The sequence below is a fragment of the Salvelinus namaycush genome, chromosome 19 (assembly GCF_016432855.1).
Source record: "Salvelinus namaycush isolate Seneca chromosome 19, SaNama_1.0, whole genome shotgun sequence".
Classification (NCBI taxonomy): Eukaryota; Metazoa; Chordata; class Actinopteri; order Salmoniformes; family Salmonidae; genus Salvelinus; species Salvelinus namaycush.
The window spans coordinates 24,595,053-24,733,429 of NC_052325.1; the positions used below are offsets into that span (position 1 = coordinate 24,595,053).

At 45.8% G+C, this 138,377-nt stretch overlaps 1 protein-coding gene across 1 annotated transcript; it reads right to left on the reverse strand.

The window, feature by feature from the left end:
• Window positions 1-40,608: 40,608 nt before the first annotated feature.
• On the reverse strand, window positions 40,609-116,329 carry pdia5 (protein disulfide isomerase family A, member 5). The gene is made up of 17 exons (XM_039014693.1): window positions 116,250-116,329; window positions 107,168-107,297; window positions 103,273-103,360; window positions 93,811-93,894; window positions 93,584-93,629; window positions 92,608-92,700; window positions 91,061-91,121; window positions 90,163-90,230; window positions 88,065-88,156; window positions 84,260-84,331; window positions 78,315-78,451; window positions 57,714-57,784; window positions 55,587-55,750; window positions 55,279-55,409; window positions 50,378-50,448; window positions 44,547-44,681; window positions 40,609-43,376 (listed from the first exon to the last, which is right to left on the reverse strand). Exons 1-17 carry the CDS (start codon window positions 116,313-116,315, stop codon window positions 43,305-43,307), a joined length of 1,581 nt encoding a protein of 526 aa, XP_038870621.1. The 5' UTR covers window positions 116,316-116,329; the 3' UTR covers window positions 40,609-43,304.
• Window positions 116,330-138,377: the final 22,048 nt, after the last annotated feature.

Below are 138,377 nucleotides of genomic sequence, written 5' to 3' on the forward strand. Positions count from 1 at the left end.
CAAAGTAGCCACCCTTTGCCTTGATGACGGCTTTGCACACTCTTGGCATTCTCTCAACCAGCTTCATGAGGTAGTCCTGTAATGCATTTCAATTTACAGGCGTGCCTTGTTAAACGTTAATTTATGGAATTTCTTTCCATCTTAATACATTTGAGCCAATCAGTTGTGTTGTGACAAGGTAGGAGTGATATACAGAAGATAACCCTATTTGGTAAAAGACCATGTCCATAGTATGGCAAGAACAGTTCAAATAAGCAAAGAGAAAATGACAGTCCATCATTACTTTAAGACATGGCCAGTCAATCCGGAACATTTCAAGAACTTTGAAAGTTTCTTGAAGTGCAGTTGCAAAAAACATCAAGCGCTATGATGAAACTGTCTCTCACGAGGACCGCCACAGGAAAGGACGACCCAGAGTTACCTCTGCTGCAGAGGATAAGTTCATTAGAGTTACCAGCCTCAGAAATTGCAGCCCAAATAAATGCTTCACAGAGTTCAAGTAACAGACACATCTCAAAATCAACTGTTTAGAAGAGACTGTGGGAATCAGGCCTTCATGGTCGAATTGCTGCAAAGAAACCACTACTAAAGGACACCAATAAGAAGAGACTTGCTTGGGCCAAGAACACGAGCAATGGACATTAGACTAGTGGAAATCTGTCCTTGGTCTGATGAGTCCAAATTTGAGATTTTTGGTTCCAACTGTCTTGTCTTTGTGAGATGCAGAGTAGGTGAGTGGATTATCTCTGCGTGTGTGGTTCGCACCGTGAAGCATGGAGGAGGTGTGATGGTGTGGGGGTGCTTTGCTGGTGATGCTGTGTTGGGTCATTAGGTTGGATCACCTAAGGGCTATTTGACCAAGGAGAGTGATGGAGTGCTGCATCAGATGACCTGGCTTCCACAATCACCCGACCTCAACCCAATTGAGATGGTTTGCGATGAGTTGGACCGCAGAGTGAAAGAAAAGCAGCCAACAAGTGTGGGAACTCCTTCAAGACTGTTGGAAAAGAATTCCAGGTGAAGCTGGTTGAGAGAATGCCAAGAGTGTGCAAAGCTGTCATCAAGTCAAAGATACTTTTAATTATCTGAAATATAAAATATATATGTTTAACAATTTTTTGGTTACTACATGATTATATGTGTTGTTTCGTAGTGTTGATGGCTTCACTATTATTCTACAATGTAGACAATAGTAAAAATAAAGAAAAACCCTTGAATGAGTAGGTGTGTCCAAACTTTTGACTGGTACTGTATATGCGAACTGTCTTGTGCAAGTTTTAAATTTACAAAATACCTGTTAGCAAAGGTGTCAGATAGAGATGATGTGCAGGAACGTGCAGGGATTTGTAGTCTTGTATGATGTCTACTTTGAAGCCTATTAGCATTTTCGGATCTGAGAGTAAATAGAGCCGAATATATTGATAAAAGTCACCTTGCCCGAGAGAAATTTACATGGTTATCAAAACGTTGCACCAGGGTAAGCCTACACGAAACAAGTGTTTCTAAAATTCCCTATGGGAAAAAGTACTGGTGGAAAAACAATTGGAACCATTTCCCTGTTTGACTGCTAGGTTTTATGGGTATTATGACACCTACACTGTGTGTATTAACCGATTTTTACTACAACTTCCGAGTCCATTGGAGAGGATCAGCTTGAGAAAAATGAGGTGTAGAATCACTGATCTACAAATGGTATTCCCTACCCAATAATAGGCTTTGTGCAATGAAGAATCGTACAGCTACGTCTCCCCTGGCTTTAGCGACCCCCCCCCAAACACTCACACACAAACAGACATTGATTTATTGGAGACAGCTTGTGTCAATTAAAGATTTCCTACCTGCAACAACCCTAGCAGATAATGCTGTAAATGCCAGTAAAAAAAACTTTTTAAAAAACTTTTTTTAAATACACTGACCCTACGATATGTGGTTAGTTGATAAGTAAAATACCTACGTCAGCAACGCCTGGGCAGAGGAACGCACCCAATGCCTGCACCAGGGATGATCATGTTGTAGCAGAAAAAGTGATCTAACCTGAAATAAGTATGAATAATCACATTTGAAGCCAGTTTCTCAACCCTCCCTAACTTTAAACAAACCCACTGTAATAACCCATGGAACTCTTCAATCAAATCAATAAAAAAACATAACACCCTTTTTTACATCATCCGATGTCACAAAGTGCTATACAGAAACCCAGACTAAAACCACAAACAGCAAGCAATGCTCTTTATAAACAGATTACTTAATTTCTAAGCCAGAGCATGGTGTAACAGGCCGGCAGTTGGAGCAGCACTCAACGTGTGTATAGTGTGCATGCCAATACTCTAACAATAATACAAATGGGTACTCAAGTGCTACACCACCTGGTGTTGTGTATGTGTAATGATGTTAATACTACATCACCATATACTTCCCTTGCTGAGATTCCAATATAACATCGTCACAAATCATCCCTTCTTTAGGATATACAACATAAGACATTCCCTATGCTGTTCTATTGCATTAATGAACTAATTCTGAAATCACCTTCCTTTAACTGAAACATTCTTTTACACTTGTGTACTCTACTGATCAAAACAAGTCAGTGTAAACAATAAACATGACATATTTTATTTTCACATGCTTGGGTAACTAAGTATTTAACAGTTTTTTTAGTGTCTTTATTTTTTTCTTCAGAGAGCAGTAGGGGTAGTGTTCATTCTCAGCGGTGGAAAAGCCACCAGCTGTTTCTGAGCTGGGCTCAGACTGACTCTGAAAGAGTTCTCCTCTCGGTGGACTGTTTCCTTCGTTACATTCTGTCTGTGGAACGTGCATGTTACGCACGCCTCTTGGAGGGGGGAACGCAACACCCTGCTACACTCAACTCCCCGTGGAGTGAAAGCGGTATGTGATTGCAGGTGCGGGCAAGGATGACAGAGGCAGAATATAGTACCGTTTACAGGGAATTTATTTCCTTCACACAGTAATTTGGGGAAAAGGGGCTGGACGGAACCAAAGCAAAGAAAGTAAAAGTTAGAGCCCCCTCTCCTACCTTACCCACAACTTACCTAACTAGCACCACCTGGCGCACTAACCAAAATACAGGGGGATGGTCCGCCCAGGTCTTACCTAGTGTGCATAGACATAGTACATACTACGGGTATATGTATGCCCGCAGGCCTCGTGCCTAAGCACTACCAAGGTGCCTTCCCCCCTGGGAACAAATGAAACAGAATACAAACTTGAAGTGAACAATTTCACTAATCCAAAACACAGTCCTATGGCATACACAAACATCAGCAGGACCAGCTACAAAATACTTTAATAATTATACAGACCAACAACAAAACACAGGACATACCAAGACGCTCTCGCTGAGCAGCAACCAATACAGGACATACCCAGAAGCTCTCTCCTCCTAACAAAAGGAACACTGGCTTTTAAAGCTGCAGGAGTCGGTAATTGAAAACAGATGTATCTCCTGACGAGAGTGCGGGGTCAGAGCTCCAATCATCAATGGGGCCGACCAGTCAGCTGCTTAGGACTTTGGGAAGCCATTTCCTGAAATACACACATACAAACCCACAACACAGAAACTGGGGAACGTAACAGTGCACCACAGAAACACTTGGATAGCTAGAGAACAGCCTATCCTCTGCCATCACAACTGGTAACTCACTTGTTGTTCCATCCCATCTAGCAAACATCTAATCAACATGTCTGCAAACCACTTTACTATCTCCCAACATTACCTTTTAGGAGACAGGTCCAGTCACTGTCTATGAATCCAGGAATCAATGTTGGCCCATGACTGACATTTCTGGTCAGGACAGGGTCCCCCCTCTCCAAAACTTCAGCCCTTGGTACGTTTGTCATGGTTCTCTTTCTTTCTGCATTCAACTTTACTTTTCAGGTATGGATAGACTAGGTCCAGTGTGGAGCGTAGTGTACGACCTAATAACATCTCAGCAGGAGAAAGTCCTGTTGTGGATTGAGGTGTTATTCTGTAGCTGAACAGAACACATGACACTTTTGCTGCTATGCTCCCTTCTGCACTTTTCTTCATAATTTCTTTGAATGTCTGTACTGCGCGTTCCACCAGTCTATTTGAAGATGGATGATATGGAGCATATGTCAGATGCACAATATCGTTGTTTCTGAAGAATTCTTGTGCTTCTGTACTCACGAAACAGGTCACATTATCGCTCACCACTATCTCAGGTATCCCTTGGTTACTAAATCTCTGTCGCAGGTCATCTATAGTGGTGGTGGATGAAGCAAAACAAACTGGATACACATCCATCCATTTTGAATGTGCATCAATGATTATCAGGAACATTTTCCCCATGAATGGCCCTGCGTAATCTATGCACAATCTTCTCCAAGGTTCCTCTGGAAACTCCCAAGGGTGGAGCAGAGCAATAGCTGGTGCCTTTCTGTGTTCCTGACATGTGTTACATGTCTTGACTCGAATCATGAAAAACATCCCCAGACCATTATTCCTCCTCCACCAAACTTTACAGTTGGCACTATACATTCGGGCAGGTAGCTTTCTCCTGGCATCCACCAAACCCAGATTTGTATGTCGGCCTGCCAGATGGTGAAGCGGGATTCATCACTCCAGAGAACGCGATTCCAATGCTCCAGAGTCCAATGGCGGTGAGCTTTACACCACTCCAGCCGCTTGGCATTGCGCATGGTGATCTTAGGCTTGTACTGTAAGTGGCTGCTTGGCTATGAAACCTGACTAGTAGTTATTGTGCTGACGATGCTTCCAGAGGCAGTTTGGAACTCGGTAGTGAGTGTTGCAACCGAGGACAGACGATTTTTACACGCTAAGCGCTTCAGCAATCGGTGGTCCCGTTCTGTGAGCTTGTGTGGTCTACCACTTCGTGGCTGAGCCATTACAGCTCCTAGACATTTCCACTTCACAATAACGGCACTTACAGTTGACCAGGGAAGAAAAAATACAAACTGACTTGTTAGAAAGACGGTGCCAGGTTAAGAGTTCTCGACATAAACCCTATTGGTCTCTCAGCTCCGTCTTGCATTCGATGTGACAGAACTGCCCCTACCCTGTAGGGTGACGCATCATACAAGAGAATGAGGTCCTTCTCTCCATCATAGTGAACCAACACATCTGATGACTTCATCAGTTTCTTTTATTTTGCAAACAAAGCCTCCTGCTCTTTCCCCCACTGCCACTTTGTCTCTTTACACAATAGTGTGTGAAGAGGTGCTAACACTGTTTACAAGTTTGGCAAAATTATATTTTAATAGTTTAGCAGTCGCAGGTAATATTTAACTCAGTCACATTTGTAGGACCAGGTGTGTTCTGGATTGCTTGTTCCTTGTCATTGAGTGGATGGATACTCGTGGCATCCACTCTGTGTCCTAGGAACACTGCCTCGTTCCCCTTGAAGGTACACTTTCTCCGCTTGAAATGGAAGCCTGCACTTTCCAATCTCTGTAGTACCTCAGTCAGCGTTCTCAGATGCCCCTGGTCACTCTTCCCCGTCACCAGGATGTCATCCAAGTAAATGGCAACATGTGGAATCCCTTGTAGTACGCCCTCGATGGTCCTCTGACTGCTGGAGACATCAAAAGGTAACAGTTTAAACATAAACAACCCCTTGTGTGTGTTTATTGTACAATACTTCTTAGATTCCTCATCCAGAGTGATCTGTTGACATGCATGGCTCATATCTAACTGTGAACTTCTGTCCACCAGCCAGATTTGTAAATAGATCGTCTATTTTTGGAATAGGGTACAGCTCTAACTTGGATACTCTTGACAGTCAGTTTGTAATCCCCACAGATGCTCAAAATATTTTCGGGTTTCAAAACAGGCACTATGGGAGCTGCCCATTCTGAGAATTTGACTGGTTCCATACTGTCCTCTTTCAAGAGACGGTCAATCTCGGCTTCATGGCATAAGGCACAGGTCTTGGTTTTTAAAACCATGGTGCGTTCTCCTTGTCTACATATATTTTAGCTGGGCGGCCTTTCAATGTTCCAAGTTCCTCTTTGAACACATTCTCATGCTTTGTCAACACTTCTTCCAATTTCCACTGTTGACCCTCATCGATCTGATTTACTGAACCCCAGTCTAACTTTAGCTCTTTTATCCAGCCCCGACCTAGCAGGTTTGGACCATTGCCTGATATGACTACTACAGGTAGGGGAATCACTGTGTCTCTGTGCTGCACAGTTACATTAGCTGCACCTAATGTGTCTAGTCTCTCACCTGTGTACATTTTGAGATGCAGAGAACTAGTCTTTAAGGCCGGAACTTTTGCACTGTCCCACTACTCTGTTCGTTATGGTTACACTGCACCCTGTATCCACTTCAAACTTCACATCTGATTCATTGACTTTCAATTTTAATGGGATAGGATCTGCTTTTGGAATGTTCTCTGATATGCTGTACATTGTAAACATAAATCCTCTTCTTCCTCTTTGTTTTGTTCAGCTTCCCCGCTGATGTGACGTGTCCCATTGTTCAGCTTCTCTGCTGATGTGACGTGTCCCATTGTTCAGCTTCTCTGCTGATGTGATGTGCCCCATTGTTCAGCTTCTCTGCTGATGTGATGTGTCCCATTGTTCAGCTTCCCCGCTGATGTGACGTGTCCCATTGTTCAGCTTCCCCCCTGATGTGACGTGTCCCATTGTCCAGCTTCTCTGCTGATGTGACGTGTCCCATTGTTCAGCTTGCCCCCTGATGTGACGTGTCCCATTGTTCAGCTTCTCTGCTGATGTGATGTGTCCCATTGTTCAGCTTCTCTGCTGATGTGATGTGTCCCATTGTTCAGCTTCTCTGCTGATGTGATGTGTCCCATTGTTCAGCTTCCCCGCTGATGTGACGCGTTCCATTGTTCAGCTTCCCCGCTGATGTGACGTGTCCCATTGTTCAGCTTCCCCACTGATGTGACGCGTCCCATTGTTCAGCTCCCCGCTGATGTGACGTGTCCCATTGTTCAGCTTCCCCGCTGATGCGAGGCGTCCCATTGTTCAGCTTTCCCGCTGATGCGTCGTGTCCCATTGTTCAGCTTCCCCGCTGATGCGACGTGTCCCATTGTTCAGCTTCCCCGCTGATGCGACGTGTCCCATTGTTCAGCTTCCCCGCTGATGCGACGTGTCCCATTGTTCAGCTTCCCCGCTGATGCGACGTGTCCCATTGTTCAGCTTCCCCGCTGATGTGATGTGTCCCATTGTTCAGCTTCCCCGCTGATGTGACGTGTCCCATTGTTCAGCTTCCCCTCTGATGCGACGTGTCCCATTGTTCAGCTTCCACGCTGATGCGACGTGTCCCATTGTTCAGCTTCCCCGCTGATGTGATGTGTCCCATACTTTTTTACTCCTTTTTCTTGCTTATGCTTTCATCCCCCTTTTGGATTGGAACTCTCTGGAGTGGATTTAGCCCTACATGCTCGTTTCATGTGTCCTTGCTTACCACACTTATGGCGCTTTTCATCCTGAAAAAGTGCACTCACTTTCCTTGTGATCACCTTTACATCTGTAAAATGGTTTCACGTGCTCACCTCACGTGCACACTTCCCTGCCCTGTCACATTAGCACTGTAGCACATCCTTGTTGGCAGTCTCCATTGCTTGAGCAAAGACCAATGCTCTATCAAAATTGTTAAGTTCAGCCTCCGATAATAACTTAATTTGGATCTGGTCATTATTTATGCCGCAAACTAGCCTCTCTCTCTCAGCATTTCCTTAAGATTGTTCCAATAATTGCAATGTTGTGCCAGTTTACGCAACACAGCTACATAGTCCACAACACTCTCCTCTGCATTTCTGTTCCTTGATTTAAACTTAAAACGTAGCACAATCTCACTCGGCTTCTGGTTGAAATGTGCTTTTAGCAGCTCCACCAGTTCCTCAAAGTGTTGATCTCCAGGGTTACCAGGACTAAGCAGATTTATCATAAGACCGTAGGTTTGGCTTCTCACTGAACTCAACAGAATGGCTTTTACCTTGTCATCATCTTATATTTAGTTTGTCTCGAAAAAATGACCAAGTACTTCACAGTATTCCACCCACGATTGCGTATGATGATCAAAGGGAAATACCAATCCTACCGTGGCAGCCATTTCTCTGATAGCAGCTAGCTTCAGCTTATTATTGGCAGACTACTCTCATTGTGGCCATTTACTAAATACCTCAAAAACGAAATATGTTTTGGATGAACACATTCATACTAATTAACCCCCCCCCCAAATTCCCGCTACTATCCTGAATTTCAAACAAAAACGGTACTATTCAGATCCCTACACAGGCTGTCATATATACATATATTCATATACCTAGCTCATATATCAAGCACATATATTAAGCATTATTTAGGAGGCCTTAGGGTTTTAGAGCCTGCTTGTGACCATAGGATTAAAAGCTTGCACAACACACCCCATGACTAAAACACAAGACTGCTGTTGCACAGAACAAGGTTCCCCATTGACACAATGGTTCTTCAGTGTCTCAAGGATGCTAACCGCACAAAACAGTTATAGAGCGCCAAACTAATCCGCCTGACTTAAGTAATTGCTCACATCCCTCTAATCAGGAAACCCCCTAGCCCCAGACAGTAACTGCCAGTTACAGTTTCCCCTATCTCATGACTCCTGGACACACAAACATTTCATCGCATGAACACACACACTTCACTCCCCTCTCTACTGGTCGGGTGCCAAGAGCAGAGGACTCTGCTGTGCACCAATGGGGCTCCTGCTCTGGCTAGAGCAGGCCCGCCTCCAACTCTTCAGGACCAGTCAGAAGACCAACACGACGAGACTCTACCTACATTGTTCCATGTATTTAATCTGCTGCAAATCTCTGTTTAAGCAGCCTTTTTCAGCTGACTCGATACTGAGCCATATGATTAGGTCCGTGCACGCTAAACTGCAGGACAAAATATCTTTGACTTAATAAACCTGCCATTTTGCTACAACTGAAATCCACTCTGTCCAGTGTCCATGATTTGGTCTCACTCTCCAGTAAATGAAACACCAACAAAACTTGGTAGCAGAGGATGGTTTTCTTCCTGAATTAGATCCACGATAGGTTGGTGTGAGAGGCGAGACCAGTCATACGGTCCAAATCAGACGGAAGAGTGACCTGCAGTCCAGGAGATCTTCAACCATTCGACTTGCCTCAGGAAACTGATCAGAGCGCTCAACTAAAAGGTAAGCAGAGCCTGTTAAATCAAAATCTGCATATTGTATTTTAGTATGACCAAATTTTTGATCAGTAGTACTGAGTGTGAGTATGAATCGTTGCTAAATTGTTACTAAACTGTTGTGGGTATACTTCAAAAGATATCTTGTGTTGAGTAGAACATTCTATGATTTATTGTTGTATTGACCATATAAATGATAAATGAACTGAAATCTGCATAGAAAACCGTCCTGTTGATCAGGTTATGTATGAAGTGAAGTTAAATGATAAATGAAACTGAAATCTGCATAGAAAACCGTCCTATTGATTTAGGTTGTGTATGAAGTGAAGTTAAATGGACTGAAATCTGCATAGAAAACCGTCCTATTTTAAATAGGTTATGTATGAAGTGAAGTCGGAAAAATGTATTTGTAACCATAGTCAGTTTTGACGTTCTACTGTCCAGAGATTGGGAGTATATTGACGATTAAATAAAGAGAAAACATTTGTTGGGGAATAATTGCCATACTAAGAATACATAAACGGGGTAACATTTACGGCTGTTGAGCCCGAATACTGCTCATACCAGCCGCCGAGCTGAATACTGACTGGTTGTTTTTTCCCTTTTGTGCTGTTGGTATTCCCCAGGGTGCTAATATTATTCTGATAATTGTTACACACCCGCCCGAAATTACTAATATATCGTTCCTGAAGGATATTACCGAATTATCTTTATAAATAGTTATTCTATAATTGCAAACTCTTTGTGTGCGAGGGTGAGACACAAGAGATAAGTCTGTGCCTGCACCACGAATACATCCCTGGTTTCGACCAAGGACGGGCTAAGTATACAAAGATAGAAATAAACACCACGTAGTAGAAGACTAACTAAACCTAGATAACGCATTACACATATTATCGGACGAATTAGATAAAATGTCGGCAGCCACCACGCCCAAACTTAAATTCAATGAGTATTTAGATCAGAGTATGATTGATAGAGCGGGAGGGAAAGAACAGTTCAAGAAAGTGAAGAAAGTGTGGGAAGGGATAAAACTACAATGGACACAAGCAGGCTACTTTAGCGGGGGAACCCCTACAGGGGGGAAACTCCAATCCATGCAGAGAGGGCTAGAGGAAGCAGTGGAGAAAGCAAGAGCAAGTGAGACAGAGAGGAACAAGACACACATGTTTAAAAAATGACTGACTTATTTTGTGACGAATGCAACATTTGTGGCAGCCACAACTCAAAGAAACCATATCAAACACCGATGGGTTCATACCCAGTGCCGAATGCATGTTTTCAGGACATTGGCATAGATTACACCGATATGAGCGCCGATAATGTATCTAAAGGGAAACGCTATCTCTTAGTCATGGTAGATAGGTTCTCCAAATGGGTAGAGGCAATACCAACAGCAAAAGAGGATGCCAAGTCAGTCATTAAGTGGCTACAAACAGAACTTATACCCAGGTATGGCATCCCACGACAAATCAGATCCGAAAATGGGTCGCACTTCAGTAACAAACACCTGAGACAGGTGGAAGAAAGATTTGGCATAACACACAGATTTGGATCTGTGTACCGCCCCAGTCTCAAGGCCTGGCGGAACGCTCAAATCAGACTTTGAAAGCTAAGATAGCAAAGGTATGTGCAGGTTCGAAGTTGACATGGGTTGAAGCCCTGCCTCTGGCGTTGATGGCCATGAGAGCCTCACCAGGGGCAGGCACCCATCTCTCTCCTCATGAGATAATGACTGGAAGAGTCATGCCTGGTCCACCAAGAGAGGGAGGTCATATGCCCGCTCTTGATGTACAACAAATTGAAATGTCTGATTATGTGAAACTACTGACGGAACTCTCTGCAGCACTCTCTACCCAGGTTCGCAAGGTCCAAGAGGGGGAGCTGCCGGGAGACACGCCACCACTGAAGGTAAAAGTTGGTGACTGGGTGAGGGTTAAAGTCCACAAGAGAAAGTGGCTGGAACCCAGGTGGACTGGACCGTACGAAGTGAAGGAGGTTACTTCACACTCAGTTCAGGTCAAAGGTAAATCAGGCGCACCTTGGCACCACCTCACACATTGCACTCCAGCTCCAATTCCTTCCAGAACACTGACAGAAGTCAGAGCTGATTTGAGCGGCCTAAATTCGATTTTAAATGAAGACACTCCTGACTCAGGTGATGCGGCATTAAACTCCGCCTCCCCTGAAAAAGGAACCTCGCCCAGTTAGAGGGACATTTCTCCCTCCCTGGGCAAGGCTAGGGATATCTGGCCCCTTATTTGTGATATTCCTACTGATATTTGGGGTGTCCCTGGGCACTTTCACATGGTTAATAGAACAACTATAACCGGATCCCCATGGCGCTTTATGATTGTATCCCTATGTATGTATTGTATCAGGCTTTTATGCAAGAAAAAGTAAGGACATGTATATAAATTACATAACCATATATACTTAAGTTACATATTAACCATATACTATAATCTCACATTATTTGTTACGGACACTCTAGTCTAACTAGGTAATAACAGATAAAAACAAAAATTATAAAACAAAAGTTATAATAAGAAACTAATATGGCTCAAATTGAGAAGGTTGAATAGACTGGGTGGAGAGCTGTGCAGAGAATGGACAGAAGATGGCAGTATTGCAGCACTCAACGGTCTCCCAGCCGACGGGGAGCCTGTTTGAATGCTGGTGACATAGAGAAAAACTTAAAACCAATTCGGAGTAGAGAGAATACATTTAATAACTTATTTAGGTTAAATTTACAGACTAATGTTATTATTGTTATGGATTGGCTGACATGCGATATAAATTTAGCGAAGTATATGGTAAGTTTACACTTTGGAGTGGAGAAAGTTGAGAAGTTGATTTTACTTATACGATAGTTTTGCTGCTAAACTCAGTTGGAGTAACTAGATGTTTTGTCTAGAGGCATGAATAAGACAGTTATTTTTGGTATTGTATTTGGCTACTAATTTTCTGAGTACGTTGCTAGACACAGGATGATTTGTTTTGTAACGACGTAAAACAACGTCATTAGGTGGAATACACGATTACGTTACTCGAATGGATTCGGCCATTGTTCAGGTAAATTATTTTCTATACTTCTGGCAGTATGGTTTTGATTAAGAGATGTTGATTGCCGTTGTAAATTCTATCCAAGATCAAACCTTTGTGATAATTTGTGTTTGGTTTATCGAACCCGTACTATTGCCTGTTGCAGTTAGTCAACAATGATTTAGAGTTCGTTGAAAGTTGCTGTGTTCTGAACACAGGTTGAGCGCTAGTAAACGCATATCTTTATTTGAACTATACTAATCTATTTGATAAAATTACTAAACCTGTATATTTAACATTTGATAATGATTGGCAAATCCATATATTTAACCACAACTTTGAATTTAGCATTGGGTATTATAGGAGGAACGGGATACAATTTGTACTTTCCCCACCGGGTGTGGCCGTATTAAATTATGCTAGAGAAAATTGGTTGTGTCATTTAGAGGGAAAATGTGTGCATTATAGCTTTGAGTTACTTTTCAAAAGTTGCTAAAAGTTATTGGTTTTTGTTTAGGTAACACCAGAGAATTCGAACAATAAGTAAACGTATTCTAAACGTGATCTGTTTTCATTATGGTGAACAATGACCGGCCCGCAAACTGGTATGGCTGGCTGGGAATTTTTAAAGGGACAGTACACGTTTATCACAGTTGTGTGAATGAGTTACATGAAACATCGGGGAAATTTCAAACGAATGATTGGAGGGTATTATCATAATTATTAGATTTTGTTTTTGTAGTAAACGTTTGGGTTAAGGGGTTTCCGTGTTCCCAGAGACAAGATATCTTAAAGGAGTACACTCCTATATATATTATGAGGATTATTTTCTGAGTTTTATTTAGACAAGGGATTTTTTTTTTAAGATAAAGGGTTCTTTTGGTATGTCTAGACATGGTATGGAACACGAGTGTAAGGGGGTGGTGTAACCTTTTGACCTGTTTTCATTGCATTTTCCTGTGGTTTGATCACCCACGGGGGGATGTAGTGAGGATAATGAATTTGTGGTCATTTGGGATACTAGTTTTGAGGTAAATTGATTATAATAGAGTTTATAACTCTTGACCATAATTGTAGTTTTAACCACAGAGGAGTCAGGATTCTGTTTTTAAACATTGGCTATGACGGTTTTGAATGGGCTGTTATTGATTTGGTATTACAACAGAAAAAATCCCATTTGTCATCGATAATAAATGGGGGAAGATATGATACATTGAGGTTTGAACAGGAGATATTTTAAGCCTATAGGGCAGGAAAATACATAAGCATTTAAATTCTTAATGTAAAGAAATAGGTTTCAGTTCTTAGAGGAGTGATCCTGGGGGGAGAGAGCTTATTAGTAAAGAAAGGATTTTATATGGTTAGCATTTGTTTTGGCCATTAGAAGATTTTTATTTAAATAGTATTAAAATTGACAGGGGTATATGACATATGTGATGATTTAGGATTATTGATAGGATAGAGATAGGTTTATTAAGGTTATGTATGGACTTTAGAGATTGACACTATAAGACATGTTGTTATTTTTAAATCCATGATTTTAGATAAAGTCAAAACAGTGAGACACTTAGTTAATATTGCAAAGGAACACATAGTTGTTATTGACTATTATTAGAAAAAGGCAGACAGAGGGGTCTACCCCGCACTGTTGAGACCTTGAAGGTTTGAGAGCAGAGTGGGGAGGGGGGACCAGGAAATGAGCAAGGTAGGCTGTGGAATAAGATAGGAGAGAAGGGGGTTAACATATATAAGCAGCACAGATACATTTTAAAGTAGATAAGTCACTTGACAGATAATTGAAAAAGGATAGATATGAATGGACGCCCAAGGGACAATTGTGGAAAATGAAAGGTCGTTCCTTCATGTTAATGTAGAACATAAAAATATTTTACTAATCTTACCGAAGTCATTATTTAGAGTAGGTAAGGTTGTTACCTGGCCAGAGCCAGGTATCAACAGGGGGATGGGTACATTGTGGTCTAGGATAGGATGGGGCCTATTGGATAATAAACTAATTTAAAATTTAAAATTTCTAGCTAACAAATAGGCATAGAAGTTAAATATATAATCAGATAGAACAAATGAGAAACTGTTTGTTAACCAAACCTGTATGTCCAAGATTTTATGCATTACAGGTGAATTAAAGGAGAAGGTGATTCACTCGACCTGGGGGCATATCGCACTTGGAGGGTGAGACACACTGACACTGCCGAATGATCACAGAGTTAAGGAGAAGAACCGTTGCTAATAGAGCTCGGGGATCAACTCCTTAATGAAGAATCCCTGACCCCGACCTCTCATCACTGTGTACGTTCATAGAAGTGAAAGTGTTGCTTGATCTCTGGCTGATGATGTGTTCTCTGGGAGAGGGTGGGGCTTTACAGGACTGCTTGTAGTCCTGAGCTGTCTGATTAGGATACGATGGGGATGTTACCATCACAGTGCTGCCAAAACCACCACCAGTTCCAACAGGCCAGGGCCAGGTTCAGCCGAACTCCTCCACCACTTCAAGACCAAGTCCCACACCATCACCTAAGCTCTCCAATCCGGTACAGGTAATAAATGTAAAAGACATCTCAGATAGTGACCAATTGGGTACTGAAACTGGTTATGATGGAAGTGAGAATATGAGGTTGGCCTATATGAGATACACAGCCAAAACACTTCATAGAAAGGACTGTGTCGTATGTGGACATGCCAGACTTGTTCTGGCTGCTCACCCATTTGCCCTAAGCAATGGGGAAGGTTGGATGTGCATATTGGAAAGTTTAAGCCAAATTCAACCCTGTGAAAAACTCTGAGTCTTGTGTTCCGGTACAGTCCCTCCCCAGAAGACACCATGGGGAGTTAAGGCATATGGGGGAAATTACAGCTGTAACACTGGTACAGGTAGGGGTATAGACTATGGGAGGCTCCCTACTACTGCCTGCATCACTAATGTCACTATTAACTAGAGGTGTTGCTGATGTATGGTGGATGTGTGGACCTGCCAGGCGGTTGACCCCCATTTTGAAAGGAGATTGTCAGGGCACATGTGCTTTGGCCAGTCTGATAACACCATTGCCTATTATTGAGGTTACAGCTAACCAACTTCTGGGAGCTGCACATGACACAGAGGCTCGGGACCAACCCAGGAGACGGCAGAAACGTGACGCTCCTTGGTCCGAGGGTACAGATAACATCCACACCAACCTGTTGGGGGTCCCAATAGGGGTCCCCCACGAATTCCAGGCATTAAACAGAAATGATGGTCTGTGGCATCTGATGCCCATCATTGGCCCAGCTATTGTTGATGCTAAACAAAATGCCTGGATCAATTATATTTATTATAATTAACAGCGATTTGTTAACTACACCCACACAGCACTTACGGGGATGGCTGAACAATTGGATGCCACCTCTCGAACTAGTAGACAAAATAGACTAGCACTAGACATGATTCTGGCCAACCAGGGGGGTGTTTGTACAATGTATGGAGAACAATGTTGCACGTTTATCCCTAACAATACCAGTCCGGATGGGAGCATTTCAAAAGCTCTGAGCGGGTTGGAAAAGTTATCTGTGGGGATGAAGGGTCTTGCAGGTGTGGAGGAGAGTGGACTGTTCTCCTGGCTGGGTGGTTGGTTTGGTGAGTACACTGAAATGATGGTTACTGGATTTCTGACCCTAGTTGTTGTTTTTCTTATACTCATGTGCTGTGCTGCCTGTATCATACCTTGTTTGAAGAAGTCTGTGACAGATGTGGCAAGGGCCTCTGGTATGATGCCGTTGCTTGATGCTCCAGTTGGAGAGGCTGATACGGAATCAAGCTTTCGCAGGAGAGTGGGCCTGACAGAGGAGGACCCTTGGTTTGCTGTAGTTGATGTTGTCGAATGAATAAAAAGTGATGTTTGTCCTCCCTGTTGTGAAGGTTTGAAGTTCCCGGGTGGCGACGAGCCCACCTGGTACAGGTTGTATAGAGGGATGGACCTGAGGGTTTAACATTTTCTCGTTTTTTGGTTACTAATGTGTGATTGGCCACTCCAGGTGTAGCACTTGGAGTGGTCTCCTTTTTGTCCTTGCTCATTTACCTCGCTTCGCTGCATACTTGAGGGGGCTTCTTGTTTTCGTTATATCCTTATTTTTGTCTCTGCTATAGTTTTCACGTCTTAAAAGACGTGAAGAGGGGGACTAATTTTTTTTTTGGTTTCTACCAAATTGTTTGGTTGCTTCTATTGTTCACGTCTAATAGACGTGAAGAGGGGGATTTGTCATATATACATATATTCATATACCTAGCTCATATATCAAGCACATATATTAAGCATTATTTAGGAGGCCTTAGGGTTTTAGAGCCTGCTTGTGACCATAGGATTAAAAGCTTGCACAACACACCCCATGACTAAAACACAAGACTGCTGTTGCACAGAACAAGGTTCCCCATTGACACAATGGTTCTTCAGTGTCTCAAGGATGCTAACCGCACAAAACAGTTATAGAGCGCCAAACTAATCCGCCTGACTTAAGTAATTGCTCACATCCCTCTAATCAGGAAACCCCCTAGCCCCAGACAGTAACTGCCAGTTACAGTTTCCCCTATCTCATGACTCCTGGACACACAAACATTTCATCGCATGAACACACACACTTCACTCCCCTCTCTACTGGTCGGGTGCCAAGAGCAGAGGACTCTGCTGTGCACCAATGGGGCTCCTGCTCTGGCTAGAGCAGGCCCGCCTCCAACTCTTCAGGACCAGTCAGAAGACCAACACGACGAGACTCTACCTACATTGTTCCATGTATTTAATCTGCTGCAAATCTCTGTTTAAGCAGCCTTTTTCAGCTGACTCGATACTGAGCCATATGATTAGGTCCGTGCACGCTAAACTGCAGGACAAAATATCTTTGACTTAATAAACCTGCCATTTTGCTACAACTGAAATCCACTCTGTCCAGTGTCCATGATTTGGTCTCACTCTCCAGTAAATGAAACACCAACAAGGCTCAGGAACCTGGGAGGGGTAACTTCTTCATTCAGTACTCACTGTAACATTTCGGCTGTAAAGTTCTGGAGATTCATAAAGCTATTTGCCGCCTTCACAATGATGTCGAGCTTCTTAGATGTTTTATTAGTTTGACTAGCGCAATTTATCTCTTATAAAATGCAACAAAGTCCACCTTCTTCACTATTAGTGTGTTGGGATTCTTCTCCTGCATGGCTTCACTGCAGACTGTGGGACATCCACTATAATCTCATCTAAACTCACTCCTTCAGCTATTTTCACTGCCTCCACATTGAGACCTGCTGGATGGCCCTGATCCTAGTTACTGCGAACTCCATCTGTACAGGGCACACCGGGAACGTGATTCCCATCACAATTACAACAACATGCTTCATCTGACTCTTCAACTACTACATATTTATTTATTCGACAAACACTTGCCACGTGTCCAAACGTTTTACAATTGTAACACTGCAGCGGCTTCTGTACATATCTCTGCATATTTCACATACCCAAGTTTTGCATTAGTTGGGAGAACCACTTCACCAAACAACAGTAAAACCGATAGAATAAAAAAAGGAGCAAAGTCTATCATTCGATTCAAGCAACGTGTGTCTACCACTCCTGGAATGTTATCCCTTAACCACACAGCCTCTATGTCCAACGAGACACCAGAGATGACACCTTTAACCCGGTGCCCTACTCTGAAAATCATAGCTTTCCACATCATACGTCAACATCTTGTTGAACCACAGAGCTGTCTTCTTTTGCATTTTTGACACACAGGAATTCAACATCATACCGCTTCTGGTCACTCTGACCGATTCCACTTTACCCAATTTGTCCTTCTCCATTTTCGAGACCGCAAACGGGTCACCCAAAAATCCATATTTGTTTGTGAATCGCACTCCAACCATAAACTACTGTTCATTTCCAACGTTATCCCTTTTAGCTGCACTCTTCTTCACCATCTTCCACTCATTCTCACCAACTGTACTCACGCCAAGAGAATCGCACAATACTTCCACTTCCACCATTGCCCCTCCAGTCATCTCCCGGACTCCCTCACTTTTTGTTGTGAAAGATGCGAGAGTTTGTGTTCTCAAAGTAGCAACCATATTGTTCGCTTTCCAGCACAGCTGTTGCTTCACCAACTTTGTTCTCAATTTCCTCAATTTCGTCCGCACTACTCGCTGCCATTTTCAACTCCCAGGCCTACCACTTACCTAGCTTCAGCTTGTAAATCCTTATGTCCCTGGAACGCAAACTTTTCATGGATCCAGTTGTCCTTTTACCTTTACCTCGTCGCCACTTGTAATAACCTATGGAACTCTTTATGGCTTAGAAGGAGTGACGGAGTAGCTCTTTATAAATGGATGACTTTATTACTAAGCCAGAGCATGGTGAAACAGTTAGGCAGTCGCACTCAATGTGTGTGTTAGTGTGCATTCCAATACTCTAACAACAATACCAATAGGTACTGAAGTGTTACACCACCTGGTGGCGTGTATGTGTAATTACGTTACTACCACATTACCACACCCACCCAATCTCCCCAGAGTGCACTGATCCTTAGAGGTCCATTTAAGCATGGAAGGACCTCCCTGAATTCCTCTCTCAACCCCTGTGGGTGCTGGAGCTACATGGTGACGATGATGGATGTCTGCCGCACTGACTACTTGATGAATGGCCAGTGGTCCCGGGGAATGTTTAGCGCTGAAAGACTGTCAAGTGAGAGAGAGGCAATGATTTCATTCACACTGACTAAATAAAATGGGGCGGGACAAGCAGAGAGATTGTGGTCTCTCTCTCTCTCTCTCTTTCCATCTTGCTCGCTCTTTCTCCCTCTCTTCATCTCCTGTAATGTGTTAAGCTGATTCGTAGGTGGTAAAAGCATTGAGCTTACACTTACTTTGTTTTTGAGAAAATAGTGTCATATTGTTTCTCCCAGGGTTGGTTTCCAAGAGCTAAGACTTTAACCAAATGAGGTTACAGACATAAGCCCACTTAGTCTTGTATAGACACATTCATGTAACATGATGAGGGCAGTCTGGCTGTAAATCAATCAGTGTACTGTATCAAGGCAGGCTTTGAGCCGCTGGGTGCGATATCCTGAGGGTCAATAAACTAGAAACACTGATCAATTTGGGATCAATTCTGACCCATTCAACATGGTGAATGGATTTGAAAGCCACTTCAATCTACTTCAAGACGCCACAAAACTACATAAATAGAGACCTAAGACACTCATTTGACACAATATTCATTTATAATATTAATTTATTCTAAAGAAAACAATCATTTTACTTCAGCTTCTCCCAATCAGCTTCTCCCATTGACAGTATTACACTTTTTCAGTCAGCTTTTCCCATTGACAGTGTAGACCAGGGGTGTCAAACATAGTGACCGCGTGGATGATTTCATTTTAATTATAATTATTACTATTATTATATTGCTTTGGGGGTTGGGGGGGTAAATTAACTTAATATACTTTAAAATAATAAACTGTGTAGAAATGATAATGGACCTACGTGCATAGGCTGCAGTTTCTTGAATGTCCTGGTCGCTACTACTCACCGAAACGAGAGCTAGACAGTCAGGGAGCGTAGAATATTCCAATCACAATGGATAGAGGATTCTTTTTTAGCTAATTTTGACAACGAGGAAATATAACCAATTTTCAGGGCGGCCCTCAAGACCTCGTTGAAGACCGAATACATCCACCGGGGCAAAATAAGTTTGACACCCATGGTATAGAATGAAGCAAATAAAGATGAACACTCACTTCTGACATGACGAAGCTCTGAGATGGGCACGCAAAACTACAAATTTCCCATTTCTAATCAGCAACAAAGGCAGAAGCAGTTCTACACTCTTAGAAAAAAAAGTGGTGGTTGACTGGCAGCTCTATACCACTGAACAAAATGAGAGTATGGATCTTTCAGCTGAGGGTGTAAATCATTTTGATTACTGCGTTGAAAGAAGAAGAAGAAAATCTTTATTTCGCCAGATAACGCTGATCCTTTAGGGTCTATTTATTTCTTTGACTTCTGTTATTCAGACCAATTTGTCCCCATGTCTATGTGTATTGAATAGTCTTCCAGGCAATTCATTTTCTAAACTGCAGGCACAGACAGTATTTTTGTTTAGGATCAATGTCATTGGTAATATTTCCAGTGATCCAAATGGAAAATGTTTTGAGGAGAAGGCAGCCCAAGCAACAGGGTCCGTGTACATTTCGTTATTTAAGAGTCAAAATGGAGAATGTAAAAACGGAAAATGGCTTGTTTTTTGCTTTTTGTTATTAACTTTGACAAATAAAAATCCGAAGTCTACTTGTTTTCTCATTTATTGTCTCAAAACTGGGCATGGAATAAAGGAAAACAAAATAAAATGAATTCCATTTTATTTATTAGATTTGTATTTTTGTTCATACCTGGAAGTACACGTCCCCTCAGAATATTCATAGGGCTTAAGAGGTGTGTTTACGGCTTAGGTTGGCAGCACAAAGAAAGTGTGTGAGTGTGAAAAAAGGAGATAAAAATACTCACGTTAGCGAAAATGCAGAACTTATTAGGAAGGTCGCATGCCAAAAAAAACCTACTCATCAACAACTGAACAAAGTTGGATTGCACTAGATGGCTAGCTAGCACTAGCTGGCTATTGACTAGCTAGCAGGCTCAACCTGCTACAAGATGAAGCTGCCCGGCCAGAGCCACCTGCTGAAGAAAGGTCAGATTTCTCCATTACTTTTTGTAGCTAACTTAGCTAGATCTTCTTCTTATCTTCTTCTTGCATTATTTTCTTTAGGAATGCAGTGAAGTAAAAGTAGTCAAAAATACAAAACAGTAAATTACAAATACCCCCAAAAATTACTTAAGTAGTACTTAAGTATTTTTTACTTAAGTACTTTACACTACTGAAAATAAGCCTTTTTATCGGTATGGGTATACAGGGTATACTTTACAGTTGTGAACACAACAACACGACAATTGGCCTACTTCTCTGAATGCATATATACACACTGAACAAAAATATAAACGCAACATGCAACAATTTCAAAGATTTTACTGAGTTACAGTTCATATAAGGAAATCAGTCAATTTGCATAAATTCATTAGACCCTAATCTATGGATTTCACATGACTGGGCAAGGGCGCAGCCATGGGTGGACCTGGGAGGGCATAGGCCCATCCACTCGGGAGCCACGCCCAGCCAATCAGAATTAGTTTGTCCTCATAAAAGGGCTTTATTACAGACCGAAATACGCCTCAGCACCCCCCCAGACGAACTCGCAGGTGAAAAAAGCCAGATGTAGAGGTCCTGGGCTGACGTGGTTACATGTGGTTTGCGGTTGTGAGGCCGGTTGGATGTACTGCCAAATTCTCTAAAATGGCTTATGGTAGAGAAATTAACATTCAATTCTCTGGCAACCGCTCTGGTTGACATTCCTGCAGTCAGCATGCCATTTGCACGCTCCCTCAAAACTTGAGACATCTGTGGCATTGTGTTGTGTGACAAAACTGCACATTTTAGAGTGGCCTTTTATTGTCCACAGCACAAGGTGCACCTGTGTAAGGATCATGCCGTTTAATCAGCTTCTTGATATGCCACACCTGTTAGGTGGATGGATTATTTTGGCAAAGGAAAAATGCTCACTAACAGGGATTTAAACATATTTGTGCACAAAATTAGAGAAATACGTTTTTTTGTGAGTATGGAACATTTCTGGGATCTTTTATTTCAGCTCATGAAACATGGGAACAACACTTTACGTGTGGCATTTATATTTTTGTTCAGTACAGGTGTAGGATCTTCATTTGGTCACCCTGTTGTTGCAGGAAATTTATTGTAATGTATTCGAGGGCTTCTTAAGTTTGTAATTTCCACTTTAAAATGTCAGACTTAATTTGCCTTAACCAAAAATGTATTATCTCTTACAAAATTGTAAATTAATCATAATTTCCACAATATCAAAATAAAATGTGTAAAATAAGTTACAAGCTAAGACAAAATGAAATTTCGTGATATTACTGTGTCTTGACATATCTATTCACTACTGTCCAAATTTTTTATTAAAATTTTATTTATTTCACCTTTATTTAACCAGGTAGGGCAGTTGAGAACAAGTTCTCATTTACAACTGCGACCTGGCCAAGATAAGCAAATCAGTGCGACAAAAACAACACTGAGTTACACATAAACAAACAAATGCAGTCATCATCCACTTCAGCTAGCAGTTCCTGTTTTTAGGCCTGTTTAAACATTTTAAGGTAAAGCACTTAGGATGAAGTGTAAAAAATGTGACAAGCTTTATGATTATGCTTATATATTATGCTTATATATACATATATAAACTCAGAAAAAAAGAAACTCCCCTTTTCAAGACTCTGTCTTTCAAAGATAATTCAAAGATAATGCACCTGTGGAACGGTCGTTAAGACACTAACAGCTTACAGATGTTAGGCAATTAAGGTCACAGTTATGAAAACTTAGGACACTAAAGAGGCCTTTCTACTGACTCTGAAAAACACCAAAAGAAAGATGCCCAGGGTCCCTGCTCATCTGCGTGAACGTGCCTTAGGCATGAGGACTGCAGATGTGCAGATGTGGCCAGGGCAATAAATTGCAATGTCCGTACTGTGAGACGCCTAAGACAGAACTACAGGGAGACAGTACGGACAACTTATCATCCTCACAGTGGCAGACCACGTGTAACAACACCTGCACAGGATCGGTACATCCGAACATCACACCTGCGGGACAGGTAAAGGATGGCAACAACAACTGCCCAAGTTACACCAGGAACGCACAATCCCTCCATCAGTGCTCAGACTGTCCGCAATAGGCTGAGAGAGGCTGTACTGAGGGCTTGTAGGCCTGTTGTAAGGCAGGTCCTCACCAGACATCACCGGCAACAACATCGCCTATGGGCAGAAACCCACCGTCGCTGGACCAGACAAGACTGGCAAAAAAAGTGCTCTTCACTGACGAGTCGCGGTTAGGTCTCACCAGGGGTGATGATCGGATACGCGTTTATTGTCGAAGGAATGAGCATTACACCGAGGCCTGTACTCTGGAGCGGGATCAACTTGGAATTGGAGGGTCCGACATGGTCTGGGGTGGTGTGTCACAGCATCATCGGACGGAGCTTGTTGTCATTGCAGTCAATCTCTACCCTGTGCGTTACAGGAAAGACATCCTCCTCCCTCATGTGGTACCCTTCCTGCAAGCTTTTCCTGACATGACCCTCCAGCATCACAATGCCACCAGCCATACTGCTTGTTCTGTGCGTGATTTCTTGCAAGACAGAAATGTCAGTGTTCTGCCATGGCCAGCGAAGAGCCCGGATCTCAATCCCATTGAGCACGTCTGGGACCTGTTGGATCGGAGAGTCAGGGCTAGGCCAATCCCCCCAGAAATGCCCGGGAACTTGCAGGTGCCTTGGTGAAAGAGTGGGGTAACATCTCACAGCAAGAACTAGCAAATCTGGTGAAGTCCATGAGGAGGAGATGCACTGCTGTACTTAATGCAGCTGGTGACCACACCAGATACTGACCCCCCCTTTGTTCAGGGACACATTATTCCATTTCTGTTAGTCACATGTCTGTGGAACTTGTTCAGTTTATGTCTCAGTTGTTGAATCTTGTTATGTTCATACAAATATTTACACATATTTTCAGTTTGCTGAAAATAAACGCAGTTGACAGTGAGGGGACGTTTGTTTTTTTGCTGAGTTTATATGTGTTGGTACTGTACGTACAATAAAGTATCCAATATTCTTATATCTGACATGGTTTAAGTTACCGTTATTAATCCTGCGTCAAGTCTCAATATGGCTGAATTGGAGTGTATTTGCAGAATAACCTGCTTTAAAATGTTTCTTCCACTAGATAGCAGTAATGTGCTACCACTTTCAAAGACATCTAAATATGAGATTTTCTAATCACCCTTCAAGTACTGAGCAAATCTCCAAATGAATGAAGTTCCCTGAATTTACATTACGAATGTTGCTTTTATGGATACTAAATATGACTGGTTGTGATCCAGTCACATCTGACAGGTGACATGCAAAGTTCAAAGGCCCCATGAAAAAAACAACTACCGGGCACCTAACATAGGAATCGAAATGTTTTAGATTAAAATAACGTACTGAACAAGGTGTTATTAAATGGACTAACTATAAGCTTCTGCTGCTCTATACTACAATTGTGCAGATTCTACTTTCCACCTTCATCCTGTGCCTATATTAACAGTATTGCAAACATTTGTGGTTCCTAATGTTAACAAAAGCTGTCTGTGTCATGAGATTGTTATGCTTTATTATAAATATCTACACAATTGGTGACTTCTTTTTTAATATATGGTATTGTAGTCAGTTTTAATGAAGAAATTACCAATGAACCATGTTTCAGATTAAATCATTTATTACCAATTCTTATAAACAAGGCTAACCCTCTTCTGTCCTACGCATAATTCCTAAATATATGCCTAAATAACATACCCCAAATAAAAAATGTTCCTGAACTATGTGGACTGCAGGCATAAATGTGGTACCTACAGAGAACAAGCATCTGTGAAACTGCAACTGTAGTGTCAAGACATTATGTGGGCATTCCTGGGTAAGTTCAACAGGAGATAAACCATAGATAAAATTCTCTGAAACAGTATTTTGCCCATCCCCGGGCAGGCTTGGGTAGAACAGGTTAAGGCATTTGTCCTTGTGTTTGTTCCCTGTAAAGAAAACTCAGAGGTTACACTGCCACAAGAGCCCAGCGTCGACCCTTCTAGTGAGCAAACTCATTTATAATGTCTTTAAAGTAAAATTTCCTAGCTAACTGGTTTTCAATTGAAAGGATGGCAAGGCTGTTCAACCTGTCTTGGCACATTGTAGATCTTAGATAGTTCTTTATAAGTTTCAGCTTACTGAAGGCACGTTCACCTCCAGCAACTGTTACAGGCATTGTACAGAAGATTCGCAGTGCAATGCACACCTCTCCAAAAATGCTCTGTAGCTGCATCTTGTGGATGGCATTTAGGAGCTCTACAGGAGAAAGACCATCTGAAAAAGTGGCACCATATATCGTCTTTAGATGTCGCACTTCATTTTCAAATTCATCTGTGAGATCTTTGGAGTACTTGTTTCTCAATTTGTGGCAAGATACACAAATTTGGTTTTCAGTCATTTTCCTATATGTATGTATTGGTGAAAACTCGCATATTGCTGCAATCGCGTGGAACCGCATGTCCAAATGACTGATTATACTATCCAGAGCCACATAAAACACTGTGTTGTGAAATCCAGTGTCTGACTTCTGTTCATTTGCTATGTCCTCTTCAGTCTCATCAGGGAAACGTTTTCTTTTTTTCTGGTGGTTCCTCTGTTCACTGTGAAACTGAGTAGTACCACCCATTACATTTGCCACCATGGAGGCTTCTGCCAGAAGAGCATCCCATTGATTACGCAGAGCTTATATTTCTTCCCATAGTGCCTTGATGTGAGCTGTTTCAGTGTCCAGAGAAATATTTCCTGACTGAAGAATTAGGCTTCTATTCTCAATACACTGCAAAACGTTTACCCAGAAAGTGAGCAGGAAGATTGCCTTGAAAGCCATGAAGTAGCTTTTCAGACCTTTGCCTCAAATTTGGCTTCGTTTGTCAGGCTGCAGGTAGCAAGAAGCATTTCTAGGGCCTTGATGACAGACGATAAATGAGTTGCCACTGGTCGGACCGCAGCAACATGCTCACTCCATCGCATGTCTGAAAGGCGGTTAAGACAGCAGCCAGTCTTTTCCTTGAGAATGGCCCATCGCTTTGGGCTGGCACTTGACAGATTGTAAAGACGATTCACACAGCCAAAAAAGGTTGATACTTCTGGGCACGACTGAGCTGCACGTACACCCAGAAGATTAAGAGTATGGGAGGCACAAGGTGAGTATGTGGCCAGTGGATTATTTTGCAGTATGTGTGCTTGAACTCCCTTCCCTTTCCCTGACATATTTGCACCATTATCATAGCCTTGGCCACGACAATCTGCTGTCAATATCATGCCCTTCCAATGCACTCAAAATCATTTCAGAAATTTCACTGTCTGTCTTTCTAGCAAAGTCTTTAAATTCCAGAAAACATTCAATTATTTCTCATTCACCTGTTCCCTGAACTTTATCTTTGTGTACATATCTCACCAATAAAACATTTTGCTCAGTATGGGAAATGTCTGGAGTTGCATCACATATAACCAAGTAATAGATTGCGTCTTCTCTTTCATAAAGTATTGTTTTCAAAACCCTTTGACCACATTCCTATGAACTTGTTTTGTCTCTCAGGGCTGAGATAATGAGTCAGCCGTGCTCCTTTCTGTTTGTCCCTGCCTTTCTGTAAGTGCTCACGTAATAGCGGGTCATAATCTGACAACAGTTCCAGTAAGCCTAGGTAATGTCCATTATGGACATCATCAAGATTGAATGATTTCCCCCAGAATGGCAGATTCCTGGATGCTAAGTACAGTGTCACATCCAACATCCTTTATAGAAGTGCTCTGTTTTTATACATTTCTGACTGGACTTGTTTCTGCAGCTGACTGTCTATCCCTGTAGCTGTTGTTACGGTATGCTGCAGATTTTTCCATTTCCAGTAACAGTTCTTGTGAGACACACCATCCTCATGCTCTGGTAGTTTGTCATACATTGTAACGGCAGTCTAAGTCGTCCTCCTCCTCAGACGAGGAGAGGCGAGAAGGATCTGAGGACCAATGTGCAGCGTGGTAATTTTCCATGATTTAATTAACACAAAACAAGACACTATACAAAATGACAAAACAAACTAACCGTCACAGTCCTAGCTGGTGCAGACAAAACACAAAGACAGGAAACAACCACCCACAATCCCCAACACAAAACAAGCCACCTATATATGATTCTCAATCAGGGACAACGATTGACAGCTGTCTCTGATTGAGAACCATATTAGGCTGGACACAGAAACAGACTAACTAGACACACAACATAGAATTCCCACCCAGCTCACGTCCTGACCAACACTAAACAAGCAAAACACATAAGAACTCTGGTCAGGACGTTACATACATTCTCCACCATTTCACTGATGATATCTTATAGCCATCCTTACTATTCAGAGAACTGGGTGATGGTTCACTTTGCTCATGAGAAAAAAACACATGGAATGCAATATAATGCCCTTACACTCTTATTATAAATAAGCCAGTCTCTCTGCACCTTTTCTCTTTCGTTTGCTGACTTACTGTACTGTACTGTAAATAGCTGGGGAATGGCTTGCCTTCTGAGTCTAGGGGAATGATTTTATACAGTTCTGTCTCCTCACCAGACCTGTTGGCTAGTCTGTGAACAATAGCTTCTCTTTCATGGTCTTGTACTTTCTCTGGCCACAGTGCTGGATCATCTAAAACCTCATCTTCCTCACTTCAAATCTGTCCATACTCTTCTTTTTCCTTATTACTTGCTTGTTCAATCTCTTCTGTCACTCCTTCACTGGCACTGCTGCTACTCTAACTTCTCTTCCTCCTCCCTCTGTCTGACAGCTTTCTGCTGAGATTCTGCCTATCTGGGGCTCTCTAGGCACTAGGAGGTGAGTAAACAAAGGGAATTTTAGATTTGATGTTCGCTCCTACAAAGGTTACCATACTAAAAATCTACAACTGAAAAAAAAAGTCTTAATAGTATACATATCAAATATAATACGTATTTAAGTGTGTCTAAGTCATCATGTGCCTAACTTTACAATTTAAAAATGGTCTAGTTATGCTACTGCTGCAACAAAACATCTGCCTCGCCTCCAAGGTCTGCTGTTTCATCTTCATGTAGTAGACACGTTGGGATGTTTGTCTACAGCAGTAGTAGTAGTAGTAGCAGCAGCATCTACAGTATGGATAGGTAGGCTTCATGTTAGGTTTTAATTTTGGTCTAACGTTAGCTAGCTAATAAATATCACGCAAATATTGGGGAATACAGTTATAATGATCTAAATAATAGCTAATTAGCTAGCCATAGTTTGTAGTGGTAGCTCATCATCATCATGTTAATAATTACTGCTCTGACCAAGCCGACTGACCCCACGGTAGGCAGCTACCTGGAGCTAGCAAGCTATCAAGCTAGCTATCAAGCTAGCTATCAAGCTAGCTATCAAGCTAGCTATCAAGCTAGCTATCAAGCAAGCTATCAAGCAAGCTATCAAACTATCAAGCAAGCTATCAAGCTAGCTATATTGGCTAGCTAGGCTTCTCAGTTCGGCAGGCCGTCTGCACTGACTTACGACTCAAATCCTTCTCCTCGTTTTTTTTCCTGGGAAAAAACATAGTGAGTAATTTATTCCCTGAATTTTGCTGTATCTGTCTCTGTTTTGTTTCTTTCCTTTTCTGGAAACCCGATTTCGTTTTTGAGGGGGGCATAATGGTTCTCTCTCGTGAATGCTTAGGCTATATGCGGAGCAACTGTCAGATCAGCAGTGTTTCTTTTCTCCTCGCGGAGAATGGACCAAACCGTGTGCATTATGGGGGAGGGGGGAGGTGTACAAACGGGATGGTTGGGTAGAGATGCCTGATCTGATTATGGTTATACGTTTGAATTTTCATTACCAATTTTTTTCCTAACGTTTTTTAAATGATAAACAAATTATTATTTAAACATTTAGGGGCCCCTACCAGGCTAGGGCCCCATGAATCATTCATATTTCCCCCTTAACGTATTTCCCCCCTTTGGTTGGAACCAAAAATCTCAAATTTGGACTCATCAGACCAAAGGACAGATTTCCATCAGTCTAATGTCCATTGCTCGTGTTTCTTGGCCCAAGCAAGTCTCTTTTTCATATTGGTGTCCTTTAGTAGTGGTTTCTTTGCAGCAATTCGACCATGAAGGCCTGATTCCCACAGTCTCCTCTTAACAGTTTATGTTGAGATGTGTCTGTTACTTGAACTCCGTGAAACATTTATTTGGGCTGCGATTTCTGAGGCTGGTAATGAACATATCCTCTGCAGCAGGGGTAACTCTGGGTCTTTCTTTCCTGTGGCGGTCCTCATGAGAGCCAGTTTCATCATAGCACTTGATGGTTTTTTGCAACTGTACTTGAAGAAACTTTAAAAGTTCTTGAAATTTTCCAGATTGACTGACCTTCATGTCTTAAAGTAATGATGGACTGTCGTTTCTCTTTGCTTATTTGAGCTGTTCTTGCCATAATATCGACTTGGTATTTTACCAAATAGGGCTATATTCTGTATACCACCCCTACCTTGTCACAACACAACTGATTGGCTCAGATGCATTAAGAAGGAAAACATTTCCACAAATTAACAAGGTACACCTGTTAATTGAAATGCATTCCAGGTGACTACCTCATGAAGCTGGTTGAGAGAATGCCAAGAGTGTGCAACGCTGTCACCAAGGCAAAGGGTGGCTACTTTAAAGAATCTCAAATATAAAATATATTTTGGTTACTACATGATTCCATATGTGTTATTTCATCGTTTTGATGTCTTCACTATTATACAATGTAAAAGATAGTAAAATAAAGAAAAACCCTTGAATGAGTAGGTGTGTCCAAACTTTTGACTGGTACTGTATATATATATATATATATATATATATTTTTTTTTTTTATGACCAGCCAGGCCACCACACACACCTGCAGTATACTCCTCGCCCCGCCCCGCCCCCACTTACAAAGACACATACAATTCAGGGAAGATATAAGTCAGTATTATTCACAGAGGCCCAGATTCCGACCCAAATTGAGCGTGCGTAAACGGAACATAATTCCCTTTTCATGCGCTTTCCTCTCTATATGTATTCTGACTTTGAATTTTTAAGCATGATATTAGCATGCTCTCCACCCACTGTTCATTTGAGGTGGAGCGAATAAATGAAGGCGTGGTGGAGGTGTGTCCACAGATAAACCGTATTCTGACTTTAACTTAATTCCCTATTTACTCGCGAGGAAAGCATGAATAGGACGGCGCACAATTGGCCCAGCGTCATCCGGGTTAGGGTTTGGCCTGGGTAGGCTGTCATTGTAAATAAGATTTTGTTTTTAACTGACTTGCCTAGTTAAATAAAGGTCAAATGAAAAATAAGGTCGAGCAAACCTACCGGTTCCAAGTGGAAAATGCATCTACTTCATTAGAAATAACACCATTCTCCATGCAATGTAATTTAAAATTTGAGAACATCTATTGATAAGCACTAGATAGATAAGTAATCCGTTGGAGAAGGAGATGGCAAATCCACATAGCAATTGTTTTAAATGATTTTCCCTTGAGCCGAATATGAAACCAGCCATATGGAAGCATACTGAAAATCATATCAACATGACATGTATTGCGGACCCTTTTCCACAGTGAAATGGGATATAAATAGATGTGCCATTATTCAGGATTCTAATTGTGTGCCCTCATAGTTTGTGTGGATGAAATTTGGCTTCTGTAGGGCTAAACCTGCCAAGTTTATGCGCTTTAGAATGTTTTGATTATATGCCCGGGCTTTTCTCCATTTTATTTTACAATTTCTATATAGTTAAATATTAGCCACTATCGGGAGGTACCGTCAGTAATATCCGCATAGATTTACTTTTGCATCCTTCTATTCCATTCCCCATTCTTTCCTATGTCACATTCTTGTAAATTGTTCCTGAGGGTCGCTAGCATTAGTGGATCATATAATGTGCAATCATTTAGGACCTATTTAGCCTATTTGAATCATCATAGAACTCCGACCACCAACCTGGAGACTGGCGCACAGTTCACCACAACTGGACCGTTGTCATACACTTCCATGATTAGTGAGAATTAGGGTAGATTTATAGGATTATTGTTCAACACCTATTGTACACTTTTTTTCAACATTCCAATATTTCATGGATTGAATTTAAATATGACATCTTTCAGGATGAATCAAACCCATGCATTTTTTATTCCTAAATATACACTATTAAGTGCGTAAAGGCTCTCCAAACCATTTTCTTTAATGATTTATACATACTTTCCTAACCCTAAAACGTGCCTAAATAATCTACAAGATCAGAGTCTTTTTAAAGGTCCATCTGGTCCATCTGTAGTCAGCAGATGCAGCTGCTTTTTCAGCACTGAGGACCGGACCCCTGATCAACTTCCCATTATAGGAAAAGTCACATGCAATAAGTAATTGTAGTGATGACACAATTGTCTTAATATTGAATTGTGTCTATTTATTACATTTTATGATACGGGTCAGTTGGAGCGTTCAGTCTGATTCAGACTCCTCACACACAAAATTATTTAAAAAAATATTTGTTCATGTGTAACCGATGTGAAATGGCTAGCTAGTTAGCGGTGGTGCGCGCTAATAGCGTTTCAATCGGTGACGTCACTCGCTTTGAGCCCTTGAAGTAGGGGTTCCCCTTGCACTGCAAGGGCCGTGGCTTTTGTGGAGCGATGGGTAACGATGCTTCGTGGGTGACTGTTGTTGATGTGTGCAGAGGGTCCCTGGTTCGCGCCCGGGTTGGGGCGAGGGGACGGACTAAAGTTATAGTGTTACACATGCCCTCGCCTATGCAGACCTTAAACTCATCAGTATTGACAACCAAAGAAATGTGATTTCATGGATATAAACAAATATTTTTGGCATTCTTATTAACATTTCAGGAAAGACCTATTTAATTAAGTTTCAATTGCATGTAGTAGCGTTTAAAGTCCCCTGGGTGGCAGTAGCGAGCAGGCGTTAACCCTGGAGTCTATTTGAGACTTGAACGTAGAACCTTGAAATTACAGATGACAAGTGTATTAAACAAACACACTGCATTAAAAATAGAGGCAGTCAGACTGTTGTATCACCATTTTTACTTTGTTTAAAAAACATAAGAAAACAGTGTTATTGATGACAACAGCTAACAGCAGTTAATAAAAAAGGTTCAGCCCAACAACAAACAATCAGTTAGCATAGAGGGGGTCAACGCAGAAGTGAGCCTGGCCCAATCCAAAATCATCCCCTAAAACCTATGCACTTTCAGAGATGATTTGACAGGTGTAATTAATCTGGTAATAGCTCCACCTTTCCACCATAGGTTGAAGTTGTGTAACCTTTATTTAACTAGGCAAGTCAATTAAGAACAAAATCTTATTTACAATTACAGCCTACCTGGAGAACAGTGGGTTAAATGCCTTGTTCAGGGGCAGAACAACAAATGTTGACAGTGTCAGCACTGTGATTTGATCCAGCAACCTTTTGGTTACTAGCCAAACACTCTAACCAACAGGCTACCTGCCACCCCAAAGCTATACCATAATGCTTATACCAATCAAATCCTCTCAGATCTCCACAAGTGTATATGGCGTAGGTGGTGATTCGAAAAGTGATCCTGACCATAGAGATAGAGGACTCCAGCCATTACCATGAGCTTGTCCTCCTTAATGAAGGTGCCACCAACATCCTGTGCTGTCAAGTCATCTCAGAGCTCCACAACTGCATAGGGCATAGGGCATAGGTTTTAGAGGATGATTTGGGTTTGGTACAGCCTCTCCACGTTTAACATGACACCCTCTACACAAACTGTCACGTGTCTGGATCCCAAACAGTCATATATAGTATCCATCAAAGCAACATTTGCAATGTAAATTCTGGGAATTTCATTAGTTTGGAAACTCTCATATTTGACCTCTTTTAAGGTGGTAGCACATTACTGCCATCTAGTGGATGAAAAAGTGTACAACATGAGTTATTCTGTAAAACGTTATAATTCAGCCATATTTGAGACTTGACGCAAGATTAATGATACTGACTCCAACACCTGTCCGATTTAAGAATATTGGATACCTTATTGTACATACAGTACAAACACACAAGTAAGCATAACAATATAGCCAGTGTCACAATTTTGACACTTCATCTAAAGTGCTTTACCTGCACATTTTATATAGGGGTGGCAGGTAGCCTAGTGGTTAGAGCATTGGGCCAGTAACTGAAAGGTTGCTGGATCGAATCCCTGAGCTGACAAGGTAAAAAATCTGAGCAAGGCAGTTAACCTTCTGTTCCTAGGCTGTCATTGTAAATAGGAATTTCTTCTTAACTGACTTACCTAGTTAAAAGAAATAACAGGCCTAAAAGTGTGAAAGGCTAGCTGAGATGGATGGTGACTGCATTTAGCCGATAGATGTGTAAAGACAAAGTAATATCATGAAATCTCATTTATGACCGACTGGCTCGATTCGGTCTGATTTTTTTATACATTGGATGAATGTAGAAACTCCTAGCTAGAAAATGGTATATCATACACTACAGTTGAGGAACAATGAGAAAGTAATTCTGCTTTTAAAGTTGCTAAACTTGTAAACCCACTATTGAGAAAATGGCCCTTGAATATTTTGGTACACTTACTGGAGAGCTCTTCTTTGTCTACACCCATTCAGCATTGTTCACACCCTCTTAAGCCTTAGCCCCACCCATCTCTTTAAGGATTCACATGTGAGGCCATGTGCTAAACAGAGTGAGTATGGTAGTGTACTAAACAACCAAAGATTTCAAAACTAAAGGCTGGTTTATACTACGTCTATCGACATGTCTGTAGACAGTTGTCGCAGTGACATCATGAATATTCTATTGTCGTCCGACATCAAACTTGTCGTTATGAAAAAGTATAAACACAAAAACGACAGGCTGTATGACATCAGCAGCCTGCTGGTCCAAAATAGCATAACTGGTGTATTTTAACACCAATAAACCCATCCGTTTAACAATTAATTTAGTATACGTCAATCTAGCAAACCAGACAATTAAAAGCAACTTTCTAAACAATGTTTTGGTTAGTTTGTAGCTTGTTAGCTAGCTAACGTTAAGGTAGATGGCTAGCCAGTTCAAATAATGACCATATCATATAGCTGATGTCTTAACTTTAGCTAATTTGTATTCATTATTACAGGAAAATAAACTCACAAGATCATTATTTACAAGTTAATGGTGAGCTAATTACAGAAAATAACTCATGGTTGTGAGTGTGACGAAATAAAAGCAGGTCATTCTACCGGATAATTGTATAACTTGGACACTGTCTCGTTGGCATAAAGTTATATCCTAATTTGACTTTGGTGCAGGTCATATTGTTCTTCACATTACAGTTTCTGGTAAACACACACTATATCAAATAAATTCAAAGTTTATTTGTCACATGCACAGGATACATAAGGTGTAAATGGTACAGTGAAATGGTTACTTGCATGTTGGAGTCTTTTGTTTAGACATGTAGCTAGCTAGCTAAACAATTAGCCATAATCCCAACTCATAACATTACTACCCTGCATGAATCTGCTGGTAGCTAAAATAACCAACTGGGTTCAATGTTAGCTAGCTAACATTAGGCTATAACTAGCAATGCAAATGGCACTGAGATACAAATAATATTACTACACAGATCATACACGTAACGTTAGCTAGCGAGCCAGACAGATAACATTAGCTAGCTAGCTACAGTATGCTTTAACTTGCAATGAAAACTTTGACAAAATTTGAAACATATAATATCTGAAAATGTAGCTAGCTAGACTCTCTTACCTGTATACATGGATGAACGTTTCTCCCTCTCTGTCACGGTTGCCATGGTTGCCCTTAGTTTGAAGATGTAATCCGGAGACAGGTGTTTTATACAACAGCCTTCTGTGTGTTCTCTTTTCGACTACCTCCACATATTTGCAATCAAACACCAGAATTTTCTCCATCTCCTTAGCTATCATACCCTGCTTCCACCTGACATTCCATTGATTTCAAAACTCGGTCCTCCAGAAGGTGGGGAGCATTAGCAGCACTTTTGCAGTTCTTCATGATATCTTGAAAAAAAGCGCAATTAAAAAGGATTAACTACACATACTGAGCAGATCATGTTATAGACAGAAGTGTGCTACATGGCAGACTAATCCGAACTCATCTCTTGGCATGTACAGCCCATCCATTATCTCAGCCAATCATGGCTAGCGGTAAGGTTTCTGTCTTTTTCTGTGGCTAAACCACGATTGTATTTGTATTTACTGATGGCATACACGTTTGTTATTAAGGCACATGAAAGTTCACATGTTCCAGAAAGCATTTCTACCAAAAGACGCATTTTGATCAAAAATGTATGTTTACATTCAAATGCATCTCCTGTGAAGTAGTGATGCACGCCTAGTTTCCTGAAGCGAGTCACCTTTTGTCTTAGCTTGTAAAATATTATATTTTGGATCACAGGTCAAATACAGCAATTACATTCACTTGTATTACTCATCAAGATGAGGGGAGATAAGGGGAGAGGGAGTTTCTTCAATGTCTTCCCTCCATACAAGTGCCATCTGTCAACTTTCAGTAAAAACCACACTTGAAGCAAATTTAAACATTTAATTAAACCGATTCAATCAAAGGGCAGTTGAACAAGAGTGAGCAAAGTTTAGTATGAGGGGGATATAGTAGCTGATTTGGCAGCCTGGCAGCATAGGATTGGTGCCAACAGAAAAACAACCTCCCTAATGTATCCTGGAGAGAAAGAGAGGGGAAAGAAAGCATAGGCCAGCTGAGGAACCATTAAAATTCTGTGAGAGGGACACAGTATTTAAACACACAGGTAACAAGTATATAGCCTGATGATGTGGACAACCATTCATTCACAGGTAAACAATTTTAAAGTGTTTAGGGGCCATCTATAGGTAATACCACACGACATGAGAGAAATGGAGACACACCTTGAGAGCTTAATGCATAACAGAAAGAGGAAAGAAGGGGCGTTCCTTGAAGGACGTAGATGGGTCTCAGCTGAAGTCCAAGAATTGTTCTGTCCAGTTGTTCCTGAAACAGGCCTGCAGGTGCCATCAACAAGACTACATACCATCTGTGAGTGAACTGTGAGGATTGTCAAGACAGAGAGATAGAGATATCTGATCATTTTCTCACAGCATGGAAATAATAATGCAGCAACTGGAAATGTGAATTATTGTGTGGGTTATAATTCATTGACATTTCTGTAATGGCAAAATCAAGTATGACATTTCAACGTGGAAATTACACACTTTAGAAGCCTTTTTAAACCTTGAATACACTACATGTTTGTATTTTCTGCAATGGGGTGATCAAATTAAGATCCCACACCTGTATACATTCAGAAAAGTAGAACAATTGTCACAGTAGTCACATTCATAACTGAAGAGTATAGTCTAGTCTGCCTTTCAGTGAGCAGGAAAGGATGTTGGAGAAGTATACCCATACCAATAAAAAGGCTCATTTGAACTTATTGTATTGGCTGATGTAACTACATGAAGTTCACAATGATCTGCTCAGATGCCATACTGTGCCCCCGTGGGACATTTATTTTGAAGGCATGTATAAATAACAACTGCACAAGGACAGACAGTGACTGACAGGCTGACACACATGTCACAGTTACAAATAGTAGTTAGCTAGTAATTGCCAAAAAAATAAAATAATCTATAAAAGGAAAGTAGACAATGAATGTAGAGTGTTCAAGCAAGAGTGGACATCAAAATATTTCTTTATTGAGGTATCAGGGAAAGCTGTGTGCAAAGTGAACATCGCTGTCTTGAAAGACTAAAGCTTATCCCAACACTTCCAGACGAAGTATGCAGAGAAATTTAGGAATATGTCTTCTGAGCAGAGGGCAAATGCATCGAAAGAAAATGTTAAAGGAATTATGATTCCTGTTTATCAACCAATTCAATTAAAACACTGCCCATAAATAAGAATTTGTAAGATAATTATCAGCCAAATGGACAGAAACCAGTCTTAAAATCAATCAATCAATAGCGTTTATTCTCGAGAGTACTGATCATAATACATTTTACATCAGGTTATATAATAAAGATGATGTCATAGGTTTTAATGTCCAACCGCCTCTCGGATACAATGGCAATACAGTTCGAGTTCTCATTACTGTCTGCCACCTGTTAAACTATCTACAACCAACTCAAGGTCTTTCCCCTCCCTGGGTAGAGACATCATTCTAGCCTGTCTGAAGATAAACCCATTCTTTCTAACAAGGAACACATAACATTCAACATTTATGAGTTATAATTCTAAGTCAAATGTATACATATTTTAGTCATTAAACACAAAAATCCCGTAACAGAAAAGCATTAAGGACTTTTCACAAAACTGCATTCAGCAAACGACGGAATTGCGAGAGCTAGATATGTACTGTCCCACAAAATTGTTAAACATAGCAAGCCATTCTCCTTGTACCTGGATGAGAGCAGTGATGCACGTTACACAGCGCAGTTGTTGATATTCTTACGAGGCATAACCAAACTTTGAAATTACAGAGGAGCTTGCTTCAGTGCAGTCAATGAAGAGCACAACCAGAGGAAAGATTTATTGGAGGTGGTTAATAAGTGTGTGGCAAAGCTGGGACTGAGTTTTGAAAAGATATCCAGTGACCACTGATGGGTGCCCTTCAATGTGGATAACGCTCCCACTGACCTGCAACTGTAGCTTATTGATCTTCAGTCTGAAGCAGTGATTGGAGAACTATTCAAAACAATGTCACTGACGAGGTTCTATGCATCTCTCGATGAACAAAAACACTTTCCAAAGATTAGGAGTCATGCTCAGAAGATGTTTGTACTGTTTGGGTCAACCTATGTATGTGAACAGACATTTTCAGTGATGAAATATAACAAGTCAAGGCACAGATCATCTCTTACCGACTCTCACCTCTCAGCAATCCTGCGCATATCGACGTCAGAAACTATACCAGACTTCACTGCTGTAGTCAATGCCCATCAGAGACTTCACTCCTCACACTGATTGAGTAGTTTAAATGTAATGTTGAGCTCTCCCTCTTTCTTGTGTTTTTGTGCATACCCGTTAACAAGAGTTCTGTCCGTGGTGCTGAATGCACAGTGTACTTCTCCCTCCGTGTAGTTCATTGTATGTTTAATAATGAAAATACCTTCCAAAAGGAGAACATGGATGTGGTTTATTTCTGTGCATGTTAAAAAAGTAAATTAAGTAGCATATCTGGATGTGATTTACAGTAGATATATCTGTCAAGACAGTCATACACTTGATGTATAATCAATCCTGTAATGATTCTGGCCAGCGATGGCAAAAATATATTCTAATGTGCCCCTCCATGGAAAATAATTGCCCAGGCCTGGCTTAATTGGATATTGTTGCAGGTGTAAGCAATATCTAAGTTAGCTTTGAAAAGTGGCAGATACTGTAGATAACCATTTACAGTGACTGCTGTTCATTATTACTCCGTCAATAAACATCAGCCGCCGACAGAAGCTCTAGCTAAGTTAGCTACAGAAAGTAATGGAGAAATATTACCTTTCTGCAGCAGGTGGATCTGGCCGGGCAGCTTCATCTTGCAGCAGGTTGAGGGACTAACTTACTTCCACTAGCTAGCATGACTATAGCCTGTAACCAGGTAGGGCTAGCTAGCGCAAGCCAATTTTGTTCAGTTGTTGTTGAGTTTGTTCTATTGGCATGCTAACTTCATAATGAGTTCAGAATCTTAGCTAACATGAGTATTTGTATCTTCCTGTCACACTCACAGTCTAATCCTTTATTTTTTCTGCCAACCTAGGCTGTAAACACCCCCCCGCCCCAAGCCCTGTGAATACCCCTATGAGGGGTGTGTACTTCCGGGTATGAACAAAACGAAAAATGCATTTACTTATTTGTTTTCAGTTATTCCATGTCAATTTTTTACACAAATTGGGAAACAAGTTGAATTCTGATTTTCATTTTTAAAACTCAGAAACGAAAAAACGAGCCGTTTTAAGAATCTCCGTTTTGACTCGGAAATCTAAATAATGAAACGTACATGGACATTACCTGGGGAGGAAATCTGTTTTATAGGAGACCTAATATCATTCCAGACAGTCCTTGGGTTGCATTAACATGTAGTTCTATCGCTAATCCTCTAGGTCAGGGTTTCCCAAACTCAGTATTCGGGCCCCCCAGGGGTGCATATTTAAGTTTTTTCCCCTAGCACTATACAGCCAATTAAAATCTAAGTTTTATGAGTTGATTATCTGAATCAGCTGTGTAGTGCTAGAGCAAAAGAACTAAACGTTTACCCCTTGGAGGCCCCAGGACAGAGTTTGGGAAACGCTGCTCTAGGTCCATTTCCTCATACTGTTTGCAACCCTCCTTTCAATACAAAGGATTGTGACCAGCCAGGAGAAAATGCCCTGCTCCCTCCAAAATCTTCCCAAGTGAAATTGTGATTGAGTGGGTTATCTAGTCCTGCGCTCTAAGGCATTAATCAGCTACTGCAATTGTACGTTGCTTCCCACTGAGCAAAAAGTGTTGAATCAACATTGTTTCTACGTCATTTCAACCCCCAAAAATCACTGACATTTAATTGATATGGAAAATGTATTGGATTTGCAAAAAGTTATCAATTTAAGGGGATTTTGTATTTTTTCACCCAACTTCTAACCTAAATGCAATGTCATGGTGAATTTTTGTCGATTTCACGTTGAATTCACGTCAGTTCGACCAAATGAAAATCAAACTAGATGTTGAACTGTGCCCAGTGGGATGCATCTACCAAGCAGGAGTATATCCAGGTAGCTACGCATAGTCTTAAAGAAACCAAAGTTAAAACTGAGTCTAGATTTTTAGACTGTTATTACTCAAGTTTAACAGTTAAGAACTCTGTAGTGATAAAGGTTAAATAAAAATAAAAAAGTGATAACGATGGCACCTCACTGCCTGAGGAGAGAGGGACTTTTTATTTAGGACACATCACCATTCTCTTCCAGCCCAGACTCTAGTCACAATAAACTCCTGGGTGTCAGTTCTGCTGAGAGCCGCTACAGGTCTATTTGTCTTTCCGACTGGATGATGGAGAACCAGGCCAGACCCCAGACGTGGATCTGAATGAGAGGGTTCAAAATAGCTTCCACTAGGCCTAGGTCCCAGATCTGCCTGTGCTGTCTTGCCAACTCCATGTGGAATTCTAATGCCAAACGTTGTTTGGGAAACAAACAGATCTGGGACTTCACCGGTTATGTCAATCAAGCCGCTGACCTCTGGATGTCAAACTCCATTTATTCAATTTCTATTTATTTTATGGTGGTGACTGTCCAGTGTTTTGTGTCTGCTTTGGACACTATTGCTCTGGCTGAGCTTGTAAGTAACTAAACAAAAAAAGAGCTCAGCTGCAATCTGTGTTTAGGATCTCACAGGACATAGGTTGAACATACTTGAACAAACAAACTTTGGACACCAAAAATCCCAGTCTGGCTCTCACTATCTCCGGACTTTATGCTACATGGTATTCTTCACTTGTAGTTCATTGGCTCAGTACTAAGTATCTATTAGTAAATTGTAATACTTAGCTATTGTATTATAGTACAAATTAAAGGTGATTTTGCAAAGAATATAAATCATTGAAAATGAGAACATCCATAGAGAACATGACAGTATCTTGGAAATGTTTGAGTTTTTATTTTAGCAAGGTCCTCATTCGAAGGGCAAAACTGTACATATGGCTGGGCACAGAAAGTCAACAAAGGCGACAATGACTTCTATGCATAAATGTGACAGTTTCCACACAATAGGAGAGATTTGGGATAAGACAAAGGTGGTCTTGATAGGTTTGTCAAGTCTTTAACCATTTGATAGCACTGAGTAGGCCCTGTACTGCAGAAACAAACGTGAAAGTAAACAAAGCAAATCATCCCAACAGAAAGAAAACTGAACATCTAAAAAAAACCAGCATGTGTGTCAAAATCCAGCTACATACAGTAAAGCATTCTCCCAACGTTCTGTGATGTTGCGGCTAGTTTTGCATGATGCAGAAATGTTATGGTAACATTGATTGGAGACCGTGTTCTATGTCAGTCTGCAGATTATTTAAGACTTTTCATTTGCAACTAATCCATTTAGAAACCCAAACAATGTACAGTATTTGTCAGTTCATTAACCCTCATCTGCACAACATGTTTTATTGAATACTTTCTGCCATTACTTTGAACAGGAAATGTAAACTGGACCATTTATCTATACATTTGGGTATTTTTCCATACAAGACAAATGTAAACAATTCTTTTAAATTTGGAGACTAGAGGTCAAAACCATCTAACTGCAATGCAAATTAATACAAGCTAGTTCCCTTTAATTGTGTTTTCGCTATCCCTGAGAACCTAATTCAATAATGAAAGGAACCAAACTCCTGAATAATAAAACACAAGTTCAGCTACAGATAGGCCTTTAAATATTTATAGCGGCGTAAGCCGGGGAGTTAAAACACACAGCCTTAAAGTCGCCACAAAGATAATGGCTCCGGTATTAATGATGGTGCCAAGCTCGGGTGGTGTGTGTGTGGCGGGGGTGTTAAGGGTGTCCATCGACTTTCTCACACACCTCTGCAGCACTGTGAAATCTGAAGTCATCCATTTGGATGTGCTGGGACATATGGGATAACATTTCCCAGACCAGGACAGAGACAGAGACACACACACAGAGGCAATATGCTCTTGAATTCTTGACTTTGTTCAGATGGAACTGATATCCTGGATCTTTTATAATCATAATCCCATATGCCTCCTGATATTGAGCTGAATGGTTCTGATTGCTACAGACAAAAAGGGAGGGATACAGACAAAAAGGGAGGGACTGGCGCAGTCTTGTTCCTGTACACATTTTAAGAATGGAGGAGGAAATGGCACATTAATGACCATATTTGGCCCCATATCTTTTCCAAGGGCTTTGTTTTTAATTGGTCTTAGATGATATCATGGAATACACTTGCAAGAGGCAAAACTGTTTTTTGGACGTATCTCAGTAACACTAGAGGAATGTAGGACAATAGATGGGTTAGCTGACAATATGGAAATTATGTGCACACTTCAATGGGTCAGAAGTCTGTGTGTTGTTGTGATTCTGGATGGCAGATAGCTAGCAACAATGACAAGAAGCTGCCACGTGGGAACTCATAGGTGGCTCGTTTCAGCTAGTTTTATCTTGTTCTTGATACCATGTCTCGTTTTGAGGTGTTTTGACTAATGTCACGTCTATGCTAATGTGGCAAAACATTTGCTAGCTAGCTAACCAACAAATGCAACAATGTTTTTGAGAGACAATTTCTCATTGTGCAAATGTATTTGTTTTCAATACACATTGAAGACGAAATAAAGTTTACATGTTGTCAACAACCCCGTCTGTTTTGCCCCATAGTCGCGCGCGCGTTGGTTTTGTTGCTAGACAACCAACACGTCTACAGTAAAAAATAATATCACTATGTCAACAGGAGGCTTCTGTAAAATCATTGACGTCTGGAGGTTCAGCACAGTAACATAAAAATAATTCTAATTTATTTTGGGCATTTTATGTTTGTGTCTGATTTGTCATCTCTCTAATAGCCGACTTGGAAACAGGTGGAACCCAGAAGCACCAGGTTTCAACACACGACTCTAAGAGCTTTATGTTTCAGGGCCTCGTATCTTTCACTACCCTACTATCTGTCTGACTCTGCGGTGAGTGATTAGCTTTCATACATATTTATTAAAAAGGCCACAGTTTTAGCTATTAGATACTTATCATCCTGAAACAAACCCATACCTAACATGATAGACAGGTATGTACACAAATATTGAAACAGTTATATTGAAACAAACAGTTGTAGGCTTAGATTGTATTCCTCTTGAGGTGAATGAACAGGGACGTAGTGACCGGTAGGACTGTACTGTAGCGATGGTCCCTGTGATGTACTGTAGGTGGTAACCCACCATCCAACCACCAGTACAGCCACCAACCAACCACACAAGAGTGGATCTGAAAGGGAGGGTCCGGTATTGCATAGATACAGTATAAGGTGTAGCTTTTCACAAATGCAGTCACAGTATTTGGGCAACATTTTCATGTTTTCTTTTGTTTTTTATCAAGAGAAAAAAAAAGGTCTTAAGTGGTCACACGGTAGGTAATCCCCGTTATTACAAACTTGATCACATGATCGATCAATATCAGTATAAAAAAATGGCCTTTCGCTGAAACGCTGAGGTTCTCAAGTCCCCGCCCTGTGATGTCACATCATGATGACATCACGTGATGTCAGTGCTAAGAGGCCCCTGTCCAGGGTCACAGTGCAACGACAGGCTCCTCCCCCTCATCACACCCTGCCTTAAAGCTCCTCCTTCCTCTTGCCCTGGTCCCGCCCCCGCAGGCTGCGCATGAAACCTATAAACCCCGCCTCCTGGGGAGAGGAAGAGAGGAGAGGCCTGTTATAAAGATGTAATAGAGGTTAACGGTGTAAATTTAGTATAAAGCAGAGTTTATAAATACAGAAAGTATAGAAATTGTGAAAGTTGGCAGATTCCATATTCAAAGGTAAAAAGGACAACAAAAGTATAAATTAACATTCAATATCTTTTAATAGGGCACTAAGACTATAACCTAGCATAGCAGGATCAAAAGAAACGCCTGCAACTACAATGAACAAAAACATAAAATGAAACATGTAAAGTGTTGGTCCCATGTTAAATGAGTTGAAATAAAAGATTACAGAAATGTTCAATATGCACGAAAAGCTTATTTCTCTAAAATGTTGTGCACAAATTTGTTTATTAGTGAACATTTCTCCTTTGCCAAGATAATCCATCCACCTGGCAGGTGTGACATATCAAGAAGCTGATTAAACAACATGATTACACAGGTGCACCTTGTGCTGGGGACAATAAAAGTCAACTAAAATGTGCAGTTGTGTCACACAACACAATGCAGATGTCTCAAGTTGAGGGAGCGTGCAAATGGCATGCTGACTGCAGGAATGTTCACCAGCTCAGGACCTCCACATCCTGCTTTTTCACCTGCGAGATTCTCTGAGACCAGCCACCTGGACAGCTGATGAAACTGTGGGTTTGCTGATGTCAACATTGTGAACAGCGCCCCATGGTGGAGGTGGGGTTATGGTATGGGCAGGCATAAGCTACAGACAACGAACACAATTGCATTTTATCGATGGCAATTTGAATGCAGAGATACAGTGACGAGATCCCGAGGCTCATTGTCGTACCATTCACCTTCTGCCATCACCTAATGCACGGCCCCATGTCACAAGGATCGGTACACAAATCCTGGAACCTTTATTTATTTCACCTGTATTTAACCAGGTAGGCCAGTTGAGAACAAGTTCACATTTACAACTGTGACCTGGCCAAGATAAACCTGAGAAGGAAACAAAAAATGTTGGGGGAGGTTCTCTTCTGCACTGTTCAACCAATCCAGTAAATGTGGAGGAGGAGCTAAAATGGAGTGTCACCTTGTTTACGTCCAAAAGCGGAAGTCGCATCCCAGACTCTCTTTCCATTTCCCCTGAAAACCGGAACAACCAGTTGTTGGGGTCTCGGCAGAAGATGTCACTTACCCCTCGTTCTCCGTTGTATTTTTCTGCAAACTTCCCATAGTTGTAGTGGTTGAACGTGGGGTAGCCCTCCACACCCTCCTGCTTGCACAGTTCTTGGTTCTGTCCTTTAGTGCAGTCCACAGCAGCATAGGCAATCTGAGGGACAAAGCATATAGTAGCTTACTGTAGCTTCAACATGATATTGTCATCCACAGAACGCAATCTGTAACAGCAACCACAACTAGTTTAGACAATGGTCAGTTACATAAGAACCTCATGGATGTGTAGGATTGTATTGCATTTCTTTGAAACAAATTTCAAAGCGGTTAAAAGCATTATGATTGTTCTAAAGCGTTTACATTTTTGTTGCCATATGCGCTGGACAATGAACAAGCCTACTAGGGTAAAATGTGTGCATGTTGTAAAATACTGGAAAGTTATTCACAACAAGAAAGTGGACATTTACAGTAAATTATTTCAACACGGCTGCTTTGGCACCGACTGAGCTGTTCTGCTCTGTGTCCGCATTGATTCCCGGCACATTCTCAAATTCAGCCTGCAAAGCCAACTGGGTTAAAGGGGAAGTTCAGTTTTTACCACTTATTGTTAGATGGTTCCTCAGTTGCCCCCATAACTCCTATCGATTTTTAGCTAGTCATTTTAGCTAGCAACTGAGCAAAATATCAAACTTTCCCTTTAACCCAGAGCTGTGTGGTGTAAGTTTGTAATGGCTGTTTAAATAAAACCATAACATGGATAACAGTTTCTCCTGTTCCAAAGACAAATTTTAGGGTGAAGAACCATCTACCATTGGGGCTCCCGAGTGGCGCAGAGGTCTAAGGCACTGCATCTCAGCGCTAGAGACCCTGGTTCAATCCCAGGCTGTATCACAACCGGCCGTGATTGGGAGTCCCATAGGGCGGCGCACAATTGGCCCAGCGTCGTCCAGGTTTAGCCGGGGTAGGCCATCATTGTAAATAAGAATTTGTTCTTAACTTACTTGCCTAGTTAAATCAAATAAAGTTGTAAAATAGTGAACATCCCCTTTAAGAAAAATGCTTAATACATTCCTATCAAGCTAGACCATTAAGAGTGGGTGGGAAAAGAAAAATCACTCCTACATAAAAACAACAAAAGAGATTTATGTCGGGGCTGTCGCAGCACGGCAGTCAGAAAAAAAACACCACAAATGAGCCGTAAATACCATCTCTCTGATACATAGCTCACCCCCTCCCTCTGCTCGGCTTGTCCTTTCTGGATGGCTCAAATGTCAGCAGCTGTGTCCCAAATGGCATCCTATTCCCTATGTAGTGCACTATTTTTGAAAGGGAATAAGGTGCCATTTGGGACAGCACACAGCACATTGAGCTTGTCACCATCAAGTAACCACCATCAGTCACCTGAGGACCAATATGTTGAATATGTAAATGATTGATGACTCGGTGAGGCTAAACTAATTGGACAGTTTGACGTGTTGCAATCTCAGACAGGTGAATCCTCTGACATGTAGCCTACATAATAACAACATGAAATGCTCATCTCAGACATTTAAAAAGACAGATTATTTAAATGATTAAAGCTGTTGTCTAACACGCTCTGTTCAGTGAGTGAAAACATAAATGGAAGGATTCAGCATTACTGTCAAAACACAGATGAATGGTTAAACACTTCTTAGATTGCTGTGTGTGTCTGCATGGCCAATAAGGAACCTGTGAACATGAGAGGTATCTCACAGATCAGAGAGGTCTCTTGCCATTTTCAACGTCAAAGGGGTATTTTACAGCAGAAGCTACGCCTAAAAGATACTGGGTCCGCACACTGCAAGTTAGCTCAGTGTTTCCCAACTCCAGTCCTCCAGTACCCCCAACAGTATTGTAACCCTGGACAAGCACACCAGATTCAACTTTTCAACTTATCATCAAGCCCTTAATGAGTTTAATCAGATGTTTTTTTTTGTCTGGGGCTACAACAAAAATGTGTACTGTTGGAAGGTACTGGAGGACTGGAGTTGGGAACCACTGACATAGATTATGTTTTTAAGACCAAAAGGTTGAAACATTGTCAACCAAACACATAGGAACATAAAATATGCATGTGTCTGAACATTTACATGAATATATACATTTTGATCTCCAGCACCTGCTTAGAAACAGTGGAAGCCGTGTGATGCAGTATGTAGCTTTTCCCCATTCCGGGTCTCTTACAGCAGCACCATCACTTACTGTAGAACAGACTGACACACAGCGCAGTACCATCAATCAGAGTTGAAGTAAATTGACATGAGGAGAATGATGATGTAAAAGGATTGTTTTTCCAAAGGTTTCTGGCCAATGCAGTTATTGATTCCCTCTGGTTAATAAGAGCTCCAACAACATCTCATTGATCACAACACAAGAGCTTCAACAATGAGCATTGAGAGATACTGTGTAGAGGACAGTTGGAAGTATATAAAGCCTTGTTCACACTGGCAGTTTGAATCGACTCAAATTCAATTTTCACCTTTGTAGGTGATTTAAAATCTGATAATACAAATCTGATTCCTGGTCATATGACTTGTGTCTAACGGTGAAATCTGATTCATTTGCCCCCAAGTGGTTTTTACGCTGTTATTACCATGACAACTAGCGTAGCCATGTCAGCAAATTACTAGTCTGAAGACACAAATCCAAATTTGGTCACTTGTAACTTGCTGTTTGGACAGTCAGTATTCCAAAACGGATTTGAAAAACAAAACTGATTTGAGCATTAAGGCCTGCAGTGTGAACAAGGCTTTAGAGACACTTCACATTGTGCTTAACGAAGACAGGCAGCAATGTGAATGGGTTCGAACCCGGATCTTCTGTGTGCCATAGGACTGTCAGCCCAAAGCTAAGGCACTAGCTTGGGGAGCTAACACAAGTATTCACATCAAGTCACACATGCATGTCTTCCAGAGTAGGAAAATCACTTGTGGACTATCTACCTGAGGTACTAATTAATGACAGTGTGTGTGTGTGTGTGTGTGTGTGTGTGTGTGTGTGTGTGTGTGTGTGTGTGTGTGTGTTTGTGTGTAGCAGAAAAATCCACCCTGCATAAGGAGGTTATTAGGCTGCTGTATCAAAAAGCCAAGTTCACCGCTTCACGAATCACTACAGTGTTCTCATCACAATTACAACACAGATTTTTGTGAGACGAGTGATTCCGGCCAGCCTCTTTTTATATAACAATATGCTGACATTCAGTTCAATCAGAAAAAGAACATTGCTTGCATTGTACAAAGCCTCTGCATGCACACTGATAGGCCACTTATTCTTCCCTATTCCTCCTTTCTCTTCTTTTATACAATACTGTATGTTATGTTTAATTGGGGTGTTCTTCAAAGCCAGAGCTAAGCTGGTGGTGTTTGTCTCGGGTAAACGAGGCAGAGAAGTAGCCCAATAGACTGATATAGGGCTGTGAACATACCAGTATGACAATATTTTTTCCATGGCAAAAATGGAAAAAAGGAAGCAGATCAAACCGGTCCTTTAAAAATCTCCTGCTGCTGCGAGTAAAATATCATGTTCTAATGCTTGGAAAATAAATAAATGTGACTCTGGATGACAACAGAATGCCGGGGTGGCAGGTAGCCTAGCGGTTAAGAGCGTTGGGCCAGTAACCGAAAGATTGTTGGTTCAAATCCCTGAGCAATCTGTCGATGTGTCCTTGAGCAAGGCACCTAACCCTAATTGCTCATGTTAGTCACTCTTGATAAGAACATCCGCTAAATTACTAAAAATGTCCAAATGTCACAATGTTTGTTTCCAACATCAGGGCCGTTGTCCAAAAGTGTCCTTGCCACGATACTAAGGAGTACTGTGACACTGTTATCCACATCTACTCCTGCATAGTGCCAATACACTGACTGGGGCTTATGCTTTACACTATAAATAGTGAGCGGGCTAAATGAGCTGCACTTCTTTCACTCCTGCCCAGTCACCCCTTTACCTCCTCCAAAGCCCAGGGATAGAGAGGGACAAGAAGGAGCATGAGAAGTAGTTGTTGTTAAGAGAAGTCCCTCCTGTGGATATGTGCATCGGACATCCTTGCTCCTCACACAACAACTACAGCATCCCTCCCTGCCTCCCGCCAGCACTGGCTACACAGAGCTTTTGAGCATTTCTTCTCCCCCAAACTCTTATTGTGACAGTGAAATGGAGGTTGCTACACCCCACCTGCAGACATCTGAATCTGTTCTCAGTGTTGTTTACTCGGAGTTGACACAGGAGATCCTTCAGACACGCAGCGTTACAGACAACCTCTCTCCTCTGGACTATTGAGAGTCTCAGTGACGGAACGGACACATTAGAGAGTGACTTGTTTCAACCGCACCCCGTGAATGGGATCTGGGCTATAGTCAGAGAGCCAGTAGATGGTGCTTTGCGTGCGTCTGGAATAAAGACACTAATTCTTGGACCTAAACTGTGTGGCTGTGCTGATCCACAGCAGAGCCATTCACCGATCAGACACATTCTGGGCTGACAATGAACAATGCAGATCTAATTCTGAACAACAACTATTCCCTTGATATATCAATACTTACACCATTAAGACCAGAATAAAGAGTTACCTCACATTCAGTGATTTAGTAAATGTTTCTAATGTTGTTAGCGTCAGAGATTGGTTTCCACATTCCAACAATATGAATAATGAAAGATATGCATGCCAAATACCAAAGAGCTTTGCTGGACTAAGAAAGAGTGTCACAACCATTACGCATGATGTATTCAAGTCATTTATTCCAACAACACTTCACCTTCTTTGTGTTTGTGGTCATTTAGAGTGTTATAATGATTAACAATGCTAAGCTGAGTGCAGCGAAGCACGTTCCACTGTTGTTCACGGAGTTTGCGTGAGAGTGTGTGTGTATTTTTGAGAACAGAGATGAGTCAGACAGCTAGGGAGGATCTTGTTAACAACTGGAAAGCGTGACTGAGTCAGGGAGTCAGCGGGTATTAGAGTTAAAAGAGGGAGAAGGAGCCATCTAAATGAGTAGTAGTGTCAGAGAGGGCCATCTAAATGAGTAGTACAGTAGTGTCTGAGCGGGCCATCTAAATGAGTAGTACAGTAGTGTCTGAGAGGGCCATCTAAATGAGTAGTACAGTAGTGTCTGAGAGGGCCATCTAAATGAGTAGTAGTGTCAGAGAGGGCCATCTAAATGAGTAGTACAGTAGTGTCTGAGAGGGCCATCTAAATGAGTAGTAGTGTCTGAGAGGGCCATCTAAATGAGTAGTACAGTAGTGTCTGAGAGGGCCATCTAAATGAGTAGTAGTGTCTGAGAGGGCCATCTAAATGAGTAGTAGTGTCTGAGAGGGCCATCTAAATGAGTAGTAGTGTCTGAGAGGGCCATCTAAATGAGTAGTAGTGTCTGAGAGGGCCATCTAAATGAGTGGTAGTGTCTGAGAGGGCCATCTAAATGAGTAGTACAGTAGTGTCTGAGAGGGCCATCTAAATGAGTAGTACAGTAGTGTCTGAGAGGGCCATCTAAATGAGTAGTACAGTAGTGTCTGAGAGGGCCATCTAAATGAGCAGTAGTGTCTGAAAGGGCCATCTAAATGAGCAGTAGTGTCTGAGAGGGCCATCTAAATGAGTAGTACAGTAGTGTCTGAGAGGGCCATCTAAATGAGTAGTACAGTAGTGTCTGAGAGGGCCATCTAAATGAGTAGTACAGTAGTGTCTGAGAGGGCCATCTAAATGAGTAGTAGTGTCTGAGAGGGCCATCTAAATGAGTAGTAGTGTCTGAGAGGGCCATCTAAATGAGTAGTAGTGTCATCAGTACATTGAGAAAGAGAAAATAGATGTGAGATTCAGGAGAGGGCTGGAGGGAGGCTCACCTTGCGGTCCTCTTTAAAGAGATCTGCTGCAGTGGTGAAATGAGGGACAGCGTTCTTGCAGTGGGGACACCCTGTTAGGGAGCAGAGAATTATGGTCATTATCACAGCATGACCCTTGACCTTTAATGTTGTGAACTGCATTTCACCCCAACTAGAATGTGACATTGGCTCACCCCAACTGACATGAATACCACACAATGACATTATAACAGGAGGAATTGTAATTCAAACACACAAAATGTCTAATCTATGGTCATATGCTCTCCTTCTCTCTCACACAAACACACAGGCAAGAATGCACACAACACACACACGCCCTGTCCCTGCATGTCACTTACACAATTACCCCACATTAGTAATGGTGCACTTGTATTTTATAGGGAGGTATAAATCCCTTTACTGGAGTCATAAATGAAACCTCCCTGGCGCTTTCCTCGGGATATTCATATCCGTCACCAGCCCCCTGAACACCACACACACCACACACCAGGTGAGAGGATTGGTGTGTGTCCGTGCGTGTGCGCCCACCCAGCCCTTTACATACAGGGACATGTACAGCCCTCCCTGTGTGTCACACAGTCTGTCTGACAAGCTGTCCACTTTGCTAACAGACTGACGTCACAGCCATAGTTCACCACAGTGATACGAAGGTTAGCAAAAAGGTGAATCAAGCATTTCAACTCCTCACTAAAAGTTTTGTTGAATGGCACATTTTCCAAAAGAAAAAAAAATATTCAGATATCTGCCGCTGCGAAACAAAGCTTGGATTGTGACACACTCTGCACGACCTCATTTATGGACCATAATGAGAGTGATTATACATACATCCCCCCCCCCCCCGATAATTATCAGAGCTGAGAGGATGGGCTTGGCTCCAGGCCTGTGGGGGTTGGTTAATGTGGACCTGCCTCATTGACCACAGTGCACAGCTAATGGCTACTCTCTTGAACACCTAAAGTTGTTTCAGAAGAGGGGATAACAACCTCTAAAATGCTGGATATCTAATGGCAACCTTTTCCTCAAGTCTTTTACAGGTGTTTCTCAGCAGGGTGATACACACCAGCCAGAGAGAGGCCACACCTGCTTGGAGACAACTACTGTACATACTCACTTTTTAGAAGTGCTTACTGAAATCATTATTGTCACATAAGAACCCTGTCCTTTTCTTGTGAAAGCCTCCTCAGTCAGCCTCAGTCCCTTTCAGGTACAGTAATCATTGACATTCAAGAACAGAACTACAGGGTGGCGCAGCAAGCCTCCTACTTTGATTTTCCCGTTTTCATTTCATAGTAGAAGAATGTAAAATCTGTTGAATCTTCTTCTGTAATTGGTGGCAGAGCTATAGTAAACTCAGCAAAAAAAGAAACGTCCTCTCACTGGCAACTGTGTTCATTTTCAGCAAACTTAACATGTGTAAATATTTGTATGAACATAACAAGATTCAACAACAGACAAACTGAACAAGTTCCACAGACATGTGACGAACAGAAATGGAATAATGTGTCACTGAACAAAATCAAAAGTAACAGTCAGTATCTGCTGTGGCCACCAGCTGCATTAAGTACTGCAGTGCATCTCCTCCTCATGGACTGCACCAGATTTGCCAGTTCTTGCTGTGAGATGGGGCCCTAGCACTCAACCTCCGATCCAACAGGTCCCAGACGAGATCCGGGCTCTTCGCTGGCCATGGCAGAACACAGACATTCCTGTCTTGCAGGAAATCACGCACAGAACGAGCACTATGGCTGGTGGCATTGTCACGCTGGAGGGTCATGTCAGGATGAGCCTGCAGGAAGGGTACCACATGAGGGAGGAGGATGTCTTTCCTGTAATGTACAGCGTTGAGATTGCCTGCAATGACAACAAGCTCAGGATGATGCTTTGACACACCGCCCCAGATCATGACGGACCCTCCACCTCCAAATCGATCCCGCTCCAGAGTACAGGCCTCGGTGTAACGCTCATTCCTTCGACGATAAACGCGAATCCGATCATCACCCCTGGTGAGACAAAACCACAACTCGTCAGTGAAGAGCACTTTTTGCCAGTCCTGTCTGGTCCAGCGAAGGTGGGTTTGTGCCCATAGGCGATGTTGTTGCCAGTGATGTCTGGTGAGGACCTGCCTTACAACAGGCCTACAAGCCCTCAGTCCAGCCTCTCTCAGCCTATTGCGGACAGTCTGAGCACTGATGGAGGGATTGTGCATTCCATATTCACATCGACGGGACAGTAATGGAGAAGGTGGAAAGTTTTAAGTTCCTCGGCGTACACATCACGGACAAACTGAAATGGTCCAACCACACAGACAGCGTGGTGAAGAAGGCGCAGCAGCGCCTTTTCAACCTCAGGAGGCTGAAGAAAATCGGCGTGTCACCAAAAACACTCACAAACTTTTACAGATGCACAATCGAGAGCATCCTGTCGGGATGTATCACCGCCTGGTACGGCAACTGCTCCGCCCACAACCGTAAGGCTCTCCAGAGGGTAGTGAGGTCTGCACAACGCATCACCGGGGGCAAACTACCTGCCCTCCAGGACACCTACACCACCCGATGTCACAGGAAGGCCAAAAAGATCATCAAGGACAACAACCACCCGAGCCACCACCTGTTCACCCCGCTATCATCCAGAAGGCGAGGTCAGTACAGGTGCATCAAAGCAGGGACCAAGAGACTGAAAAACAGCTTTTATCTCAAGGCCATCAGACTGTTAAACAGCCACCACTAACATTGAGTGGCTGCTGCCAACATACTGACTCAACTCCAGCCACTGGAAAAATTGATGTAATAAATGTATCACTAGCCACTTTAAACAATGCCACTTCATATGTTTACATACCCTACATTACTCATCTCATATGTATATACTGTACTCTATACCATCCACTGCATCTTGCCTATGCCGTTCTATACCATCACTCATTCATATATTTTTTTATGTACATATTCTTATTCATTCCTTTACACTTGTGTGTATAAGGTAATTGTTGTGAAATTGTTAGGTTAGATTACTCGTTGGATATTACTACATAGTCGGAACTAGAAGCACAAGCATTTCGCTACACTCGCATTAACATCTGCTAACCATGTGTATGTGACAAATAAAATTTGATTTGATTCCTGGTGTAACTCGGGCAGTTGCTGTTGTCATCCTGTACCTGTCCCGCAGGTGTGATGTTCGGGTTGTACCGATCCTGTGCAGGTGTTGTTACACGTGGTCTGCCACTGCGAGGATGATAAGCTGTCCATCCTGTCTCGCTGTCTTAGACGTCTCACAGTACAGACATTGCAATTTATTGCCCTGGCCATATCTGCAGTCCTCATGCCTCCTTGCAGCATGCCTAAGACACGTTCACACAGATGAGCAGGGACCCTGGGCATCTTTCTTTTGGTGTTTTTCCAGAGTCAGTAGAAAGGCCTCTTTAGTGTCCTAAGTTTTCATAACTGTGACCTTAATTGCCTACCGTCTGTAAGCTGTTAGTGTCTTAACGAACGTTCCACAGGTGCATGTTCATGAATTGTTTATGGTTCGTTGAACAAACATGGGAAACAGTGTTTAAACCCTTTACAGTGAAGATCTGTGAAGATATTTGGATTTTTATCAAATTATCTTTGAAAGACAGGGTCCTGAAAAAGGGACGTTTTTTTTGTTGCTGAGTTTATATCCTGTATGTGCTTTCTCTCTCCAATATGTGTAGGTTATAATATACCAACTATTTTGCGTCTACACTTCACACCTGAAAGTGACAATTCAAATATAGCTTTCGGTACTCAATGAAATCACCCTTAAGCATTTGTGTTGTAAATTAGAATCTTTCCCCACTAATTAGCTTAAAAAGGTACGACAAACAAGCATTTCATGAAGTGCAACATAAAAGTCAATTAGCAGGAATTTCCCGGGGATAGGTGGAGGTAACGTTACCCTCCCTGGCATATGTGTATAGGCAGCAGTTTAGTTCAGAAAAAAATCTGACGAAGAGGAGGCTGGAAATTAGAAGAGACGGAAGACCTCCTTTAGGTAACAATGAACATATCTGAAGGCATTTGATTAGAGAGTCTTCATGTGTTAGTGACTAGTTTGATCTCTCAAAGCCCCTGACAGGCGGATGTTCCACAGAGGATTAGACAACGTTGGCTGCCTCCCAAATGGAACTCCACTCCCTGTCTCCCGGTTGGGTGCCATATGGGACTCAGCCTTGGAGTAGAGAAAGAAAAAGAGAAGGTTGTTATTGCCTCGTACAGGAAAAGCCAAGAGGCATTTAGGAGTTGTTTTGCTTCATGTTAACTAATAGGAAGACGGAAGGTGCAGTGATGAGCGCAGTCTTTGAAGGCTCTTATCAGACAGTGACTTCAGGGCTGCTTGTGAGTTAGTTCATCACATGAACATGTCCTGCATCAACTGGGAAGTGAGTGAGTGAGTGTCCAGTGAAAGGATATTGAGATGCTGTACCTGTCAATGTCGTCTACAATGTTTACCCCTCTAGCACTACAAGTCTATTTTGGGCATTCTGTCATTTTCTGGTCCCTTCACAGCTTAGGTGTGGCTACATCAGATGATGGCAGAGAAAAAGACTAGATTTATGTACTGGTGGTGTAAAACTTGACTTAAATCCTTTAGTTCCCTGGGGAACATAGGTCATCAAATTGGTGGTGTAAAAATCCAATCAATCAAATGTAGTTATATTGGACATCAACAATTTGTGTTGTTGTCTGGCAGGCAGGGTGCTTACATGGTGATGTGATGGGAGGTTATTTGGAAGTGAACTCATGAGGTAGCCCAGCCTGAGACTTAACAGCCCAAATATCAACCTTGGACCTTTAGGATGTCCTTTTGGGCTAATGGTTGAGACGTTGGGTTGGCAAACAGGAGACCCGAGGTCAATTCCCACTGGTTACACTTACATGGTGCGTAAAACATGACGAGGGCATGCTTCTTCTTCTTCAGCGCTTCCCTGAAGTCCTCCATTCCTAGATGGCTGACGCTGGACGGCTTGTCTTCCCAGGACTGCTCTGGGGGAGGGGGCGCCAGGGGGCTGGTATAACAAAACCAGACAAGACGATAAGGTATGATACACACCAACACTTGTGACTAGAAATGTTGACAACTGCCTGAGTTGAAGCCCATTGATCAGCATATGACACTAATCCTGTGCTGGCAGGTAGACCCTGGATTATTGAAAAGCAGAAACAAGTATAAGATCATGACTCACTTCTGTAGAAACTCTATGATCTTGTCCTTGCTCCTGAGGTGGGGTAGCGTGAACTTCTCCTCTCCCTTCTCAAAGTACTTAACGGTGGGGAAGCCGGAGATCTTGAAGCGGTCTCCCACTGCCTTGTGGATGGTGGTGTCCACAGCTGCCAGAACACCAGGGCTCTGGAGCAACAAGAGTCAGATCAGGATACAACACCGTCATCACGTCATAGATCAGCTAGTTCTGACTGGATCACGGCCCTTACGGCTCAACTCAGCCCAGTGAGAATAAAGCAAAACCATTATAAAAACGTAAGCACATACACAGAGTTTAGGGGACGCACTCTTTTCACACAATGTTGCCCGGTGGGTGGTACTGATGTAAAAGTCACGGTGGGAGTACATTTCATTGAGCACACGGGTTCACAGTGTCGAGAACGAGCTGAGCACTCGCTCCTGTCCAGATCGTGGAATCTATTGAACACACCGCTAAGCCATAGACTACTGGTTGGCTAAACCTAAGTAACAGATGATACCATTTCATCAGGCAGCCACAAAGATGAAGTAAACAAATGTAAATCTCTGAATTCAAGTTATGTTTGCCATTTCATGCAGCCGCAGAACAGAAAGAAGCTAATCAAAAGATATTATATTCGAATTTCGCATTGTTTAATGTTGAGAGATATTAACATTCAAAAAGTAATGACACTGGGTGTGTAAGTACACCTCCAGGATGCTATGGTAAAGTCAGCCTCATGTATAAGCCCTCCAACAAATAAACCCAAGAACATCCAAAACCCATCAGATGAACAGTTTTTAATGAAGCCAGCAATTCAAATGATTCATCTCAGTGACTGACAGTAGACAGGTATTAGTGCATGTTGACTAACCAATTGCAGTAAAATGAGATTAAATCAGCTTCATACATTTCATTCGGGTGAGTTTAGTAGATTGGCTTGATAACGGCATTGACGTTGTTGGTTTGCTAGCAAGCAAAACTTGACGCTACACATCGTTCACGTTTGGGAAAACTGTTCCAGCCAATTGGTAGCTACAGTAGCAAATGTTAGATCAAATAAAGCTAAATTATCTACTAATATAAAAGTGCAGTTATAAAGTAGAAAGTATAAATCTACCATAGCTTAATTTATGAATTAGGTCCCAGGCGGAGGGTTTTCGGTTGAACGTGGACGCGCATCGGATAGTACTTGCACTTTGAAATCCACGCACACTGACGTATAGCACTGCCCACCGGGAGAAATGGCGTGTAAAGATTGTGTTCCCAAAGTTTACAGTGTACCAAACAAAACAGCAGCTCCTAAATAACTTTCAGGAGAGATTAAAATAACAAGATTATTTGTAAGATTAGCCTCCACAATAGAGGTACATTTTTAAAAATAAAAACAGTTGCCCCCTCTATAACGAGGTATTTCAATACAGGCCAAATAAAAACACTGAAAAAACACACATTTTCACTCTATGTACTTCTATATAAAGTAGAAGGAGAAAAATAGATGACTTCAGCGGTCTCCTGTGCTCAGGGTGTAAGTAGTACAGCCTCCAGGCAGCACATCCGCATTAGGTAATGTGGGAGCTCTTCCCATTGACCTCCAAGCACTGGGTCTGGGCAGGGAGCCGAGGAGAAGAGGAGGAAGGGAGGAGGGGGGACAGGAGAACAGATTGGGTCCAAGCTGCAGCTCTCCAGGCAGGCCGCTGCACGGGGACAGCACAGGGAGAGATGAGATAATTGCTCCAATCATGAGGCGATCTCTGGAGATTTTTATTGGCCTGCCCCTGGCTCTGCCTCAGGGCTGGAGGAGTGCAGCATTACCATAGTGGAGAGGACAGACACACCCTGCTAATCAGAAACACATAAGGAGCTCTGGCAGCCAGTGAGTCCAGCGTGTCAGACTCTGACTGCACCAGCCAAGTACAAGGCCAAGTGGGGTTAAAGTTCTGTTGTTCAGATAGTACATATCTCACAGCTAGGGTTTGGAATAAGTTACTTTTACAGAGTGGAGTTGCAAGGCTTCAACATAAGTATGAACATACATTTAAAAACACAGAAACAACACGAGCTCTCTGTTGCATGCAAACACACTCACGCATCAAAAGCACCCTGTATATACACCATCATTGTACTTACATTTTTGTCTTTGTTGAGGTACTCAGCAGCTTCATCATACTCTGGCTTCATCTTCTTACAATGGCCACACCCTGCAGGTGAAAACACAAACAGACCTGACTAGCTGAGCGACGATGACTTATCGCTAAATATTATAAAAGAGACATGACTTGCCGCACGACGATGACTGAACGAACATAAACAGAAATGACAAGCCGAGTGAAGATGTGCTAACGGTAGTGTTAGGGATTCTCACCATACTTACCCATAATCACATTAGAAGTAAATGGCCTTAATAGAACCAACCAAGTGCGTTAATTGAATGAATCAAGCCATTGACAACATTACATTCTCAGTAGGGCCTCATCCAAGTAACATTCAAATAAACTGCAGGAATTCTCCTCCGTTCCCGCCAACGGTTTTCAACTCAACACTGGCAGTTCTACTATATAGAAATGTACACTGAGTGTACAATACATTAAGAACACCTTCCCAGTATTGCGTTGCACACCCTGTTGCCAGAGTGATGGGGGAGAAGACAGTTTAAGCGAGACCTGACGTAGCAGGGTTGGGGATGCGATAGGACTAGTGTTCCCATACAGTGTGAGAACTAGCTGGGTGGACTGTGTGTGTGTGTGTGTGAGACACTGTGTGTGTGTGTGTGTGTGTGTGAGACACTGTGTGTGTGTGTGTGTGTGTGAGACACTGTGTGTGTGTGTGTGTGTGTGTGTGTGTGTGTGTGTGTGTGTGTGTGTGTGTGTGACACTGTGTGTGACACTGTGTGTGTAAGCTTGACTTGCTTGCCAACAGGGCTGTGACAACAAATTCCTGCGTCATGAATAAATGCTGTGTTCAATAAAAAAATGTATGAGCTCTGCAGCAATGCAACTTATTTTTAAACAACTTTCAGACTCTGAACTCAATATTTTTACCAAGCATCCACTAGATGTTTTGTTGTTGGTATATTGTAAAGAGTAGCCTATGCTGTTTGAAGAGCAGAGTGTGTGTGTATATTTCCTATACAGCATGGTTGGATGGAACCGCAAGATCTTTAGTTGGCACACTGCCATATTCAAAAACAGCTGTGAACTGTCCTTAAAATCAGCTACAGCTGTAATATACACAAAATCAATACAACACACTGCTGCATTCAAAATATGTATTCATGTTTAAATTGTACTATTTTTGTAGAATTGTCAGACAGGATGTATGTGAAGGAGGGGAGCACTGCCTCTGTCTGACCTTAAAAAGAGGAGTGTAAAAGAAGGAGACAGAGGAATAAAATAGTATTATTCTATTCTCTGCATCATCTCCTCTCTACTGGTGCCATCACCTTAATTTACTGTCTGGGGACGGAGGGTTAAGCTAGATGTAATGTTTCTGGGTCACAGCAGGGGAGTGTGTGTGTTTCTGTTGGAGAGTTGGAGAGACAAGGGCTTCGCGGCTATTAAAAAAAGGCTGCTTCAGTGGGCGGCTGAACGCATCTCCTCTCTATCACCAGTCTGAATAGACTAGAGGATGCTGGGTAATATGCCAGTTGGGAGGCCAGATCCTAATATGCCAGTTGTTCAGCCATTCACAGACATGAATTGGTCTCTATACATCCTGCATCTACAGCAGCACAAACACAACTGAACCAGCCACAGTGTGGAGGGAGGGAGGGAGCAGCACAGACAACTGAACCAGCCACAGTGTGGAGGGAGGGAGGGAGCAGCACAGACAACTGAACCAGCCACAGTGTGGAGGGAGGGAGGGAGCAGCACAGACAACTGAACCAGCCACAGTGTGGAGGGAGGGAGGGAGCAGCACAGACAACTGAACCAGCCACAGTGTGGAGGGAGGGAGGGAGCAGCACAGACAACTGAACCAGCCACAGTGTGGAGGGAGGGAGGGAGCAGCACAGACAACTGAACCAGCCACAGTGTGGAGGGAGGGAGGGAGCAGCACAGACAACTGAACCAGCCACAGTGTGGAGGGATGGAGGGAGCAGCACAGACAACTGAACCAGCCACAGTGTGGAGGGAGGGAGGGAGCAGCACAGACAACTGAACCAGCCACAGTGTGGAGGGAGGGAGGGAGCAGCACAGACAACTGAACCAGCCACAGTGTGGAGGGAGGGAGGGAGCAGCACAGACAACTGAACCAGCCACAGTGTGGAGGGAGGGAGGGAGCAGCACAGACAACTGAGCCAGCCACAGTGTGGAGGGAGGGAGGGAGCAGCACAAACAACTGAGCCAGCAGTGTGGAGGGAGGGAGGGAGCAGCACAGACAACTGAACCAGCCACAGTGTGGAGGGAGGGAGCAGCACAGACAACTGAACCAGCCACAGTGTGGAGGGAGGGAGGGAGCAGCACAGACAACTGAACCAGCCACAGTGTGGAGGGAGGGAGGGAGCAGCACAGACAACTGAACCAGCCACAGTGTGGAGGGAGGGAGGGAGCAGCACAGACAACTGAACCAGCCACAGTGTGGAGGGAGGGAGGGAGCAGCACAGACAACTGAACCAGCCACAGTGTGGAGGGATGGAGGGAGCAGCACAGACAACTGAACCAGCCACAGTGTGGAGGGAGGGAGGGAGCAGCACAGACAACTGAACCAGCCACAGTGTGGAGGGAGGGAGGGAGCAGCACAGACAACTGAACCAGCCACAGTGTGGAGGGAGGGAGGGAGCAGCACAGACAACTGAACCAGCCACAGTGTGGAGGGAGGGAGGGAGCAGCACAAACAACTGAGCCAGCCACAGTGTGGAGGGAGGGAGGGAGCAGCACAGACAACTGAACCAGCCACAGTGTGGAGGGAGGGAGGGAGCAGCACAGACAACTGAACCAGCCACAGTGTGGAGGGAGGGAGGGAGCAGCACAGACAACTGAACCAGCCACAGTGTGGAGGGAGGGAGGGAGCAGCACAGACAACTGAACCAGCCACAGTGTGGAGGGAGGGAGGGAGCAGCACAGACAACTGAACCAGCCACAGTGTGGAGGGAGGGAGGGAGCAGCACAGACAACTGAACCAGCCACAGTGTGGAGGGAGGGAGGGAGCAGCACAGACAACTGAACCAGCCACAGTGTGGAGGGAGGGAGGGAGCAGCACAGACAACTGAACCAGCCACAGTGTGGAGGGAGGGAGGGAGCAGCACAGACAACTGAACCAGCCAACAGTGTGGAGGGAGGGAGGGAGCAGCACAGACAACTGAACCAGCCACAGTGTGGAGGGAGGGAGGGAGCAGCACAGACAACTGAACCAGCCACAGTGTGGAGGGAGGGAGGGAGCAGCACAGACAACTGAACCAGCCAGTGTGTGGAGGGAGGGAGGGAGCAGCACAGACAACTGAACCAGCCAGTGTGTGGAGGGAGGGAGGGAGGGAGGGAGGGAGCAGCACAGACAACTGAACCAGCCAGTGTGTGGAGGGAGGGAGGGAGCAGCACAGACAACTGAACCAGCCACAGTGTGGAGGGAGGGAGGGAGCAGCACAGACAACTGAATCAGCCAACAGTGTGGAGGGAGGGAGGGAGCAGCACAGACAACTGAACCAGCCAACAGTGTGGAGGGAGGGAGGGAGCAGCACAGACAACTGAACCAGCCAACAGTGTGGAGGGAGGGAGGGAGCAGCACAGACAACTGAACCAGCCAACAGTGTGGAGGGAGGGAGGGAGCAGCACAGACAACTGAACCAGCCAGTGTGTGGAGGGAGGGAGGGAGGGAGCAGCACAGACAACTGAACCAGCCAGTGTGTGGAGGGAGGGAGGGAGGGAGGGAGCAGCACAGACAACTGAACCAGCCAGTGTGTGGAGGGAGGGAGGGAGCAGCACAGACAACTGAACCAGCCACAGTGTGGAGGGAGGGAGGGAGCAGCACAGACAACTGAATCAGCCAACAGTGTGGAGGGAGGGAGGGAGCAGCACAGACAACTGAACCAGCCAACAGTGTGGAGGGAGGGAGGGAGCAGCACAGACAACTGAACCAGCCAACAGTGTGGAGGGAGGGAGGGAGCAGCACAGACAACTGAACCAGCCAACAGTGTGGAGGGAGGGAGGGAGCAGCACAGACAACTGAACCAGCCAGTGTGTGGAGGGAGGGAGGGAGGGAGCAGCACAGACAACTGAACCAGCCAGTGTGTGGAGGGAGGGAGGGAGGGAGCAGCACAGACAACTGAACCAGCCAGTGTGTGGAGGGAGGGAGGGAGGGAGCAGCACAGACAACTGAACCAGCCAGTGTGTGGAGGGAGGGAGGGAGCAGCACAGACAACTGAACCAGCCACAGTGTGGAGGGAGGGAGGGAGCAGCACAGACAACTGAACCAGCCAACAGTGTGGAGGGAGGGAGGGAGCAGCACAGACAACTGAACCAGCCACAGTGTGGAGGGAGGGAGGGAGCAGCACAGACAACTGAACCAGCCAACAGTGTGGAGGGAGGGAGCTGCACAGACAACTGAACCAGCCACAGTGTGGAGGGAGGGAGGGGGCAGCACAGACAACTGAACCAGCCACAGTGTGGAGGGAGGGAGCAGCACAGACAACTGAACCAACCACAGTGTGGAGGGAGGGAGGGAGCAGCACAGACAACTGAACCAGCCACCAGTGTGGAGGGAGGGAGGGAGCAGCACAGACAACTGAACCAGCCACAGTGTGGAGGGAGGGAGGGATCAGCACAGACAACTGAACCAGCCACAGTGTGGAGGGAGGGAGGGAGGGAGCAGGACAGACAACTGAACCAACCACAGTGTGGAGGGAGGGAGCAGCACAGACAACTGAACCAGCCAACAGTGTGGAGGGAGGGAGGGAGCAGCACAGACAACTGAACCAGCCAACAGTGTGGAGGGAGGGAGCAGCACAGACAACTGAACCAGCCAACAGTGTGGAGGGAGGGAGCAGCACAGACAACTGAACCAACCACAGTGTGGAGGGAGGGAGCAGCACAGACAACTGAATCAGCCACAGTGTGGAGGGAGGGAGGGAGCAGCACAGACAACTGAACCAGCCAACAGTGTGGAGGGAGGGAGCAGCACAGACAACTGAACCAGCCAACAGTGTGGAGGGAGGGAGCAGCACAGACAACTGAACCAGCCACAGTGTGGAGGGAGGGAGGGAGCAGCACAGACAACTGAACCAGCCACAGTGTGGAGGGAGGGAGGGAGCAGCACAGACAACTGAACCAGCCACAGTGTGGAGGGAAGGAGGGAGCAGCACAGACAACTGAACCAGCCACAGTGTGGAGGGAAGGAGGGAGCAGCACAGACAACTGAACCAGCCACAGTGTGGAGGGAAGGAGGGAGCAGCACAGACAACTGAACCAGCCACAGTGTGGAAGGAAGGAGGGAGCAGCACAGACAACTGAACCAGCCACAGTGTGGAGGGAAGGAGGGAGCAGCACAGACAACTGAACCAGCCACAGTGTGGAGGGAGGGAGGGAGCAGCACAGACACAACTGAACCAGCCACAGTGTGGAGGGAGGGAGGGAGCAGCACAGACAACTGAACCAGCCACAGTGTGGAGGGAGGGAGGGAGCAGCACAGACAACTGAACCAGCCACAGTGTGGAGGGAGGGAGCAGCACAGACAACTGAACCAGCCACAGTGTGGAGGGAGGGAGCAGCACAGACAACTGAACCAGCCACAGTGTGGAGGGAGGGAGGGACCAGCACAGACAACTGAACCAGCCACAGTGTGGAGGGAGGGAGGGAGCAGCACAGACAACTGAACCAGCCACAGTGTGGAGGGAGGGAGGGAGCAGCACAGACAACTGAACCAGCCACAGTGTGGAGGGAGGGAGGGAGCAGCACAGACAACTGAACCAACCACAGTGTGGAGGGAGGGAGGGAGCAGCACAGACAACTGAACCAACCACAGTGTGGAGGGAGGGAGGGAGCAGCACAGACAACTGAACCAGCCACAGTGTGGAGGGAGGGAGGGAGCAGCACAGACAACTGAACCAGCCACAGTGTGGAGGGAGGGAGGGAGCAGCACAGACAACTGAACCAGCCACAGTGTGGAGGGAGGGAGGGAGCAGCACAGACAACTGAACCAGCCACAGTGTGGAGGGAGGGAGGGAGCAGCACAGACAACTGAACCAGCCACAGTGTGGAGGGAGGGAGGGAGCAGCACAGACAACTGAACCAGCCACAGTGTGGAGGGAGGGAGGGAGGGAGCAGCACAGACAACTGAACCAGCCAACAGTGTGGAGGGAGGGAGGGAGCAGCACAGACAACTGAACCAGCCAACAGTGTGGAGGGAGGGAGGGAGCAGCACAGACAACTGAACCAGCCACAGTGTGGAGGGAGGGAGGGAGGGAGCAGCACAGACAACTGAACCAGCCAGTGTGTGGAGGGAGGGAGGGAGGGAGCAGCACAGACAACTGAACCAGCCAGTGTGTGGAGGGAGGGAGGGAGGGAGCAGCACAGACAACTGAACCAGCCAGTGTGTGGAGGGAGGGAGGGAGCAGCACAGACAACTGAACCAGCCACAGTGTGGAGGGAGGGAGGGAGCAGCACAGACAACTGAACCAGCCAACAGTGTGGAGGGAGGGAGGGAGCAGCACAGACAACTGAACCAGCCACAGTGTGGAGGGAGGGAGGGAGCAGCACAGACAACTGAACCAGCCAACAGTGTGGAGGGAGGGAGCTGCACAGACAACTGAACCAGCCACAGTGTGGAGGGAGGGAGGGGGCAGCACAGACAACTGAACCAGCCACAGTGTGGAGGGAGGGAGGGAGCAGCACAGACAACTGAACCAGCCACAGTGTGGAGGGAGGGAGCAGCACAGACAACTGAACCAACCACAGTGTGGAGGGAGGGAGGGAGCAGCACAGACAACTGAACCAGACACCAGTGTGGAGGGAGGGAGGGAGCAGCACAGACAACTGAACCAGCCACAGTGTGGAGGGAGGGAGGGATCAGCACAGACAACTGAACCAGCCACAGTGTGGAGGGAGGGAGGGAGGGAGCAGGACAGACAACTGAACCAACCACAGTGTGGAGGGAGGGAGCAGCACAGACAACTGAATCAGCCACAGTGTGGAGGGAGGGAGGGAGCAGCACAGACAACTGAACCAGCCAACAGTGTGGAGGGAGGGAGCTGCACAGACAACTGAACCAGCCACAGTGTGGAGGGAGGGAGGGAGCAGCACAGACAACTGAACCAGCCACCAGTGTGGAGGGAGGGAGGGAGCAGCACAGACAACTGAACCAGCCACAGTGTGGAGGGAGGGAGGGATCAGCACAGACAACTGAACCAGCCACAGTGTGGAGGGAGGGAGGGAGGGAGCAGGACAGACAACTGAACCAACCACAGTGTGGAGGGAGGGAGCAGCACAGACAACTGAATCAGCCACAGTGTGGAGGGAGGGAGGGAGCAGCACAGACAACTGAACCAGCCAACAGTGTGGAGGGAGGGAGGGAGCAGCACAGACAACTGAACCAGCCAACAGTGTGGAGGGAGGGAGGGAGCAGCACAGACAACTGAACCAGCCAACAGTGTGGAGGGAGGGAGCAGCACAGACAACTGAACCAGCCAACAGTGTGGAGGGAGGGAGCAGCACAGACAACTGAACCAGCCACAGTGTGGAGGGAGGGAGGGAGCAGCACAGACAACTGAACCAGCCACAGTGTGGAGGGAAGGAGGGAGCAGCACAGACAACTGAACCAGCCACAGTGTGGAGGGAAGGAGGGAGCAGCACAGACAACTGAACCAGCCACAGTGTGGAGGGAAGGAGGGAGCAGCACAGACAACTGAACCAGCCACAGTGTGGAGGGAAGGAGGGAGCAGCACAGACAACTGAACCAGCCACAGTGTGGAGGGAAGGAGGGAGCAGCACAGACAACTGAACCAGCCACAGTGTGGAGGGAAGGAGGGAGCAGCACAGACAACTGAACCAGCCACAGTGTGGAGGGAGTGAGGGAGCAGCACAGACAACTGAACCAGCCACAGTGTGGAGGGAGGGAGGGGGCAGCACAGACAACTGAACCAGCCACAGTGTGGAGGGAGGGAGGGAGCAGCACAGACAACTGAACCAGCCACAGTGTGGAGGGAGGGAGGGAGCAGCACAGACAACTGAACCAGCCAGTGTGTGGAGGGAGGGAGGGAGCAGCACAGACAACTGAACCAGCCACAGTGTGGAGGGAGGGAGGGAGGGAGGGAGGGAGCAGCACAGACAACTGAACCAGCCACAGTGTGGAGGGAGGGAGGGAGCAGGACAGACAACTGAACCAGCCAGTGTGTGGAGGGAGGGAGGGAGCAGCACAGACAACTGAACCAGCCACAGTTTGGAGGGAGGGAGGGAGCAGCACAGACAACTGAACCAGCCACAGTGTGGAGGGAGGGAGGGGGCAGCACAGACAACTGAACCAGCCAGTGTGTGGAGGGAGGGAGGGAGCAGCACAGACAACTGAACCAGCCACAGTGTGGAGGGAGGGAGGGAGCAGCACAGACAACTGAACCAGCCACAGTGTGGAGGGAGGGAGCAGCACAGACAACTGAACCAGCCACAGTGTGGAGGGAGGGAGCAGCACAGACAACTGAACCAGCCACAGTGTGGAGGGAGGGAGCAGCACAGACAACTGAACCAGCCACAGTGTGGAGGGAGGGAGGGAGCAGCACAGACAACTGAACCAGCCACAGTGTGGAGGGAGGGAGGGAGCAGCACAGACAACTGAACCAGCCACAGTGTGGAGGGAGGGAGGGAGCAGCACAGACAACTGAACCAGCCAGTGTGGAGGGAGGGAGCAGCACAGACAACTGAACCAGCCACAGTGTGGAGGGAGGGAGGGGGCAGCACAGACAACTGAACCAGCCACAGTGTGGAGGGAGGGAGGGAGCAGCACAGACAACTGAACCAGCCACAGTGTGGAGGGAGGGAGCAGCACAGACAACTGAACCAACCACAGTGTGGAGGGAGGGAGGGAGCAGCACAGACAACTGAACCAGCCACCAGTGTGGAGGGAGGGAGGGAGCAGCACAGACAACTGAACCAGCCACAGTGTGGAGGGAGGGAGGGATCAGCACAGACAACTGAACCAGCCACAGTGTGGAGGGAGGGAGCAGGTAGGACAACTGAACCAGCCACAGTGTGGAGGGAGGGAGGGAGCAGCACAGACAACTGAATCAGCCACAGTGTGGAGGGAGGGAGGGAGCAGCACAGACAACTGAACCAGCCAACAGTGTGGAGGGAGGGAGCAGCACAGACAACTGAACCAGCCAACAGTGTGGAGGGAGGGAGCAGCACAGACAACTGAACCAGCCACAGTGTGGAGGGAGGGAGGGAGCAGCACAGACAACTGAACCAGCCACAGTGTGGAGGGAGGGAGGGAGCAGCACAGACAACTGAACCAGCCACAGTGTGGAAGGAGGGAGGGAGGGAGCAGCACAGACAACTGAACCAGCCACAGTGTGGAAGGAGGGAGGGAGGGAGCAGCACAGACAACTGAACCAGCCACAGTGTGGAGGGAGGGAGGGAGGGAGCAGCACAGACAACTGAACCAGCCACAGTGTGGAGGGAGGGAGGGAGGGAGCAGCACAGACAACTGAACCAGCCACAGTGTGGAGGGAGGGAGCAGCGCAGACAACTGAACCAGCCACAGTGTGGAGGGAGGGAGGGAGCAGCACAGACAACTGAACCAGCCACAGTGTGGAGGGAGGGAGGGATCAGCACAGACAACTGAACCAGCCACAGTGTGGAGGGAGGGAGGGGGCAGCACAGACAACTGAACCAGCCACAGTGTGGAGGGAGGGAGGGGGCAGCACAGACAACTGAACCAGCCACAGTGTGGAGGGAGGGAGGGAGCAGCACAGACAACTGAACCAACCACAGTGTGGAGGGAGGGAGGGAGCAGCACAGACAACTGAACCAGCCACCAGTGTGGAGGGAGGGAGGGAGCAGCACAGACAACTGAACCAGCCACAGTGTGGAGGGAGGGAGGGATCAGCACAGACAACTGAACCAGCCACAGTGTGGAGGGAGGGAGCAGGTAGGACAACTGAACCAGCCACAGTGTGGAGGGAGGGAGCAGCACAGACAACTGAACCAGCCACAGTGTGGAGGGAGGGAGGGAGCAGGACAGACAACTGAACCAGCCACAGTGTGGAGGGAGGGAGCAGCACAGACAACTGAATCAGCCACAGTGTGGAGGGAGGGAGGGAGCAGCACAGACAACTGAACCAGCCAACAGTGTGGAGGGAGGGAGCAGCACAGACAACTGAACCAGCCAACAGTGTGGAGGGAGGGAGCAGCACAGACAACTGAACCAGCCACAGTGTGGAGGGAGGGAGGGAGCAGCACAGACAACTGAACCAGCCACAGTGTGGAAGGAGGGAGGGAGGGAGCAGCACAGACAACTGAACCAGCCACAGTGTGGAAGGAGGGAGGGAGGGAGCAGCACAGACAACTGAACCAGCCACAGTGTGGAAGGAGGGAGGGAGGGAGCAGCACAGACAACTGACCCAGCCACAGTGTGGAGGGAGGGAGGGAGGGAGCAGCACAGACAACTGAACCAGCCACAGTGTGGAGGGAGGGACGGATCAGCACAGACAACTGAACCAGCCACAGTGTGGAGGGAGGGAGGGGGCAGCACAGACAACTGAACCAGCCACAGTGTGGAGGGAGGGAGGGGGCAGCACAGACAACTGAACCAGCCACAGTGTGGAGGGAGGGAGGGAGCAGCACAGACAACTGAACCAGCCACAGTGTGGAGGGAGGGAGGGAGCAGCACAGACAACTGAACCAGCCACAGTGTGGAGGGAGGGAGGGAGCAGCACAGACAACTGAACCAGCCAGTGTGGAGGGAGGGAGCAGCACAAACAACTGAACCACTCACAGTGTGGAGGGAGGGAGCAGCACAGACAACTGAACCAGCCAGTGTGGAGGGAGGGAGCAGCACAGACAACTGAACCACTCACAGTGTGGAGGGAGGGAGCAGCACAGACAACTGAACCAGCCAGTGTGGAGGGAGGGAGCAGCACAGACAACTGAACCAGCCACAGTGTGGAGGGAGGGAGCAGCACAGACAACTGAACCAGCCACAGTGTGGAGGGAGGGAGGGAGCAGCACAGACAACTGAACCAGCCACAGTGTGGAGGGAGGGAGGGAGCAGCACAGACAACTGAACCAGCCACAGTGTGGAGGGAGGGAGGGAGCAGCACAGACAACTGAACCAGCCACAGTGTGGAGGGAGGGAGGGAGCAGCACAGACAACTGAACCAGCCACAGTGTGGAGGGAGGGAGGGAGCAGCACAGACAACTGAACCAGCCACAGTGTGGAGGGAGGGAGGGAGCAGCACAGACAACTGAACCAGCCACAGTGTGGAGGGAGGGAGGGAGCAGCACAGACAACTGAACCAGCCACAGTGTGGAGGGAGGGAGGGAGCAGCACAGACAACTGAACCAGCCACAGTGTGGAGGGAGGGAGGGAGCAGCACAGACAACTGAACCAGCCACAGTGTGGAGGGAGGGAGGGAGCAGCACAGACAACTGAACCAGCCACAGTGTGGAGGGAGGGAGCAGCACAGACAACTGAACCAGCCACAGTGTGGAGGGAGCAGCACAGACAACTGAACCAGCCACAGTGTGGAGGGAGGGAGGGAGCAGCACAGACAACTGAACCACTCACAGTGTGGAGGGAGGGAGCAGCACAGACAACTGAACCACTCACAGTGTGGAGGGAGGGAGCAGCACAGACAACTGAACCAGCCACAGTGTGGAGGGAGGGAGCAGCACAGACAACTGAACCAGCCAGTGTGGAGGGAGGGAGCAGCACAGACAACTGAACCACTCACAGTGTGGAGGGAGGGAGCAGCACAGACAACTGAACCAGCCAGTGTGGAGGGAGGGAGCAGCACAGACAACTGAACCACTCACAGTGTGGAGGGAGGGAGCAGCACAGACAACTGAACCAGCCAGTGTGGAGGGAGGGAGCAGCACAGACAACTGAACCAGCCACAGTGTGGAGGGAGGGAGGGAGCAGCACAGACAACTGAACCAGCCACAGTGTGGAGGGAGGGAGGGAGCAGCACAGACAACTGAACCAGCCACAGTGTGGAGGGAGGGAGGGAGCAGCACAGACAACTGAACCAGCCACAGTGTGGAGGGAGGGAGGGAGCAGCACAGACAACTGAACCAGCCACAGTGTGGAGGGAGGGAGGGAGCAGCACAGACAACTGAACCAGCCACAGTGTGGAGGGAGGGAGGGAGCAGCACAGACAACTGAACCAGCCACAGTGTGGAAGGAGGGAGGGAGGGAGCAGCACAGACAACTGAACCAGCCACAGTGTGGAAGGAGGGAGGGAGGGAGCAGCACAGACAACTGAACCAGCCACAGTGTGGAGGGAGGGAGGGAGCAGCACAGACAACTGAACCAGCCACAGTGTGGAGGGAGGGAGGGAGGGAGCAGCACAGACAACTGAACCAGCCACAGTGTGGAGGGAGGGAGCAGCGCAGACAACTGAACCAGCCACAGTGTGGAGGGAGGGAGGGAGCAGCACAGACAACTGAACCAGCCACAGTGTGGAGGGAGGGAGGGAGCAGCACAGACAACTGAACCAGCCACAGTGTGGAGGGAGGGAGGGAGCAGCACAGACAACTGAACCAGCCACAGTGTGGAGGGAGGGAGGGAGCAGCACAGACAACTGAACCAGCCACAGTGTGGAGGGAGGGAGGGAGCAGCACAGACAACTGAACCAGCCACAGTGTGGAGGGAGGGAGGGAGCAGCACAGACAACTGAACCAGCCACAGTGTGGAGGGAGGGAGGGAGCAGCACAGACAACTGAACCAGCCACAGTGTGGAGGGAGGGAGGGAGCAGCACAGACAACTGAACCAACCACAGTGTGGAGGGAGGGAGCAGCACAGACAACTGAACCAGCCACAGTGTGGAGGGAGCAGCACAGACAACTGAACCAGCCACAGTGTGGAGGGAGGGAGGGAGCAGCACAGACAACTGAACCAGCCACAGTGTGGAGGGAGGGAGCAGCACAGACAACTGAACCAGCCAGTGTGGAGGGAGGGAGCAGCACAGACAACTGAACCACTCACAGTGTGGAGGGAGGGAGCAGCACAGACAACTGAACCAGCCAGTGTGGAGGGAGGGAGCAGCACAGACAACTGAACCACTCACAGTGTGGAGGGAGGGAGCAGCACAGACAACTGAACCAGCCACAGTGTGGAGGGAGGGAGGGAGCAGCACAGACAACTGAACCAGCCACAGTGTGGAGGGAGGGAGGGAGCAGCACAGACAACTGAACCAGCCACAGTGTGGAGGGAGGGAGGGAGCAGCACAGACAACTGAACCAGCCACAGTGTGGAGGGAGGGAGGGAGCAGCACAGACAACTGAACCAGCCACAGTGTGGAGGGAGGGAGGGAGCAGCACAGACAACTGAACCAGCCACAGTGTGGAGGGAGGGAGGGAGCAGCACAGACAACTGAACCAGCCACAGTGTGGAGGGAGGGAGGGAGCAGCACAGACAACTGAACCAGCCACAGTGTGGAGGGAGGGAGGGAGCAGCACAGACAACTGAACCAGCCACAGTGTGGAGGGAGCAGCACAGACAACTGAACCAGCCACAGTGTGGAGGGAGGGAGGGAGCAGCACAGACAACTGAACCACTCACAGTGTGGAGGGAGGGAGCAGCACAGACAACTGAACCACTCACAGTGTGGAGGGAGGGAGCAGCACAGACAACTGAACCAGCCACAGTGTGGAGGGAGGGAGCAGCACAGACAACTGAACCACTCACAGTGTGGAGGGAGGGAGCAGCACAGACAACTGAACCACTCACAGTGTGGAGGGAGGGAGCAGCACAGACAACTGAACCAGCCACAGTGTGGAGGGAGGGAGCAGCACAGACAACTGAACCAGCCAGTGTGGAGGGAGGGAGCAGCACAGACAACTGAACCACTCACAGTGTGGAGGGAGGGAGCAGCACAGACAACTGAACCAGCCAGTGTGGAGGGAGGGAGCAGCACAGACAACTGAACCAGCCAGTGTGGAGGGAGGGAGCAGCACAGACAACTGAACCAGCCACAGTGTGGAGGGAGGGAGGGAGCAGCACAGACAACTGAACCAGCCACAGTGTGGAGGGAGGGAGGGAGCAGCACAGACAACTGAACCAGCCACAGTGTGGAGGGAGGGAGGGAGCAGCACAGACAACTGAACCAGCCACAGTGTGGAGGGAGGGAGCAGCACAGACAACTGAACCAGCCACAGTGTGGAGGGAGGGAGGGAGCAGCACAGACAACTGAACCAGCCACAGTGTGGAAGGAGGGAGGGAGGGAGCAGCACAGACAACTGAACCAGCCACAGTGTGGAGGGAGGGAGGGAGCAGCACAGACAACTGAACCAGCCACAGTGTGGAGGGAGGGAGGGAGGGAGCAGCACAGACAACTGAACCAGCCACAGTGTGGAGGGAGGGAGGGAGGGAGCAGCACAGACAACTGAACCAGCCACAGTGTGGAGGGAGGGAGGGAGGGAGCAGCACAGACAACTGAACCAGCCACAGTGTGGAGGGAGGGAGGGAGCAGCGCAGACAACTGAACCAGCCACAGTGTGGAGGGAGGGAGGGAGCAGCACAGACAACTGAACCAGCCACAGTGTGGAGGGAGGGAGGGAGCAGCACAGACAACTGAACCAGCCACAGTGTGGAGGGAGGGAGGGAGCAGCACAGACAACTGAACCAGCCACAGTGTGGAGGGAGGGAGGGAGCAGCACAGACAACTGAACCAGCCACAGTGTGGAGGGAGGGAGGGAGCAGCACAGACAACTGAACCAGCCACAGTGTGGAGGGAGGGAGGGAGCAGCACAGACAACTGAACCAGCCACAGTGTGGAGGGAGGGAGGGAGCAGCACAGACAACTGAACCAGCCACAGTGTGGAGGGAGGGAGGGAGCAGCACAGACAACTGAACCAGCCACAGTGTGGAGGGAGGGAGGGAGCAGCACAGACAACTGAACCAGCCACAGTGTGGAGGGAGGGAGCAGCACAGACAACTGAACCAGCCACAGTGTGGAGGGAGCAGCACAGACAACTGAACCAGCCACAGTGTGGAGGGAGGGAGGGAGCAGCACAGACAACTGAACCACTCACAGTGTGGAGGGAGGGAGCAGCACAGACAACTGAACCACTCACAGTGTGGAGGGAGGGAGCAGCACAGACAACTGAACCAGCCACAGTGTGGAGGGAGGGAGCAGCACAGACAACTGAACCAGCCAGTGTGGAGGGAGGGAGCAGCACAGACAACTGAACCACTCACAGTGTGGAGGGAGGGAGCAGCACAGACAACTGAACCAGCCAGTGTGGAGGGAGGGAGCAGCACAGACAACTGAACCACTCACAGTGTGGAGGGAGGGAGCAGCACAGACAACTGAACCAGCCAGTGTGGAGGGAGGGAGCAGCACAGACAACTGAACCAGCCACAGTGTGGAGGGAGGGAGGGAGCAGCACAGACAACTGAACCAGCCACAGTGTGGAGGGAGGGAGGGAGCAGCACAGACAACTGAACCAGCCACAGTGTGGAGGGAGGGAGCAGCACAGACAACTGAACCAGCCACAGTGTGGAGGGAGGGAGGGAGCAGCACAGACAACTGAACCAGCCACAGTGTGGAGGGAGGGAGGGAGCAGCACAGACAACTGAACCAGCCACAGTGTGGAAGGAGGGAGGGAGGGAGCAGCACAGACAACTGAACCAGCCACAGTGTGGAGGGAGGGAGGGAGCAGCACAGACAACTGAACCAGCCACAGTGTGGAGGGAGGGAGGGAGGGAGCAGCACAGACAACTGAACCAGCCACAGTGTGGAGGGAGGGAGGGAGCAGCACAGACAACTGAACCAGCCACAGTGTGGAGGGAGGGAGGGAGGGAGCAGCACAGACAACTGAACCAGCCACAGTGTGGAGGGAGGGAGCAGCGCAGACAACTGAACCAGCCACAGTGTGGAGGGAGGGAGGGAGCAGCACAGACAACTGAACCAGCCACAGTGTGGAGGGAGGGAGGGAGCAGCACAGACAACTGAACCAGCCACAGTGTGGAGGGAGGGAGGGAGCAGCACAGACAACTGAACCAGCCACAGTGTGGAGGGAGGGAGGGAGCAGCACAGACAACTGAACCAGCCACAGTGTGGAGGGAGGGAGGGAGCAGCACAGACAACTGAACCAGCCACAGTGTGGAGGGAGGGAGGGAGCAGCACAGACAACTGAACCAGCCACAGTGTGGAGGGAGGGAGGGAGCAGCACAGACAACTGAACCAGCCACAGTGTGGAGGGAGGGACGGATCAGCACAGACAACTGAACCAGCCACAGTGTGGAGGGAGGGAGGGGGCAGCACAGACAACTGAACCAGCCACAGTGTGGAGGGAGGGAGGGGGCAGCACAGACAACTGAACCAGCCACAGTGTGGAGGGAGGGAGGGAGCAGCACAGACAACTGAACCAACCACAGTGTGGAGGGAGGGAGCAGCACAGACAACTGAACCAGCCACAGTGTGGAGGGAGGGAGGGAGCAGCACAGACAACTGAACCAGCCACAGTGTGGAGGGAGGGAGGGAGCAGCACAGACAACTGAACCAGCCACAGTGTGGAGGGAGGGAGGGAGCAGCACAGACAACTGAACCAGCCACAGTGTGGAGGGAGGGAGGGAGGGAGCAGCACAGACAACTGAACCAGCCACAGTGTGGAGGGAGGGAGCAGCACAGACAACTGAACCAGCCACAGTGTGGAGGGAGCAGCACAGACAACTGAACCAGCCACAGTGTGGAGGGAGGGAGGGAGCAGCACAGACAACTGAACCACTCACAGTGTGGAGGGAGGGAGCAGCACAGACAACTGAACCACTCACAGTGTGGAGGGAGGGAGCAGCACAGACAACTGAACCAGCCAGTGTGGAGGGAGGGAGCAGCACAGACAACTGAACCAGCCAGTGTGGAGGGAGGGAGCAGCACAGACAACTGAAGCACTCACAGTGTGGAGGGAGGGAGCAGCACAGACAACTGAACCAGCCAGTGTGGAGGGAGGGAGCAGCACAGACAACTGAACCACTCACAGTGTGGAGGGAGGGAGCAGCACAGACAACTGAACCAGCCAGTGTGGAGGGAGGGAGCAGCACAGACAACTGAACCACTCACAGTGTGGAGGGAGGGAGCAGCACAGACAACTGAACCAGCCAGTGTGGAGGGAGGGAGCAGCACAGACAACTGAACCAGCCACAGTGTGGAGGGAGGGAGGGAGCAGCACAGACAACTGAACCAGCCACAGTGTGGAGGGAGGGAGGGAGCAGCACAGACAACTGAACCAGCCACAGTGTGGAGGGAGGGAGGGAGCAGCACAGACAACTGAACCAGCCACAGTGTGGAGGGAGGGAGGGAGCAGCACAGACAACTGAACCAGCCACAGTGTGGAGGGAGGGAGGGAGCAGCACAGACAACTGAACCAGCCACAGTGTGGAGGGAGGGAGGGAGCAGCACAGACAACTGAACCAGCCACAGTGTGGAGGGAGGGAGGGAGCAGCACAGACAACTGAACCAGCCACAGTGTGGAGGGAGGGAGGGAGCAGCACAGACAACTGAACCAGCCACAGTGTGGAGGGAGGGAGCAGCACAGACAACTGAACCAGCCACAGTGTGGAGGGAGGGAGGGAGCAGCACAGACAACTGAACCACTCACAGTGTGGAGGGAGGGAGCAGCACAGACAACTGAACCAGCCACAGTGTGGAGGGAGGGAGCAGCACAGACAACTGAACCAGCCAGTGTGGAGGGAGGGAGCAGCACAGACAACTGAACCACTCACAGTGTGGAGGGAGGGAGCAGCACAGACAACTGAACCAGCCAGTGTGGAGGGAGGGAGCAGCACAGACAACTGAACCAGCAGTGTGGAGGGAGGGAGCAGCACAGACAACTGAACCACTCACAGTGTGGAGGGAGGGAGCAGCACAGACAACTGAACCAGCCAGTGTGGAGGGAGGGAGCAGCACAGACAACTGAACCACTCACAGTGTGGAGGGAGGGAGCAGCACAGACAACTGAACCAGCCAGTGTGGAGGGAGGGAGCAGCACAGACAACTGAACCAGCAGTGTGGAGGGAGGGAGCAGCACAGACAACTGAACCAGCCAGTGTGGAGGGAGGGAGGGAGCAGCACAGACAACTGAACCAGCCACAGTGTGGAGGGAGGGAGGGAGCAGCACAGACAACTGAACCAGCCACAGTGTGGAGGGAGGGAGGGAGCAGCACAGACAACTGAACCAGCCACAGTGTGGAGGGAGGGAGGGAGCAGCACAGACAACTGAACCAGCCACAGTGTGGAGGGAGGGAGCAGCACAGACAACTGAACCAGCCACAGTGTGGAGGGAGCAGCACAGACAACTGAACCAGCCACAGTGTGGAGGGAGGGAGGGAGCAGCACAGACAACTGAACCACTCACAGTGTGGAGGGAGGGAGCAGCACAGACAACTGAACCACTCACAGTGTGGAGGGAGGGAGCAGCACAGACAACTGAACCAGCCACAGTGTGGAGGGAGGGAGCAGCACAGACAACTGAACCAGCCAGTGTGGAGGGAGGGAGCAGCACAGACAACTGAACCACTCACAGTGTGGAGGGAGGGAGCAGCACAGACAACTGAACCAGCCAGTGTGGAGGGAGGGAGCAGCACAGACAACTGAACCACTCACAGTGTGGAGGGAGGGAGCAGCACAGACAACTGAACCAGCCAGTGTGGAGGGAGGGAGCAGCACAGACAACTGAACCAGCCACAGTGTGGAGGGAGGGAGGGAGCAGCACAGACAACTGAACCAGCCACAGTGTGGAGGGAGGGAGCAGCACAGACAACTGAACCAGCCACAGTGTGGAGGGAGGGAGGGAGCAGCACAGACAACTGAACCAGCCACAGTGTGGAGGGAGGGAGGGAGCAGCACAGACAACTGAACCAGCCACAGTGTGGAGGGAGGGAGGGAGCAGCACAGACAACTGAACCAGCCACAGTGTGGAGGGAGGGAGCAGCACAGACAACTGAACCAGCCACAGTGTGGAGGGAGGGAGGGAGCAGCACAGACAACTGAACCACTCACAGTGTGGAGGGAGGGAGCAGCACAGACAACTGAACCAGCCACAGTGTGGAGGGAGGGAGCAGCACAGACAACTGAACCAGCCAGTGTGGAGGGAGGGAGCAGCACAGACAACTGAACCACTCACAGTGTGGAGGGAGGGAGCAGCACAGACAACTGAACCACTCACAGTGTGGAGGGAGGGAGCAGCACAGACAACTGAACCAGCAGTGTGGAGGGAGGGAGCAGCACAGACAACTGAACCAGCCACAGTGTGGAGGGAGGGAGGGAGCAGCACAGACAACTGAACCAGCCACAGTGTGGAGGGAGGGAGGGAGCAGCACAGACAACTGAACCAGCCACAGTGTGGAGGGAGGGAGCAGCACAGACAACTGAACCAGCCACAGTGTGGAGGGAGGGAGGGAGCAGCACAGACAACTGAACCAGCCACAGTGTGGAGGGAGGGAGGGAGCAGCACAGACAACTGAACCAGCCACAGTGTGGAGGGAGGGAGGGAGCAGCACAGACAACTGAACCAGCCACAGTGTGGAGGGAGGGAGGGAGCAGCACAGACAACTGAACCAGCCACAGTGTGGAGGGAGGGAGGGAGCAGCACAGACAACTGAACCAGCCAGTGTGTGGAGGGAGGGAGGGAGCAGCACAGACAACTGAACCAGCCAGTGTGTGGAGGGAGGGAGGGAGCAGCACAGACAACTGAACCAGCCACAGTGTGGAGGGAGGGAGCAGCACAGACAACTGAACCAGCCACAGTGTGGAGGGAGGGAGCAGACAGGATAGGAACCTCTGGGTAAGAGCTGGACAAAAATAAAAGCTGATGCTCTTGACCATGAGATGATTACTCTCACTATGACAGGTGGACCATTAAGAAACTGCAGTGTGTGTTGGTGTGTGTGTCTCCATGTGTTCTTGGCAGTGCCAGGGAGGGTGTGTGTGTGTGTGTGTGTGTGTGTGTGTGTGTATGTGTACACAAGCTGCTGAAATGCCTGATATGCTTGTATCAGCTGGCTGCTCTTGGCTTGGGCGTCTCAGTGAGTGGCCACAGCAGTGCCCAGTGAAGAGTGACAGCCAGGCTGCCCATTGTGAGAGGCACGGCACCAAGGGGCGAGGGTGGGTCGGTCTGGTGGCCTTCCTGTGTTATAACAACGAGCCATATAAAAATGGGACTTTTACCCCCAGTGAGCCAGGGCCCATTATTTACTACAAATGGGTCCCAGGGTGGGGACACAGGAGGTGCCTTCATGCAGATTCAGAGTGTAACAGTGCGTTTTGACAACAGCATGGCTTTTCAACTCTGTCAAAACATCCCCCTGTCAAAACATCCCCCTGTCAAAACATCCCCCTGACGTTTCCCTGCTTCTCTCCTGACCGAGATCACATGGAAGAAGCTGAGAACTGTTTTGAAATGGAAATGGAAACAAATAAAAATGTTAACTGTGACACTTTTACAATGTCTTTGTAACAACAGCAATCTGTTACATATGTAGCCTCATGATGTCATCATAGCCTGTTCCCCTGAGTGTGTGTGTGTGTGTGTGTGTGTGTGTGTGTGTGTGAGAGAGAGATAGGCTACTCGCGGTGTGTGTTTGTTACTTACATGGGGCATAGAACATGACCAGGGCAGATGGGTGTTCCTCCAGGAACCCATCTAAGGAGTCGTCAGTCAGGTGGAAGACGGGGGAGTCAGTCTCCGACCATTGGACCTCTGGGGCCTTCGGCTGGGGGGGCTGGGGACTGGATGGGGAGAGCGAGGTGGTGAGGGGTGGGAGTGAAAATGAGAGGGGAAAAGATAGAAGGGAAAGAGGGGTGAGAGAAAGGAGAGAGACATGTAAGGAGCCCAGAAGTGAGTTAACCTCTTGAGCCTATGGGGGCGCCATTTCGACTTTGTAAAAATGAGTTCCCAAATTAAACTGCCTCGTACTCAATTCTTGCTCGTACAATATGCATATTATTATTACTATTGGATAGAAAACACTCTCTAGTTTCTAAAACCGTTTGAATTATTTCTCTGAGTGAAACAGAACTCATTCTGCAGCACATTTCCTGTCAGGGAGTGAGATTTCAGAAATCGAGGTCCCTGTTCTGAGGTCAGTTTATAAGTCCCCATGTAAGCCATCGGGCTACATGCACTGCATACGCCTTCCTCTAGATGTCAGTAAGCGGTGAGAATTTGAATGGAGTCGATTGCGCAATCTGGGGCCCTATATAAGACCGTGGAACGGAAGTACCGTCCTTTTCAACGGTGCGCCTGGCGCATCAGGGACATCACTATGGCCTCCTGCAAAGCTTTCGTTTTAGCAGTTCTGTATCTCCGGTCATGTTTTTATTCGTTATAGTTGTTAAAGACATCATAAGGTAGTTAATTTAAACCGACTTCTAGCAGTTTATTGCGATTTTCCTGGATTTCTTTGTGATGCGCTTTCACGAGTTGGACACCTCTCCAGTGGGTGGCTAACGTTAGCGGCTATTTCGACAGGACAAGAGGACATCTTTCAACCCAAAGACGATTGTTCTGGAGAAAGGACACCTTGCCCAAGATTCTGATGGAAGCTCAGCTAATAGTAAGCAGTCTTTATGCTGTTAATTCGTACTTATGTTGACAAATGTCAAATAATAATTCCGCCATGAATTATGGTGCGGTCTCGCTTTAGCGCACGCTGTATTGCGCAATAACGTTAATTTTAAAAATCTAACACAGCGATTGCATTAAGAACTAATTTATCTTTCATTTGCTGTCCAATCTGTATTTTTTAATCAAGTTTATGAATAGTTTTCGATTAGATTAGGTGCCTCTCCAAGATGGCGCCGGACAGATTGCTTGAAGTTTTGGCCACTAATCACATTGTATAACCACGATTTGTGCCGCTAAATATGCACATTTTCGAACAAACTCTATATGCATTGTGTAATATGATGTTATAGGACTGTCATCTGAAGAATTCTGAGAAGGTTAGTGAAAAAATGTATATCTTTTGGTGGTTTATACGTTATCGCTATGTTTGGCTTGAATCAATGCTGTTGTGATGTTTGCTATTGTGGTAAGCTAATATAACGCTATATTGTGTTTTCGCTGTAAAACACTTAGAAAATCTGAAATATTGTCTGGATTCACAAGATCTGTGGCTTTCAATTGCTGTACGCTGTGTATTTTTAAGAAATGTTTTATGATGAGTAATTAGGTAATACACGTTGCTCTCTGTAGTTATTCTAGTCGCTTTGGTGAGAGTTGTGATGGTGGCTGCAATGGTAAACTATGATTTATACCTGAAATATGCACATTTTTCTAACAAAACATATGCTATACAATAAATATGTTATCAGACTGTCATCTGATGAAGTTGTTTCTTGGTTAGTGGCTATTTATATCTTTATTTGGTCGAATGTGTGATAGCTGCTGATGGAGTAAAAAAAATGGTGGAGTATGGAAGTGGTGTCTTTTGCTAACGTGGTTAGCTAATAGATTTACATAGTGTCTTCCCTGTAAAACATTTTAAAAATCAGAAATGATGGCTGGATTCACAAGATGTGTATCTTTCATCTGGTGTCTTGGACTTGTGATTTAATGATATTTAGATGCTAGTATTTACTTGTGACGCTATGCTAGGCTATGCTAGTCAGCTTTTTTACTGATGGGGGTGCTCCCGGATCCGGGTTTGGGAGGAATTAGAGGTTAAAGCATGTCTGTTATGAGGCAGACCTAGCTATAGATCATACTCCACCTCACGTCAGCTACATCTGGCCTGTACTGGTCACACCCGTATGACAGAGCCCTCCCTACCACTGCCAAGACCAAATACAAACACCTTCCAGTCTTTTATCCATACTGGCCACTAGTCAAGGAGAAAATGTACGAGGGTTCATAACACACTGTCTAGGGGGAAGGATATCTGTTTTAAATGTCACTATGTGCAAATGGGATGCGGTCATAAATCTACAGCTTTGCACAGTGACATTTAAAACAGATATCCTTCCCCCTAGACAGTGTGTGCTGCGGAGTACTTTTTATAACTAGGCAAGTCAGGCCAAACCCTCACCTAAACCGGACGACTCTGGGCCAATTGTGCACCGAATAACGGCCGGTTGTAACACAGCCTGGTCTGTAGACACCTCAAGCACTACAATACAGTGCCTAAGACTGCTGCGCCACTCGGGAGGCCGAGTGCATGTCATTGCCATTATAATAAAAAGTACAGCTAGGCTATACTTATACACAGTACTTATTCATAGCCAGATGTCCAGGTCGTTCCTAGACAACATCAAGTGCACATCCTCCTTACTTAGCGAGATCGTGATGAATACCGCTAACCACCTTGTGTGTGTGGTGTCTCTTCCATAATTCCACCATAGAGGAATCTAAAAGCCAAATGCTGCAGTATTTTTCAGGTTCAGCCCATCTCGTGGTGGCTGTGTTAAAAAATAATAATCATTTAACCTTTATTTCACTAGGCAAGTCAGTTAAGAACAAATTCTTATTTACAATGACGGCCTACCCCGACCAAACCCGGACGATGCTGGGCCAATTGTGCGCCGCCCTATGAGATTCCCAATCATGACCGGATGTGATTCAGCCTGGATTCGATCCAGGGACTTCAGTGATGCCTTTTGCACTGAGATGCAGTGCCTTAGACCGCTGCGCCACTCGGGAGCCCTGTGTGAAGCCGTCCACAGAGGCATATAATATTCACTAAGGATATTCAAGACGATTGGATACGTATCTAGATACATGGGCTTCGACACGATACAGGAACCATACGTTTTAGTTTGAAATGATTCAGTGCTATTGGAGAACGAATTGATGCGATTCGGTTCAATGCGATTCAATTCGATGCACTAACATGTTGCATAAAACACATTCATTTCCCATTCTAAATTACAATCTGCTGCTGATGGAGCTCATGAGCTGAGCCTCTCTGAGCTGACGTGTGTGTGTGTAAATGAGTGTATGTCTATGATGTGTGTACTATGTAAGCACCTGAGCTGAGCTATAAGGGAGGCATCTACAGTACCACCCCACTACCCCTATCTGGTTAGGGGGGGGGGGGGGCAATGTAGCCTGTTTTCTGTCCCCCCACTTTGGCACTGAAATCACCATCAACCACTAATCAATCATTTTTGAAGATTAAGTGTTTGAGCTAGTAATGTATTCATATTTATTGTGTACAAATTATCTATGACATAGCCAATGCATATATAGCTTAATACGTATTGTGTACAAATTATCTATGACATAGCCAATGCATATATAGCTTAATACTTATTGTGTACAAATTATCTATGACATAGCCAATGAATATACAGCACAACTTTGGATTTCACCCCCATCTCAAAATCAGATAGTTTTGATGTTTTTAGTGAGCTTTTCTCTTCCTGCTTTGACCATGTAGTGCGCCTTGCAAAAGTGAATGCTGTCCTTGTTATGAAATGATCAATTTTACCCTGTATACAGTGGGGAGAACAAGTATTTGATACACTGCCGATTTTGCAGGTTTTCCTACTTACAAAGCATGTAGAGGTCTGTAATTTTTATCATAGGTACACTTCAACTGTGAAAGACGGAATCTAAAACAAAAATCCAGAAAATCGCATTGTATGATTTTTAAGTAATTAATTTGCATTTTATTGCATGACATAAGTATTTGATCACCTACCAACCAGTAAGAATTCCGGCTCTCACAGACCTGTTAGTTCTTCTTTAAGAAGCCCTCCTGTTCTCCACTCATTACCTGTATTAACTGCACCTGTTTGAACTCGTTACCTGTATAAAAGACACCTGTCCACACACTCAATCAAACAGACTCCAACCTCTCCACAATGGCCAAGACCAGGGAGCTGTGTAAGGACATCAGGGATAAAATTGTAGACCTGCACAAGGCTGGGATGGGCTACAGGACAATAGGAAAGCAGCTTGGTGAGAAGGCAACAACTGTTGGCGCAATTATTAGAAAATGGAAGAAGTTCAAGATGACGGTCAATCAGCCTCGGTCTGGGGCTCCATGCAAGATCTCACCTTGTGGGGCATCAATGATTATGAGGAAGGTGAGGAATCAGCCCAGAACTACACGGCAGGACCTGGTCAATGACCTGAAGAGAGCTGGGACCACAGCCTCAAAGAAAACCATTAGTAACACACTACGCCGTCATGGATTAAAATCCTGCAAAATCGGCAGTGTATCCAATACTTGTTCTCCCCACTGTATATATTTAAAAAAAGACCATATACACAGAATTGTTTAAGCAAAACTATTGCTGATGGTGAACTGAAACAATCAAAATAAAATCTATTGTAAGCCCCGTTCAGCAGGTAGCCTGTTAGCAAGATGACTTGTCGCCAGTAGCTTACTTTGATTTTGGTAAAACACCATTTTCAACAGCACATATTGTAGATAGCAATAGCCTAGCAAATTCCATAAGTTGTCACTCAACTAGTAAAGCCTAATATCCTGAAAGGCATTTTAGCATTTGAATGCTTAAGGTTCCGCACAGATGGGCACTGGGCACACTGTGCAGGGCACACTGTGCAGTTTGACTAGGCTACTGATATTCCCTGGGGTTGTTCGGCATGCAAAATGACTTGTAGTTCAATGACAGTCAACACAGATACACGCTTAGTTCCACACCGAATGAGAGGACGCATCAGTTGTCACAAAATAGGAGGTATTTTTGGGTAGTGCAAAGAAAGCTACAACCCCAAAAAGTTAATCAGCGATTCATAACGTTTGAATAAATTCTCTAACCAATGCATGCTACATTTGGATCGGTTTGGGGTCCGCGGACCAATGCTGACATAACGTTTGAATAGGGACCGATGCATATCGGTGAATCGTTACATTCCTAATCATTAACTATTAGTATTACAGGTCTCCTAGCTGGTCAGACTGGACAGGGCCCTGGAGAAAGCCTCAGTCAGGACCACTTTGAACAGATGCTTGATGGGTGTGGGTGTCAGTGTGAGAGAGAAAAAGAGAGTGTGTGTGTTTGAGTGCGTGTACTTGTTATGGGTCTACACCGTGGGATTGTCTCTGAAGTGGGTAGAACACTCCACAGAGAGGAAAGCGGTCATGGTTTGAAGCATCTGCCAGAGCCACTCGAGACTCAAACTGTCTGTGTTCTCTGACCTTAGAGGCATTGTTCGTGTTCCCATATAACAATGTTTCCTCTCTGTCTGTGTTTCCTGAAATAGCTGTGAAATCTGTTCTGTGCCCTTTCAATAGACTAGAGCACGGTAAACAGTCAAATGAGTGTGAGAGCCAACGGGGAGTAGAGTGAATGGGGACATTAATGGGTGTGTTGATGCACTCTTCATGCAGGAGTAAAATGCTATGTTTATCTGAAGCGGGTTACAGTACAGTACGTGTACCGGTATACATTTTTAGTATATGCATGTGGCCTTGCTAACACCACACGCTTACCAACTGAGCCCAACAGCAACATGAATAGGCCACAGAACTTTTCCCACATCAGTTCCCTAACCAGTGATCAGGAAAAGCTCCGGACTCTATTTTATGAGGGGAAAGTGAGGAAGGAAACGGTTAAAACACTCACTTCTTCATCCAGTCAGCGATGTCCTTGGCTGTACCTCCGTAGTTTTCATAGTGGTGCAGGAACTTCCCCTTCCTAAAGACCGGGGGGGGAAGAGAGAGCGAGAGAGCGAGAGGGGACAACAGAGAGAAGAGCGGGGAAAAAGGCTATAATACATATGCTAGCGACAGTACAGAATGACCCCATTTAGAAAACCCACTAATCCATGTCATGCGTGTTGCACAATGTTCTGAGTTGTGATTCTAAGAACTACGACACTACCTACTGTAGCCTACTGTTGACTACACTGAAAGAGATGACCTCTAGGAAAGTGCCTTTTATTAACACTAACATCACTTTATTGGGTTGGACAAGGTCCAACAAGGTCCAAATTTGACTTCCGCTTTTATCCCAACCCCTCTGAAAGACACACATACATTCATAGACAGATTGTTTTGGGAGAGGACCCCGGGAGCTGTTGTTGTGGGGTTTAAGTGCCTTGCCCAGGGGCACAACGGTAGGTAATGGCATCTAGGACTTGATACTAGCAACCCTTCGATTGCCAGCTCACTTCCCACCTGATCTTTCTCGTCAAACCTGGGACTCGACCTGGCAACCCTCTGGTTGCTGGCTCGCCTCTCTAACCTGCTGACCCACAGAGGATATACAGGTTCCTCAGAGAGAAATACAGTACATCAGAGAGAGCTGGGTCACTGTTGTGGAAAGTGGAAAGGAAACAAAGGAAATGTTTTGTGAAAAAAAGCTCAAACAATACTTTAACATCACTAGGTTTAATCTTGCTAAAATGTAGCCAACCAATAGTAAAAGAGCACATCTTGTATGGACTCATCGTTATTATGCATTAGAATAGAAACAGGCTAAAAACAGCATTTAGCGCCTAAATTCTGAAGGAGGGGATTCCAATTGCGTGAATACTGTATCTATGTGGAAACAGATACTCAAGTACTGACTTCATCTTCCCTGACCTCCTGCATGTGTCCGAGACTGAAACAAATCGGTGGTGGGCCGTAGGACACTAGCTGCTCCCGCTGAACCCAGCTGCTCCCGCTGAACCCAGTTTGTCCCGCTGAACCCAGTTTGTCCCGCTGAACCCAGTTGCTCCCGCTGAACCTAGCTGCTCCCGCTGAACCCAGCTGCTCCCGCTGAACCCAGCTGCTCCCGCTGAACCCAGTTGCTCCAGCTGAACCCAGTTGCTCCAGCTGAACCCAGTTGCTCCAGCTGAACCCAGTTGCTCCAGCTGAACCCAGCTGCTCCCGCTGAACCCAGTTGCTCCCGCTGAACCCAGCTGCTCCCGCTGAACCCAGCTGCTCCCGCTGAACCCAGCTGCTCCCGCTGAACCCAGCTGCTCCCGCTGAACCCAGTTGCTCCCGCTGAACCCAGTTGCTCCCGCTGAACCCAGTTGCTCCCGCTGAACCTAGCTGCTCCCGCTGAACCCAGCTGCTCCCGCTGAACCTAGCTGCTCCCGCTGAACCTAGCTGCTCCCGCTGAACCTAGCTGCTCCCGCTGAACCTAGCTGCTCCCGCTGAACCTAGCTGCTCCCGCTGAACCTAGCTGCTCCCGCTGAACCCAGCTGCTCCCGCTGAACCCAGCTGCTCCCGCTGAACCTAATGCCTGCAGATCCTGGTAATTTGTAACCGTCACTGATCTGCAGGGAATAGAATACAGCAGCCAGAGTTGGACAGTATTAGTGCCACTCATCACTTGTAGTTTAATAGGCACAGAGGGAGAGGCCCTTCTGGGTTCCTACGTTTCGTTTTTTGTTCCGCAAAAATGTTAAAAACACTTAGGCCTAAAGCCTGCAGGTATAATGCATGATAATGCAATTATATAACAAGTTATAAAGCATTATACATGCAGGCTTTAAGTATCAACAAGATGTTTAACTTTGTGGCCTCTTCACTGGAAAGAAAAGACATCGGAAAGGGAACTTGAACAGCAAGACAGAGAAAGATCATTGTAACAGCAGTAGGGTTGTTAGCCCCACCACCACACTAGAGGCTGGGTTGGAAAGCTGAGTGACTGGCACTCGCGGATGCTTTTCAAAGCCTATGTCAGATACTCCAATTAGTGTAATTAGCTCCAATGAGTGTAATTTGCCCAATATTAGGAGTTTAGAAATAAAGTTGACAGCATTAGAAATAAGATATTCTCCTCTTTTCAACTGTAGGTACGTCATTTCTATATACAGTACCAGTCAAAAGTTTGGACACACCTACTCATTCAAGGGTTTTTCTTTATTTTCTACTTTGTAAAATAATAGTGAAGACAACAAAATTATGAAATAACATGTGGAACCATGTAGTAACCAAAAGTGTTAAATCCAAATATATTTTATATTTGAGATTCTTCAAAGTAGCCACCCTTTGCCTTGATGACAGCTTTGCACACTTGGCATTCTCTCAACCAGCTTCACCTGGAATGCTTTTCCAACAGTCTTGAAGGAGTTCCCACATATGCTGAGCACTTGTGGCTGCTTTTCCTTCGCTCTGCGGTCCAACTCATCCCAAACCATCTCAATTGGGTTGAGGCCGGGTGATTGTGGAGGCCAGGTCATCTGATGCAGCAATCCATCACTCTCCTTGGTCAAATAGCCATTACACAGCCTATATGCGTGTTGGGTCATTGTCCTGTTGAAAAACAAATGATAGTCCCCCTAAGCGCAAACCAGATGGGATGGCGTAACGCTGCAGAATGCTGTGGTAGCCATGCTGGTTAAGTGTGCCTTGAATTCTACATAAATCACTAACAAGGTCACTAGCAAAGCACCCCCACACCATCACGCCTCCTCCATGCTTCACGGTGCGAACCACACATGCAGAGATCATCCGTTCACCTACTCTGCGTCTCACAAAGAGGCGGTTGGAACCAAAAAGCTCAAATTTGGACTAATCAGACCAAATGACAGATTTCTAATGCCTTTTGCTCGTGTTTCTTGGCCCAAGCAAGTCTCTTCTTATTATTGGTGTCCTTTAGTAGTGATTTCTTTGCAGCAATACAACCATGAAGGCCTGACTCCTCTGAACAGTTGATGTTGAGATGTGTCTGTTACTTGAACTCTGAAGCGTTTAAATGGGCCGCAATTTCTGGGGCTGGTAACTTTGATGAACTTATCCTCTGCAGCAGAGATAACTCTGGGTCTTCCTTTCCTGTTGCGGTCCTCATGAGAGCCAGTTTCATCATATCGCTTGATGGTTTTTTGCAACTGCACTTATATAAACTTTTTTTGAAATTTTCCAGATTGACTGATGTTCATGTCTTAAAGTAATGATGGACTGTTGTTTCTCTTTGCTTATTTGAGCTGTTCTTGCCATAATATGGACTTGGTCTTTTATCAAATAGGGCTATCTTCTGTATACCACCCCTACCTTGTCACAACACAACTGACTAGCTCAAACGCATTAAGGTGGAAAAAATGTCCACAAATTAACTTTTAACAAGGCACACCTGTTAATTGAAATGGATTCCAGGTGAAAATCTCATGAAGCTGGTTGGGAGAATGCCAAGAGTGTGCAAAGCTGTCATTCAGGCAAAGGGACTTTGAAGAATCTCAAATAATCAACACTTTTTTGGTTACTACAGGATTCCATATGTGTTATTTCATAGTTTTGATGTCTTCACTATTATTCTACAATATGGAAAATAGTAAAAATAAAGAAAAACCCTGGAATGAGTAGGTGACCAAACTTTTGACTGGTACTGTATTTGGACACACCTACTCCCTGTTGCACTTCCAAAGCCCTAAGTGCATGAGGGAGTTGTGTGTATGTGTATTGCTTAAAGTAAGGTGGATGAGAGAGATGAGACTCACTCAAAGTAACAGAAGGTGGGGTAGCCCTTGACATTGTACTCCTGCTTGAGGCCATCAAACTCGGCTGGGTGCACGTTCATCCCAGCCAGCACCTAGAGACCAGACACAGGGAGCACGCACGGACACATAGAATGTATTAAAAATCATCACATCACAGCAGGTTAGTTCATTAGAGAAGCACCAAAAAAAGCTCCACTAAATGAAGATGAATGACTCAAGGGGGGACCATGTAAACAGAACGAGACATGAACAGGATGTGTGACAAAGGGGACAATGAAATATGTATTGTCATTTGTTCCATCTTGGTTGGCTTTTCAAAACTCAAAGCATCTGTCAAATCCATTTCAATCTGTGAGGTTCCCTGCCTTCATAATGTCAATGTTTCAGGACTTGTGTCAACACAATTTGGGCTTTCTTATTCTTTTTGAAGACTTAAATAAACTTTGAGAAAAATGTCCTCTTCCTTCACCTGTGACGATATGGTGAAAAATGTGTTGGATGACCTGGCGGACTCTTGCTTATAGTCCCAAATCTATCACTTCCTTCTGCTATCACCTCCTCGCACACACCCACACGCCATGCAGAGCCAAAACATAACACTCCATATGTTGTGTGTGTACATGAGAGGTAAACGCATTCATTATGCAAATCTCTAAACGAGAGGCTTATTTATTCACTCATCATCAGCCAGACTAGCTGAAATCAGACAAAGCATGTATCCCAAATGACTTCATAATCCCTATATAGTGCACTACAAAAAAAGGTAATATAGGGAACAGGGTGGAGAGGGAATAGGGTGGCATTTGGGAGCCGAACAAAAACACCTTAATTTAGATCCCATTCCTTTCCATGCTGCTCCATATGAGGCAGACACACGAAGAGAAAGATGCAGCTACAGTAGCTGTTTCTAAGCAGTAGCTTGGTGGATCTTCTCCCCTCAGAGTCTCTCTACTACGCCTCCTCTGTGCGTGTTCGTTATGAACACGCGGTCTTGGTTTTCAAAGGTGTTCCCTTGATGCTTTCTCCTGTGTGATATTGATCCTTGGTTGACTCTGGTCTACTTTCTTGTTGTTGAGCTAGAGATGTTTTACTTTAGCACCGGAACCAAACTACATCTAGCTTTCAAATTTGATCTGTAACCCGAAAAAAAAAAAAAAAAGTGCAATCTGTTGGTTGCTACATCCATTTTTATACTTTAAAAAAAATTAGTTATTGAAGACAATACCTTATATGCCTCATGAGCTCAGTTTACCTGTCGAACCCCATCAGAACCCAACACATAAGCTTGTTTTAACTCCTCTGTTTGTAAACAATGTGAATGTAAACAAACACTGTATAGCCTCAAAACGATATTGTTGATATCATGGATGGTCAGTCCTTGTATCCATAGCTCTGGCTGTGAATTAGAGAGTGGTTACATTTCCTCTAGCCCAATCCCTCAGCTTTTTACCAAATCATTGGTGGGGTTGACCTTGGTTATTCTTCCAACTGCAGATTGCTGCTTTAAGACTTGAATTGTACTATTCTGTTTTCAGTGTATATGTGTTTGTGGTGGAGGGAGGGAGGAGGACTAAAAGGGAGAGCGAACAAGGGAGCAAACACAAACACTCTGCAGTCTAAACTGGCATATAACCCATACAGAGACTGGAGACTTCAACTGCAGAAAGTTGATCCCATAACTGTGGCTGTGGGGATTTAAAGTGGCAATATGTACCTGTTTCGATGACCCAACCTAATTCACATAGAAATGTGAGTAATAGATCTATCATTCTACTTGAAAGCAAGTCTAAGAAGCGGTAGATCTGTTCTATGTGTACCATTTCTATGCTTTACGTTCTTACGTTTGTTTTTTTACGTCTTTTACATTCCGTTTTGTACACCATCTTCAAAATAGCTGAAACAACAATATTTTTGGTTATGGAAAATATATTTCAGAGCAGTTTAGATTGATGATACAATGATTCTGATGAATGGATTTGAACTGAGAATGTTTTGGGACTAACTACTAGGCAACTAACCCAAAACCACACTCGGAGACAAAGCAGGAGACAGTGTGTTAGGATTTTAAGCAATGTCAATGTGAGAAGATTTGACTTACATATGTACCCTTGGTCTCTGTAGCTGCCTGTTGAAATACGGGCTGCATCCTCTTACAGACACCACACCCTGTAGGAGGAAGAACATGAGACATTACAGAAGCACACCGACGACTCGTCACTCAGTCGCTCTCAATCAACATACTAAACAAGAAGAGGTCCATTGTTTTATCAAGGGCCCAGTAGAATATGAATAGAACTTTGGAGAGCTTGATGTATCTAGATTATACAACCAATAAACTAGTGCAACCTGAACATTCAGTTCAACGACCCAGTGCTTTTCCTTTACACAACTACAAATGACCAATCGTTAAGTATTACTCCTCTCAGGTGAAATGCTATAAATCCACGCATTTTAATGAAAAGGCTGGATATAAATTGTAAAAGTTTAACGTAAAAGAAAACCATCTAGAGCTTGTAAATTGGCTGGAGGAGCATGGTTTTACATTTCATCAATTATTTTATTCAATAAATACCTGATTATCAAAATCAATGAGTCTGGCAGCAAGGGAAGAGGACAAATCTTAGAGGGCTTTAAGGGGCCTCCTTCCACCACATCACTTCCCTAAACTCTCTCTGCTTCCTGGAGGGAGGGATGCATCCCAAATATATTCCTTATATTGTGTACTACGTTTGACCAGGATCCATACGACTCTGGTCAAAGGTAGTGCACTATGCAGGGCATATGGTGCCATTTGGGATGCACACGTTTCATTTTCCATCTTCAAAGACTCTTCTGATGATGTGCTGTATATTCTATGCCAGTAATTAAAGATTATCTACCAATAGAAGCTATTTGCTCTTATCCCGACTTCTCTAAATAGCTTCGGTAGGAGTTCTTATCAAGAGGTACAAAACGTATATTAGGAGTCCGTGATGGTGTGTGTGTGTGTGACTCACATGGGGCATAGAACATCATGAGGATTGGCCTCTCCTCCCTCTTTAGAAGCTTCCTGAAGTCCTGAAAGAGAAAGGAGAAGAGCTGTGAGGAAAAAGGGACCTACTGTAGAATGCAGTGAGTGAACTCGGTAGATCGTTGCACAATAGCTCTGCCTGAAAAGTGTACAAGCCGTCAAAACCTTGGATTCTCTACCCTACTCCTGAAGTGTGCACTTGTACACTCCCCCTCATGGATTTAAAAGGAATGGACGCGAGGAGAATATGCAATTAAGATTCTCCCAAGGGCTGCATTCTGATTCTCTATCCTTCTCAAGATGTTTACACTTGTTCACTCCCCCTAATGCATTTCAGAGGTCCATCCCCACTGACCTTCTCCTCCAATGGGGTTTGAGGAGAGGAGAGAGGGGTATGCAATTGACATTCTCCCCGATTCTTCCTCTTCCAAGGTCGCTGACCTCTGACCTCCTCCAATGTGCTTTGAAAGGGATCCTTTACGCCTCCCAAAGGAGAGTTGTTAAGGCTGACTAATCAACAGATATACTAGGAGCAGGGGGTGGACAACACTGATGCACACTGTCCATCTCTCTGTCCATCTCTCTTTGGCTCTTCATATGTATCACTTAAAGCAAAGCACCAATCAAAAAGGATCTTTTGGTATTTATTTCATTAGTGCACTGTTGATATAACGATGGAAATCGCATCATGCTGTGGCACTTCCTGTATATTTAAAGTTCTAGATCTTGAAAACATGATTTCTGACAAGCAAAACATGTTGGGACTGAATCAACAGTGAACTAAGGGGGAAAAAATCAACAGAAAGGTTGAGTGGTACTTAAGTGACCAGTCGTTATGAGAGTAACTTCCAGACAACAGTTGCTGTCAAACATGCTCATCATCAGAAGACATTTTTTGAACATGCCTTTTGATGGACAGAGAGAGATCAATCTGCACTCAGAGGGTGGGCTCTCCTCTTATCCCAATGCTTTATTCATCCTCACTTCCTGAAAGTCTCATTCAGCAGAAGCTGTTGACACATCTACACCACTCAACAACCCCCCAGGCATGATACGCCACTCAAAAATATAGGATAAAACAGAATGTTAGTTCATCAAAGCACTGTTCAAAGGTGTGTGTGCCATTTGTGTACAGAGCTGGGTTCTGACAGAGTGTCGGCCTCGCTGTTGGAAAGCTGTCTGTCTGAGAGTGCTGACTGCAGTCAGACCAACTCTCCCTTAATAGACCGTGTTGGAACTCAACTGAGGTGAACTTCAGACCGTTTCAGCTTTCTGATGATCACCTGGTCAGTCTATTGCTATGCGTTGTCAGCTTGGAATATATCAAGGTGAGCACATTTAGTGTCAGGGAGGCTGGAGGGTAGAGCGGCGAGACAACCTCTCCACTCTAACCTTTGATGGGAAGTTCGGGCATTTGTCAGCGGGTTATGAACGGTTGTTGTAAACTGAAAGGAAGTCAACACTGTGGCAGGAAACGCACATTCCCATGCAGAAGCACCTTGCTGTAACACAACATGTTATTTCTGTACTTACTTTCTCAGTTTCTACATTAACAACATCTTTAGCTTCCGGGTTCTCCTCCCAAAGAGGGGCTCCTGTGGGGTCTTTTAAAAACGCCACCATGGACTGGAGGGCAGGAGAGAAGGAGAGACAGAGTGAGTCGAAACAATCATTATCATTCTGTCACAACAAAAAGTGATGTTCACCCTCTAGATTCTGGACATAGTGCTAAACACAAAGATAATTCCACATCATTTAAAAATATAAATTTCCCACAGTTGTCATACAAAACCGAAGAGAAGGTTCTAGTCTAACAGATGGCAGATGGTATAAATGTCCATCTCACTGTTCTCCCATCCATCCATCCATCCATCACAAAGTAACCATGTAAGCAATTTCCACACGTTAACTGTTCATAATGACTTTGATGAGCCTTCCAGAGAGACATGAATAGCCATTTAAATACAGCAGCCGATAGGGTTGAATGTTTCCCGTCCTAACTAAAACACAGCTCCCTTTCTGTTCTGCTCAGACATACACTAACTTTATAATTACATGTTTTTCTCCATTTCAACAAATGAAATTGATCCCTTGACTTTAAGGTATTCATATAAGTCACATTCTCAGTGAGGTTATTACACCTGTCTTAGCTTATTACCAACTAGACTACTATGTACTGATGTGCTCACAGCCTCATCCCCTGCCAATGGGCTGGACCAGCCAGGACCAGCCAGGCCAGAGAGACAGCAGATCTACTCCATTACGCCAGCCACTCTCATGCCAGCGCTCTGACTATAAAGCACTCATAAACCCATTGGATTATCAAGTCTTGACTAACCACAAGTCTGTCCAATCGGCATCATCGTGCAGGAAGAGAACCATGGTGATATACAGAAACAGAGGCAATAAGAGAATGAACTCCCATTCATTTAACCAGGAAACAAAGATGTCACTGAAATAATGACTGTAGATTGAGACCTTGGCGGACAATGAGTGAGTCAGTAAAGACCTTGTATGTAGCAGGTCTGTTGTACTCTGTATGGAACGTCCCATCTCTGCAAGACACAAGAACATGATTCAGTTAATAAAGAGTAGTAGTAGGGCACTTCTGGTTTAGCATGGCCTTGACTGACTTCCTGGAGAAGATTCCTACATGTCATTCTTTCTGACGGCGGCACCTCTTCTAAGCGACATACAGTAAAACAATGAGGTACATGTTACAGTTGAGATACTCACTTATAATGCAGGAGATCTGCGCCCCCACTTTTAGAGCTGGGATCCACTTTCACTTTCTTACACAGTTTACGACCCTCTGAATCCCTGACAGAGAGAGAGACGGAGGGAGGGAGGGAGGGAGGGAGGGAGAGAGAGAGCGAGAGAGCGAGAGAGCGAGAGAGAGAGAGAGAGAGAGAGATGGAGAGAGAGAGAGAGAGAGAGAGAGAGAGAGAGAGAGACAGAGATGGAGGGAGGGACAGAGATGGAGGGAGGGACAGAGAGAGAGAGAGATGGAGGGACAGAGAGAGGTGGAGGGAGGGACAGAGAGAGGGAGGGAAGGACAGAGAGAGAGAGACAGATGGAGGGAGGGACAGAGAGATGGAGGGAGGGACAGAGAGAGAGAGACATGGAGGGACAGAGAGAGAGAGAGAGAGAGAGAGAGAGAGATGGAGGGACAGAGAGAGAGAGAGAGAGAGAGAGAGATGGAGGGAGAGAGAGAGAGAGAGAGATGGAGGGAGGGAGAGAGAGAGAGAGAGAGAGAGATGGGAGGGACGTGGAGGGACAGAGGGAGAGACATGGAGGGACAGAGAGAGACATGGAGGTGTTAAGTTCATGTTTTAAGTATCCCTATACTCCTGTTATTACGGGGCTATCACGGAGTCAAGAGTGCGCATGCGCGGGAAGTCTGTTCGTTGTTGGACCTAGCCTGGAGTGGAATGGCTACCTTGTAGTGTGTTCATATAGTAGAGTAAACTTTGTTAAACTGGAACCTTGTCGTTGTGTCATTTCGAGTTAACATTGGTAGCAGACGATGGCTTCTAACTACAACGTGCCACCTCGCTTCGACGAGAAGAGGTCGTACGAAAGTTGGAAAAATGAACTGGGAATCTGGACACGCGTTACTAATCTGGACGCAAAAAAGCAAGCACTTGCGGTGGTATTATCGCTCGAGGGAAGAGCGAGAGATACAGCACTGGAGATATCCGTTGAGGATTTGAACAAGGATGACGGTATGGGAACTTTGATCACAGCACTGGATTCTGTATTTCTTAAAGAAGAGAAAGACCGTGCCTACGAGGCATATTCAAACTTTGACAGTGTTACGAGAGATATTTCGGTTGCAATGGCGGACTACATCATTGATTTCGAACAGAGGTACAATAGAATGCGCAAGTACGACATGGTTCTCCCAGATGCAGTGTTAGGGTTCAAGTTGCTAGACACTGCTTGTCTAGATGGTAGGGAGAAACAGTTGGCGTTGACTGCTTGTACTGTGCTGACTTTTGCATCTATGAAGTCGGCACTAAAAAGAATATTTGGTGAAAAGACGTCTGTCGCGCCAATAACAGATGGAATGCAAGTGAGTGACGCAGCATATTACACCGAGCAGCACAGAAAAGGCGCCAAAAAGTCACGTTCTCAAGATAACCAGAAGAGGGCGCCATTTCCCGGCACAAATCCACTGGACACATATGGAAGGAGATCGAAATGTGCTATTTGTCAAAGCACTTACCATTGGGTTAAAGACTGTCCTCATAAAAATGAACAAGTTAAACTAACAGAGGAAAATGTAAACACAGAGATAGAGCAGTGTAACATTACACTGTTTTCAAATGAATCTGCTTCTGATACTGAGATTTTTATAGTTGAATCCTTAGGATCTGCTGTGATTGATACTGCATGTACACGGACAGTGTGTGGTGCAAAATGGCTTGATAGCTATGTCAGTGAACTAAATATGAAGGAAGTACAAAATATGATTGACACACCAAGCAACAGAGCTTTCAAATTTGGAGACGGGAGAATTGTCCATTCTACCAAGAGAGTTAAGATACCAGCAAAAATTGGTCAGACTAAGTGTCACATTGAAACAGAGGTGGTCCCTACAGATATCCCCTTACTATTAAGCAAAGCTTCCCTCAAGAAGGCAGAGGCTGTACTAGACATAAAAAATGACAAGGCAGTGATGTTTAAACAACCAGTGACTCTTGAACTTACTACCTCAGGCCACTATTGTGTAAACATTTTAGACAAAGACATCACACAGTGTCCATGCAAAAATGAGATTCTGACTGACACAGAGCACATGAAGATTCTGACAGTCACAGAGAACATGAGCACTAAAGAAAAACACAAAGTATTGTTAAAGCTTTACAAACAGTTTGGACATGATACAGTTAACAGACTTCAAAAGTTACTCAGCAGTTCAGGGAATAATGATGATGAGAAGTACGAGTCTGGAGACAAAGTGTACTACAAACGAGTTGACTGTCAAGAGTGGAAAGGACCGGGAGTAGTCATTGGTCAAGATGGTGTGGTGATATTTGTGAGGCACGGAGGCATGATTGTCAGGGTGCATCACTCAAGATTGCGGAAAGTAAATGATCAACAAGATAGAGGGGCTGTTGCTGAGAATCAGTCTCCTAATGAAAATGACAAAAAGGACACAGTAACAGACACAAACCTACCAGATGTCGCATCCAATGATATGGACACCGAAACTGACATAGGAAATGGAGCAGAGACCTTCAACCATGCCACAGGTAATACTGTTGAGCGTTCAAATGAGGAAAACATTCAACAGCCACATGTGTTAAGAGAACATGGTTGTTCCAATCTGAAAACTGGACAACCTGTTAAATACACGGACAGAGAAAGTGGTATTCCACATACAGCAACCGTCATTGGACGAGCAGGAAAAGCAAAACACAAGAACTGGTACAACTTGCAGTACTCTGAACCAGCTACACTTTCTGGTACAACAGGGTCAGCTGACCTGCCACTTGTAGATAATATCAGAATTGAACCAATGGAAAATCGAGAAAAACAGAATGACATTCAAAATGATGATGTACTTGAAACAAAGGACGTGTCATTTGACTCAGCTAAGCTAGATGAGCTCAGTAATTGGAGGAAAAATGGAGTGTTTGAGGAAGTCAAAGACATTGGCCAAAAGTGCGTCTCAACAAGGTGGGTGTGTACCCTTAAAGAATCCTTAACTGGAATAGTGCCCAAAGCACGTCTAGTGGCTAGAGTTTTTGAGGAGCTGGCTGCTAAAGAACTCCCAAAAGACTCACCGACATGGGCCTCAGAGTCACTCAGATTGCTGATGTCAGTGATCTGCCAGAAAAAATGGAAACTTAATTCCATAGACATCAAATCTGGATTTTTGCAGGGAACAGAGCTGTCAAGGGACATTCACATCCGACCTCCGCCCGAAGCTAAAAGTGAAGGAACACTGTGGAAACTAAAAAAGTGTGTGTATGGACTGGCAGATGGATCACTCTACTGGTACAACAAAGTCAAGGCAACAATGCTGAATACAGGTGGAAAAATGTCACAAGTGGATCCTGCAGTCTTCTATTGGCTTGATCAAGACTGCAATGTGACTGGAGTACTTGCCTGTCATGTTGATGACTTTATCTGGGGTGGCTCACAGACCTTTGCTTCAACTGTGATTCCACACCTCAAAGCTGTTTTCTAGGTTGGCCGTGAGGAGCATGATCATTTTTGTTATGTTGGCATAGAGTTTATTACAGTTGATGGAAAAATACTGATGCAACAGGAGAGCTATATCAAGAATCTTCAACCTATCCACATGGATTCTTCAAGAGCCGTACAAAGGAATTCCCCTCTGTGGAATTGAAGCTGGTCAATTGAGGTCAAAGATGGGACAAATTTTATGGGCTGCGAGACAGAGTAGACCTGGTTTGATGGTTGCAACTTGGCATCTAACACAAAACACGCCACTGTACAAACCATTCATGAGGCAAACAAAGTTGTTCGTAAACTGGAATCACAACAAGTGACGTTAAAGTTTCAGCATGTTGGAAAAGATGACTCTTTGAAACTAGTTGTCTTCAGTGATGCTTCGCTAGGTTATCACTGGTGGGACAAAACGGCACTTCCTACCTGTAGTTTGTGTCACTGACAACTACTCATTAGTTGATGCTGTGAAGTCAACCAAGTCTGTCACAGAGAAAAGACTTTGAGATTAGCAGCATCAAGGAACTTATTCAAGCACAGAGAATCCAGCGGATTCTGTGGTCGACCACAAAGGAACAGCTTGCTGACTGTCTGACTAAAAAGGGAGCATCCGGTCTTGTGCTCCTACAGGCTCTCGCTCCTACAGGCTCTCAGTAATGGAAAGTGGCAGCCTGTAACACAACCCATTTGTAATGGGGATCTTGAATAATACTTGGACCTTTAATTATGTTGTTGATGTTTTATTTGTCTTTAAAGAAAAGGGGGAGATTGTTAAGTTCATGTTTTAAGTATCCCTATACTCCTGTTATTACGGGGCTATCACGGAGTCAAGAGTGCGCATGCGCGGGAAGTCTGTTCGTTGTTGGACCTAGCCTGGAGTGGAATGGCTACCTTGTAGTGTGTTCATATAGTAGAGTAAACTTTGTTAAACTGGAACCTTGTCGTTGTGTCATTTCGAGTTAACAGGAGGGACAGAGAGAGACATGGAGGGACAGAGAGAGACATGGAGGGACAGAGAGAGACATGGAGGGGGAGAGAGAGACATGGAGGGGGAGAGAGAGACATGGAGGGGGAGAGAGAGACGGAGGGGGAGAGAGAGATGGAGGGACAGAGAGAGAGATGGAGGGAGAGAGAGAGATGGAGGGACAGAGAGAGATGGAGGGACAGAGAGAGATGGAGGGACAGAGAGAGAGATGGAGGGACAGAGAGAGCGAGAGCGAGCGAGAAACAAATGTAAACGTCAAAAACATTAACAGAGGTTGAAAAGCCACTGTGGAATTAATATTGACTGCATCAAGTCTTGTTAATAAGATCTCGGCATAGAGACATGAATACTGTCACCGGACACGGAGACCCAAAATCATTCTGTCACAACAAACACATACAGAAACTAGTCTGTAGAGGGAGTTGATTAGACTGAGGTTTACAGTACAGACACACACCAGTCTGTAGAGGGAGTTGATTAGACTGAGGTTTACAGTACAGACACACACCAGTCTGTAGAGGGAGTTGATTAGACTGAGGTTTACAGTACAGACACACACCAGTCTTTAGAGGGAGTTGATTAGACTGAGGTTTACAGTACAGACACACACCAGTCTGTAGAGGGAGTTGATTAGACTGAGGTTTACAGTACAGACACACACCAGTCTGTAGAGGGAGTTGATTAGACTGAGGTTTACAGTACAGACACACACCAGTCTGTAGAGGGAGTTGATTAGACTGAGGTTTACAGTACAGACACACACCAGTCTGTAGAAGGAGTTGATTAGACTGAGGTTTACAGTACAGACACACACCAGTCTGTAGAGGGAGTTGATTAGACTGAGGTTTACAGTACAGACACACACCAGTCTGTAGAGGGAGTTGATTAGACTGAGGTTTATGTAAAGAACACAAATCCATTATGTAAAGAACACAAATCCAAATCCAAGTACATTCAGCCTCACGTCCAATACCTGGTAAAATAAGGGCCAACAAAAATGTAAGTTGACTGAGAACACATTCTCCTTTACAGTAACAACCTGGGGAATAGTTACCGGGGAGAGGGGGGTGAGTTAGCGAATTGGAAGCTAGGGATGATTAGGTGGCCTTGATGGTTGGGAATTTAGCCAGGACACGGGCAAAATTATTCTTACAATAATTGCCATGAGATCTTTAATGACCAAATAGAGTTTCTGACCAGACCAGCAGCATCTGTTCTCCCATCCAGGGACCGACCAGGACCAACCCTGCTTACTGTCGCTTCAAAGGCAAGTCAGCAGTAGGATGCAGGGTGGTATGCTTCTGGCCTATGAAGTTATCCACAGATGTGGGAGGGGCCTTTGTCATATTTCCCAGAATGCTCTGTTGCAGGTAGATTTTTAAAATGTTTTGTTTCAATATGTGTTTTCAATGCTACACAAAGATAAGAAACATCAATTTTTCTATACGAATCCAATCTGAATGTGGTTGGATTTATAGCAACTGATTAGTGAGACACACAGTTGTTCCAGCGGTGACGGTAGTCTTCAAGTACTGGGTTTTCCCCTACCAACTGAAGAGGTTCCATCTTTAGAGGAATACACACACACCCAAACCTACATATTCACCACCCACACAAAGCACAGCTCTCTCTTGACGATAATAACTCCCCTTCTCTCCAGTGATAATGAGCATGGGAGTGTATTACATAAGGACAGAGACAGAGAGAGATGGAGTGAGTGAGAGAGAGGAGAGAAAGAGGGAGAGAGGAGAGCTAAGCCCTATGCTAAAGGAAATTCAAAGAGATGGAATTAAATTACAGCTCTGAACGCACAGGCCCCCCATCAGAAAAATATCCAGCGCACTGTCCTTTAATATAAAAAGAGAGGCTGTCATTAGTGCTATATACACACTCCCCTACGTTTTTATTAAAATAGTGAGGCTATAACTTTTCATTTGGCTCTATACTTCTGCATTTGGGATTTGAGATCCAATGTTTCATATGAGATAACAGTACAGAATGTCACCGGAGAACTTTTAACTTCAACAAGAAAGTAACCAGAGACAGGGAGTTAAATCTATGAAGTTATCCACAGATGTGGGAAGGGCCTCTGTCATATTTCCCAGCATGCTCTGCTGCAGGTTGATCTTTTAAATTTGTTTTCACATGTAAATTGATTGGTTTTGATCTTCTGCTACACTAGGATAAGAAACATACAGATTAGATTAGTATAGAAATCTGGATGTGGTTGGATATATAGCAACTGTTAGTGAGATAGTTGTTCCAGTTTACATGGTGTAGGTAGTCTTCATGTGCTGGATTTCCTCCCCTACTCTGTCAGGCATTCTAAATGCAAGTTTTGAGAGACGTAAAAGCTCTGGTCATCTTCCATTTCGTTGGCTTCCAACAGAGATTGAATATCACACTGCAAACCACCATAATGTGACACATTAAGAAATATTCAAATAAAGCTTTACACCTTTATAACTCAAAGGAAGTCAATTGAAAGGTAAGTGTACTCTGCTGTAGTTGATTGTTAATTCAAAACACAGAAGTGTAAAACGGCGTGGGACTTGATTAAAAACGACACTGAACAGAGTCATCTGGCAAACCCAGTTGGAAGAGGGAACACAGGGGGTGTCTGGAGGATGTGAGAAGAGGGAACACAGGGGGTGTCTGGAGGATGTGAGAAGAGGGAACACAGGGGGTGTCTGGAGGATGTGAGAAGAGGGAACACAGGGGGTGTCTGGAGGATGTGAGAAGAGGGAACACAGGGGGTGTCTGGAGGATGTGAGAAGAGGGAACACAGGGGGTGTCTGGAGGATGTGAGAAGAGGGAACACAGGGGGTGTCTGGAGGATGTGAGAAGAGGGAACACAGGGGGTGTCTGGAGGATGTGAGAAGAGGGAACACAGGGGGTGTCTGGAGGATGTGAGAAGAGGGAACACAGGGGGTGTCTGGAGGATGTGAGAAGAGGGAACACAGGGGGTGTCTGGAGGATGTGAGAAGAGGGAACACAGGGGGTGTCTGGAGGATGTGAGAAGAGGGAACACAGGGGGTGTTTGGAGGATGTGAGAAGAGGGAACACAGGGGGTGTTTGGAGGATGTGAGAAGAGGGAACACAGGGGGTGTTTGGAGGATGTGAGAAGAGGGAGGTCGGTAGTAAGTCATTGAAAAGGTCTACGTGATGACAGAACTGTGATTCACCTAGAGAGGACAGGTCGAGTCAAACGTCTGTCCACAGACGAGGAGACGTGTGCTCCAGAGACGTGAGTTACCCAGCAGGCAACGCTGGTTGAAATGGCGTCATTACAACCGGTTTTCAACCAGCTTGCCTACTGAGGCTTCAGGCTAGCATTCCGTCTGATGGTACACCAAACACTCAGATGAATGAACTCATTAGCAAAAAGAATAAAACTGTTTCAAATCTTCCAGTTCTCTCAGCAGAGTCTGCAGTCTAGCATCCATGCCTGAACCAGCATTGTCTCCTGCCCACTTCCTCTGACATCATCACTGTTGGACATCTCGCAGGTCCTGTCATCTGGTGAATGTGTCAACGTGGGATCACATTCCTTTCCGTTGGCAGGGGCCACTGTTCTTCCAACAACACCCGTGAGGTTGTCTCTCCCCCTGTCCAGAAGCGCTTGGCTAAGCTTTGTTTTGGTGCTGGTCCATGAGAGAACTGGCGACGGTTGGGAAACCTCACTGCTAGAGAGGATGGCTGAACAGTAACAGCAGCCATGAACCCTGTCGTATCAGGTCCTCTGTTGGGTCACTGGCACAGGTAGGTACTGTACAACCTTCAGGAACTTCCACACCTTTCAGTATTTCTTGACTTAATTTGTTTTAAATGAGAGTGGAATAATGGTTGAAACGAGTGTGGAGAAATGGAGACGGATATGCAGAGAGCAGCAGCTGGGATTCATATCCTAGGTGAACGTGATACAGTTGCACTACAGGTGGCAAAGTTAACCATAAGAACAGCTTCAGGCACCACACCCTTCAGAAATAAGGCATAAGCTGTAGAAAGAGAGGTTGACAGATTTACTACGGTGAAAAGAAACACAATCTCACAGCAAATCTTGTTTGGATGAAGGTCAATATAAAACTGCTGACCAGGCTACATTGTTGAGACAATTTCCCTTCCTTGTCCGTCATCCATCTTCCATCTTCCATCTTGGAAAGGCTAGCATTTTTGTTGTTGAGGGATGCTTTGAGTGGTAGGTGTCAGGGGGGTGATCTTGATTCCTTTGTAGCTTCCTGTTTGAAGGATTTCCTCCGGAGCACGAAGATGGCTCAAGGTTGAGGTTGACAGGTATAAAAAAAAAAAACTGAGTTAAAATGGCAGAAAAACAACTACAGTGGAAGTCAGATAAGGGGAAAAGTAAAAGATTTCTTAAGGAAAACAATTCCTCTCGTGTCTTGGGAGTGTGATGGATCCTCCCAGTAAGAACACTTCCAGAGAATAAGTTCCAAATCGTTCATCTGCCCAGACCTGACAGGGAGACAGGAACGCTCGTGTTCCCACACAATGCCCATGACTCATTCATACTCATTCAGACAACCCCTTACTTACGAACACAGACAGAACGAGCATGCACACAGTCACGCACACAAACTGAGGGTGTGAAGAGACCATTCTCCTCCTCTCTCCAGCCCTCAGCAGGATGTGGAGAGTGCGAGACTCCCTATTTTAATGAGTGTCTCTTCTCCAATCTCCAGAGGGATATGCCACGCATCGATTAGAAGTGCAGTGAAGAGATGGATGTAAATAGATATGACAACAGCATGCAGCTGGCCTAGGCTTCAGATAGCTAACCTAAAATGCTTTTTGGAAAATCCCTTGGACGTGACATATGACCTTGGACGTGACATATGACCCTGGACGTGACATATGACCCTGGACGTGACATATGACCCTGGACGTGACATATGACCCTGGACGTGACATATGACCTTGGACGTGACATGGTGACTGAAGTGATAATGCATGCCATTCCATACTGTAATTAAATCAATCAATCCTGTACTTACCCACAGTTGACCCAAGCGATGGTGCCCTGTCCTTTGATAACCTGGGCCACGTCAGACAGCAGCTTCAGCTTAGAGTCCCCGGAGGTAGCTGTTTACATACACAAGATACGAGGACAGGAGTAGGTTACAACACAATATGGGTTATATTACTCAGCTCACCAGCTTTCAATACTCAAGAATTCTAAAACCTGTAATTCACTGAAGGTCAGGTCACAACACTCAAAACACGGGACTATAAACTCAAACATCAAATCACAGGAGGGTATACGCAAGCATCACCAAGTACCACCCATCACCTTGTGACATCACCTAGCCGAGCGTTCACTAGGCTACTTCCAACATGTTACGAGTATCATAAAAACCATCAAAGAATAAACTGCAATAAACTGTACTGTAACAATACCGTGCAACATTACACAATGTCCACTGAGATACAATGTGGACTCAAATCAGTGAAATGACTGTGGTTGTTTAGTCGCTGCTCAACAACATCACTTTTACAACCCCTTCAACACTTATTATGAGTCGAACACTTCCTGGTTCTATGGACACCTCGTCTATATTTAGCTTTGCGGGCATTGCCATGATACTGAGGATTAGGGACCCATTGTGCGTCCCAAAGGTAGTGCACTATATAGGGAATAGGGTGCCATTTGGGACGTAGCGAATAGATTGCCATTTGGAACCCACTACCCTTAGTAGAAAGAGGGAGTAGCCGACTGCAGGAAATTAAATGAGTGGTGGGGGGGGGACTAAACCGTCGGAGAATGCCAGAACGCAGCGCCGCAGAAACGGCAAGCAATCAATCACGGAGCGGCGTTTGATACGTGCAAGTATTAACCAATGACCTAACACTGTCTGAAATGGCCCATGAATTATGAAACAAATACATGTGGAGGATCGTATGTACACACATAATTCATGGGAGTGGTGGGGCCTTGAGAGGCCTCTTCCAGTGCACCGAGAGGGAGATTATGCTGACAGAGCATCACACGACACACAGCAGGGCTTGACATGAACTGTTTTAACCACAGTAGGACTGTTATTTTACTTGTCAGAAAGCTCAAGTCGCTTGTACAAAAATAAAAACTGGTCTGGAACACCATGGGCCAAAAAGGTGACTGAAATGTGTGTTGTATAACGCAAGGAAGCACTTCACAAAATAAACAGCATTATTATCACTGGTATTCACAACGGAGGGCTGCTGGGCTCAGTGACAACGGAGGGCTGCTGGGCTCAGTGACAACGGAGGGCTGCTGGGCTCAGTGACAACGGAGGGCTGCTGGGCTCAGTGACAACGGAGGGCTGCTGGGCTCAGTGACAACGGAGGGCTGCTGGGCTCAGTGACAACGGAGGGCTGCTGGGCTCAGTGACAACGGAGGGCTGCTGGGCTCAGTGACAACGGAGGGCTGCTGGGCTCAGTGACAACGGAAGGCTGCTGGGCTCAGTGACAACGGAAGGCTGCTGGGCTCAGTGACAACGGAAGGCTGCTGGGCTCAGTGACAACGGAAGGCTGCTGGGCTCAGTGACAACGGAAGGCTGCTGGGCTCAGTGACAACGGAGGGCTGCTGGGCTCAGTGACAACGGAGGGCTGCTGGGCTCAGTGACAACGGAGGGCTGCTGGGCTCAGTGACAACGGAGGGCTGCTGGGCTCAGTGACAACGGAGGGCTGCTGGGCTCAGTGACAACGGAGGGCTGCTGGGCTCAGTGACAACGGAGGGCTGCTGGGCTCAGTGACAACGGAGGGCTGCTGGGCTCAGTGACAACGGAAGGCTGCTGGGCTCAGTGACAACGGAAGGCTGCTGGGCTCAGTGACAACGGAAGGCTGCTGGGCTCAGTGACAACGGAAGGCTGCTGGGCTCAGTGACAACGGAAGGCTGCTGGGCTCAGTGACAACGGAAGGCTGCTGGGCTCAGTGACAACGGAAGGCTGCTGGGCTCAGTGACAACGGAAGGCTGCTGGGCTCAGTGACAACGGAAGGCTGCTGGGCTCAGTGACATCGGAAGGCTGCTGGGCTCAGTGACATCGGAAGGCTGCTGGGCTCAGTGACATCGGAAGGCTGCTGGGCTCAGTGACATCGGAAGGCTGCTGGGCTCAGTGACATCGGAAGGCTGCTGGGCTCAGTGACAACGGAAGGCTGCTGGGCTCAGTGACAACGGAAGGCTGCTGGGCTCAGTGACAACGGAAGGCTGCTGGTCTTTGATCCCATGTATTATATCTCCTGAGCAAAAGCCTGCATCCCTGTAACTCTCCAGGAGGATGGTTGGCCACCTTGCAACATTACAAATACAACCAAGCACTTTTTATGCCTTTATAAAATAATTCCCTCATTCAATGAACCAGGGATCAACTGGCTAAGGTGGGCGAGGTAGATAACTACTAAGTCTATTTGGAAGGTTAAAATATTCAGTGTTCAGGGGAGATCTTGACAGCATAGGAGATACTAGTTAATTAGGCTATTCTAAGAATATTTTTTGACTTTGTCAGAATGACATGGCCAGTATTAAATAGAGGAGAATCCTAGCCAATTTTGAGCACTAGAGACGGTTTTATAACCGAAGTATGCAGCATTGGTTTCATCAACTGCGCACCCATATCAACTGCGTGTTGGCCATTTGCAGTTATATACTAGCGCCGGTGGAAAGTTATCGGACATGACAATGACATTAATGCATGCTAATAGATAAATAGTTAACTAGATAGCCATTTCAAAACAGTTTGTTATTTTATCTAATTAGTCTCTATATCATTATTTTACCTGCTGCGCAAATGTCTCCCTCTCTCCTCTGGTAAAGGCCCACACACAGGTAATGCACAGACCATGACGTTTTCAGGATTGTCATTGCTGACCAAAAATTTGCTATAACTGGGCAAATAACTCACCAGCAATTATTATCAACAAATGTGCAAACACGGCTTGCTTTGATCTCAAAAACGAATTTTGTGACTGCATGATTGAAAGACCGCTCGTGTCTGTCAATGCAGGCCTACAATAATTATACTCTGAAGGCGTTGAAATTGGGAGGACAGTGAGCAAAATATCACATCTGTAGGACACTGATCCAATTATGATCGGAGTAACCTAAATTGTTTGATAGTGATTTTTGCGTGATATTTATTTACTTAAATCTACAATCTGCTTTTTTACTTGCCCCAGGCAAATAGACAAGACTTAATGTCGAGCCCTGACACACACACCGGCAAACACACACGGCACAGAGTCTTATATGAGAGTGAGCTGAGCTGAGCACTTTCTGCTGGCGTGAAATATGCAAATTAAAATGGAATTAAATGCAAGAGAGGCTGAGTTCCCTAATGGCTATAGGTGAATGCAGTTTTATGGCTTTATTTGACCGCATTTAGTTTGGGTGTCTTTTTCTGTTCAAGTACTTTGTTCTATGCTAAACAAATCCAGGGGAGATGTCACAAGCCTACAAGCATGCAGGTCAATCACGGTCCTTCCAGAATGTTGTTCATTTCCCATTACAAGTGATGGATCAGAGAAAATAACAGACCACTATTCAAGATTGTTTACACCAAAGAAAGGCAGATCTAACTTCACATATCATTTTTACTACAAAGGGCCTAAAGTATGCCCACTGACACACCTGACTTAGTGAAGAGCACCAGGACATTGGCTCTAACCCACCTGACTTAGTGTAGAGCACCAGGACATTGGCTCTAACCCACCTGACTTAGTGTAGAGCACCAGGACATTGGTTCTAACCCACCTGACTTAGTGTAGAGCACCAGGACATTGGTTCTAACCCACCTTACTTAGTGAAGAGCACCAGGACATTGGCTCTAACCCACCTGACTTAGTGTAGAGCACCAGGACATTGGTTCTAACCCACCTTACTTAGTGTAGAGCACCAGGACATTGGCTCTAACCCACCTGACTTAGTGTAGAGCACCAGGACATTGGTTCGGGTCCGGAGAAGCTTCTTGAAGTCCTTGTGTTCGCTGACCTTCTCTATGAGAGGAGAGACCTTTACAGCCGCCTGCAGCACCGACACCAGGCACACCTGAAGACATATTGATGGATAGATACTGTATTTATTCAGAGTGACCAACTCACACATCAGATGCTTCGAAACAAAGACAGATTCTCATCTCATTGTGTGCGACTGTGGGAAGATACCGATTGCATATTCTTTGAGTCCTCTCTCCTTGTCTCCTTCTCAAAACCTATTGGATGAGAAAGCCAGAGGTCCCTACCCTCTGACCTTCTCCTCCAATGGGTTTTGAGAAGGAGACAACGCAAGGAGTATGCTATTGAAATCTTCCCTCAGACATTCAAACAAGCTCCATCCTATCACTCATCAAATCATGTCCCAGTCGCCCAATCCCTGATGGAGTACAAAATGAGCTACCAATGTCCTCATTCATCAAATCAAGTGATGAGTGATATACTGTAACGTGATATCAAAACAAGCACCTGTCGTGCACAGTATTTTAATTTCCCATGCTGGATACCGCGTATGGGCGTGACAGGAATTCAACAGATTCTCGTCAGTACATTTAAATTAAAATGTAGAATGAAGAAGTGAAGCGTCATCTTGTTTTTTTCTCTGGATGACAGATGAACTCTAGAGGGGGCATCTATCTCATTTCCTCCTCCTGTCTCTAGGTGTTGGAAGTGGGAGGCTGGTGGCCGTGGTGCGGACGGGCAGTGTTGAGGAGATGACAAGGTGACGTCCTCTCGGTCGGAGACTCTACGGCGGGTGTGTGGAGATGACAGTAAGGGGTAATTATAAAATGGGCTCTCGGGGCCGGCCGAGTGACACCGCTACTCTTCTCCACAACATCTCTCCTCCTCTGCCATCTACCCGTGCCTCTCCACCTCTCCTCACTCCCCGCGTGCCTCTCCTCACTCCCCGCGTGCCTCTCCTCACTCCCCGCGTGCCTCTCCTCACTCCCCGCGTGCCTCTCCTCACTCCCCGCGTGCCTCTCCTCACTCCCCGCGTGCCTCTCCTCACTCCCCGCGTGCCTCTCCTCACTCCCCTTATCCGACACCCTTCCACTACTACTCCTCTGCTTGGCTAGGCCATCTGAGAAAGGGAGAGTGGAGAGAGGAGGCACTGAAGCAACCACTGTGCAGAATGAAAGGGGAGCTTTAAAGTACAACTTACTTAAGAGGGATATAATATGTATCCACCGTACTGTAGCCTACCTCACAAAAGAGTTTGACTGATAGCTGTGCTAAATGGGATTTGAAAATGAATCCATTTGTGAGACAATGTGGGAGTATGAACTCTTGTATAAAAAAGAGTAGTTAAGGCAACAGACAAAAGTAGTATTCATAGCCCTCAGCTATGAGTGGGGGACGGAGCCAGCCCTCAGCTATGAGTGCGGGACGGAGCCAGCCCTCAGCTATGAGTGCGGGACGGAGCCAGCCCTCAGCTATGAGTGCGGGACGGAGCCAGCCCTCAGCTATGAGTGCGGGACGGAGCCAGCCCTCAGCTATGAGTGCGGGACGGAGCCAGCCCTCAGCTATGAGTGCGGGACGGAGCCAGCCCTCAGCTATGAGTGGGGGACGGAGCCAGCCCTCAGCTATGAGTGCGGGACGGAGCCAGCCCTCAGCTATGAGTGCGGGACGGAGCCAGCCCTCAGCTATGAGTGCGGGACGGAGCCAGCCCTCAGCTATGAGTGCGGGACGGAGCCAGCCCTCAGCTATGAGTGCGGGACGGAGCCAGCCCTCAGCTATGAGTGCGGGACGGAGCCAGCCCTCAGCTATGAGTGCGGGACGGAGCCAGCCCTCAGCTATGAGTGGGGGACGGAGCCAGCCCTCAGCTATGAGTGGGGGACGGAGCCAGCCCTCAGCTATGAGTGCGGGACGGAGCCAGCCCTCAGCTATGAGTGGGGGACGGAGCCAGCCCTCAGCTATGAGTGCGGGACGGAGCCAGCCCTCAGCTATGAGTGCGGGACGGAGCCAGCCCTCAGCTATGAGTGCGGGACGGAGCCAGCCCTCAGCTATGAGTGCGGGACGGAGCCAGCCCTCAGCTATGAGTGCGGGACGGAGCCAGCCCTCAGCTATGAGTGCGGGACGGAGCCAGCCCTCAGCTATCTGAGAGCATCTGGAAGAAGCACTTGTACTGAGGCAGGCCTATTTCACAGCTACGTGAACATTGGACCATTTACAAATGTAAGAATGGCTGGTGATGATTTCTGCCCCTGACGATCACATTTCACCAGGCTCATTTACGGCCTAACAGAGTGAGTATGCATACTGTTGAGAAGATCAACAGAAGGAATCATAAACAGAGCACAATCATATTCACAGGGTGGGGATAGATAGTAATATGGTGAAATGAAAGCAGTACTATATAGAGTGGAGAATAGAGAGGATGTGAGCATGGGAGAGAATGTGAGCATGGGAGGGGATGTGAGCATGGGAGGGGATGTGAGCATGGGAGGGGATGTGAGCATGGGAGGGGATGTGAGCATGGGAGGGGATGTGAGCATGGGAGGGGATGTGAGCATGGGAGGGGATGTGAGCATGGGAGAGGATGTGAGCATGGGAGAGGATGTGAGCATGGGAGAGGATGTGAGCATGGGAGAGGATGTGAGCATGGGAGAGGATGTGAGCATGGGAGAGGATGTGAGCATGGGAGAGGATGTGAGCATGGGAGAGGATGTGAGCATGGGAGAGAATGTGAGCATGGGAGAGAATGTGAGCATGGGAGAGAATGTGAGCATGGGAGAGAATGTGAGCATGGGAGAGGATGTGAGCATGGGAGGGGATGTGAGCATGGGAGAGAATGTGAGCATGGGAGAGAATGTGAGCATGGGAGAGAATGTGAGCATGGGAGAGGATGTGAGCATGGGAGAGGATGTGAGCATGGGAGAGGATGTGAGCATGGGAGAGGATGTGAGCATGGGAGAGGATGTGAGCATGGGAGAGGATGTGAGCATGGGAGAGGATGTGAGCATGGGAGAGGATGTGAGCATGGGAGAGGATGTGAGCATGGGAGAGGATGTGAGCATGGGAGAGGATGTGAGCATGGGAGAGGATGTGAGCATGGGAGAGGGACATGGCCATCAGGATGGATGGAGCAACACACACACAGAATGAGGAGAGGATTTGCAAACCTTTCCTGGACCATTGACATTGTTGTGCTCGCCGCTCACGCATCACATCCCCTGACTTTTGACAGGCAGCCAATACTGCAACAAGTCCGATCAATGGCTGGGCTGCTGCCTGGCAATCGGTGCATTGGTTGGTTCCCCTACACTACCTATTACTAAAGCTTCCACTCGTTTGGCTTAGGCCATGACATGAGGGCACTGCTGTGTGTCAATGTGAGCAGCATCCTAATGACAGGACTGTCTGCCTTCACAATACACCGCACTCAGTCATGCGCACACACACAAACACACACTAGTGATCAGCAGGAGCAGGAGGACAGGTTTAGACTAGAGACCACACTCCCTAGTGATGGAGACAGACAGGAGAGAGACAGGGGAATACACTGCATGCTAGCTCTAGCTCATCTTCATAGCCTCAGGGATGTCTTAGTGAGCAGTGGACGTAATGAGGGTGAAAAACAAGCCCCTTGGATGTTAGGCTCTTGTTTCATGATGTGGCTGTAACTGTAACACATTGGATTATGTCTTTTGTTTAAGCTATTTCTAATAGCTTAAGCATCGATTCCTCAAACCTCAACGATCGTCAGATCTCTCATGGGACAGAGTTTGAGGCTGAAGAGGTGGTGATTTGTTTCTGAAGATAGTTTGAGTTGGTTAGTGAGTAGAACTAACCCTCTTGCTACACCAATATGAGTCACCAAATCATGTCTTCCTGTTTGCATACACACTTCTAAGGATTATAGGATTTTTAACTTAAAATATAAAACATTACATTGTTTTTATATTTTAACTGTAAACGTTTATATATTTGAAATGTAATGTTTCAGCATTTGTTGTGCATCCAGGTACAGGAGGCCATAAGGTCACCAATACAGAACAGGGTCTTTTAGTCAGGCAAACATAATGGGTCAGACTAAGCCCATGAATTCCTCTTAGTCCCAGTCCAGAAAAAGAATCTATTGCAAATCCTTTGATTATTGATCAAATTCACGTCATATGCCGTATCACAGCTCGGTGACATTTCCAATAAGACAGGCAGGCAGGTCTTTCTGTAGTGCACCCTGCAACTGCATCCTAAATGGCATCTTATGTATAGTGCTCTCCTTTGACCAGGGCAGGGCCCATAGGACTCTGGTCTAAAGTACTGCACTATATATAGAGGATAGCGTACCACACCGGCCGTCCTACAATCTAAGCTAGATGCCCTCAATCTCACACAAATTCTCAAGGAAGCTACCAGGTACAACCCCAAATCCGTAAACATGGGCACCATCATAGATATCATCCTGACCAACTTGCTCTCTAAATACACCTCTGCTGTCTTCAACCAGGATCACAGCGATCACTGCCTCATTGCCTGCGTCCGTTATCGGTCCGCGGTGAAAAGAACACCCCTCATCACTGTCAAACGCTCCCTAAAACACTTCTGCGAGCAGGCCTTTCTTATCGACCTGGCCTGGGTATCCTGGAAGGATATTGACCTCATCCCGTCAGTAGAGGATGCCTGGTTGTTCTTTAAAAGTGCTTTCCTCACCATCTTAAATAAGCATGTCCCTTCAAAAAATGTACAACTAAGAACAGATATAGCCCTTGGTTCACTCCAGACTTGACTGCCCTTGACCAGCACAAAAACACCCTGTGGCGTACTGCACTAGCATCGAATAGCCCACGCGATATGCAACTTTTCAGGGAAGTCAGGAACCAATACACACAGTCAGTTAGGAAAGCAAAGGCTAGCTTTTTCAAACAGAAATTTGCATTCTGCAGCACTAATTCCAAAAAGTTTAGGGACACTAAAGTCCATGGAGAATAAGAGCACCTCCTCCCAGCTGCCCACTATACTGAGCCTAGGAAACAATGTCACCACCGATAAATCTACGATAATTGAGAATTTCAACAAGCATTTCTCTACGGCTGGCCATGCTTTCCACCTGGCTACCCCTACCCCGGTCAACAGCCCTTCACCCCCCACAGCAACTTGCCCAAGCCCCCCCGCTTCTCCTTCATCCAGACCCAGACAGCTGATGTTCTGAAAGAGCTGCAAAATCTGGATCCCTACAAATCACCTGGGCTAGACAATCTGGACCCTCTCTTCCTAAAATGATTCGCCGCCATTGTTGCAACCCCTATTACTAGTCTGTTCAACCTCTCGTATCGTCAGATTCCTAAAGATTGGAAAACGGCCGCGGTCATCCCCATCTGCAAAAGGGGAGACACTCTAGACCCAAACTGTTACAGACCTATATCCACCCTGCCCTGCCTTTCTAAAGTCTTCGAAAGCCAAGTGAACAAACAGATCACCGACCATTTCAAATTCCACCGTACCTTCTCCGCTATGCAATCTGGTTTCCGAGCTGGTCACGGGTGCACCTCAGCCATGCTCAAGGTCCTAAACGATATCCTAACCACCATCGATAAAAGACAATACTGTGCAGCTGTATTCATCGATCTGGCCAAGGCTTTCGACTCTGTCAATCACCACATTCTTATCGGCAGACTCAACAGCCTTGGTTTCTCTAATGACTGCCTCGCCTGGTTCACTAACAACTTAGATAAGAGTTCAGTGTGTCAAATCGGAGGGCCTGTTGTCCGGACCTCTGGCAGTCTATGGGGGTGCCACAGGTTCCAATTCTTGGACCGACTATTTTCTCTGTATATATCAATGATGTCGCTCTTGCTGCTGGTGATTCTCTGATCCACCTCTACGCAGACGACACCATTCTGTATACTTCTGGCCCTTTGGACATTGTGTTAACAAACCTCCAGACGAGCTTCAAAGCCATGCAACACTCCTTCCGTGGCTTCCAACTGCTCTTAAATGCTAGTAAAACTAAATGCATGCTCTTCAACCGATCGCTGCCAGCACCGCCCGCCCGCCCGCCTAGCATCCCTACTCTGGACGGTTCTGACTTAGAATATGTTGACAACTACAAATACCTAGGTGTCTGGCTAGACTGTAAACTATCCTTCCAGACTCACATTAAGCATCTCCAATCCAAAATGTAATCTAGAATCGGCTTCCTATTTCGCAACAAAGCCTCCTTCACTCATGCTGCCAAACATACCCTCGTAAAACTGACTATCCTACCGATCCTTGACTTCGGCGATGTCATTTACAAAATAGCCTCCAACACTCTACTCAGCAAATTGGATGCAGTCTATCACAGTTCCATCCGTTTCGTCACCAAAGCCCCATATACTACCTACCACTGCGACCTGTATGCTCTCGTTGGCTGGCCCTTGCTTCATATTTGTCGCCAAACCCACTGGCTCCAGGTCATCTATAAGTCTTTGCTAGGTAAAGCTCCGCCTTATCTCAGCTCACTGGTCACCATAGCAACACCAACTCGTAGTACACGCTCCAGCAGGTATATTTCACTGGTCATCCCCAAAGCCAACTCCACCTTTGGCTGCCTTCCTTCCAGTTCTCTGCTGCCAATGACTGGAACGAATTGCAAAAATCACTGAAGTTGGAGACTTCTATCTCCCTCACTAACTTCAAGCGTCAGGTGTCAGAGCAGCTTACTGATCGCTGCAGCTGTACACAGCCCATCTGTAATTAGCCCACCCAATCTACCTCATCCCAATATTTGTTTTTCTGCTCTTTTGCACACCAGTATTTCTACCAGCACATCCTCATCTGCACATATATCACTCCAGTGTTTAATTGCTAAATTGTAATTACTTCGCCACTATTGGCCTATTTATTGCCTTACCTCCTTACTTCATTTGCACACACTGTACACAGATAGTGTTATTGACTGTACGATTGTTTATCCCATGTGTAACTCTTGTTTTTGTCGCACTGATTTGCTTTATCTTGGCCAGGTCGCAGTTGTAAATGAGAACTTGTTCTCAACTGGCCTACCTGGTTAAATAAAGTTGATATAAAATAAATAAAATCAAATTTGGGACAGAGCCCGAGCATTTGAATATATTAAGAAAGTCTATTATCACACTTTGCACCAACCTTCATCCCCCAAAAAGTGTCACGTTACATCAGTGTAAAAAATGCCACACTTTACTAAGGTGCCAGCAGAGAGAAACCCAGGCTGGCGGCTCACTCTCCCAGAGCTCGCTTACCCTCCATCTGGGGTGACAAATCTGCTTAATAAAAGTCGTCCCATTTTAGGTTTTAGGGGCCGTACTGTATCAGCGCATATCAGACCGCTGTTCTGTTTGTCAAACTCTCTCCTTCATTTTGCTCTTGATTAATGAGACGAACAACAGTAATGGAGATCAACGTGTGTGGCGGCCCTTTTCAATTATCAACCACTGAGCTCAGGAGATGGATTATGAACACCTCTCTCAAATGACCGATATACCAAATGGCACCCTATTCCCTATGGGTCCTGGTCAAAAATAGTGCACTATATAGGAAATAGGGTGCAATTTGGGATGTAGTCAATGAGTTCCGTCCTCTTTAATTGATAGAGATGGAACCATTGATGTATGAATAACTCTAGGGTGGTTAGTGTTAGTTGTGGCGGCTCACCGCACTAAGGCAACCGACCAACCCACCATGATGGGGAGGTGAAGAGGAACCTCAATCCACATTAAAGAGGTTTAAAACATTGCTTTGACACGCAGCTAGGCAAGTACAGCGGGACAGCCTTCAGTACACACAGAGACAGAGCAGTCAGTCTCCCTTAATCTCCACACACACCCACTGTGATGTCATTGCCCCTGCCTGCAATCGCACAACAGTAGGCTAGTAGCACCCACCTTTGTTTGACATGGTAGCCACTAAACCATACAACAGTAGGCTAGTAGCCCCCACCTTTGTTTGACATGGTAGCCACTAAACCATACAACAGTAGGCTAGTAGCCCCCACCTTTGTTTGACATGGTAGCCACTAAACCATACAACAGGATGCTGAACAGTAAAGGTTCCAGGGCACAAGGCTGGAGATTGGAATGAAGTGGAAATCCAGTCATTATGTGGCCAGTCTATCAAGGACTGAGCGAGGAGTTGGTTCAAATGTAGGCTAATGCAATGTAACATTTTTGTAGCAACCAACTAAGTTAAATTTGTAGCAAACTTTACATTCAATAAGCAATGAATGTATCAATCACTCAATGAAAGTAAAGTATAACAATATATCATCATAAAATATTTTTAAATGACTGACCAACATACCCATGAGAGTCATAATAAACCAAACTGTGTTGAATCACATAGCTAGCTGGAAGTGAATCTAAAAGGACATTTTGATCATAAATGTAAACCACGTCAACCATAGAAAAAAGTAGCCACTTGGTGGTGATTAACAAGTAAAGCAACGGTCAGTGCTATCCGGGATCCTTGGGACGTCCCTACCCCTCATTGAAGTTGACATTTCTAATGGTTAGGTATGGGTTATGATTAGGGTATATATGTCCCAAGAAATCCGGATAGCACTGAGCTAGGCATGCAGATGAATAGAAATCTTCAGCAATGTAACAGATTGATTGTCTAATATTTTAGATTATGCGGAATAATCCGTTCATTATTTTCAAGTCTCTGTCCAACCAGGTTCATTTTGCGTTCTCAAAGGATTTCAATATACATTCTCGGGAGGGACACTAGATGCCTTGTGCTGGTAGTCTATTCACGAGGACGTTTTGATTAAATAATATGAAATGTTGGCGAATGCCGGTATGTAACTACAGCGAGATGCAAGATATACTATATTCACTTGTTTTTTAGGCTTAGGCTATTTTTGAGGCTCAAGTTCAGCCTCTGATTTAAAATTGCTAAGGCCGTGCTGTCAACTTTGGCTGCCTTCACGAAGACGCGGAAAAGACACGCAGGCGTTTGCAGGTTTAATTAAAAACATTTTAAAAATACATGTAATTAAAACATTAGGCTTATCGGTGTCTCTGTATATATTTCACAAACAACTTACCAAGAAGACGAATGTGTACATTTTCAGCTCTCTCATCCGACTCCCGTAGCGGTTCCAAGAAGCCATGATGCCGTTGCCACGTCTGGATACGCACGCGCAATCGGTTTTCCACGGATTCTTGAGCAGCCGCAATGCTGCTTAGGAAATGTAGTTTTGGAGGATATAGTTGGCATTGCAGGCATTGATTGTAGGCAGGTTGACGTTAACCCTTACCTTAATCTGGAGTTAATGCCTAACCTTTAGATGTCTAAGTTAATGCCTAAACGTAACTTTAACCTTAAATATTCTGAGTTAATGCCTAAACTAAATTAAGCACCAGCTGTCAGAGCAGCTCACATATCACTGCACCTGTACATAGCTCATCTGTAAATAGCCCACCCAATCTACCTCGTCCCCATACTGTATTTATTTATTTATCTTGCTCCTTTGCACCCGAGTATCTCAACTTGCACATTCATCTTCTGCACATCCTACCATTCCAGTGTTTAATTGCTATATTGTAATTAATTTGCCACCATAGCCTATTTATTGCCTTACCTCTCTTATCCTACCTCATTTGCACATGCTGTATATATATTTTTATACTGTATTATTGATTGTATGTTTGTTTATTCCATGTGTAACTCTGTGTTGTTGTATGTGTCGAACTGCTTTGCTTTATCTTGGCCAGGTCGCAGTTGCAAATGAGAACTTGTTCTCAACTAGCCTACCTGGCTAAATAAAGGTGAAATGAAAAAAAAACTTAACCATAGACACTTAAGAATTAGACTTTTGAGAAACATGGATGAACTTCTAATTCTGACGTGAGACTGTGAGAGCTAGTTGCAGCATGCACCTCTCATCACATTGTAGTACAGTGTCTATTTAAATGCAATGTTGCTAGGGCCTATGTTATTTATTTGCAAATACATGGGAACATCACCCAACCAAAGATCCACATCTGGAAAGACAGTTTGATGAGGAGGTGTCATGAACTGCTCTCAACCTGTGCCAGTGGCGGGAATGGCCAGTCACACCACTCTAAACTATTCAAACTTCAAATCTGAAATTAACTTCTACATCACATCACCAGATAATAATGAAATAAGTAATGTCAATGAAGTTTATTATAAGGCTATAGAACAGTGGGGCAATACCTCACAAGCCCTTACTCAATACTCCAAGTACTATACGCGCTTGTTTTTTTTAAATGCAAATTCTCTCTTGTACACCCCTCTCAGTTGCGATGGTCCTTGTACTAGCGTCCAATTCACAGAGAGAACGCAGTAACCAGCGCAGGTCGTTCTGTGAGCGAGACACATCGAAGAGAGGAGATACACTTCCAATGAGGTAGCCTGACGAATCAAGTAGAGCCCTCGAGTTTTGCGTGACATTTCGAACAAGTTGGAAAAAACATCAACGGTAAGAATACAATTTAATGTATCTATTGGACGGTTCAATTGCATCCCTTGGTTGTATTTAAATATTTGCAGATGGCTCTACTGAACCTACTACAATTTACAATAGTAATTATATTTACATTTAACTTTTAAAAGGAAATAAATAAATCACTTTCTAATCTTTAGCCTTTTATTTTGGAGTGAGTATCCTGCCCAAATTTTTTAAATAGTTATAGATAAGGCATAAAACACACATTAGGTCTATTAATAAGGGATAGAATAGCCTATATTGAGCACCGTTTTCCCATCGTACATCTAAACCATTTATCATGAGATGAATTTGAAGTTTCAGTTCACAAATGTTTTTACTTAGATATATCAGTATTTCTGGGTGCCTCTTATTTTGTCCATTTTACCATACCTTGAATAGAGGGCTGTGTTGGCGTCGTAGTTTGTTCCATAATATCGCATATTTATTCAGAGCAGTTAGCGGTTCTTTTATACCGTTTCAGCTTTACTTTCTAATCACGTTCCAGCCGAGGACCAGAGGCATTTCTCAGGGGCTGCAGGAACCTACCGCCACATTTCCACTGTTACAAACTTACTTGTGTTGTGCTGTCCGTAATCAGGACCCGTGGGGTGAGATTAGTTAGACAGATGTAGTTCCCACATAGTAGGCTACTATCCAGATCAGCTTTTTAAATGTCATTTTCTTTATATTCTCTTTTGTCCTATGATTAGACATGTCTGTTTCTTAAAGAAATGAGAATAGTGGTGTCATAAAATAACATTGAAATGACTCATGCCGCTTGGAGAATAGACCTTGCACTGGTTGTCCCATTTTCTTTAGTCTTGCGCAGCGGTTATTGTAGGTGCCAGGTTGAATGTGGATGATAATAGTCAGTATTTATACTGTCATCCCGCTGACACCAGGTTGAATAACAGTTTTACAGTTTACAGATTTTGCTATAAAGCTGAGATAATAGTAGTCGTTTTCTCATAGAGAACATTAAATCAAAAGCGACCGCGAATAGCATTCCTTTATTCCCTTATTGCTACATGATGTGAAGTTGATTCATTATTAGGATGTCGAAATGAAGAACAATAAACGAATACAATCAAAGGCTGAGTTATGAATAGCATTGATTCTGGTGGTAGGTGAAGTCTCTCTCCCCTTTACGCATCTCAGACACTTCTATTCTGTAAGCCATGTTCACCCTGCGGCCACATTGCGTAGAATAACATAGAATTACTTCCATTATTACAACACAACTCAACAGAGAAACGGTAAATAATCAAGACTAAGCTGAAACACCAACAGATTCCTTTATCAAGTTCAAGGCTCATTTCAAAATTGGTATTAAATGCCGTTTAGAATTGTACATTTTTAGAGAGCGATAGAGGGCAGTGTTCAGCGACGCTGTACAGCTGTAGAACCTGCAGGCAGGTGAGAGAAAGAGAGAGAGGCCGAGGAGAAAGAATAGACGACATTTAGAATGTGACTAAAATACTTTACCAAATGCATTAGCCTGTCGTATTTTCTTATACTATTTTATTTTCGAAAAATATTTCTAAAGATAAAATATTAACTTATTCCTTGGGCCTGAAATACTGTCGGGAAAAAGTTGTTTTGTTAGGCTATAGAGTGAGAACAATGAGAGGCTATCTGGACAGCACCGAAATCCGAGGTTTATCGTTTACTCCCCGCCGGTTTGTCTATGCAACCTCTGCCAACACATCTGTTTCTCTAAATGAATTGCAGCTGCACTGTTGAATGTTGTTCAAGATATCTGCATGTCAAATATATTTCAGCCCGTGAGCAGTTAGTTTATCAGTAGTCAGTCGGTACTCAGAAGTCTGACATAAAAATACATTGATTGTAATTAGATATACATGTTCAGTAGGCCCATAGCAACCAATTAGTTGCTATATGCCTCCAAGCTCATGATGACTGTTTAAATTGGGTTTGTTTTTCCACAATTTAAGCATGGTGTTTACGCACATCCGTGTCTGTAGTCCACTGGTACCGGACTTGGAATGCGCTTGGTTGTATCGCTTTTATTATTACGGTATTATTTTTGACGTATTACTTTCGTGTTTATATTATACCCTTGGATACTCACTTTCCCTGTCATTTTTTTCGTTATAGACTACCTCAAGCACATGAATGTTGAGAATTTGTTTCTATCTTACACAGTCCTCTCGTCAACTTTTGTATAGACCGTGTGTCAGTAACAATACAAAGGGATTTTCCAGCCATTAACAATAGCATTGGGAAACAATCCCTGCATCAGGGAACTAATGGGAAGCATACTGCTCTGCTGACAGCTTCTTTGTCAGTCCCACAGTGTTGCACGTGACATAACACTGCCTACTCTAAGATTGCTCACACTGCTTCTTTTCTGATATGATTCTATCTAATCCTTGTTATTCAAACCTGGAGATGTTCACTGTGTCTTCCACCTGACACTCCTGTAATGAGACCAGGGTGATGTTTCCAGTCTCCAGTTGGCCCTGAGAAAACAAATATTCTAATTTGATGCGCACACCAAATGGCACGCTGTTGCACTTATAGTGCGCTATATTTGACCAAATCTGGTCAAAAGTAGTGCACTATGAAGGGAATAGGTTGCCATTTGGGATGGAAAGTTGTTCAGCGTATTTACGACACCATGCACTGAACAAATGTGCTGCCTACTCTATTAATATTCATACAAACCCCTACACGGACGGACATTAATTCAAGTGCTGTCTTAGGTTCCTGAGTCCGTCCTTTCAAATATAAAAAAGGTTTTCATCTTTGATGAACTTATGAGTGCCCTTGACAGTTCTTGGTTGGTGGGGATACTGAACAAAGATTGTCTGTGAGAGTAATACACACCAAAGCCTTGTGGACAGATGACTATAGTGTTGGTCTGTGTAACCATGGCGTCCAGATATCTATCATTATATAGGGGGGAAGGGGGCGAAGTCAAAAGGCATCTGATATCAGCATAAATTATTTCTGTTCATTAATAAGTCTGATGGGTGGAATAATGAGTCGATGGCCCTGATCAAAGTTTTAATAGTGCATATTTATTAAGGCCTTGCTATATGGATTATTTCTGACGTCGGTGGTCAGCGCATCAATTGAGAGGGAACAACTGTGATAAAAGTTTACTGCAGACAGATCGAGGAACTTGATCTGACCAACCGGCTGTCTGTAGGTATTAGGCCTACCAGGATAGGAGAAAAGGAGACCGTGGATGCGTATGAAATGGCACCCTATTCCCTATTTAGTTCATTACTTTTGACCAGAGCCTATGCGTCTAAAATGGCACCCTATTCCCTATTTAGTTCATTACTTTTGACCAGAGCCCTATATCAGACACAGCCCATGCTCAATATAATCCTGACCTCTGGATGGTGGGGAGCCAGAGGAGATAACAGAGACTACACAGTGCAGTTTCTGGTCTGGTGTTCTGTACTTGAAGAGAGATAAGGTGCACGCAGGGGTGCTTTAAAAGCGTTCAGAGACTTCCTCTGTTACTCCGATCACCTTTAGCACCATTTCATATGCATGCAACCACTTTATCTACAGCTGCCAGCTAATGTTGATGTGAGAATGTGATACAAAAAAAAATGTTGTGCCCACACATAAATGACATTGATTGAACTACTTTCATAGGGTCTCTACATAATATTGTTATGCCAGTTGTCACGATCGTCAATGGGAGAGAGAGAGGACCAAGGCGCAGTGTGTGGAAAATACATCTTCTCTTTAATTGGAAGAAGGACAACGAAACAAAACAACAAACAGACGAACGTGAAGCTATCAAAAGACTAAGTGCAAACATGCAACATAGACACAGACAATTACCCACAAAAACCTAGTGCCTATGGCTGCCTTAAATATGGCTCCCAATCAGAGACAATTAATGACATCTGTCTCTGATTGAGAACCATTCAGGCAACCATAGACACAGCTAGACTTCTATACTAAACATAAACCCAACTACTCTAATAAACCCCCTAAACCTTACAACCACCCTAGACACTACAAAAAACACATACATTCCCCATGTCACACCCTGACCTAACTAAAATAATAAAGAAAACAAAGAATACTAAGGCCAGGGTGTGACAGTACCCCCCCCCCAAAGGTGCGGACTCCGACCGCACAAACTGACATAGAAAGGGGAGGGTCCGGGGTGGGCCCCATCATGGCGGCGGCTCGGGTGCGGGACGTGGCCCCCACTCCACCATTGTCCATACCCGCTTTGGTAGCCTCCTCCAAATGGCCACCCTCCAAATACCCCCACCTAAAATAATAGGCCTCAGCAGGACAAGGGGCAGAAACGGGACAAGGGGCAGCACCGGGACAAGGGGCAGCACCGGGACAAGGGGCAGCCCCGGGATAAGGGGCAGCTCCGGACTGAAGGACGGCAGCTCCGGACTGAGGGGCGGATCCTGGCTGGCTGGCTCTGGCGGATCCTGGCTGGCTGGCTCTGGCGGATCCTGGCTGGCTGACGGCTCTGGCGGATCCTGGCTGGCTGACGGCTCTGGCGGATCCTGGCTGGCTGACGGCTCTGGCGGATCCTGGCTGGCTGACGGCTCTGGCGGATCCTGGCTGGCTGACGGCTCTGGCGGATCCTGGCTGGCTGACGGCTCTGGCTGGTCTTGGCTGGCTGACGGCTCTGGCTGGTCTTGGCTGGCTGACGGCTCTGGCTGGTCATGTCTGGCTGACGGCTCTGGCTGGTCCTGTCTGGTTGGCGGCTCTGGCTGGTCCTGTCTGGTTGGCGGCTCTGGCTGGTCCTGTCTGGTTGGCGGCTCTGGCTGGTCCTGTCTGGTTGGCGGCTCTGGCAGATCCTGTCTGGTTGGCGGCTCTGGCAGATCCTGTCTGGTTGGCGGCTCTGGCAGATCCTGTCTGGTTGGCGGCTCTGGCAGATCCTGTCTGGTTGGCGGCTCTGGCAGATCCTGTCTGGTTGGCGGCTCTGGCAGATCCTGTCTGGTTGGCGGCTCTGGCAGATCCTGACTGACGAATGGCTCTAGCGGCTCCTGACTGACTAACGGCTCTGACGGCTCGGGACAGACGGGCGGCTCTAATGGCTCTGTGCAGACGGATGGCTCAGATGGCGCTGGGTAGACGGATGGCTCAGATGGCGCTGGGTAGACGGATGGCTCAGATGGCGCTGGGTAGACGGATGGCTCAGATGGCGCTGGGTAGACGGATGGCTCAGATGGCGCTGGGTAGACGGATGGCTCAGATGGCGCTGGGTAGACGGATGGCTCAGATGGCGCTGGGTAGACGGATGGCTCAGATGGCGCTTGGCAGACGGATGGCTCAGATGGCGCTTGGCAGACGGATGGCTCAGATGGCGCTTGGCAGACGGATGGCTCTGGCTGATCCTGTCTGGTGGAAGGCTCTGGCTGATCCTGTCTGGCGGAAGGCTCTAGCGGCTCCTGTCTGGCGGACGGCTCTAAAGGCTCATGGCAGACGGGCGGCTTTGAAGGCTCAGTCCAGACGGGCAGTTCATGCGGCGCTTGGCAGACGGACAGTTCAGACGGCGTTGGGCAGACGGGCAGTTCAGGCGCCGCTGGGCAGACGGCAGACTCTGGCCGGCTGAGACGCACTATAGGCCTGGTGCGTGGCGCCGGAACTGGAGGTACCGGGCTAAGGACACGCACCTTTAGGCTAGTGCGGGGAGCAGCAACAGGACGCACAGGACTCTGGGGACACACAGGAGGCTTGGTGCGTGGTGTAGGCACTGGTGGTAATGGGCTGGAGACACGCACCATAGGGCTAGTGCGTGGAGGAGGAACAGGGCTCTGGAAACGCACTGGAAGCCTGGTGCGTGGTGTAGGCACTGGTGGTACTGGGCTGGGGCGGGGAGGTGGCGCCGGAAATACCGGACCGTGCAGGCGTACTGGCTCCCTTGAGCACTGAGCCTGCCCAACCTTACCTGGTTGTATGCTCCCCGTCGCCCGACCAGTGCGGGGAGGTGGAATAACCCGCACCGGCCTATGAAGGCGAACCGGGGACACCATGCGTAAGGCTGGTGCCATGTAAGCCGGCCCGAGGAGACGCACTGGCGGCCAGATGCGTTGGGCCGGCTTCATGACATCCGGCTCAACGCTCAATCTAGCCCGGCCGATACGTGGAGCTGGAATGTACCGAACCGGGCTATGCACGCGTACAGGAGACACCATGCGCTCTACTGCGTAACACGGTGTCTGCCCGTACTCTCGCTCTCCACGGTTAGCCTGGGAAGTGGGCGCAGGTCTCCTACCTGCCCTCGGCCCACTACCTCTTAGCCCCCCCCCCAAGAAAATTTTGGGTTGTACTCACGGGCTTCCAGCCTTGCTTCCGTGCTGCCTCCTCATATCGCCGCCTCTCTGCTTTCGCTGCCTCCAGCTCAGCTTTGGGGCGGCGATATTCTCCTGGTTGAGCCCAAGGTCCCTTACCATCCAATTCGTCCTCCCATGTCCAGAAATCCTGTGTAGGTGGGTCCTGTTGCCGCTTGACACGCCGCTTGGTCCGATTTAGGTGGGTAATTCTGTCACGATCGTCAATGGGAGAGAGAGAGGACCAAGGCGCAGCGTGTGGAAAATACATCTTCTCTTTAATTGGAAGAAGGACAATGAAACAAAACAACAAACAGACGAACGTGAAGCTATCAAAAGACTAAGTGCAAACATGCAACATAGACACAGACAATTACCCACAAAAACCTAGTGCCTATGGCTGCCTTAAATATGGCTCCCAATCAGAGACAATTAATGACATCTGTCTCTGATTGAGAACCATTCAGGCAACCATAGACACAGCTAGACTTCTATACTAAACATAAACCCAACTACTCTAATAAACCCCCTAAACCTTACAACCACCCTAGACGCTACAAAAAACACATACATTCCCCATGTCACACCCTGACCTAACTAAAATAATAAAGAAAACAAAGAATACTAAGGCCAGGGTGTGACACCAGTGTTATTTTTCTCAAATCATTACTGAATAGCCAAGCATTGGCATTCCAGAGGCCTTCTGCCACAATACAGACAGACTCATAATAAGATTGTCCCTGAGTTGTTCTGTCAGCAATGAATCTTGACAATAATAAGCAGAGCTAGATAACACCTCAACTATTGACCTGTCACTTGGCAAAAAGATAGAGAAGTTGTTTACATATTCCACGCTTTTACATTGGTGGAATTCTGAGTGAAGGACACCACTGCTTTCAAAGCAACCTGCCAATGCCATGCTTTGACTTAAAGATGCCCTCAGAACTGCTGTAAGGCTGTCTGGATGTGGCGTAGCTCCTTCCCTTTCCAGTCTGTGGAGTTTGGTTTTGCATGTTGATCTTTGTTCAGGGCTGTGGACCGTTGGAGGCAAAAGGAAAAGACAGTGATCTATCCTTTAAAAGTTGGACTCAGTTCATGTTGTAACTGGGTTGGTGCTCACCAGAAAACCCACACTATGTAGCTCCCCACATGCCTTTTCAGAGATAACATCTCTCTGGTGTGTTTGGTGGTATTAGTGTTGGATCCAAAAGTGTGTGTGTGCGTGCGTGTGTGTGTGTATGAGCGTGTGCGTGCGTGTGTGTGTGTATTAGCGTGTGTGTGGTGTGTGTGTGTGTGTGTGTGTGTGTGTGTGTGTGTGTGTGTGTGTGTGTGTGTGTGTGTGTGTGAGCGTGCATGAACACAAATGGCAAACAGTCAAGTAAATACATTGGAATAATAGCTGGAGGCACATTGACTTGTGAAGTCCCCTCCTTCACCTTGCTATCTATCTGGAGATAGCTGTTTGTTTGTCACCTGGTGTTGATGATAGGTTCCCTCCCTGATGGGGATTGTCATGGGGCTAGTGTCGAGTGAGAAGGTTAGTGTCCCCGACTCCTTGTGCTCTCACCTCTCTCTGCCTCAAAGCCATCTCTCCCTCAAAGCCATCTCTCTCTCTCTCTCTCTCTCTCTCTCTCTCTCTCTCTCGCTCTCTCTCTCTCTCTCTCTCTCTCTCTCTCTCTCTCTCTCTCTCTCTCTCTCTCTCTCTCTCTCTCTCTCTCTCTCTCTCTCTCTCTCTCTCTCTCTCTCTCTCTCTCTCTCTCTCTCTCTCTCTCTCTCTCTCTCTCTCTCTCTCTCTCTGCCTCTCTCTGCCTCTCTGTCTGAAAACACCATCTATTTCCCCTGCTGCCAGTTGACAGGAATAATACTGGAGCCGTTGTGGACAGCCGAGCAGAGCCCTAGATCTTTCATGTGATGGGGAAAGCAAACATAATGGAAAGGTCCTATTTAGCAGAGTGATAGCTGGGACCTGTTGCCTGTTTGATTAATTATTTCACTTGCCATTAAGGAGGTAAAAATAAAGGCTCCCGGGCTCCTGTTCTAGGATAGCTCAGACTATTGTGTTTTTGTCATGTTGCCAGCAAAATACAGGGTACATTTCAGTCAATTACTTTTCTTAGGTTTCATGGGAATAAGGAAGTGAGTGTAGAGTGTTGAGTGGATGAAAAATTATTGTTAACACAAGACAATCTATACTAGAGAGGAAAGGAATAGCCTGCATGGCGTTTCTCTCTGGGTGAGGAGGTTGCTCGCACACAGAGTGAATGGATGTGAATGAATTATTCTATGCAATCTGTCTGGACTCTGACTGGACCCATTCAATCTCTCAGGACCTATGGTGGTCATTGTGTTTAAATACTGTGTGCTTGGCGTGGCCTTCAGAGTGTTTGTCTCTGTGTGTGTCCCAAATGTCACCCTATTCCCTATACAGTGCAGTCATTTTAACCAGGGCAAATATAGTGCACTATATAGGGAATAGGGTTCCATTTGAGACACATCCTCTGTGTGTAACCTGGTCTCTGTGGTTCGCTGCACCAGCCAGCACCACCAGCCAGCACCACCAGCCAGCACCACCAGCCAGCACCACCAGCCAGCACCACCAGCCAGCACCACCAGCCAGCACCACCAGCCAGCACCACCAGCCAGCACCACCAGCCAGCACCACCAGCCAGCACCACCAGCCAGCACCACCAGCCAGCACCACCAGCCAGCACCACCAGCCAGCACCACCAGCCAGCACCACCAGCCAGCACCACCAGCCTGTGAAATCCGATATGGCCGCTACTATCTGCAACCGCTAATTAATGCTTGATGCGAGTGAACAGGCTCACTTTGTCTTATTGTTGTTGTTCTTGTTGTTATTTTCCTCCTCCTCCCATCCTTATTGTTGTTGTTCTTGGAGAAGGAAGAGAAGAAAATGGCTACTTAAAGTCTGGAAGTAAAACATTTATATTTTTAAGTGCTGAAATTCAGTTGAATGACAGCCTGGTCAACAATTTATAAAGTGATTTTTGCTGACCTAAAATTACACTGTTATAATTATTGTTGCTTGCACAAACACACACACACACACACACACACACACACACACACACACACACACACACACACACACACACACACACACACACACACACACACACACACACACACACACACACACACACACACACACACACACACACACACACACACCTGTTTGTTTAGGTTTGTGTAGGTTTGTTTATAGTCTTGAAGGTACACTATAGTGTATGTATGCCATCCAGACATCAACTGACCATATGTATTATGTATTGATGATATGCTTTTGTTGTTGGACAACCCTCTATGAATTCTCTCAGCTTTTGTTATTACATTTCTGACCATCACCCCCCCCGCTGTTAAAGGAGCGCCAGCTGTAGTTGTATGTGAAGCGGACGTGAAGGCTTTTCTGTCCCATCGCTCACAGCTCTGTCCAGCCCAACAAGGCCTCAATGAGGAGCAGAAAGAAAGAGGGGTGAGGGCAGGAAACACTCCCATAGTTGATTTGGCCATTGTGGGGGAGGAACACTTTTCCCATTGATGCCGTGGATACATATTGAAATGGTGAACCCCCCCCCCCAAAGCTTTAGGAAGGGGCTCTTTGAGAGCAACAGGCGACCCAGAGGATTGTGGTAGGAGATGGGTGTTAGAGGCTTTGTGGTGATGGTGGAAACATTGTCCCTGCTCCAGTGATTTAATACCCCTGTATTCAAGAAGGAGCTCTTTCTGACTGTCCCTGTGTGTGATGGGCTGTGTGTGCGTGTAGGCCTCTGAGGCTGTCTCTCTTCTCTCCATAGCCCCTTTGAGGTTTCAGTCTTGAGGCCTTTAGCCCAGGGTCAATGTCTCGTAGGAACAGATCCTTTGTGAAAGTGGAAATGTACTCTCACTCAATACAAAACCTATTCCTTTCCTTTTAGACTTGCCATAGGTAAAGAAACCTCTATCTTTGCCTAAGGCTTTGCTCCAACAGTGAATAGCTGTCGGTTTGGTTGGGAAGGTATATTACTGGAGACTTGAGAAGTAAACTACCAGAATTTGTGTCTTTCAAGGATTTTATGTAATCTATCACAAGACATCTAGTGGCCCGATTTTCTGTTACTTACAAAAAGGACCTTAGATTCCGGTAACTTTGGTAAATTACCGGTAGCTTTGCAACCCTAGTTGTAGGATCTGGGTTCTCAGCTTTTATATTTTGTGGAAGGAGGAGCATATACTATCCTTATCTGATGTTCATTTACAGTCGCTGGTAAGAAGAAGCTGTTTTGCCCTCTTCCTTTTCTCAGTCCAATAACACAGGGTTTGTAATGTGTACAAAACAGAGCCATAGCCGCGGGAAGTAGGGGTGCTGAGGGTGCTGCAGCACCCACTAAAAAAAGTATCATAAAAAAAAAATACATACATTTTTTTCTCACAAAAGTAGTGCATTCGGCCTTTACTAGTCCTTTACTAGTCCTTTACTAGTCCTTTACTAGTCCTTTACTAGTCCTTTACTAGTCCTTTACTAGTCCTTTACTAGTCCTTTACTAGTCCTTTACTAGTCCTTTACTAGTCCTTTATTAGTGGACTGGTATAGAGGTCTGTAGCGTGGGCCCATTTTTTTTTTAGCAACTTAGCTTTGGCAAAAAAGTTAGTTGTATAAGAGAAGTGTTTTGCAGGATTCAATAGTTGGAATTTAAGAGTTCCATTGCCCTTGCTCTGTGATTGTAATTCTAATGGAATCCAGAAAGAACAAAACCCTGTCATCAAACATTTACATCAAAAGGTGCCAAGACCCAAAACATCCACATCAAATTCAATATTTTTCTTGATCAAATAACATGGAAAACAACCACTTTGTGTGCAGTATTAAATTACCATCCTTGCAAACCACTTATTGTACATATTGTACATAGGCTGGTAATCTAGGTTTGTACCTGTAGACTTTCATCACCATGAAGAAAAACAACCAATACAGTAATTGAGTACATTGAGACATCAAGGGGTTTGTGATGATGTGTCACGCCCTGAACATAGAGAGCCCTTGTTTCTCTATGGTGTAGTAGGTCAGGGCGTGACTAGGGGGTATTCTAGTTTATAATTTCTATGTTGTGTTCTAGTTTATATTTTCTATGTTGGTGTTTTGTATGATTCCCAATTAGAGGCAGCTGGTAATCGTTGTCTCTAATTGGGGATCATATTTAAGTAGATATTTCTCCCACCTGTGTTTGTGGGATATTGTTTTGCGTTTGTGCCTGTGCACCACGTAGTCACGTTTCGTTGTTCGTTTATTGATTTATTGTTTTTGCTTTAAGTTTCACTTTGCAATAAATATGTGGAACTCAACCTCCGCTGCGCCTTGGTCCCGTTCTTACGACAACCGTGACATGATGTGATGATGTGGCTCAGTTGGAGGAGCATGGCGCTTACAACACTAGGGTTGTGGGTTTGATTCCCACATGGGTCTACTGCAAGTTGCTCTGGATAAGAATGTCTACTAAAATTTAAAAGGAATGAATAGACCATTTCAGTTCACACATAGAAATACAGTGTATTTGGAATGTATTCAGACCTCTGGACTTTTTCCACATTTTGTTACGTTACAGCCTTATTCTAAAATTGATTAAATAATAAAATGAATCAATCTACACACAATACCCCATAATGACAGAGCGAAAACCGGTTTTTATAAATGTTAGCACATTTATTACAAATAAAAAACAGAAATACCTTATTTACATAAGTACAAGAATAAGGCTGACCCTTTGCTATGAGACTCGAAATTGAGCTCATGCGCATCCTGTTTCCATGGATCATCCTTGAGATGTTTATACAACACGATTGGAGTCCACCTATGATAAATTCAATTGATTGGACATGATTTGGAAAGACACACACCTGTCTATAAGGTCCCACAGCTGCATGTCAGAGCAAAAACCAAGTCATGAGGTCGAAGGAATTGTCCGTAGAACTCTGAGACAGGATTGTGTTGAGGCACTGATCGGGGGAAGGGTACCAAAAAATGTCTGCAGCATTGAAAGTCCCCAAGAACACAGTGGACTCCATCATTGTTAAATGGAAGAAGTTTGGAAACACCAAGACTCTTCCTAGACCAAGACTCTTCCTAGAGCTGGCCGCCCGGCCAAACTGAGCAATCGGGGAAGAAGGATCTTGGTCAGGGAGGTGACCAAGAACCTGATTGTCACTCTGACAGAGCTCCAGAGTTTCTCTGCGGAGATGGGAGAACCTTCCAGAAGAACAATCAGGCTTTTACAGTAGAGTGGCCCGACTGTCACGTTGTATAATGATAGGAGACAGGCGTAGGAATACGAAAATAGTTAAAAAAAAATTCTCTTCCCAAAATAGGGTACGTCATGAACATGACGAGGACGAAGTCCAAAACAAACACGTATATATATAACACAGGGCTGTAACCCAAACAAAGAGCGAGGTTAAACCTCTAATAAATACACGGGACGAGACCCGTAATAACAATACACAGGACGAGACCCGTAATAACAATACACGGGACGAGACCCGTAATAACAATACACGGGACGAGACCCGTAATAACAATACACGGGACGAGACCCGTAATAACAATACACGGGACGAGACCCGTAATAACAATACACGGGACGAGACCCGTAATAACAATACACGGGACGAGACCCGTAATAACAATACACGGGACGAGACCCGTAATAACAAGTGCACACTAACATGGTAATACGCAAGCCGATTCAACAGAGCACAGGTACTCACAAGACCAACGGACATGGAACAATAATCAACAAGGACAATGTGGAACAGAGGGCACATATATACCCATACTAATCAGGTGGAATGGGAACTAGGTGTGCGTAATGAGACAAGACAGTCATGATCCAGTTCAGTGACGGAGCTGGTGAACGGAATGAGCAACAGTGCCAGGGGAATCCGTGACACCAACGAAAGCCACTCCTCAGTAAAAGGCACAATGACAGCCCGCTTGGAGTTTGCCAAAAGGCACCCAATGAACTCTCAGACCATGAGAAACAAGATTCTCTGGTTTGTTGAAACCAAGATTGAAATCGTTGGCCTGAATGCCAAGCGTTACATCTGGAGGAAACATGGCACCATCCCTACGGTGAAGCATGTTGTTGCCAGCATCATGCTGTGGGGATGTTTTTCAGTGGCAGGAACTGGGAGACTAGTCAGGATTGAGGGAAAGATGAACAGAGAAAAGTACAGAGAGATCCTTGATAAAAACCTGCTCCAGAAGACCTCCGACTGGGGCGAAGGTTCACCTTCCAACAGGACAACGACCCTACACAGCCAAGACAACACAGGAGTGGTTTTGGGACAAGTCTCTGAATGTCCTTGAGTGGCCCAGCCAGAACCCGATCGAACATCTCTGGGGAGACCTGAAAATAGCTGAGCAGCGACGGTCCCCATCCAACCTGACAGAGCTTGAGAGGATCTGTAGAGAAGAATTGGTGAAACTCCCCAAATACAGGTGTGCCACGCTTTTAGCGTCATACCCATAAAGACTTGAGGCTGTAATCGCTGCCGAAGTTACTCATGCTGGTAAACACTCAAACTTTTAATTTTTTTTTACAAAAGTAGTCCACTGGGTCTTTACTAGTCCTGTATTAGCAGATCGATAGACGTCTGTAGCATTGGTGCGAGCAAATCGCAGCACTCCCACCCCCAAACTACTTCCCGTGTCTATGAACAGAGCCGTTAGCTACAGCCACTCCACACTTAATCACTGATTTGTCCATTAACTGTCTGTGATTAGCTGTTTCCAGTGGGACATTTAATAGTCTCATTAGTGTTAGTGCTGACTGTCATGTAGTCCTCATGGTTGCCTAGCTAGAGAGCAGCCTGTATGTGTGTCTGTGTGTGGCTTGATAGAGCAGCCAGAGCCAGTGACATGTGATGGCTAATTTAGCCCAGTAACATCCTCTCCCCTGGTCAGAAGCTCTTCTACGCAATCAAATAATTAACAGTAAGAAGGCCGTGTCCCAAATGGCACCATATTCCCGGAACCCTATGGCCTCTTGTCAAAAGTAGTGCACTATGTAGGGATTATGGTGCCATTTGGCAGGCATCCTAAGCATCCATCCTCTTCCCTCCGGCATCTTCTGTTCTTCCCTCCCTCTTCCGTCTTTATGTTCTCATGTGCTTAGCGCTGTATCTCATCATCACATTCAAATAGAGCGTCTTAAAAGTGGCTGAGAGTCACACTGTGGGCCTAATGATATTGCTCAGCTATATGTGATGGGAGAATCACATACTGAGTTCGGTGTTGATTAGAAACGGTGTTGATTATAAGGCCAGGTGAAATTAATCTTTGAGCTGCAGGCAGATTGAGCTGCATGCAGAATCAGAGTTTGACATTGAAACCATGGATAAATGTACCACCTTGGGGTTGATTGACAGTTATGGCAGTTGTGAAACTTGGATGGATGGACAACTGGTCCCTAGGGGGTGCTGTGTTTGGGTCCCATCCTTGTGTCTTTGCTTTTGATGGATCAATTTGTGGCATTGATCATCTGTTTGTTTGTTAGATTGGTTGTTTGGTTGCCTGGCTACCCAAACTCCTTGCTCCGGCCAAACGCTACGCCATGCTCACGGACGTTACTTTCTTCTCCGCAATGAGTCTGGAGTATCTCCCAAATGATTTATAGAATGCAAAAACATTCTAACCGTTCTGATTGGTCCCAGAAACCGATGAGTTGGGTCAGAGCAAGAACACGTGGGTAAAGCGGCGTTTTGAAAATTCGTCATTGGCTTTGATACACTGGTTGGTTAGAAATGATCCAATCGCTGATGACTTTGTTTTGTACAACACCCCTCATTTTGACATCACCACAAATTACTTCAACGATGGCAGTCTCAGACTGAAGTATGTAGCGAAGACAGAGCATTGGAGAAATTCAGTTTGAGCCATCAGGCAAGTTGTTTGATAGTTTGCAGGTCTGTTATTAGGAATATGTCCCTGGCGAATTGAAGGTTTGTGTATGCAACGGCATTTTAATCAATGCAACGATATTAAATTAAAGTGCCTGTTAATCAAAGCAGTAGTGGTTTGTGGGTAAAATCACTGCGGAAGCCAAACCAGTGAAAACAAGCCATATTACAACCTATGTGTTGTGATAATTGCGTTATTTGCTCTATAACCTGTTAGTTCATATGCCTTGACACTGTGATATATAGGCCTAAAGGCCGAGACAATAAGAAGACACAGTGGCAGAATAAATTCAACCACACCTTTGTTTCATCATAAAACCAAAGAGCAACATCTGTCCGGTGAAGTCCACAAAATATATTGCATGTAACAAACAGTTACATAACCTACAGCATGGTCAAGGAAGTTAATGTTCCTGACATTTTCGGACTACTAAACAACTATTGATTTAGAGTTACCTCAAGTTGCAAAGAAAACAGGCGCTGCCTCCACTATTCCAGCACCATTTCAACTTCAACATTTCAACATCATCTAATCACCTACAGTATGCTTAGTCTAATACAGTGACAACTAAAAAATACCAAAAACTATTTAGTCCGATCAACGTAAACTAAATACAGTAAGATGTGGCTGTCCAAGCTACTGATTTCTGTATGTGTGCATGCAAGCAGAAAACACATGTTGACTCACCCTACTTGTAGAGAAAGGCCAATATCATCCTCCTCTTTCATGTTCATGCCTGAACGGTCTACGACTCTGTCATACAGTACACACTTTTAGTTTTTGTTGTCCTAGGCCAACTGGCTAAAATGCTTGCTCGCTAGCCTAACTTCCTTTCATGGGCAATGAAGGCCAAGTAGTTAACATTAGCCAGCTACATCTAGCTACATGTTGAACTTCCATCCTCTCCAGGGGCACAATGTATGAATGTATGGTTGGCTCAGAATTGCCATTATAATCATTGGCCAATACAAAGATTTAAGTAAAACCACAAGTCCAAATCACTATCTCCATCCATGGCTAATTTAGGAAAGGGTGGATTTTAGCTAGCTAGCTAGCAACCGAAGGACAACGACACAACAAGTTACAATAATTCAAGTTTTCGGTCAATTACATTTGGCTTCTAATGTGATGTGATTGGTTTGAAGCCAAATCCAAACTCGCTTTCCATGACACTTTTTTATGGTGCGTGACCATTCACAGCTGAGCTCACTCAGTTTAGCTCAACGCTGATTGGCTATTATTATTTTAAATAATAATAATAAAGGGAGGCCAAATGCTCACTGGCTTCCCTTGCATTCAATGCTATGGGTGGCAACAATGCCATACTCTTTTTGACAGCATAGATGGGCTACACATACAGAGACAGAGGGACGGGGTTTCGTTCGCTTGGATTCTTTATCTGGTGAGATAGATTCAGCCTCTTACGAATTGAAGGAAATGTATGAAACACAGAGAGATGACAGAAACTTTATTTTGTATGTTATTTTCATGGCATCCATGATCAAAAGCCGTTTTTCTGACCTGATGAATCTGTTCTCATTTTGAAAGGTTTCCGTTATGCTGTGTAGACTAATAAGACCTTGTAGTGGGTTGAAAGCAATTGCCAGGTACATCATGAAAAATGAATGAATCATTCAATTTGGAATAATTTGTTTTTTAAACAAACCTTGTAACACATTTTAGTCAAAGCTTTCAACATGTTTATTTAATGTCTTCTGTCATCTTTTTTTTGTTTCAAATTTCAAAGCAATTGCTTTCATTCAAGTCAACAACTAAGCTTTTTTTCTCCACATCCTTCACTTTCCCTTTATGTCTCTGGCTAACGTGTGACACAATCTCTTCTCACTATCTGTGGACCCCTACAGTAATTGGTGGACCCTGATATTGAATTGTCATAGAAATGGAAAAGGGTGCAATAACCTATAGAGGTCACGTAGCCTACGCACACTTGTCTGAAGTGTATTTCACATTTCAGAGTCCATGGTCATGTGAGCCCTCTTGCTGTGGAATGGGATATTCGTTATGGTTCTGCCCTAAGGGCCCTGCCATAGGAATGCACTATAAAGAGGTTAGGGTGGAATTTGGGCCTAATACAGATGAACCAACTACACTCAGCAGCCAGACGTTGAGGGGAATTATTCTCTTGTCTCTTGATGACCTTATGTTTGGCAGTTGAGAGGAATCCATTGGTCTGATGCCAAAATACCCAAGTTATCCTCCACGCTTGCTGAAGAGTTTCTATTCATGTCCCCTACAGTAAGACCCCAGAGTCTCTTATCAGGGCTCGGTGTACCTAGACACCAAGCAGTGCTCTGGCTATGGCGAGCGGATGTACAGATGTAGGATCTTAATTTGAGCCAGTTTATTACAGCAGGAAAATGATCCTGCAGCAACAGGAAATGTGAATTATTATGTGAATTATGATTAAAGGAAATATTTGTAGGGGTTGATACAAATCTGAAATGTGAAAATGTAAATTACAAACTTTAGATACCTTTTTAAACCTCAAATACACTACAGTTTAAAGTTCTCCTGCAACAGGGTGATCAGATTAAGATCCTACATCTGTACCGCGGCTACAGTGACAGTTCAGTGGCCAGACACAATGGGTGACATTTCCACAGCACAAAACACAGAGGGAAGCTATTGTCCTTTTTCAGACCAGACAGTATCAGTTCAAATCCACAGCACAGACTCAGCACTGCATGGCACTTTAAAATCTGTTTTGACGCTAGCCCTGCTTTTTCTGCGTTTTCAAAACAGGGATGTAGTTAGTGTGTTTCATGGCTTGTATAGTTGAGAGGTGTCTCAAGTCCTCAGCCTCAGACAATACAGTTCTGGGAAGCAATGGTTTCATCCAGACAAAAGACGGGAGCACAAGTGGGTCTGAATGTTTTCTTGAGAGTTAAACACTATGAAAGTGCAAGACAGCATAAAGCATCATGCATCAACTAAAGGCAGGCGTACTTTGTGTGTCGAACCAAACTACCTCTTTGCCTATGGCTGGCTTGACGATAAGTAGTTTTGTGCGGGGGAAGCGAGGCCCGTCCCAAGCACCCCCAGACAGAAGAGAGGGTGACAGTGATTAATGTCCAGTGTGTCTGTCTCATCAGAACCAGCATGCTGGAAATACCATGCCATCCTAGACATTCTGTTTCTATAGCCTCCATTACCTCCTACAGTGGAACTCACAGTTCAGTAACTGAACATTTTGTTTATACATTGTTTATAACCAACTTCATAAATGATCTTTCTAAAAGCGACAAGACACTTGTTTTACGGACAATTTCGAGCCACACTGAATTTGTGCAACACTGGAAAGAAAGATTCACCTGGTGTCTTTGACAAACCTTTCACAGTCGTTCCTCCTAGCCATGCCATCGATTATGACCCCCCCATCCTCTCTTGTCTTTTCATTTTCCATCCTGAGACATCATAAGTGGTGGCCAGTCAACTCTGAGTCATGTGCTGCGATACGGCACAATGCAGTGGTTAGTGTGCAGCCCATTAATGAGGCAAACGACTCTGATAAAAGACTTCAGACAAGATGTCTGCATGACACAATTAAGGACCAACCTCTGTTTCCAGTCCCAGTTTCCTCCTATGATTTCAGGAACACTTTACAGTACTGTCAATATCTATCTGGGATATATGGTTCCGGGTTGGTGGAATATTTTCAGTGTTGGTACCTTTCCATAATCATAGTCTGCGTCCCAAATGGCACCCTATTTGGGATACAACCACTACATCAATTGGAGAAACCATTAACGAGGATCCCCTATGCACCTCCTGTAACTAATCCTCTTAACACAGGGATTAGTCTGACCTCAGCTTCATGTTAATGTAAAGGAAACCTCAAAGCTGGGTTAGTAGCACCTGTTTCCCTTTCATCTTCTGACTGTGTCCCACTTTGCTGGAAGCTGGAATTACAGGAACATTTAAATCCCTTTGAGGGTCCGGGGTCTTTAATTGGGAAAGGGTTTTCCACTTTTCTCTCCCTCGTCCTCAATAATGCTCCTTCTCATTCATCCTTGTAGAAAAAAGCTGTTGAGCTGGTGGCGTGTGTGTATGTGTGTGTGTGTGTGTGTGTTTGTGTATGTGCGTGTGTTTGTGTGCGTGTGTATGTGTGTGTGTGTGTGTGTGTGTGTGTGTGTGTGTGTGTGTGTGTGTGTGTGTGTGTGTGTGTGTGTGTGTGTGTGTGTGTCAGAGGAGAAAGGCCTCCTTCTTTGGACAACCTCCACACCTGGTTTCTCTCCACTCCTCCTTTTCCTCCAGCCCTCGCTGGCTGACTCAGTAGTGGGACCATGAGAGAGGAGATCACAGTGCCCTCGCTGGCTGACTCAGTAGTGGGACCACACATCCAGGCCCACCTCTCCTCTGCCTGGCTGTGTGAGGGGCCAGGAGCCAGGGCAACCCCTGCTCTGCATCCGTACTGGGGAGACCGGGGGAGACTGGGGCGGCGAGCTAGAGACAGACAGACACACCTCCCTGACCCTGGGAGGGAACACAACACTCCCACCCATCAGAGTGTAAATCAGGATGGGTTAAATGTTTGATGTCTCAAAGTAAATATGTCTGCTTTCAGACCTCCCCTGTTCACAGCGGAGTGCTCTGCCTTGGCTTGGACAAGGGCCCCATTGAAGGCTTCCCAAGAGGAGGGTGTTTACAGTGTTGGAGGTTTAAGGGGAGCAGGGTGAGGGCATGTGGAGGTGGGTTGGAGGTGGATGATAGGGATTTACTTGCCTTTTTGCCAACACACATTGGAGCAAATTGGAGCAGAAATGTCCTCCTGCTGAGGCCTATTGAATCTCCTGTTTAAGGCCTGAGGAGAGTGACTCTGACTGCTTATTGGATGGTCCACTGAGTAGGAAATGTATTCCCAAAACAGGCCTCCAGGACTGTATGATGATACACTGCATCTTCATGTTGTATGTGTATGTATGTCTCAGAACAACCTGATGTGTCTCATGTTCAAACCGTTGGCCAGAGGTGTACTGTATGTGACACCTGGCTTTGTTCAGACAGACATCAGTGCTCCCCTGTATGCGTTTAGTTAACCAACACACCAGCCCACTATATCTAGTCTGTTCCTGACTGTCTCTAGTGTGTGTGTGTGTGTGTGTGTGTAGCTGTCTGTCAAGGACTACCTTGCAGACTACATGATGACGGACATGTTATCAAGGCAGCCGTGTCCGTCTCCTCGGCTTAGTGTAAAGTCCTAACTGGCTGTTGTTTACATCGACACACACACACACACACACACACACACACACACACACACACACACACACACACACACACACACACACACACACACACACACACACACACACACACACACACACACACACACACACACACACACACACTCCCCCCCCCCCCCCCTCTCTCTCTCTCTCTCCCTCTCTCTGCCTCTCCCTCTCTCTCTCTCCCCCATCTCTCCCTCCCTCCCTCCCTCCCTCCCTCCCTCCC

Coding starts and splice junctions, on each gene's coding strand:
- pdia5 (XM_039014693.1), bottom strand. CDS start 116,315: ATGGCTTCTTGGAACCGCTACGGGAGTCGGATGAGAGAGCTGAAAATG. Junction 57,785..78,314: donor GGTCATGTTCTATGCCCCAT/GTAAGTAACAAA, acceptor TTTCACCTGCAG/GGTGTGGCCATTGTAAGAAG. Junction 55,751..57,713: donor ACCTCAACAAAGACAAAAAT/GTAAGTACAATG, acceptor TTGTTGCTCCAG/AGCCCTGGTGTTCTGGCAGC.